The following is a 112,773-nucleotide window of genomic DNA, read 5'->3' as shown; positions in this document are numbered from 1 at the left end:
TAGAATTCCATTAATATGACTTACAGTACTCTCCAAACAGCCAGCCTTTTCAGCGATGACCTTCTATGGCCTCCTTGTGGAGGATGTCAGTGATGGTCATCTGTCCAGCTGTCAAGTCAGCAGTGTTCCCCATGACTGCAGTTGTGTACTGAACTAGACTGAGAGACACACAATATTTACACTGTTTAAATAATATTTAACTCAAACTGCTGTTTGTGATTTTCATAAGCTATTACAAGAATAAAGCCAAGGCTTTAAATATTTCACTAAACATTTATATAGAGGATATGAAAGTTTACTTTTTCAGTTAAAAAATGAAAAATAAAAACGTTTTCACGATATTCTATTTTTTTCTAGATGCACTAGTGTATTATAATCTTTGGGGAGGGACTGATTAAACTTTTTTTGCAGAATGGTTATAATTGTTGACCCTGCTGGTTACTAGGAGCTATAATAAGCTCAAAGCAGCAGAGAGGACGTGTTTTTGTCATGGATTTTGTTTGGACTTTGTCAACATTGTGCCAAAGAAAATAGACATCATCGTCCTCACTATCATCAATCACACTGGGACACTAAATTCAGACAATTAACATGTGTGCAGCATCTATTATACAGTGGGGCAAAAAAGTATTTAGTCAGCCACCGATTGTGCAAGTTCCCCCACCTAAAATGATGACAGAGGTCAGTAATTTGCACCAGAGGTACACTTCAACTGTGAGAGACAGAATGTGAAAAAAAATCCATGAATCCACATGGTAGGATTTGTAAAGAATTTATTCGTAAATCAGGGTGGAAAATAAGTATTTGGTCAATAACAAAAATACAACTCAATACTTTGTAACATAACCTTTGTTGGCAATAACAGAGGTCAAACGTTTACTATAGGTCTTTACCAGGTTTGCACACACAGTAGCTGGTATTCTGGCCCATTCCTCCATGCAGATCTTCTCGAGAGCAGTGATGTTTTGGGGCTGTCGCCGAGCAACACGGACTTTCAACTCCCGCCACAGATTTTCTATGGGGTTGAGGTCTGGAGACTGGCTAGGCCACTCCAGGACTTTCAAATGCTTATTACGGAGACACTCCTTTGTTGCCCGGGCGGTGTGTTTTGGATCATTGTCATGTTGGAAGACCCAGCCTCGTTTCATCTTCAAAGTTCTCACTGATGGAAGGAGGTTTTGGCTCAAAATCTCACGATACATGGCCCTATTCATTCTGTCCTTAACACGGATCAGTCGTCCTGTCCCCTTGGCAGAAAAACAGCCCCATAGCATGATGTTTCCACCCCCATGCTTCACAGTAGGTATGGTGTTCTTGGGATGCAACTCAGTATTCTTCTTCCTCCAAACACGACAAGTTGAGTTTATACCAAAAAGTTCTACTTTGGTTTCATCTGACCACATGACATTCTCCCAATCCTCTGCTGTATCATCCATGTGCTCTCTGGCAAACTTCAGACGGGCCTGGACATGCACTGGCTTCAGCAGCGGAACACGTCTGGCACTGCGGGATTTGATTCCCTGCTGTTGTAGTGTGTTACTGATGGTGACCTTTGTTACTTTGGTCCCAGCTCTCTGCAGGTCATTCACCAGGTCCCCCCGTGTGGTTCTGGGATCTTTGCTCACCGTTCTCATGATCATTTTGACCCCACGGGATGAGATCTTGCGTGGAGCCCCAGATCGAGGGAGATTATCAGTGGTCTTGTATGTCTTCCATTTTCTGATGATTGCTCCCACAGTTGATTTTTTCACACCAAGCTGCTTGCCTATTGTAGATTCACTCTTCCCAGTCTGGTGCAGGTCTACAATACTTTTCCTGGTGTCCTTCGAAAGCTCTTTGGTCTTGGCCATGGCGGAGTTTGGAGTCTGACTGTTTGAGGCTGTGGACAGGTGTCTTTTATACAGATGATGAGTTCAAACAGGTGCCATTCATACAGGTAACGAGTGGGGGACAGAAAAGCTTCTTACAGAAGACGTTACAGGTCTGTGAGAGCCAGAGATTTTCCTTGTTTGAGGTGACCAAATACTTATTTTCCACCCTAATTTACGAATAAATTCTTTACAAATCCTACCATGTGGATTCATGGATTTTTTTTCCACATTCTGTCTCTCACAGTTGAAGTGTACCTCTGCTGCAAATTACTGACCTCTGTCATCATTTTAGGTGGGGGAACTTGCACAATCGGTGGCTGACTAAATACTTTTTTGCCCCACTGTATATGTAAATGCTGTTAAAATGTTCTGTGTAGATTTCATGATGTAGATGACTGATTTATAATAAGTTACATAATTTCATGAATATATATAGTTTGTGTTGAAATGTCTTTATTTGAAATGTACATGTGTAAAGTGTAAGAGCTAGTGTCTCGTGAGAATACCCTTAACGAGAGTACACAAGACTTTTCATGGACTGCGAGTGAGCAGATGTCTCTCATGAAGCGATTTTAAGCTAAAAGTTTGCTAAAAGAAAAGGCAATATAAGGACTTAAGGACCTCTTTTCAGGACAAGCAGCCAACGAGGTATTTGTCATTTGAGAAATGTTTTTTTTATTTGTGTTTGGACTTAATATGTGTACTGTAAAGTTGCCAATTGGTTTGTACTGTTCGCTCGTGACCAGTTCTCACGGCGTAATGGCGTATCGGCGTACTGGTGATGGTGAAGCTGAGGAGAGAAGGCCCAAGTAATAAACGCCCGTTTCAAAGAACCGACCTGTGTCTGTGTTGTCGTGAAGAGAGCTACAATATATATTTCTCCACAAATCTATAAGCTCATCCATGCTGTGCTGCTGAAAGATTATATAAACAATCTGTGATTAATTTACAGGCTTCAACGCATTTGATAGGTGACAAAAGAAAAGTTAATCATCGTGATTAATTATTCATGAGGGCCGTTTAGTATTTATTTATAATACAGAGACTTTACCCACAGACATTTATAATCTTAACAAATGATAGCAATGCTATTTACCTACAGGATTAATCACAGAACAAGTAAGCTGCACTCTGTACCCATATTTACCTCAGTTTTTATCGGAAACATGTGGAACATCCTTTCGATGCTTTTCAGATGTTTGACAAGTGTGCGGGACGATATACACCAGAGTGCCTTGCTGTGCCTGCTCCTGATGAAAATTCATACAGACATGATGTGAGATAGCTGAGCAGAGCCAGGAACAAGAGGTTGAAAATGGGGTTCACGCTGCAGAACTGCAGAAACAGACTAGAACTGTTCTGCACATTCATGTTAAGAAGGGAGTTTCCACAGGATTGCATGGAGAACTGAGTAAACTTAATTTAGAGAAAACATCCATATCTCTTAAATATACGAAATGGTTCCTTACAAACAGCAGCACTATTCTCCATTCAAATATAAGTGATAGTTTTACTCTATGCTATTTAAGAGGAAAATGTTGCACTTTGCATTGATTGTTATGAGGACTCCAATCACCTTCTCTAGTACAGTCTGTTTCCAGTTACAGCCTAAAATAGTATATATAGAAATGTCCATAAGACATTTGGTAAAGAAATTTAGTTTACATTGATTCATAAAAGTCATAAAGGTTCGATCATCTTCAAAACTTCTTGAGCACCACAATGAAGCTGTGTCCCAATTAAGAGACTGCACGCTTGAAGTACGCATTTCAAGTGCGGTTACGTCACCGCCACACGACGACGGCTGTCCCAATGCGAAGTGTACTTCAAATGCATACTCCAAATGCGCCGTCGAGTTCCCCAAATATCAAGCGTGGTCCGGTGCACGCTTCGTGTCCCATATATCCCACAATTCATAGCGCGGCGGTGGGTGTGGATAATTTTGGGGGGGGATGTGACAGACTTCATAACAACTTTGTACTTGAAAGCTGTGACAGCTCATACCTTAAACATTTCTGAATGAACTTCAATCAATGATAAACCTTTTTTATTGGAAATTAATTTAAGAGAGTTTAAGTAATATTCAATTTCAATCAAAAACAAATTAAATGATGGGGTTGAGTTTTGAAATTTACATTTATATATATGGAATTTCCCTAATAAGATGGAGCGGCCGAAGAGTGAACTGTCAAAACTACTGAATATGACGTCACTTATTTATGTGCGAATGTTTAATAATTAAAGTCAGTCATATATCCACAAACACAACAAGCTGAAAGTTAGTGATATATGTATATGTGTGTGTGTGTGTATTTAAATATATATATATATATATATATATATATATATATATATATATATATATATATATATATATATATATATATCATAATAATCTGACAATACTATAATATTGGCCATCTTATATGTACATTACCACAGTGAGATGACTTTAGTCTCATGAACAACATTAACTAATTGTTATTTACTAACTAATCTTACATGACTGTTCAGCACAGAAATGAAGCCCAACAATCATGTTTTACAGTCCCGTGGTCTCAGCCTCAGATACTCAGCTAATCACAGTGATGTCATGACAAAAATGAATGACCAACAAAACATTTTTCTCCTTCATTTCTGTCAAACAATGCTGTATGTACCGTGTCTCGCGGTTAGTATCATGGTTGCTAGGCAACCTGAACAGCGCGACGAAGCGTATACCGTCCCATTTCACAAGCCTCTCACTTCCGCACTTCCCGTACTTACAGTACGCACCATCCGTAGTACGCGTAGTGTGCGTACTTCAAGCGTGCATACCCTGAATTGGGACACAGCCTGAGGCTGGTATTTTATAGCTTTGAGTAAAAGATATAGATGGATTGTTCTATGTTTTAAATTGATTTGTTTGGTTTTAGACTTACCCATAATCTTCAGTTATGCTTCTGTATTGGTTCACATATTTTTCAGTTCCATTATAAGGATTTTAGGCGGCTGAAGTTTTCGATTAGCTAAAACACTACACTATTGAGGTTTAGCAATCACGTGGCATTAACTTGCCTGTTGTTTTGGATGTGACAATGACTTTGACACTGTAGGAGCCAAGAAACCAGTTCATGCCCATCTTGCAACACCAGAAAAATGTGTATTTGCTGACCAGTTGACAAGTGGTTGATGACAGGCACTGGGAAAGTGATTGCTAAAGCCCCAGGCACAGTCCCCAGTCGGTGACTCTCTGGAAAGCAAAGGTTGCTAGGGGAAAATGTATATACCCTGATTGATCGGATGGAAAAAATCTCATGGAGCACACAGACTTGTTTCCCAGCACTCACTAAATACTGCCTGAACAAGATTAAAACTGTTAAAAAGTGATAACTAGAAACAGAGTCCATTTACCTTCAAAGTAAAAACTGCGCCCTGGCAAACATGTTGGCTGTAGTACTGAGGCACAGCTTTTACTGTGAAAAATTTTCAACCTTTTATGACCTCTAGTAGTTAGCAAGTGTTTGCACAGAGTATCTTCCATGCAAACTAGAGGAAACTGCGACAATCTCCTAGCAACCAAAGCAACAATAAGGAGGGTTTTGGTGCAGCACTGATTTTGCAATCAACTTCGCAATATTTCGACACACAGCAAGTGCTTAGCTTATGAGGTATGACAAATCCGACCGTTATTGCTCTGCTAGTTGTGATCATTTGCAGCTTTTTGAAAATATCCCCACACAATAATTCTGTTAACAGTGAAAACCGTTTCCTGCACGTAAACATCACTGCCTGAAAACAAAGGTTAGCTTGAAGCATATAGCTTCTTGTCAGTACAGATCAAAAAACTGTTTGGATTTCTGATTTTTGTCATTCTACTAACCACCTGTGTTTATTTCTCTTGTTTGTTGTAGCTTGATGAGTGTCTATAGAGTGTAAACATTAATGCACTCAACATAGAGAGTGTAAGTATGGAGTTTTGCTATTTGGCTCCACTGCTAGTTTTGTTCTTTCGGTGCAATGTGTATAAAATGTCTATATGTGAATCTACCTTAGACTAAGATTTTCAAAGCCAACTTTTCAGGAGTATTTGCAACTAGTACCAGAAGTTTTTGGATGACTTTAACATTGCACAGGCTGTCACTGCAGGAGTTGTGACAGAAGTTGTGTCACACACACACACACACACACACACACACACACACACACACACACACACACACACACACAGATTTAGGATTGGAGCCCCTTGAACAAGACCAGTGGGGAGAGGGAAAAGGAGCTTTGTTGGGAGGGTCAGACTTTGGATGTATGAAGGAGCCTCAAGCGTCACATTTGGGTCCAATCAAATCAGTGATGTTTTTTGGCTATGATATATAAAACAGATGGACAAAAAGTGGGAGTATGATTCTTTTGTTGCAAAAGCTGTTTGGAGTGAAAAAAAATAGCATTCTTTTTCTTTCTAAAGAAAAATGACCTGCACTTTTCAGCTTTCCTTTATATTTAATTAAATGTTATCTGCTTTTCCATGTTGTTGTTTTTTATATTCATGTGTGTTTTTTGTCTCCTTGCATGCAGTCAGTTTGACTCCAGCAGTGATTCTCTTTCAGGTTCTGTTTCTTCTGTAGCCTGTGTGGCCGTCTGTTAACATTAATAAAATCTCAGCTTCTAACGTGCCCATAATTGTGCCACAGACTTAAGTGTGAATGTCACATTAAAAGAGTGTCTCTGGACATGCGAAGTTGTCTCACACCCTCAAATGACCTCTAACCTCTCAGGAAAACAGTGGGGGAAGGGGGACGCCTGGGACCGTTGGGGGTGGTTTTAGCCACAAGGTGAAAACCTAAGGGCAGGTGCTCCCTGGTGCACCCCTGTTCCCAGTATAAGAGTCTGGTTGTCCTGTGATGGATGGATCTATCTGAGATGCCAGGACCCTATGGAGCAGAGTCCACAGCAGGGGAGGCACCATCTGGGAAAAGAATGTCAAGGTTGGCCCGAGGGTGGAGATTTATGTCCCAGCCTCAGGTTCAAATGGCAGTGTCTGACGGTGTGTAGACGAGGCGGCAATGACAGCTTTCCTTCCTTCTTGTCCAAAAAGAGTCGGTCCATTTTTGTCTTTGCAGACATCAAGAGGATGAACGGGATCAAACAATGTTAAGGGTCAAGTTTTTTCCAACTGGGCCATATTCTTTTTTCACTGGGTGTCCTTCACCCAGTGACATGAAGATAAACTTAAAAATAATACAGGTAGCAAATGACACAGGCACAAACATCAATCTCTTGTGGTGCCAGTTTTGTTTTCTTATGTCAGTAGAGCTCAAAAAAGGATAGCCGATGTGAGGGATTTTTTGTCTATATCCTTCCTCCAGAGCGTTCATAAATTAAGGACAGGCCGACAGACTGGAACAAACACAGCCAAAGATTTTTTTCTTACCCTGTGGTGGGCATTACCCAAGTTGTTTTCTGGGTCACTTTACCATCCTCTATACACACTCACACGCACAATCCAGCCACAACAAACATGTGAAATAAACACAGGTGGTAAGTACCATGAGTTCATTCTCTGACTACAGAACTACTCATTGGTTAGCTCAGGATAACTGAATCAGAGACCCCGTCAGTTTTTGTTGTTGGGCTTATAAGTGTCTGTGCCGCATAGAGACGTTTGAATGGCAGAGGTATTAAATAATAAAACCCAAAGACACAGATATGTGAGACAGAGGAAATTAATCAGTACATGTGTGTGTGTGTGTGTGTGTGTGTGTGTGTGTGTGTGTGTGTGTGTGTGTGTGTGTGTGTGTGTGTGTGTGTGTGGATGAGGTGGGGGAAGGGGTGGGAGTTTTGGGGTAGCCAGCGCTGTACAAGAGAAGGAACAATGTTCCATGTGGAGTTCATTTTATCCCTTTACTTTGCGGATAATACGGAGAGTGTAGAAGCATAATGCATCTGTGCAGTTAAACATGTTTAGTTGACTGGCATGTACAAGGAATGCGACTCTGTGTGTTTTTATTTTAGTATACAGCACACGAACAAAGACATACGTACTGTGTGTGTGCAGCCTTTACATAGAAGGAAGATGTAATACAAAAGTGCAAGAATAGGAACCAAACAGGATTTATACATCTCCTCCATAACAGGTCGGCCACTCTCAAGGAAACTTTGTGCGCACATTGCCTCACATATATATATGTTTGTTTAAAAAGATTTTAAATTACAATTCTCTTGTTTTTAATGTATATTGGATTTGTTTCTTCATCACAGTGCGATGTTACATTCGCTGTTTGAGTCTGTCTCACACGCTATGTGCAAAGTAAATTGCCTCTATATAACTTAACGGTCGCCAAAATTTGTAACCACGATGGAATTTTGCTCAAGTCGCCTTTAAATAAAGAGCAAATAATTACAAATAAAAGTCTTAGATATCATAGACAATTAGCTTAAGGGCAGATAATTTAATGTAGTTAAGCTGAAGATATTTTTGATGAGCATTAGGACTGCGTAAAAACTCTATTTTTTATTTTGAGTGTTTGTGAGTGTTGTTAATTATTCCAGTAGCCGGTGTTCATTAACAGCCACATTTTTTCGTCTATCTGTATACAGTGAAATAACGAAGATATTATCTGTTATTCCACCGTTGCACTGTTTTAATGCAGGAGTGATGCAAAAAAAGCAAAGCAGACCTGACAAAACACAGCCATAGAGTGAGGTTTTTGATAGTTAAATTGATAGTGGAAGGAATTATTTCAAGCCAAGGTTTAAAATCTCAGTAAAATGTGAATGTAGTTTCTCTTTGTTTCAAGCCATTATACTAGACTAATGCTGGCTGATAGATTCGACTGTGTGCAGTCCATAAAGATGGCGGTTTCCTAAATGCTGAAAGACTTGAACTTGTATGCAATTGTGCATATTTGGAGAGCCTAAGCCGTTGGATATCTTGTTTTCTGATTCCTGGATGAAGCAACAGAAAATAACATTTATTTCCAGAAATGGGGCAATCAAAACACTACTATTATCTTGACGCTGAGCAAGTTTGTCACTTTTGGCTTGCAGTTTTAGCTGTAGACATTATGCATGGAATAGATTAGAATAAATGTTATTTTCAGTCTTGTATAGGCTGAATGTGTCATCTGATAGGGCATACGTAACTTCTGGCAGAATGAGGCAGAGCCAAGGAAATGTTTTGGCAGCAACGCTGGAAGCCATTGCCATAATTTAGCCAGGACTGTCAAGAAATTATGTGGAGAGCATTTAAGTATAAATCACAGTGAAAAACAGGAATGACTATGGTTTCTCTCTGGTCACGTAGCATCTTTTGGTGCAGTGGTGATACTGCAGAAAACACAAAACAACCAGAATGTCGAACAATTGGAGCAGAACTTATGAGGAGGCTGTTTCACTGGATGTTTGAGGTTGGAAAAGCCCTCAGCCTTAAAGGGGTGCAATCATTTAGCAAATGTGAGGCCAGTCTTTAAATGTGTGCAGTGGTGTGTCTCCCCATTTTCGGCTAACTCTGGGTCTTTTCCTCTTCGTCTCAGCAGGGCTCTGCAGGTTTATTATGCACCGCCTCAGGCTTGTTCCATCTGCCTCCTTACACCATTAGTCTGAAACACACACACATACATGGACACAAGGTAGGGGTGCTACTCTAAGTCAGGGCTAACATGCTCTCTTCTGGGAGTGCACTGAGGAAAAATAAACAGCCTGGTGATTCTGTCTGGTGGGTCTGTTGGACTACTCAAGACTGGGACTTTTACAGATTACGTCCATATAGGAGAAAACGTCTACTTTTGGAAAGGGTCTCCAAAATAAACTTGCAGAACTGTAAAATAAGAGCACTAGACTTTATTTGATAGAAAACCTTTAACATGAGCTATTAAATTATTAAATGCATAATGAAGTTCATCCAGTCTTTCTCTGGCTATGTGTCCTAGTGCAGCGGTCCCCAACCTTTTTAGCGCCACGGACCAGTTTATGTCCAACAATATTTTCACGGACTAGCCTTTAAGGTGTCGCGGATAAATAGAACAAAATAAAACCAGTGGCGGTACCAAAACAAGAAGATTTACTCATAACACACAAGGAAAGACCCGGGGAAACAGAGTTAACGATAAAAACGATTTAAAAAAACAACGATAAAAAACCAAAAAAACCCCCAGAAAACCAAAAATTTTACATCCATCTACACTTTAATAATTGCTTAGACATGTTTGTAAATTAGAAGACGGCATTATATGGATGTGATCACAAGTTTCAGCTGTCGTAGCTTGGTTAGCAGCTGATATAGTAGTGTAGCTGCTGTGTTGTGACCTTGTGAGTATTCAGTGCACCTCCGTCAGACACATATGAGATATATTTAACTGTTTTATAAAGATATTCGATTTTCAAAAATAAACTATTTTTAGTAGATTATTGTTTTAATATTAAGATACGATCAAAACTCTACTGGAGTCATTTGGTATCCCAACCCGGTACCACGGCAAAACGTGTAATAGACCCCTGTCCACCATGTCCATTTCATGATTTGTCTCTCCAAAATGTGAAATGGACATGGTCACTTTGAGGCTATTAACCATGAACAATTACCAGGAGATGGAAATATAAAACAGCTGACCTCTGAGGATAGGCTAACATTTTCAGTTTTAAAAAAAAGCCATTCTACATCTAAATTTATCTGGCAGAATAAACGACCAAGGGTCAGACTCAAAATGCTAATGTGTGGAAAGGAAAAAGGGGGCCTCAAGTTGCCTAACTTCAGAATGTACTATTGGGCAGTTCAATTAAAATCAATGGCTGCCTGGATTATTCATGATTCAGAAATGCAGTATCTATGGAAAAGTATTCATTACCAGGTATCTCCCTTCGGAGTCTCCCATTTCTCAACCCACAATCACGGAAAAAGATTAAAATAACTAACCCATGGGTCACCGTAAAGATTTGGAACCAAGTGTTGAAAATGTTAAAAGGGAATTTGACGATGTCTCGAGCGGTTCCCATAAATGGAAGTGTTGAGTTCCTTCCATCGTTGTCAGATCGGAGTTTTGAGAGGTGGGCGGAGAAAGGATTGATTGCAGTCAATCAGCTGTTTGAAAAGAATACTCTTAAAAGTTTTGCCCAGCTAAGGGCTAAATATGCTTTATCCCCAGGGGACCATTATAGATACTTACAGTTAAGGGCATAAAGACTGGGACAATATTAGAAGAGAACCAATCGGGTTGGAAAACCATTTTATAAAACTGCTTGAAAAGTCAGGGACATTGAAAAACCAAGTGTCTTTGATCTGCCAGAAACTACTGATTGACATGTCTGATAATACCTATCATATAAAACAACAATGGGAAATGGAGCTCAATATAATGTTGGATGATGTCACACGGGAGAGTGTCTGTTGTGGCTGCCATAGAGGGGTGGGTAGTCAAATGTGGAAGGAATTTGACTACTAAATTAAGATTTTTTTGAACTCCACTGAAAACCTTTCTATCCAAAAGTAGTGTCAGTGATAAATGTTGGAGAGGGTGTGGGTTTGTGGGGGACCAGACGCATATGTGTGTGTTTACATACAAAAGTACTGGATGGATGTCAAGAACATTATACAAAACATATTGTCAGTCAACCTCCCAAAGGATCCTCTGATCTTTTTGTTGGATATCTTTCCTGATGGTTTCTCCTATGAGCAGCACTTTCTCCTGCATCTCCTCCTCATGACTGCAAGAAAAATGATAACAATTCACTGGCTCAAACCAGAAACACCCATGGTTGCCCAGTGGCTTCTGAAAACTAGACATGTCTATACGATGGAACGGATAACAGCTCAACTACAACTAAAAGTGCCAACCTTTGAGAAAAAATGGAGACTAATTATAGAATATCTTGAAAGGACACTCAAGCCTTAACGTCTGTGCTTAGGTATTGGTATGTATGTATATGTATATGTGTATATATGTTTTTTCTTTTAAATTAAGTTTTTGAATAACCCTCACCATTATATGCTGCAGATTTGGTCTCAGGTCATGTTGTTGATGTGAATTGCCTTGTTATTTTTGGCAATAAAAGTAAAAATAAATAAATAAAAAAAAGCCATTCAATGTAATTATTAAACTACACGCAGACACATAATTATTGAGCAGTTGATCAGTATTTCACACACAGTACATGTGCGTCACACTAATAAGGTTAGTTAGCCTCTACTGGCCTTTTTATGTATATTAATTTTCTTTATTTTTTTATTTTAAGTGTATTTACTCTTACATTTTTCAGTTGCTTAACTCATTATTACTTTTTTTTTTTAATTTGTCTACTATTGGTGGAATTGAGGAAAACAATTCGAAATGAATTGTTAACATAAGATATTTAGGTTGTTAAGTTCTGTTTGCATTCTTCATTCTCTATTTATGGTCTTTATGTTTACATTTTTTCTACCATCATTGAAACTGAGGGCTACAATGTATAATTTAAAAACCTGGATGCCAAAGGAGGGAAAAGCTCCTTATCTAAATCTTCATTTATTAAGAAAACAGACACAATGCATGACTGCTTCCCTGATGCTTGTGCCATAGCGTCACTGTTAAACCTGCCATTACTTTGTCACATTTTTCACTGATACTATTTTATGTGTTGTGTAAAATGTCTTGCGAACCATTTCCCATTTATACAGCACTTACATATTCATAGAATAAAAGCGTTATAGGTGTTACCTTTATTTTCCAACATACCTGAGTTACCGAGTCACTTTTCCATCACACTTCTAGTAACAGTTTGTTTGAATATTATGTCGATATTAAAACTAATTTAAAAAATCAACTAAACAAACCAATATCAGCCAAAGTGCTTCACGTGGTTTTGCTTTTAATTGTTATTCTACAGCACATTCGTATGTATATCATTTGTTTATACTCCCTGTAGTTTTTGGCAGGGAAAAAAAGTTGGGCGGATGTTGGCACAATGTATGTTTTTCTAACACATCTTTATAATTTAATGGTTTTGTCCCTGTATTCAAACTGCAAGAGCAAATAGCAAGTCCAATCCTGTTTCATGGTTTTGAGCCACTTTTAGGCATAGAGGATCGCTGATACATAAGCTTAAAAATAGACATATTTAACATATTTAATCTTTTATTTGTTTTAAAACTATTAAAATACAGTTACGAGAAAAAGAAAGTAAACCCTCTTTTTACTTGTAATGTTTTATGTATCAGGACAAAATAAAAAGGACATCTGGTCATTACCAAGTTTGAAAATTACTTAAATACTGAGATGAATAACAGCACATGTCATGTTCCACCGTATCACTATTCATTTAACAAAAATGAATCTAAAGTGTAGAAGCGGTGTGTACACAGAGTAGCTCAGTAGCTTGTAGAACTACCTTTACATGTAAGAACTTAAAGTAATCAATTTATCAGTCTCTCACGTCATTGTGGAAGACTTTTGACCCACTCTTCTTTACAGCGTTGCTTCAGTTCATTGAGGTTTGCAGGCATTCATTAATGCACAGCTCTCTCGAGGTCCCACTACAGCATTTCAATCAGGTTGAGGTCTGGACTGGACCATTGCAAAAACCTTGATACTTTTTCAGCTATTCTGTTGTAGATTAGCTTTCAGACAAATGGCCGTACATTTGACTCCAGAATACTTTGGTATACAGAAAAGTTGATTCAGTGACTCACCTCTACCACTGTGCTTGACTCTGTGCTTGCTGCTATGCTGTATTTGTTGCATTATGGCCAAACATCTCCATTTTTTTTTATCTGTCTAAAAGACATTGTTCCAAAAGTCTTGTGGTTTGTTCAGATAAATCATTGCAAATTTAAGCTCTGCTGCCATGTTCTTTTTAAAGACAAGAGGCTTTCTCCTGGCAACCCTTCCAAACAAACCATACTTTTTTTTTTCGTACTGTCATGAATTTTAATGTTTATCAAGTTTAACATGTTGACTGAAGTTCTCCTGGGAAGACCATGGCAGCTGTCTTGTATGTTGTTAACAGTCTTTTTCATTCTAGGAGGGTTTGAATACTCGCTGAATACTTTTATAAAGGTGTTCACAGTCACTGATGATCAGCTAATCAAGAGTGTTTCATTAGCAGCCTCTGCCTGCTTCTTACTTTCTCTAATCCTTAAGATCTAAGAAGGTGCTATTTTTAAGTCCTGCTGAGGCTCATTCTGGGTAAAATCTCATTTTTCTCAGCTATGAAATGTGTCCTTGTTGTGGTGTCACAACTGTGAATGAATGCCATACCTTTATTTACACTTGAGCCCATGTCTGGTATTCCGGAGGTCAGTGTGGGTCAGCTGCTAACCTACTGCCACCATCACTAGAATGTCTGTTTTCCGCCTCTCAAAGTCCTGTGATGAATGTATGTGAGGTTATATTTTACAACCCAAACTGTCAAATGGCAAATGATCAGTGACTTGTACCAGCATACTAATTAGTTTGTGTACTGGAGAACTGTAGGAAGCAACTTAACATCCTATAATTATGTAATTTTATCAAAATATTGAATTCAATTAAACATATATGCATTCGGAAACACTTTACATATTTAAAAAAGTGCTCACAATAAAAAGCTAAGGAACAAAAAAGTTCTTCATTGAGATGTTTTTATCAAGCAACAGGCGGCTACCTAGAGTCAGGTTGGGGCACAGTACTGAAGAGCGAGCTAAATGTGCTAAGATTTTTAAAAAGCACGGTCACGGGAAATTAAAATGAACTTTGTGAAGTGCAGAGAGAAAGTGCTGAAGATTTAAAACATCATTGCATAAAAGATGCTGAACAAAGAAGGCTATCACTCATTTCTGCAACACTATGCCCTGTGGTCACCACTTGTTTGGAGGCGATTTCTTTCTACAATAGCACAATGACAATTTAAAGGCCTCGATTTCAGAAAAAGCTGCAATACAGTATTATTCTTATGCAAGGTGCTTTAGGAAGCTAGACCCAAAAAAGTCAGCTGCTGATGTATTTCTTATTTGACTCAAACTGTGAAGGACAAAATAATAAGCATTATTATTTCCACTATTTAAAATTACCTCATTCCTTTCTTTTGTCGTTGTAACCGATTTGACAAGTAAATGGTGGCTTTTGATAAGATAAGATAAGAAAAAAATTATTTTGCACTCAAGTTTTGTGAGTAAAAAAGTGAAGTTTTGAGGGGGTTTAACTTTTGTGGAATGAGTGATTTGGAGAGTGGCAGGACTTTATGATGCTTTCCACCATATGGATGGAAATTCTGTACATGTAATTTAGAAAGCACTTTAGTGACTGCAGTTCTGTCACCGCAAAGTTGTAAATATTCCATCAGAGCCCTTCACGGTGTGAGTCTTCCAGTTTCAGTATGAGTCAGCGGTCAAAGAGAGAGACCCTACAGATAGACCTGCTCTCCGTGCTGATCCAGAAATATATATTTTGTGTGCTTTTGGTTGTAAAAAATAAACATTTTGTTGTTATTACTGTTATTATTTCTTACCCAGCATGTGAGTAGTACTAATTACATGACTCTATACTAGTCCTCAGTAGAGCAGTAGTTAAACATTTTGACATTTCACTCATTTGTGAGGTTGCGTCAGGAAGGCCATACATCTGGCATAAGAATCTGACAAATATAGCATGTGTTGCTACCTGCTGTGGTTGATGCCTTATGAATAAAGAAACAGCTGAAAGCAACTTTTTTTAAATTTAGATTATTTAATCTGTAAAGGAATAACAACGACTATGGTAGTAATTCCTTTTTTTTTTTTTTGCTATTTCAAGGTACTGCTCCTAATCAACAGCTTCAACCTCAAGCTTTTAGACTCTGAACCTTTGAACAGAGCTTATGGTTAGCTGAACTCAGCTAACACCTGTTGCTGGGTGATACTCTACAGACATAAGAGTAGGATACACATACACACTAATTTGACATTGTGATAAAAACAGATGTATTTCCATAAATGGTGGAGTTATTGCTGTCTTTAATCACCCTACAACGACTGGTCAAATCACACAAATACAAATGAATATTCTTACCCTCCACGTATTTGCCCATTTCTCTGTGCAATGCATGCATCTGTAATATGGATTTGGTTATGCCAAAGCCTGGTATTTGTGTCCCAGCTGCTGCACTGAAACCCCATACTGAGTCAATTAGACCTGTACAATAGGAACATCAATTACGCCAAGCAGGCACGATCTATATAACTCAAGGGGCTCTAACGAGATTAATTCCTCTTGGATGGGATGAATACCTTCCCAAATGTTTGTGTAGAAAAAGAGTGATTCAAGTTGACACGCTCATTAGTGCATTTCAAGACAATGTTCAGAGCCGTACAGTTGATTCTCAGTTTGGTGCCTCTGAATATAAGTAAAGGTTATCAGTCAAGGCTTTGTAGTGGACTAAGCATATTTTGTAGTTTCACAGTTAACACCAAGTAAAACCATCTCGGTAAAAATGAGTAAAGAATTTTGACTCCAGCTTGCAAAATTATTCATTATCATTATTATTAATAATAACTTTATTTGTATAGTACTTTTTAAATCCCGTGGTTACAAAGTGCATCACAAAAAAAAAGCAAAAAAAAAAAGCCACACATTAAATACAGACACATGCAGTCCAGCACAACTTACACACATTAGATACAGATTATGGTCAAAATTAACAGGAGAAAGATCAAAGAAACACTAAACTATAAAAATGAGTTTTCTGCAGTCATTAAATAAAAACATACAGATTGAGCTGATCTGATAGGCTGAGGAAGTTTGAAAGTTTAAGTGCTCCAACCTCAAAAGCGTTGTTGCCTTTGGTTTTAAAAAATGAGAATGGAACAGTTAGGAGCCCCTAATCAGAAGATCAGATTGCTGTTATAAGGTCACAGTAGCTCTGCTATAAAGGCAGGAGCGTGTGTGTGTGTGTGTGTGCGTGCGTGCGTGCGTGCGTGCGTGCGTGCGTGCGTGCATGACATGGACTACTTTTTTCCTCAACTCAACACACAGTTGGTGTATCAGTGAGCATTGACTATAGCTGGATATGTGGGGGAGACTTACACCATGGAGCCACTGTTCATTATAATGAAAAACATGTCACCTGGTGCAGCGCTGTGCCTCATTCATGTGTTTCCTGTTTCAGACTGACAGTAATGGATGTCAGTGACACAGTGAAGGAAACTTGATTTGCCTTTGGCTGCAAATTTCATTCTTGGATCAATTTGTTTTTGTTTATGGCTTTTTAATGAGATTTGTTGACAATCAAAAATATATAAATGATTAGCAGACCTGTCCTTTCATTTACTGAAAGCTAATGTATGAAGCTGTATGAGCCTGTCTGCGTGGAAATGGTAAAACAAAACATACCAAATGAAAAACAGCAGGCCTGCGTTTGCATCATAGTTTGCTGATGCTCCTCACACTAAGACAAGTCTTATAAACAGTCAATAAATTGATGTCTCGAAACATTTGCCCCTAGGGTCCAACTTTGTTTTGAGCTTTGCCCCAGTCTGTGATCATATCTGTCAGTAGTTTGAGTCTTTATGAAAGAAAAAGAATGAAAGAAATGAGAGGAGCATTGTTAAGTAAAAACAGTCAAAGCATGGGGGCGAGGTTACTGAGCTAAAGATGGGATGACGAGCTGCTTCTCGATTTTACACAGAGTTGTAATGAGAACCTGCTGGGGTAACGCTCAGCTCACGTCTCCGCTGAGCCCCCAAACTTAAATGTCTGTGAAAGTGCATTTGTAATAGAGGCTTTGTGTTTGGAGAGATAAACCCTTAAACACTGTTAGACTTGATCCAGGCCATCCCCCACCCTTTGGATCTGGTTAATCTTTGATTTAAGACTTTGGTTCTTGTAATTTCCAAAGCTGAGATGAAGCCCTGACGATGCACTCCTCTGTCTGTTCGCCCACATATTTTACATATGCGATTCTGCAGCATATCTCCCATAACGGTTTGCATATGAGGCCTGCTTAAATCTGATCTTGTTTAGTGGCCCTGGGGGTAGATTTAGTAACGCGTTGCGCCATCGCAAACTGCACTTTGGTGAAAAAAAAGTACTGTCAATACTTACAAAGAGAGCGCAGTGACAAGAGTGTGTATAAGAGCTGGGAACTACAACTGACCCTGATGCATATGTGTTTCTGGGAGTTCCTTTCCCAAGGTGCAATAAAAGGGAGGAGAAATTTTAAATCAAGTGCACAAACTGATTTACTAACGTCTGCAACTGAAATTTACTATCAGCACAGGGCAAACCCATACTTATCACACTTGGGCTTTAAGTTAATGTGTTTCCATAGGTCACTTCCTGTTAAAAGGGAGTTTTTCCTTCCCACTTTTGCAAAGTGCTTGCTGAAGGGGGTGTCTGTGCATGGCGGGGCTGTATTATTACTGCATTATTGTAGTCTTTACCTTACAATATAAAGCGCCTTGAGGTGACTCTTGTTGCGATTTGATATATACATAAACTGGAATTGAATTGAATTTGCTGGTGATAAGAGAAAATTAAAAATAGAAGAATCTGAAACAGGTTACGAAACAAGTCTCTGGAATTTATGCTAATAATCGTGTTCAATTTCAAAGTCAAAAGTCTCCCTGCTTTGTTAGTTCAACCAAATTACAAAAATGACATAGCATTTAGGTCACTTACTCTAAGTGGGATATTGTCTATGAAGAATAGGTGAATTGCATGAGAACAAACAGGCACTGGATGAATGTTAAATGTATCCATCATAGTGCTATTAAACTGGTGAAAGTGTAATCCTCAACCCCCACAGCACTGCGCAGCTGCAGCTGTCATTGGGCCACGGAGGCAATATGTAACATGTGCCACTGCAAAGGTTTTGTTTCATTGTTTTAAAAAAAGAGTGTTGAAATTGCAGAAATTGTTTGACTTACTTTTAATCAAAAGCATAAATCAAGATGTAAAAAAAAGAAATTAACCAGCATAGTGAAACAGCTGTTTCCTAAGAAGCAAATGACATGATGCTGAAAATTCAAATGGATAATGAAAAGTTCATCACCCCAGAGGAACTATCATGCTGATGCTTCTCTCCACTTTTGAATGAATGCTTCAGTTATCTGCTGGACGCATCGCAAAGTTTTTTCTTAGTTCTGGACAACAGTGGACGTCTATGGCACTTTGTGACATAAGCTACTAAGCAACACTTACTAGTGGAGGAATTTCAGTGTGGCTTGGGAGGAGATTTATTCCAAATAAGAAAAACATAAATCCTTAGATTTCACCTTTAATTTTGAGGGCATGCAACATTGCAACCCTGTTCTATTTTTTTCTATAATTATTATAAAGAAAATTATTTTATTTCAAATACAGGAAATACACCATTGGGACATGAATTCGCTACCACTGCTGCTGTCCTCTAACGATTCTTGGAAATAACTGCGGCTGTATCTGCAGGAGGTAAACGGTTTAACACTTCATGTAAGTGTGCAAAACTGTTCTTAAGATACTCTTTAGATGTGCCAGGTTCACCAAATCATTTATATATTCTGTCTTGTTTTCTTATGGAAAGAAAAACAGCAAAGCGAGCCCTTTCAAAACTGGCACACGTGGACCCATAAACTTTAATGACATGTTTAATTCAGAGCAAATAAACTACAACTGTTTTCAGTTCAAATACCTTTTTGACTATTACTTAGAACAAGTGACTCATAACCTTTTGGAATGATCGAAGGAATATAAAGGAGCACTGACAACACAGGAATCAGTGTGTGGCACTTAATTAATGCTCCTCAGGTCTTCGCCACTGGAAACAAAAGCCACGTTGCTGCAGGGCTCTCAGGCAGCAGGCATCTCACAACAGATATCTGGATTTGGGTAAGTAAAAGCCAAAAGCATGTGCATATCTCCACGGGGGAGTAGCCTAAGGAGGAAAATATGTTTCTGTGATTTTGCTGAACTGATCCAAAGGCCAAAGTCCTAATTCATTTCAGCTCCATTCAAGTGAATGTGAAGAGGAAGTTCAAGCCTGAGAATAACCACGCTGCTCTCTGCAGACGTGACTGTAGCTCATGGGGGTCTGCGAGTGGACATGAGCCAGAGCTGCAGTGCCGGAGGAGGCAGATTTGGTTTCACCCCTGGGTGTGCTTTGTGCAGGTCTGCTTCTCACACCAGGGCAAACAATATTTCACCATGTGGTATGGAACCTGCAGACCTGCCCGGAGGATTTCACCACTCCTAATGATGGAAAATTAACGCTCCAGTGAACTGAGCTAAATGCCCCTACTGACATTTCTAAACTATTTGCAAAAAAAAGAAAAAGAAAAGAAAACGGGGGATCACTCAGGATGAATGTCTGTTGATTTGGGCGTAATGAGGGGAACCTGTCAGACGCATTTGTTTTAATTTCCACGGAGAGCCAGAGATTAACTCGGGGGAGGGAAGCTGTCAAGAAAGCGACTGGTGATAAAATACTACGAGCCATAATTAGAAATCAAAAATGCCTCTACGCCCCAAAGGAGTAAGAATTTCGCGGGGAGGGGGGGGGATCTTTGACCGAGAAGACAAATTTGTCCACATGGTTCACCTGATAGGAGGAAAACCAAATGTGCTGAATGAAGAGGTCTTTGCGCATATTATACAGACTCCTCCCAGACATGCCGGGAAGAAAACCTCCTGTCACAGTAGAAGCCTGCCACTGACAGAAGCTCCGTCCAAAGCCTGAAACTTTCACATACACCAGACAGCATGAGAGCTTTGACTCCGACCGTGGCGGTGCTGTGGGTGATAACAATGCCCTGCCTGCAAGCAATCCACGGACTGTATAACTTCGGCCAGCATGAACTATTCTACAAGAAGAACAACTGCAAGGCAATCCCTGCAAATCTCCTGCTTTGCCACGATATAGAGTACACGGAGATGCGCCTCCCGAACCTGCTCGGACACGAAACCATGAACGAAGTACTGCAGCAAGCGTCGTCTTGGATCCCGCTGGTCCAGAAACAGTGTCACCCGGACACGAGAAAGTTCCTCTGCTCTCTTTTCGCTCCGGTCTGTCTGGACGATTTGGACGAGCCCATACAGCCGTGCAGGTCTCTCTGTGAAAACGTCAAGCGCGGCTGCGCGCCCGTGATGTCCGCCTTTGGCTTTCCGTGGCCAAAGATGCTGGACTGCGAGCGCTTCCCACTCGACAATGACCTGTGCATACCGCCTGCAAGCATCGACAGCTTTGCGCCAGCCACCAAAGAGGGTAACCAGGCGCAAACATTCTGCATGAATCCCAAATTCACTTTGAGGCACACTGGCTCAAAATTCACACATATTTGCAGCTTCATAAAAAAAAAAAAAGTTAAACAAAAAAATTAAAATCGACGCATGTGTTCTAGTCATGTATATTTAGTAAATGCACAAATCATTTTTTAATATTTGCCTCATTTGATTCCCGTTTCAGCGCCCAGGGTGTGCGATGCTTGCAAGGAAACTGATGAAAATGACAACGAAATTGTTGAGAACCTCTGCAAAAATGACTTTGGTAAGTCTCCCCAACCCATGCATCAGAGCATTAGTACATCAAGGTCAGCATAGCTTAGGGGCCCCTGAGAGCTCGCCGAGTTGTCTCAGGGCAGCATGAAGAGGAGAATCAGTTAGGCCTCCACCCCTGCATGGATTTCCCACGTCTTTCATAAGTGAGCATTTCCTTCATCTCTCGCTCTCTTTCTTCGTTCTGCATGCACTAAAGCTCTGAAAATCAAAGTGAAGGAGATCGCCTACATCAACGGCGACACCAAAATAGTGCCGGACACGAAGAGCAAGGCAATCTACATGGTGAACGGCGTGACGGAGCGAGACCTCAGGAAGACGGCGCTGTGGCTGAAGGACGGGCTGCAGTGTATCTGCGAGGAGATGGACGACATCAACGCCGCATACCTCGTCATGGGCCAGAAGATGGATGGCCATCTGGTCATCACCTCTCTGAAGCGCTGGCAGAAGGGACAGCGCGAGTTTAAAAGGATTTCACGCAGCGTCCGCAAGTTACAGTGCTAGGGAAGAGGGGGGAGGAAGAGGTGGGGTGGGTACCTGCATGTTAAGGTTGAAGGTCAAGTTTTGTTGAGGGAGTCCTTCTTTTGTGGTCGCAGTTCTGGTTTTTCTGCTCTAGAGCGCAGCAAAGACGTTTGCCTGGCCCCAGAGGACGCACAGCTTACTGTTTCTCTCATTGGTTTATCATTGAATACAGATAATGTTTAAAAAGAAGAAGAAGAAGTTGAAATGGGGTATAAAGTATAGATAAACACGCTTGAATAAACCAAAAATCTTTTATTTGACTCTAAAACTATAACTGTGGTTTTTATTGTGAAAATCAGACTTCCAGACAGACTTCCATTCAGTTTGTACGCACCGGTAACATTGGTGCCCCCTAGCTGCCAATTTCAAACTGTGCGTCCCTCCCCAGCGAATGGTCTTTGCTGCGGCCCCATCAGTTACAGTTAATTGCACTCAGCTGCTGTCCAAGGTCCAGAGCAATCACAACTTACACGGAGAGAGTGAAAACTAGCAAAGCTTTGAGTCCAGGATTTGAAAATGACTGACTCTACTTATCACTGGCAGATGTGTCATCCTGGTAAAGCTCACAGAGTGAGCTCGTCAGACTTTTAGGGCGTTTTTCTCATCTTTTCCAGGAGGTCAAATCAGGTGTTAAATCTTTTAACATTATTGTTTTTTTTAGCCGTCATTTCTATAAAAGCCCCATTTAAAATCAACAACAACACGCAGACCTGGACAGCTTTGAGATCAGCAGCAACAGATCTGGTGATGTAGCTACTGCTTGGATTAAGTTAACAATGTATTCTCATCTTATAGAAAGTCACTTCTGCCTCAGATGCTAACGCGGATTCATTTTACACAGTGCCCAGCGATTAAAGCTGTGATCCAGGGGTGCCTAGCGCGAAGCATACAGCAAATATTTGTAGTTTTGTATTCCTACCATTTCCTCAAATGAGAGATAGCTGGCTATATTCTCTTCCCGTTCAGTATTTTAATAATTCTTGGTAAACGTTTTGTACTTGAGCAACTGCATAATTTTCTACCACCATATGATAAAAATATTTTTTTACTCCTAGACACTCATGTGTCATGTAAACATTCAACTTTGCATCTTCATTCTGAGTGACGCAAACTGCTTCTTGGTATTGATGATTGGACGGTTTTGATGAGCAGGTAGTTTGGTAAATGCAAGTAACTGTGTGTCTGTGTGTGTGTGCTTGAAACATAAGTCATTTTGGATGTATTACAGTGTAAATATCAAATACTGTCATTTATTCTTGTGTAAAGTTTGCAGCAATTAAAAGATACAAAGTTAATATTTGAAATGAGCCGGTCCATTGCTGTGCACAGGAGAGAGGTCGTTTTCCTACTTTAAAATAATCTTGATCCCACAGCTATAGGATAGAGAAACATACTGATTTAACACTGCCATCTAGCGGAATTCACTGTTAAAAATCTGATCATAGATCACTGGATATGCACTCACCGGCCACTTTGTTAGGTACACCTGTTCAGATTCTCCTCTATGAAAACATCTCATCAGCCAATCACGTGGCAGCACGTTAGCGTATTTAGGCACATAGGCATGGTCAAGATGACCTGGTGAAGTTCAAACCGAGCATCAGAATGAGGAAGAAAGGTGATTTAAGCGTGTTTGAACATGGCATTTGTGAATATTTCAGAAGCTGCTGATCTGCTGGGGTTTTCCAAAACAGCCATCACTGGGTTTTACAGAGAATGGTCCAAAAAAGAGAAAATATCCAGCAAAAATAATAGCAACTTGTTAGAACCAAAGTACACAGAAGAACATATCAAATGTACACCTGTGGTGGGCTGCATCAGCAGAAGTGGGAACCACTTCTGTCAACTAAAAACAGGAAACTGGGACTACAATTTGACCAGGCTCACCAAAACTGGCAACAGAAGACTGGAAAAAGGTCGCCTGGTATGATGAGTTTTAATTTCCTTTGCAACATTCGGCTGATAGGATCCAGATTTAGCATAAACATAATGAAAGCATGAAAACAATGGTTGAGGCTGCTGCTTGTGTAGTGGTGGTGTGCATTTTCTTGGCACACTTTGGGCCACAGCCTACTTAAGTATCTTTTGATGGCTGCTCCCAGCAGAATAACTATGCCACATACCATGTCATGTTCTCACACTGTACACTGTACTCAAATGGTCTCCACGGTCACCGGATCATAGTCTCAGTGTGCAGCCGACAAATCTGCAGCAATGCTATCACGTCAATATGGGCTGATATCTCTAAGGAATGTTTCCAGCACCTTGTTGAATCCGCGTCATGAAGAATTAAAGCATTTCTGGGGGCAAAAAGGGGTCCAACCAGATACTAGCAAGCTGTACCTAATACAGTGACCAGCAAGTGTAACGATGCCAGTTTGTATTTTAACATTTAAATATTTAAAAAGTTAACAGTTATAAGATCCATAAAATTAATTGTCTTATTGTAAGATTTGCTTCTGAACACATTGAGGTTTATTCAACACCTTTAGTAATTTTTTTAAATCACTTGAAGCTCCAATCAATCGGTGTTTAAAAGGCAGATAAAGAACAACTGACACTAGTAAATGTTCATTATTTTTGATTTTCTCTTTCATCTTTGATCACTCAATCTAAAGGCTTCTTACATTCATGATGAAAAGATTAATATTTTCACTTGAGGAGCTATTTTCTCTTATGTCCCGGCTCATAAATTAAAGAAAGAGAAAGGACAAACACCCTCTAGATCAGGGGTGGGCAGTTCATCTAATATTGAGCAGAACTAAGTTCACCTTATCGTCCCCAGTTCTCACGTGGCCACTTGGGAAACCTAATTCCCCACTCCTGACCAGCAGTGTGGTCTAGCCCTTGATGTCAGAGATCTAAAAGAGAAAAAGGGAAGGGGAAACTGGAAAATAAGTGTTCTTTCCAAATTTTTCCAATCACCAAATGAAGCAACAGGTGACCTAACAAATTCCTGAGCCGACACAGGAAAAGCCCCAGCACATGATACCTTACCAAAGGTCTATACTGAACACAGAAAATAATAACCCAAGACCCATGAAAAGGTCGATATAAAAGCCACAAACCAAGTTACTACCACACATCAAACAAACATAGCAACATGTAACAGTAGGCAAAAGGAATCTGTTGCCACCACAACGCAAACTGTCACATAAAGCGTGGTCCTAAACCACAAAAGGGTTCTCAAAGTAAAGTAAACACACAAATGTCCAAGTACAAATGGAGACCCACACCCACACACATGATCACAAATAGCGTGGTCGATACCACAGAAAGTTATTTCATTCGCCACAAGTGACCTACCAAAAGTGGGCTAACGCTAAAGGTCACAACAGAAAAAGACTCACTTCATCTTTAAATAGCAACCGATAAATGTTAAAGCACACTCTTGGAAGTTCATCGAATGCTGTAACAAAAATAAAATATACGGTACTATATAATTTTATTATGATGGTGGATTATGGTAGTCCACAGCAAATACACAGCTTTCCTGCACTGAGCAGAAGACCATCAGTGGCCATATAAGACCAACAAAACCTGAAGACCTCTGTTTTAGGTTATCAGGCAACAGCCAACCATCATATTCAATGACGAAAACCGACTTTTTAATGATTTCGTTGAACTTTTCTTTTTTCAAGATGGAAGGATTGTACAGCGTGCATCTTTAATGCACGCTGTACAATGGACGCTGGCTGTAGCTCAGGTGGCAGAGCAGGTCAGCCACTAATCAGAAGGTCGGTGGTTCGATCCCAGGCTGCCTCCTGGCTGCATGCCAAATATCCTTGGGCAAGATACTAACCCCATGTTTGCCTACTGGTGGTGGTCAGAGGGCCCGGTGGCGCCAGTGTCTGGCAGCCTCGCCTCTGTCAGTGCGCCCCAGGGCAGCTGTGGCTACAAGGTAGCTTGCCATTACCTGTGTGTGTAAAGCGCTTTGGGGTCCTTAGGGACTAGTAAAGCGCTATACAAATGCAGGCCATTTACCATTTAAAGAACTGGGTGCACAAGTTTGAATTGATTTTGATTTTCTTTAATCAACAAAATAAACACAGGCAAAATATTATACATGGACTCACTTAAATCTTTTAATAACTGGTGCTGAAGATTCCACAGTGTTTTTACCTTGACTAGGCCAAGGCCTATTAACTTCTCATTAGTGATCATACATGATTAATAACCGCTGACAGTTTCTTTTTACCAGCATAGAGCATAGAAAGGATTTATTTGTTGGCACTAATTGGATTGACCAATACTCAGAAAAATGGGAAAGTCCAAGAAACTCAATGAAAATCTAAGAAGTGAGAATACAAGTTTGGAAGGTCTCTTGGGGCCATTTCTACCCAACTGCAAATTCCAAGAGCACCAGTTCAAACAGTTGTACACAAGTACAAATTATTTTTATGTGTCACCACTTTGCCAAGGTCTGGAAGAAGAGCATCACTCTTAGATGAAAGGAAATTGGTTGAGATATTCAAGAACGACCCAGGAACCACCAAGCCTGCCATGAACTGGAAACACTATTGGAATACCAGCATTTACAGAGTTTTACATCATCGTGGACTGAGAGGGTGCCAACCAAGGAAGAAGCCCCTGCTCCAAAATCAGAACCTTCAAGTTCGAGTGCAATTTGCAGCTGCCCACTTGGACGAGCCAAATACTTTGTGGAGAAAGGTTTTATGGCCAGATGAGACAAAGATTGAGCTATTTAGGCACACTGATAAGAGGAGGTTTGGAGGAGTAAAGGTGAGGCTTTCAAATCTAAGAATACTGTACCAACTGTCAAGTATGGTGGGGTAGCATCATGCTCTGTGGCTGTTTTGCTGCCAGTGGTACTGGTACATTGCACAAAGTGGATGGAATAATGAAAGAGGAGGACTATCTCCAAATCTACACCTTTCCCTCAAATCAAGAGCTAGATGGTTGAAACTTAGACAATTGGATCCAAGTTTGGGACTACGGTCCCAAACACACATCAAAAATGGATTTTGAATGGATAAAGCAGGATTCTGCCAAGAAGAGCAGTCAAATATCCAGCCAGAATTATGCCAGAAAGTTGTTGATGGCTGCCCAAAGCACCGAGGTGTAACTTACTAAGGGACATTTAAATTTGCGTATATGCATGTATTTGAGCCTATATGTCTAATTGTTAATCTGTGTGGATTACAGAAAATCCTAAATAAATTCAAACGTATACTTTCAATTTGTGTTTTTTGCGTCATTGAAATGTATGCTGTACAATCATTCCACCCTGGAAAAGAAAAGTTGAGAGAAATTGCCACAATATTCATGCCGACAATGAATCTTTGTCAGTGCTGCACCCGGCTTGAGGAAGCTTTAAGCACTAACCTTGGAAAGAGGCACCAGACCACAGATATATTTAACTACTGATCTTTAAAGTGTTATCGTGTAAGTGTTATGGGGGCATAACGCTTACATGATTATTATAACTGTTGGTGCTTCATTTTCCATGGACTTACTGTTTCGGCATTGCAACAAGTACTTAACAAAGCCTCTTTTCATAGCGGAAACTCTGAAGTTTATATATTTCCATTCTACAAGTTAATGTACTACTTAACATGAATGGTGTTTAAGGTGTTTTGCCACCTGTTCACAAGGTGTCAACCGATGACTCTTTCAGGAAGTCCCAGACATTTTACTGTCACATGAGTTCTGAGACTTGCCAATCACATGAATGAAGGTGTGAATCATCAATAAGAAGGGGTGGTGTTGCTAGGATGAGACTGTAAAAGAAGGCCATAGAGAACTGAAGTGATTCAGGTCAGCATTAGGTTTTTTTATAGACAGAATCTTTTGTGGAATCAGTTAGTTTCCACCCTGACACTTCTTCCCACCTTCCTACAATTTTTTACACACTTTACACCTCAATTCTTGCTGTTGTAACAAGCGTCACATGACTGCCATGTGACATTAAAAGACATTAAGCTTCACACCTCTCATGTCTCTTGGTGTGATTGACCCAGAAATACCTGGGACTCCCCACTGGCCAATACAACTGATGAACACTCTTGGTCTTTAACTCGGTACTCCTACTGTCTAGACAGTAGTTTCATTTTGACCCGATAATGCTTAGTACACTCTTCTTGTAGTCCAGCGATGAACCTAAATGGAGCACATGTAGTAAGTGTGACCTATATATGCTAGTTACTGTGCATTTTGTTTAAAGTGTCTGAGAAAAAGGTTACACACGTAAACTTGGAACCGTTTCAGCTAAACGATTACACACACTGTACTCTATTGGGTGTATTTATTTATTTATTACCTCCACATAAATATCTAGGTTCTTGGGACCCGTATTAAGACTATACATCCAAAGCACACATTCATTGCTAAAAGCACATCAGTCCATGATTCAACAGTATGTGTTACATCTGTATTTTATACAAAATTGCATAAAAATAAAGCCAGCTACAAACTGCAACAACAAGTATAATGAATTAATTTGGAATCAGTGGTGTTCTTTGTCATCCATGTGTAACTACGTTTTTGTAGTGAACCCTTTTTTAGGTAGCACTTAAAAAAGAGAAAATGCATAAGAAAAGTAAAGATCACGATCCGTTTATTCATGAGTATTCCCAGTTTGCAGTACCAAGAGGTCACCATGAACTGGAGCTGCTTCCAGTACAGCTTGGGTAAATTCTTGATTTGCTACCGTAAGAGACATTGTGTCACTTCCCAAAATTTCAGAACAAAAACCAAACAAACACACACAAAAACGGGATGACAATGTTCAGTCATAGACCGCTGCATCCTAAAATCAGCCATTAATACGGCACCGGTGTGGTCCTTAATGCGTAATTCTTTGAATGACAATGCATTGCGGTGCATTTAAAGCTGTGGGAAAAATTAAAGCCTGACAAAAATGAGTGGCGCGCATGGGGAATTTGTTATGACACTACGAGTAAATGCCCTAATGTGACTTTTAGGGGACTGAATGTGTAAAAACCCGGTAAACTACCGCTGGGAAATTAGCGTTTTTCATTTAGTATAATCTGATATTCCTTTCAATATTATAGTTTATACTTTCTGTAGAAACCAACAGCAAGCAGCATTTGGGTTGTATAAAATAAAGTTGACTAAAGTGCAAGCCATTCCCTTTTCTCCCTTTTAAGCCAAAGCTATGCATCCTTATAATAATGGTGGCACTAATAAAACACCGGTAAACATTTTTTTTTACATAACTTAATTTTTGTTCGCTCTAACTAGGAGTAGTAGATTTTCCGACGTAATTGAAAGCAGCAATCGTCTCTCTTTTTTTCAGCCTTTAAGAGACCTAGCTTAAACTTTTAGCTACATTTAAAATATATGTTTCTTTGTTTACCAAGTTGTGCCAAGACGCTATAAAATGTTTTTTTTTCTACCTGTGGATATCTACAGTGAACCTTTTTGAACACAAGCATGGCTCCTTTTTGACGAAGCTCAAAAAACTCCGCGGGGAAGTTCCCTAGGAAATCCCCGGTTCGGGGGATATTATTCTCTGATGAGCCAAATTTGAGACAATTGACGACGGTCTTTTTCTAAAGACACGGGGCTCGAGGCAGAGGCGTCAAATGCTGGATTTTTAAGAGACTGGTGCGTCTGTCAAAGTCTACAAAACCCGCAATGGATAACGTCAGTATAAACACCACGGATAACGACATGCTCAGAGACAAAATGCGGAGTTACAGCGTGCTTAATACTCTGTATCATGAGACGCGGCAGGAAATAGACCTTCTGAACAGACAGATCTCTGTAAAGGACGGTGTTATTGCAGATTTAAAAGCCAGGCTGGGGAGACACGAGAGGCTCTACATGACGGTGGGAGATAAGGAGTCTGTGCTCATCAGTCCGTCCAACTCTTTGGTGGAGAGTTTACTCAATGAAATATGCAAACTAAAACAGAAGAAGAACGAAGGGGACTTGAAGGCAGCCCGACAAGCTGAGGTAAAAACATGCTGATGATTGTACACAGTCGATGTTTCTCCCTACAGCTCTAATCAGTGATTTATAACCATATATAGATTTTTTTTATATATCAGTTTGTTACCCTGAACTGTAAGCTGCTGTCTACTGTGACGCGTTCATTTTACAGTCTCTACTGCAGAAGTGTTCAGGGAACAAAACATAGAGCATATCTGACATATCAGTTGCAAGCTGTTGTTGCCATGCCATGAATCTGTCATCATTGTTCCTCAGGAGATCCAGAGGCTGAACACTCAGCTCAGGGAGAAAGAGCTGGAGCTGGAGACCATCAGATGTCAGCCGGACCACGAGAAGGACCGGGAGATCCAAAGGCTACGGGTAGCCTTGCAGGAGAGGGAGCAGGCTGAGGCCACCAGAAGTGTCCTCTGTACCTCCCTGGCCGAGGAGGCCGACCAGCTACGCAGGCAGCTCGGTGCAACTGTTAAGGTGTGCCAGGAGCTGATGGCGAGACTGGAGAAAGACAAAAGGGGAGGAGGAGAAGTGGAAGATGTGGCCCTTACGCAAAAGAATGCAGAGGTGTGTAAATGCTTTTAGAAGTCACCAGTTGCTTTTGTAATTTCTTTTTTAAATAGCTTTATAATACAGCTGTTTGTTTTCAACTTTTCAGGGTCCTGTTGTAACCTCTGTTTTCTAATCTTTTACAGGTGCCAGAGTCCTCTGAGATGGGTAGTGTTAATGCCCAAATCCGTCAGCTTCAGGAGGAGAATCAACAGCTAAAGCAGCGTGTGGCATATGTGAGTCTCATTAGTGTTGTCTGAAATCAGTCAGGAAAAAAAAATAGACATGTGATCTGATTATGTCCTTAAGGAAACACATTTCAATTACTTTTGCACACAATATTAACACTCCAGTGGTGGAATATAAAACATGGTGCATGATCGAAGGTGTGACGTTTTGTTTTTTTCAATTTCCTTTTAGGTACAAAGCCTGAATACTCAGTGGCAGAAGTATGACTCCAGCAGGGAGGACTATATAAGAGGTTTATGTCAGAGGCTGAAGGACAGCACCGGGCAGGGCTTGATGCCTGCGATGGGCTCCACCAACACTGGATTGCTTCATCAGGAGATTTCCAGGCTCAACGGCTTACTGGAGGAGAAAATGAGGGAGTGTGCACGGCTTGCTAGAGAAATGGATGACATCAGAAGACAAGACAAGGAGCAAATTCAGACACTTGAGCAACAGGTTGGTGCGATTTCATGCCTGGTGATTGGCTGAGTTCTGTTAAGCGTGGTTATAGTGTCAAATAACTAAATATGAAACTAAATGTGAAAGAGAATTTTTTTTTTTTTAACTTTTTTTTTTGCTTCCTAAGGTTCTTATCTACACTGATGACTTTAAGTCAGAGCGTGCGGACAGGGAGCGAGCGCAGGGCCAGATTGATGCCCTGAAGGAGCAGGTTTCTCAGCTAAAACAGCAGCTGCACAAACAGGTGAGACAACAGCCCTGCACTTAGGTGCATGAGTGCCTCGACAGAAGCACGGACTTCCTTTTACTTGTTACCACCGTCCAGTACGTGTAGCTTGTGCTGACAGTGTACGTGCCTCCCTATCTTCAGCAGGGAGCTAGCAGAGAGAGCAGAGACGTGGTTCCCTTGTGTCACGTGCACATAGGACACAGGATCTCCTCAAAGCGAAGTAAAGACACGTCAGAGCCTCTGTTGAGGACCACTGCTGAGAGGCGGCAGCAGCACCAGAAGCACCAGCAACCTGCAGCTGCGGCGGCAACCCCAAACTCTGCCTGGAATGAACACCCAGGCATGTCAGAGTTGCAGTGCCCGCAGTGCCTCGCCACGTTCAGTGACACAAAAGCTGCAGAGTACCTGAACCACTGCTTAGAGTGTGCCCGAGTGTAAATGGAAGAACACTGATTTGGAAATAACAGTCATTTCTTACTGACAGTAACTGAACACTGAAGACCAGCACTACACTGCAGAAAATACCCCGAGTGGAGATTCCAATTCTGAGAAGCTTGACTACAAATCAAACAACTGACTTACCTTTTTTCTTTTTTTTGTACATAAAGAAACAAATCTGTACAATTGGCGCATATATATATATATATATATATATATATATATATACCTGACATTGGATAAAAACGAAATATATATATATATATATATATATATATATATATATATATATATATATATATATATATATATATATATATATATATATATATATATATATATATATATATATATATATATATATATTTCGTTTTTATCCGATGTCAGGTTCTAAGAGTACTCCTGTGGCATTGCGGGAGATTATTGTGGTGGGGAAGAGGATTACTGATGCAATATACATGGAATATAATATACCTCAGTGTCAAATTACAAACCTGTTGCACTTTTTTGACATTTAGTTTAAAACTTAATCGTGGAGTCGTACGATGAAAGAGAGTCACGATGCATAAGCTTCTTATTTTGCATCTAGATGAGAATGTGGTGCTATTGAACTTGACATGTTTCTATTTTGTAAAGTATATATTAATAACAGATTTACAACTATGTAACTATTCATATTTATTCTTATTGTTTAAATGGCAAATCATTTTATTGCAACATTTGGTTGCCTTCCCCCACCCCACCAAAGCCATTAAATATATATATTTTTGGTAAAAGTTTGGGATAAAAAAACAACAAAAAAAAAACGTGGTTGAACCAGAAACAGATGTTGGAGATCAAATTTTGATCGACTTGTGTAAAGATTGCATCTCAACTGGCAGTATGCTTATTTGTGGAGATGTTGTTTCTGTGGCGGCAGTACCTTATTTTTGTAATAAAAGACAGTTTACCCACACACGTTATCTTATGGTGATTTATAGATGGGGTGGTATTTTTAATTCTCGAGATAGACAGCACCCAAGATCCTAGCCGCTTAACCACGAAAATTCTGGCACTTCTTAATCTGTGTGCATGTCATTTTAGCATGTCACGTGTGTTTTTTATGTGTGTGTGTGTGTGCCTGGTGGAAAACCCCTTCCCAGTGTTGCCTGAATGGGCACGCTGTACTGTGACAGCCAGATTCCCAGCTGTTATGTAGCTGAAGCAAACACTACAGGGGTACTGAGAGCAGCGAGCAGATACAAGGGCTCAAGTTACATCCAAACCAAATGCCTGCATATCAGTCAGTGTCTGAAAGATCGTGCATTCAGTCACGGTGAAGTATCAGTTTGACACACACGCACCAACTGTGCTGTTTGGTGAATCACTTGTCATGGGTTTGGTGAAGTAAGTGCAGGAAGCTGGACATCCCCTGTTTTTAAAAAGGAAGTGAACAGACGCAGTCAAACAGCTGCGGTACTTTTGTGTGAGCGAAAACGTACCTACCTTTGCTGCAGTGTGTTTTTTTTTTTTGGTTTTTTTTTTCTTTGTTCAGGCCATGGGCACATTTTAGGACTGGATTAGAGCCTTTGAAAGAAAACATGTTTTTCTAAGGTCTTTTAACGTAAACTTTCAACAACGAAGCAACTTCTTTCTCAATTCGGTACTCTCAGGCGGGGTTTGCCCTTTTTTTTAGCTTCTTTAGCAAGCTAGTTTTGTGCAACTTTCAACTACTGTTTCTCACTCGCAATAACTAGACATTTTTAAGATAGTAAAAGTCCCATAGTCTTACCTCAGACATTTGTCAGTGATTTTTCTAACACCATAACTTATTTACTCATTTATGTTGTGCTTTTCATCCACTGTTAACTGGTTTTATCTTTATTGCTTTTAAGGCCATTCTCCCTTTAAGCTAATCTCCTTCTAATTGGCTGTCCCTGACAAACGAAAAGGTCAACTAAATCTGTGTCCACTTGGGATGATCATATTAAGACATTAGGATGTCATATTGCCAGCCAAGAGTAGAAGAAACTGTAGCGAATTGAGTATTTAGAGCAGTCTAAAGCCTGAGCTTTAGCTCATTGGAATTACTTTGAAACTCTGGCCACATTTAACCCATTGGGGTGTACATCATTATTGGTCATAACCTTAATTCTCCCCTAACCTTCGATTCTCGAGGAGGCAAAAAAATGTCTGTCAGTTAGGATGATTATTTTCTCTGCTACACGATGGCCAAGGGTCTGGGAAACAGGTTAATAAAAGCAAAAAGTTGATATTTTAATTTCCTAATGCTAGAGTTGCCTCATCCATCGAGTGTTCAGTTGACAGAAGAGGAGGGTAAGGGTTAGAATCGGGGTCAGGGTTGGAGTAGTCATTGATCACTTGGACTTAAGAGGGTTAGTATGACCACTTGACCTTTCCTTGTCCACCACTGTAACAAAGACAGAGGAAAAGCACAATATTTCCTGTATACCAATAAAATTATAATCAATTCAGTTGAACTTTTTTTTTATGTCAATACATTTTTGCTTCTGTTTTTTGTTTTTTTTTTATTCTTGCATTTCAAGAGATATTGATATGGTCATATTCACTGTCAGTACAGTGAATATGACACAAACGTATGTATGACCTAATAATCCAAGACTTAATTTGTAGGGAGTTTATGGGTCATTTGTGATCATTAGACAGAACCAGGCTAGGCTTGGTTTCAGTCTTCGCATTGAAGTTTGTGGCAGACATTCTAGCAACAATAGAAATAAGGTTATTGTGGTTACGGAAAACGCTTTAAGTAAAAAGCAGTGAAACTGACTACTACTGTAAACAAATTAACGCTTCAAAGCGGGTACAGCACCCAAGTCCCCAAGGTTTTGAAAAGCTACCAGACAGCATCACATGTTTCCTTACTCATCAGCTAACTGGGGGAGATACTGGTGACTGTATCAGTTTCCAACACATTTACACACATTTTCATTTACATAACACACTATCTTGACTCCAGTTTAGAAGCCCACGGAATAACTGGTTCCAATTTTGGCTTTGAAGGGTAACTTTAGCATCTCGCCTATAAGGCAACCACAGGAAGACTGGTAGAAATACACACAGGACAAAAAAAGACCACGAGCTGCCATCTGGGGATTCTCCCCCGCCACCAAACACCTACACATTTTCAACAGGGTCTATAAGTGACTGAATTATCACACGCCGAGGCTCTACACACCAATCTGAGAGTGGAAAAAAATAAGTCACACGTCCCCACCTGAATGTCTGGGAACTTTTTCTAAGAAATAAAGAATAAAAAAGAAAGGTTACAGTGGTAGACCAGTTCCTGTTGGAAACAGGTTTCAAAGCATAAGGATGTAATGACTGACGTAGCTTTCACAGCTACTTGAACAGAGAGGGAGAACTTCACCCTGACTTCAGTCTGACACTTATCCAAGCAAATACAGAATAGATGTTTACAACCTTTAATCTTCTGTGTATCCTAAAAGAATGGGAATTTCCCACCATCGCGAGGGAATTCCCGAAAAGCACATACGTTTAGTTGAAATGGAACACAGTAGACTTGGGAAAATCATTTTAATTTAACATTTATAGGCTTAGATCACTGGTATTAGCACCTACTTCTTCTTCTTTTTTAGGATCCCTGGTGAGGAAGTCCAAGGTTTCAGCCATCAAAAGCGACACTGTGGCAGACTGTGAAGGCAGTAAGGAAGAGGGGATTCCCTCCTTAGAAATGTATGTGATCCCAAAGTGCTCCAGGCACTTAACAATGAAAAGCCCAGCTTTCTGATTACAAGCTTTGAGGCGGATCTAATGCCTTTAATAAGCCACTGACGCTCACCCCTGTCATTGTCAGACTGATCTGCGTACACAGTTTTGTTTACCTTTATTCATCAAGTCAGCTTCAACAACAAAAGTCTATTTTTTTGTAAGAGACATCATAAAGCAAGTAAGTAATTTTTACCTGCATGTGGGATTTTTTTAAATTTTTCTATTAATTGCATAAACATGTTGACGAAAGCGGCCTTTATCTCTGCATTTATCAAAACACACACTGCACCATTTTCTCATAATATTTAGATCACGGCCTACATTTGCACCTCGTATTTTTCTAGGTGTTTTTGCCCTCTGTACATTTGCGTACTTTTGCACAGCATTTACATAATGTGGTAGATCCGATCTTACATCACCGGTGACTGAGAGCAAGGCCACGCTATAAACAGCCAGACAGTCATTCATAACTGAAATATTTTTGAGTCATATCTGCTGGTGCTCACTAACCAGTCTTTTTTGCTTATGTATGAAGTGCATCTACCCCGCTGCTCTCATTCACAACGGCTCGTACTGAAATTCCTTTGTTTTAAGAAGCAGTCGCTCATGGGAAAGTTGAGAGGAAGAAGTCATGGTGATGACCACAAATGCACCTCACTTCCTCTTCCACATTATCCATTTGGTCCTAAATATAACCTCTGAATGTACTGTACGACCAGCGTTTACCATCACTGCTTGAAAATCCATCCCAGTTTACTTTATGGGAATAAACAAATGTTACTGAAACTCATGGTCAGTTCCTGAAATCCACTGAGGCCATTTGAAAGAAGTAAAGGCTTAGTTACGGTTAATGTCCAAGTTGGTTCTTTTACAAAAATTTGTCTTTTTCATAAAAAAAACAAACAACCCAAATACATGTGCTTGTCCTGTCAGTCGTGTTCACTGAAAACTATGTATTAACTCATCTATTTCTAGAGAAGCCACAGCATGACCTCATTTCATGCTCCCTTCACCCGGAGGGAATGCACTTGATTTCGTAATTGCCTCAAATCAGCTCTACAATGAGCACATACGAAATTAAGTTACATGTAAATGTCCAAAGTAGCCCGGTGGCAGCTGTCTTTTTGTTTAATGTACCTCATAACTGAAACTAAACCTTGGGATCAACTTGACTCAGTTACAAAGCCCTGCTAGACTGACTATGACTGCAAGTTTGTGGATTTCCCAAAAGGAACTCATTTATGAGGGTGTGACTCACCCTGCAACTTTGAACATAGCCACAGACGGGCAGAAGGGCAACAACGGGTAAAATTCCTGGATTAGCAGAAGTACAACTGATTCGCAAATTCCGGATTTGGAAATGATCATCTTGAGATTTCTAATTTACATTAGCTGTAAGAAATTTTCAGAAATGTCCCTAATTGTTGAGTGTGCTTATTAGAAAAAAAGGAGTATCTGTTTTCATTGGTGTCAAATATAAAGCTACAGTTAGTCTTTTTTAAAACAAATTTAAATAACAGTAATAAATAATGGATTAATTTGTGGACTTTTCTTTCTAATGTCTAGTAAATTAAAGCCCTTCTCATAGCTGAAGGATAATTATAATGATAACTCATGCAGTTAGTATGGTAGCTAAATTGCTAATGCAACTCCACCTACCTGGTGACAAAAGTCCTCTTGTTAGCAAGCTGGTTTTCAAAGTTTGTGTGGCATGCCCCAACTTCAGAAGCCAAAAAAGGTCTGTGCCCACAGTTTTTATCTTTAATGTTTATTGTTAAATAAAAGTATAAGGGCCATGTGGAATTTTAGCTACCTAATGGTGTAGCATAGCCAAAGTCCTATTTATTCTTTCTCTCTCTCTCTCTCTCTATATATATATGTATATATATACATATATATACACACACACACACACATACATACACATATATATATATACATATACATATATATATATATATATATATATATATATATATATATATATATATATATATATATACGTCACGCTTAGTAAAATAAATAAATAAAACCCGAGTTGAAAAATTAAGCTAATCCAAAAAGTGCTAAAACCTATAGTTTCTCGAATGGCCATTTGAGGTTTGCTCCAATAAAAGAGTCGTTATGTAAAATCAGAAGCACAGCCTGGTACAAAAACTGTTTGGGGCTATTTTTTGGTGCTTGAAAAGAGTTAGACTTGAGGAAAAGATGCTTAAGACTACCTTGACTGAGATGACCGAGAAGCTACAGAGATTGTTTTGTGCTTCCGGGCTGATGTTTAGGCTGCTTAAATCATATTAAACAGAACTTCAAAGTTATAAGTCACTTAAGGATACAGGTGCTTTTAAGTAAAAGGTGTATCTTCTTGGTTTGCTTATTTGTAACAGTAGACATTATAAGGGGGTGGTTTGTGTAATGTTTTTGCTATCTGAGTTTGATTTTATGTCTGTCAGCCAAAATTTGCAGCCACGGTCCATTGTGTTTTCACCTTAAGCAGGGAAGCCCAAAATAGTGTTAACTGATTACCCGTATAGACCAAATGTGATCACAGTTGTGTTAAAGTTATTCTACAGATGTGTTTGAATATTTGTGAGAATGGTTAGAGTTACAGTCATGGTAGAAGTAAACCACGCTCTCTTTAAATTCTAATGTTTTATGTGTCAGGAAATAATCTAGTTCATAGCAGATAAATACAGCCTGAGATGAACACATATTACACTGTGCAAGCCAAAATGCAGAAGTAGCATGTAAAAACTAAGTACTGCTAACATAAGAATTAAGAGAATAAGTAGCAGCCAGGCATTGTTCATTAAATGCAATGATTAACTGAGCAAATGTGAGCACCTGTAGAAGGACAAGTTTTGACATTTTTGCTGATTTAAGACATTCAGGTCTGCGTGAACACAAGCAAATATCTTAAAGAAGCAGCTGTTGCTGCTTATTGATCTGGTGAGTCCAAGTCCATCATTCTAGAGTATAAGTATAAAATCATACAAGACAGTTTTGAGTATTCCCAGGAGTGGATAGTGAAACCAATTCACCCCAAGTTCAAAGAAACTGCAATAAATCCAGGAGCTACATCTCCTAACAGACCTCAGCTAACGTGGTAATGTTCACGACAGCATCATAAAAATTAGAATAAAAAATGTGGCTTGGTCAAATGGAGGTGTTTGGCACGGTTGTAGAGGGATGGTGAGTCAGGCTCTAGGCATTGTAAGGATGAATGAACTGGAGTAACATTGTAAAGAAGAGAATGTCCAAAACTGTTCCACAATGAGTCTGTCGCGGTCCATACGACAAACTTGAACGAGAGACTGACAACATTCAGGCACCAGGATGGTTCCACATCTACTGAGTCATGAGGTGTACTTAGGTTTTTCCACACACTGCTTCTGCATTTTAGCTCAAATATAGTTAAAACAGTGACGCTGTGTAACATGTTCATCGAAGATTGTATTTATGTAATTTTAAGATCCACTATGAATCTGTTTTATTTATTATTATTTTTAAACATAAAAGCTTAGAAGCGACAGGGTGTGCGTTCTCATTATACTATGACTCTATGTCCCGACCAAATGTGTACTCACCAGGCAGGTGCATTTTTATAACCGCTGGACCCAGCGAGGCAAAGCTGCCCCATTTCCTTGTTTACACTAAGCTAACTGGCTGCTAACAGTAGCTTCACATATCGTGAACTGCATCTGTAAATGTATGTACGTCTTTTGACATTTTGGTTTGGCTTTTTTACCGTATGTAGGAAATAAGATGTGACACAAGACACATAATCCTGCCATACTACTGTATTCCATCTTTCAAAAAAGAAAGACAAGATTTAATATTACTTAACAATATGTTAAAAGTAGCCAGTTTGGCTTTAGTGTTAATACAATATACACTCTATAACAGACTGATAGTGTGAGTATTGTTCTTTTTCAATTTCATTCTGAAAGTATTCTGATACAAGCTGGCTACAGGTCAAAATAAAGAAAACATAAACTGTAACTGGTACACGTTTACTCAACAGTTTGTTAAACAGAACTTAAAAACCAAAAAAAAAAAAAAGAACAATGTCAAGTATTACGCCTTCCTCCTTTCTGTGAAATAAGGTGGAAGTAGTTGGTGGGGTGGGGGGAGGGTTTGGGAGAGTGGAAACCAGCTAACCAAGCTCCCTTGTCAATCGTGTGATGAGAGGCCGTGCTAGGAACAGGAAACGATGGGATAGTAAGCCACAATATGTCAAATACAGCTTTTAATTCATTACATTTCTCGCTTTTTTTAAGTTTCCATTGTCTCTCTTTTTTCTTTTTCTTTTTTAAGGAAACCTTCCAGACATAATAAGCATCTTTTGACTACAGTTAAGCCAATATAAGAAAATAATTTCAGACCATGGCTTTTTTTTTTTTTCTTTTCTTTTTTTTTCCTTTTCAGTCAAGAGAAATGCCCAACTCAGACTAGAAGCACACAAGCAGGCAGGAAAAATTAATCAGATGTAGAGTAGCATTTTGTGATTCTGTGTCATTTCATTTCTTTTTATTTCTGCAGGTGGATCAGTCCAGATGGGTCTGTGTTGGAACCACACAGTGACAAGAACAAAGCAAGGCAGCGTGGGTGTGATTTGGGCACAGCGGGAGAAGTTCCAGGAGGATAACAGTTGGGTGGAAGTAAAGGGATAAGTGGAGGGTCGGGGTTGGGTTTGTATAGCTGTTAAGGTACTGATTCTGTCCTGACAGTCACTCACTAAACACCCTCAATGTGCAGCAAACGTAGCTTTCTTCAAGCTAAAGTTTGACCAGTTGATGGATAGCCGTTGACGGGTCTGCCGGGCAGAGTCTAAGCAAAATCTGGAAAAGAGAGAAAAGAAGGAAGAAAGCTGACATTAGGCCTTTGAGGTAGGGAAGAACACATTTTAGTAGTGTTCCTCCAGAATTTGGTCAAACGCACCTTTTGAAGTACTCCACCTCCCTCTCCGTTTCATCCATTTCAGTGCTATCCAGGTCGATGTCTTTGGGCAGGAATACATCATCTAAAATAAAAATAAAACATTTTCATATATACATACACAGAAAAATTCATCTCTCATTGGTCTCATACACATTTTCCTGGTTCTAATCTGTCAGGATTACGTTTCCAAGGTGCTTTAACATTTCACAGCACGTCCGAGTTTGGGATCACAGCAAAGCTGGATTAAGAAATACTCCCTAGCACTTGCTCATGGTGATCAAACCTTGCTTATTACAGAACATCCAGGAGACAAAGGAAAACAATGCAGAACACTTTGTTGTTCCGACTTTAGCAGCAGGAGAGGGTAGTCCGGACTTGTACACACAGAAGATTAAAACCAACCTATCGAGCTGTTCATCTTGTCCGCCTTCTTCTTCTTGCTCTTCTTGGTCTTGCCTTTGGGCTGTGGGGACTCTGCGGTCGGAGGTTTGCCGTTCTGCTGGGTCTGTTCGGACTGGGAGGTTGGAGGGGGAGACGGAGAGGGGTTTGACACAGGGGGGCTTATCCTGTCTTCCTTTGTTTGGGCTAGAGGTTGGTGTTGCTGCCTTTTACCGCTGGCACTTCTGTTATTGCTCCTTTCCTCCCTCTGGGGTTCACTGGTTGGGAGAGGAGCGAGGGCTTCAACGGGCCTAGTTCGCATTGCTTTGGTGTCTGTTGTAGTGGTAGCGCCATTAGCGAGCTTTACAGGCGCATCGGAGCTCTTGGGTAACTCTGGGGCTTTCTTTACAGCAGCCTCAGAGGTGGGCACTTTAGCGGACTGCTTACCCTTAGATTTACTGCTGACCTCGAGTAGAGAGGAGGTGCCGTTGAGGAGGTCAGGTGGAGAATTGGGGATGTTGGTCTCAGCGGTAAACCCCTTTTCAGCAGCGCAGTTTGGGCTGTGCTGTAAATGGGGCCGGGGTAGTGAGTCAAATCTGGGTTCCTTCTGGTCAGGGAGGCGGATGAGAGTTTGAAGCAGCTGTGACTTTCCATTCTGAAGATTATCTAAGACGTTCTGAGCTGTCTGTTTAAGGGGCTGTGGATTGTTGTGAGGGGGAGCGGTATTTTCCTTTGCTTTCTCTTTCTTTTTCTTTTTGGCAGCGCGATGTTGCTGCAGCTCCTGCAGTCGGAGCAGTTCTTTTTGAAGCGCTTCTTCCTCTTCCTGCCTCTGTCGCCGTTGCTGTTCCTCCAACAACTGCTGCTCCTCCCTTTCGCGGGCCTCCGCCTCCAGCCGGGCCTTCTCTTCCATCTGAAGCACACAGACATTTACTATTAGTGTACTGACAACTCTGACTCATAAAAAAATAATAATAATAAAGACCACTGAGTGCTATATTTCCAAGTATTCTAGGAAAGTGGTTCATTTCAAAAAGGCCTCTGGCCTGATCAGCAGGTAGTTACCTTCTTTTGTTTGTGCCTTGCTCGTTTTGCTGCCTTAGAACTGGAAGCGGGTTTACTATCAGCACTGTTGATAAACTGCAACAGGTCCTCCACCCGCCTGTGGTCCTCCACCCCTCCATCTCTTTCTATCACCGGCTGCTGTTCCTCGCGTTTCGGCTGTTCCTCTTTGCGTTTTGTCAGACGTAAGCGAAGCTTCTCCCTCATTTCTGCATAGTTTCGACTGGTAGGAGCAGCTGGGGGCTGTGAATAAAACAAAGGGTGTCGCAATCAATGAGGGTACGGAGGAGGAAAATAAAAATAAATGAATCATTTGGAAAAAACAACAACAACAAAAGCAAAAAAAAAAACACCAACAAGATGTTAATCTGAGGTCAGTGTGTTTGCATAAACATGCATGTCTTACCCCGCCATGTCCGAAGAATTCGCAGTAGCAGCAGTCACAGTACTTTCCTTCTTTCTGGTTGGTGGATGTGGAGGTGGAAGAGCTGTGCTCCGAGCAGCTGTCCTCGTCCTGACTCTCCTCTCCATCATATGGCGGATGCTCGTACCCCCCATTCCCTTCACAGCGATGGCCTTCACAGTCAGGATCACTGAAATAAATAATGTTTTCATGTTTCAGTACTTTAAATTCAGTTTGGATTGCTGCAACAAAAAAGAAATAAGATAAATAATCTTTCCTGTGAAATCAGACAGCAAACTTGCCTGCAGACGCTGGGTGGGGCACTGATGGGCCCATCCATTGAGGTGGCCAGAGGTTCTGTGGGTGGGAGGCAATGACCCTGGTGGGAGTCTGCAAAGTCTGGAGCTGGAGTGGCCATTTTTGGGAAGGGTTGTGATCCTATTATCGGAAGGTGCGCAGTGGGTGCTGGAGGGAGCGGGGGCCCCGAGAGAGGAGGGAGGGAGGTAAGTCCTGTGGAGCCATTTCTAGGGGTGGTTGGAGTGGGTTGCCTGTGGTCCTCTTTACCTAGATTGTGAAATACGTCATCTAGAAGGGAGGGAAAATGGCCAGAATTACAATATTTACATTAACAAAATACACAAAAGAAAAAATCCCCACATCATCAAAAACAACATGATCGTGTTCAGAGCTTCCAGACAGGAAAACAAACAAGCCAAGTGTTGCTGACGCATGCTTCGCACGTCAATACCACTTCTTCTAAACCAGCGCAACGCAGTTTCAGCTTGATGACCTTTTGAATATGAATTATAACGCTGATATTTATATTTGCTCATCTAAACTTAGATCGATCTCATATATATATATATATATATATATATATATATATATATATATATATATATATATATATATATATATATATATATATATCTCACCACAATACAACGACCAGACATTTCAGAATAAAACACAATTTACACTTTACTCCAGGTTATCTGAGTAATTGATGAATGTGTGGACATAAGATTTGAATTCACCATTCTGTCAATTCTTAACTGTGCATTCAAGCATAGACACAGTAGCAAACCTTGCATAGTAAAACATGCTTGCTACAGTTAACACTGAGAAAAATATAAAAGAATAGGCATCCTTCCCATGTGCTTTAATATTTGGAAAGGTCAAAGAGGTAATAAATACCATAAAAAAAAACCCACTATAATAGAGAAAATGAATAATTATCCTGCTGAATAAAAGCTATCAGTGACAGCAAAATTTGTATGTGATCAAAACTGATGACACACCCAAATTTTCAAGGGGACTTATCAATTAGTTAAATATGTACTCTTACAATGAAGGATGCACAATACACACTGACAAGTTTCCCCGTGAGTCAAAAACTCCGGTTTCAGACCCCTAAACGCTCAGTTTCTTCCATTTCTGCCTCTGCATAATACCAAAGACATCCGACATGATACCTGTGAGCACAGCATCCACAGCCGTCAGATGGTTGTTTTGTTTGAGTAGGTCTAACCACCTTTTTTCAGCCAATTAAAAGAAAGGCAGTTTAAATAGAGGAAGCTAAAATGGTTTGTTTCAAACAATTGATGGACCGAGGGGCTGCACCCAAAAATATTTTGATGTATGAATAACACAGAGCTGGGGTACGAGAATAAAATACGGCGGTAGAGACGACCACAACGAGTCCCTTTTAACTGTAGGTGTTAAATTGTTTGAGTGTCCCATCATTTTAATAACAAAAAAGCCCCATCAGTACAAACCTAACCACTACTCCTACTTCCTATATTACCTAAAGAGTTGGGTCTTTTAGATGCTAGGTGGATGGGTGGGTTATTACTTGACTGGACAGTGGTAGCAGTGCAGGACACTGAGGACGTGGAGGCGGAGGTAGCCATCACCACTCGATTCGTCTCCATGAAGGCATCCTGGAAATTGTAGAGACACTTCTTCTTGCCGCCGGTCTTCTTCTGCTCTTTGGCTTCTGAAGAGGAGCATGAGGACGAGGAGGATGACGACAAAGATGATGACAAGGAAGAAGACGAGGAAGGGGGCAGAGGCGTGGGCAGTGAGGCATGTTCCCCTTGGGGGCAAATAGATGATGTTGGAGGGAGGGGGACATCAGCAAGTGGTGGTCCAAGCATATCACCTGTTGGGTTAGGACAAAACATAAGGGAAGACATTGTCTTAACGATTCTTTTTAAATGATTTCAATATGATTGGTGATTTGTGCCGTGCCAGGGCGGCTCACCTGGAAGCGATTCGGGCAACAGCACAGACGGATTCCAGCTCTTCATCACAGCAGCGTCCCATAAATTCTCAAACTTGAGCGAGAGGCACTGCAGAGAGCTGTTCCAGTCACCTGCACTGCCCGCACCGCCGAAGCAGTTCTGGTATACATGCTCTGGTAAAGACGCACTGAAGGCTGGCTGCTTGGCCGCCGAGTGGTTTGATATAGGGTTGGGGGGCAGAGGCTTAAGGTGGGAAAAAAATGTGATTAGTAAGGGAATAATGAGATGAACAGGTTTGAGTTTGGCACAAAGTTCAGGACTGCTCTGTTCTTTTTGCTTTTTCCCCCCTTCCCCTAGTTTAGGTTCAGTCTGTCCCCTTGTGGCAGAAAAAAGGAACTGCAGTGACACTAAATGAAACTAGCGTACAACTAATCTTAGGATTGTTCTTGGAACCTTAAAAAAAGAAAAATCCCCAGTGATAAGGAAATGAATCAATTTTCCCCTTAAAGACACTTTCAATGCTAGAATTCTACATACTGATCGGAAGAATACAACTTACGTCTACCTCTAAAAACTTGTTATCCTCACCTTGTTGTGTGTGAGAGGTGGGCTTGGTGGGTAGAGTGTGGGGTGCAGGAGGGGCCGGGAGAAGTTGTGTAGGGGCAAGTGGCCGTGGATGTGTGGGTACAAGTGGAGGGCGGGGTGTGCAGGGGGGGTCTTGCTGTCTGTGAAGAATTGGTGTCCAACAGCGGGGGGAGGAGGCGCAGCGTGGAGCCGACTAGGGGGCAAACACGTGGCGGGGCCCAGGGTGGAAGAGCTGGGGTCCTGGTTGCACACGTGGCACTCGCAGGCATGCTGGACCTGCTCTGCCTGAGGGTGGGGGTAATATAGGTTTGAAACACGTTGATTTAAAAGAGTAATAACAGCTAAATCATGTATCAGAATGTAGTAGTGGAGTTCATTTTTCCAATTCAGCTCCATCGAGGATTTCATTATTATTATTATTTTAAATTAGTGTGACTACACTACCAAGTTTTTATCTCCGCTCTTACATCAGAATTAAACTGATGTGCTTTTTGTGTCACATGAACATTAGTAAAGTGGTTCAGGTCTCATCAGTGCCACTGCACGGATACACGGATACACGGATACCCTGCCCTGCAAATAAAGCACCTCGTTTCGTCAGTAACAGCTGTACCTGGAGGTGGCAAGGATCGTGGCCAGATAAGTGTGGCATTAGCTTTAGTTATAGACTTTAAAAGACAAACGAACAAATAAAATAAATAGCAAATGTCTTCTAGTCTTTAATCCACACAAAGAGTATAAGGGGACTTTCACTGATGCACAGATGACCACGTCTAGTGTTTGTATAGTAATACCACTCATATTATAATGGACTAGCAACTCAAATTAATACTGAAACTACTGGAACCACATTGAAACTGAAATGAGCAAACCCAGTCTAAGCTATAACAAAAAAAAGAAAAATTAAAACAAAATTTAAATTCATGTAAAAATAAAAAAACACGCTCCTGCGATAACCCCGGGACCCACAGCAACAAAGAACATTCTTGTTCTGTGATCAGTATTTTTAGATCTCTCGTCACACAATGAGTGCGTCTGAGCATATGGCCCTTAAAGGAAGACGAATGAAGGCTCATTGTATTTGTATAAATACCTGCTGGTGGTTGTAGGAGGGTGGAGGACTATTGGTCTTTCCTGAGGAAAGCTGTTCCTGCTGCCCTGGGGGCTCCCCACCACCCTCGCTATTAGCTTCCTCCTCGTCACCCTCCGATGAGCTGCTGCTGCTGGTAATGCGAGGAGACTGACACAGAGAGGTGCAGAACAAAGACTGAATTAGTATGTGAGGACAAAACATTTCCCAAATTACCCGTAACCCACTCATAATGAACTGCAGCTTCATCATCCAGAAACCCGGCAGGGAAATTCACAGCTAATCTTGGGCATTTTTTGGGGGCTGTAGAGGACTCACCCCTGTCTTTAGCGCCACGTTTTCACCTTCCCCGTTGATGTCGTTATGAAGACCGTTCACAGCAGCAGTCACCATACTGTTGTCCTCATAACCACTCATAGGGTACATGTCCCCAAACTTACTGGACAATGGAGGCACTTCGTCATCATCGCTAATGCTACAACAAGAGAGAAATGAGAAGTCAGGAAGAAGAAGAGACTATTTATCGAAATATCAGTTCCACTTTAATAGCACTTATTTTTATGTTAACGCTAAGATTGGGGAAAATACTAATAGATGACTTACAAAGTGTTGGTGTCTCCTTCAGGCAGAATGAGTCTCGGATGCTGCTGGATGGTGATGGGAGAACTGGAGTTGGAGCCGGATGCTGAACTGCCGGAAGAGAGGCTAGGAGGGTGCACCCCTGCCAAGAAGTCCCGGGGAGGATCCCCTTGCATGGGTAGTTTGATGTGGAGGTCTTCAGCGATAGGAGAGTCCATTATGCCACACGTTAGGATGTGAGAGAGGCTACAGTCGTCACATGTGCACCTGTTGAAAAAAGTTGAGACAAAATTTATATTGTGATACTGATTACAGGACTCTCTCAGTAAAGTTCTTACATGAAGTATTTTAAAAAGACAATTCCCATACAGTCAAATGAGTTAAGTGGCTTTTTTAATGGCGGAAAATGGTCTTCAATACATCACATGTTGACATCTCGCTCTCCCATCTTTAAATAGGTTCTATAGCAAAGTGACAAAAGTCTTGAGCCACACCAGTGACATGACCCTCACCTCATGTCACTGCTGATTTTCAGACCACCTCTTGTGTAATTTGGCATACCTTAGCCTTGGCTCCCCATTTCTCCCTTCCTTAAGAATGGCTTCTTGATAGCCACCCTTCCACCAACATCATTTCTAACCAGGCTACAGTAAACAATAAATGGTTACAGTGTCAGATCTTTGCTGGATTGGTTTCTACTCCGTAAGGACATGACTTTCAGACGCTTTTCATCTGCGTTTTTTTCCCTCTCAAAATTTCTCAGGACACCCTACACAGCATGTAGAGATGTGCCATGTTTTCAGCTAATAGCGCTTTGTTTTTGCAAAGACACCAGTTTAGACCTTCAAACTGTTATCTTATCATTTTTAATAGAAATCGCATTATGTGTAGACAACACTGTTTCATCCTTTGAGTTCTTATGCTGGAATGATTCATAGGTCAGTGTTAGGTGGCTAACAGAAAGAAAAGAAACCTCTGAAAATGGTCAGGTACAAGGACTGCACTGAAAAAGCCTGAAAAAGACTTAAACTATTGCACGAGCCCACAAAAAAAAAAGAAAATAAATTCTGGCTCCTTGGAAGCAAAATATAAAGAAATTGCTCAAGACTTTTGCACATAATAATAATAATAATAATAATAATAATAATAATAATAATAATAATACCAGCAAGTAGAGGGGGGTTCATTTAATTTCTTCACAACTAAACATAACCAGTCTGTTCACTTATTTTATACATGTTATCCTTTTTTTTTTTCCCCTGTGAAGATAATTTGAATTATTTCTGAAATTCACTGGACTAAGAGTAACGTAATCCCAGGCCAGACAGGGACAAGCCACTGAATCCTGACAGCTCACCTTCTTCTGTAATTGCAGTTTGGACAGTCTGGAATACTCAGACGAGATGACAGCATTCTCATTGTGTCTGTGAAGTTGTTATCTCCGGTGGGGGATTTCTTACTGTTGGGTAACTACAAAAAAACAAAAACAGAAACCATTACAGCGCTTTGAAGGACACAACTGTAAAACTCCATTGTAAAATGACAGCGTCATAATCATGTGCCGTACCTGTTCTTCTATAAACCTTCTTTGCTTAAAGAATTCCCAGTCCTCTTTCAGCATTCCCTGCTTTGTCTTTAAAGTCTGGAAACAGGCAGATAGTAAGAATCAACAAAGACTTTAGAAGCTTCACAAATCAAAGACTGAAAAAAAATATCTAAACAGTCACAGAGTTTTCATTTCACTTACATTTTTGCTAATTAAAGACTTGTGTGGCTCTGTTCTTTGGTTGGTAATATTCTGACCCTCCACCTTAAAAAGCATCTACAAAAGAAACATGTTACACAATTTATTATTCTCTGTACTGAACATGAGCGTTACACAAGACATTCTTTTACTGCCCTGCGTACCTGTTCATCCACATAGTCATCAATCCTCTTCTCACAATCCTGCCACTGAGCGGCCACTGAAGCCATCTCCTGCTGCAGTTGCTGGTAGCTCTCTAATAACGTCCTGTACGTATCTTCACTGTATGAATCATGGGAAGCTGTGCCATGCCTGTGGAAAGAAAACAAAAGCAAAAAAAAAACAAATAGGGATTAGGGATAAGCCTGCTGGCTTATGGCTCAGTACTGTGGAAGCTTGTTCAAAGGCAGCATCTGAGAAGGTAATGTGCAATTTGGGTCTTTATTAGCAATCAAATCATCACGATGAGCGTCTAGTCATAGAGTCTTCCTTTAAATAGAAGTGACGTCTTACCTAAGCTGTGCAATGAGTGCCGGTAAACTGCTGTGTAAGATCGGTTCGGAGAAAACCAGATTCTCGAAAAGGTGTTTGTTGTGCAGCTCCCAGGTCACCTGAAATTTCTGGAGGTGCTCATTTTCCTGGGGAAGAGCAAAAAAAAAAAAGGAAATAAAATAAAAGTTAAGAATGCGATGAATATGTCAAACGTGTTATTGTATGTGGGGGAACAACACTCGGACGAACCAGGGTGAGCAGGAAGCTGCTGATGGTTCGTGCAGCTTGACAGAGGGCGTTGTATTCCTCCAGCAAAAGTGAGATGAACTGGTGGGCTTGAGGAGGACCTTGGGCTGCAGCTATGGTCCCAGGTGGTCCCGTGTTCTTGGAACCTGCAGAAAGGTGCTTCAATAGACGCACTTTCATTTCCAAGACGTATTCCCGAGCCTGCTGCTCCAACCGCTGGTAGAGCTGATAGGGATCCTTTTCACAGAGTCTGCGGGAGAAAAACAATGAACGTAATGTGGGAAAAGAAAAAAAAATTCCCCATCTATTGATGCTACCAGCACGTAAAGCTCTTCTTTCTCTTGTAACACTGTCTGTACAGTTTAAAATCTCCCAATGTGAGTCACATAGTTTCCTCAATTACATCATATTAAGTAATCCAATAGGCTTTTTACGGGCCTGTGGACTTGTTCAAATACACTGGAAAAACAAACAAAAAAACCCAAAACAAAACAAGGCAGCAGTTTCAGTTTGTTGACATCAGCGCAAAGGCTCCCACGCCTCTGGTTGTTTTCAGAGAAGCTCCCTGTTAACAGGGACCTCTAGTGGCCAAACACACCCCTGAAAGCCCCTGAAAGAAAGACCTGAGAAAGAGAGGCAGGATTTCTGGTCGTGGTCATACCTGTCCACCAGCTCCTTCATGCCCTCCTTGTCTCTCTCTAGAGGCTGGTCGTGGTCATCTGCAAGTGGCGTTCCCGTCTGTCTGTAGATGTAGCGCACCAGGTAGCGAAGCTCCGACCAGTGGTTCTGCAGCTGCTGCGACTCCCTCTCCGACTCGGCAGAGATCTCCCTGTAATTCCCACAAATTCATTAAGAATCAGTGAAAAAAACAAAACAAAAACAAAAACGCAAGGAATCAAAGAGTCAACCTGAACTGACCGCCTCTCGTTGCAAGCTTCGCAGCTGCACACTGTATCAGCAGGCATCGGCGTGGTGAGGTCCGGGGCAGGAAGCATGGGTAGAGTAGGCGCAGCAGTGGTCAGTCTGTCCCCTGTGGCTGCCTCCTGGCCCAAGTTTCCATTACCCACAGGCATGTGCAAAAGAAAGTCCTGACTCTGTAGGCATTATGAAGGAAAACAAAGACATCACAATAAGGCATTGAACAAATCCAGAAACATTTTTATTAGTTTACTGTGATGCTGATCATTTTTCAGGAGCCGATGGTGACACTGGGCATGTCGCACGGCTGTCCAGAAAGCTGAAAATAATGTGCTAACATATAATATGAATGTCAATCACTTCTCTGTATTTAAGAGCATTTTTAATCATTTCAGTTGATTCCTCTTTAGTCTCTTCAGCTGTGGCTTGTCATAAAATAATCTCTGATCATCTCATGGATCTGGCTCTGGACACTGTGACAGCTACAAGGCCCTGAAAATGACTGCTCTGATATGTCCAGCACCACATGACGCTCAGCCTATTTACGTTTATAACGTGTTGGACAGTAACTACAACTGGGATGAGCACACAGTGCAGTCTTTTTTTGTTTAGAGAAAAGTTACAGTTACAATTGACAAGCATCAGGGCCGAGATCAGCAAACCACTGTGAGAACTGACTTATAATGTCACACCATCATTCACTCATCACCAGAAAAAGCACAGCATGGGGCAGACTAGATAGAGAATATATGTGCAAATTTTCTTTTCTGCAGCTATTTCAAAATAAAAGCTCTCCAGTTGCTTGGGCCCCTTGACTACAGGACCATAATGCTGTGAGTCAGCAGAGCACGCCCCTGCAGTTAGGATGCATTTAACAATACATTTAAGAGGAAGCCAAACCCAAGACCACCATCCAAGGCTAACGCACCAACAACTAAGAAAACATAGGACTGAGCTCCAAAAAACAAACGTTTGGGAGTTTTCAAAAGCAACTCAGACTGAGACTTTGGATGAAGAACAAAAATGTAGGCGCAATCTTACCACCTGCCTACAAATAAAAAGCAAAATTTCTTTTAGAATTTGCAAGAACGGAAACAAAGTCGAGTCGCTGCCTTTGTAAATTTGTCTGTACAAAAGTGCTTTTATTAATTACAACTAATAATCACTCCTACACACATTCAACCAGGAAAATAAAAAGTCACTTTGTATTATAGGGGGAGAAAAAAAAACCCACTGATTTCAAATCACAAGATTTTTCCACAGGCAGTCGGTCATAAAGAAGCTCTTTATATACAGAGTAACTGGAGCGCACACTCAAACACACGTCATCTTACAACACAGGCCTGAGAGGATATTTTCAGTCACACTTGGGTGTGCAGAGGAGAAAGAGAGAAAACTAATTAAGACGACAACAGCAACACTGCCACTTATTTTCTTAATTAATCATTAGGAGTATTAAATGTGACTACGTGTTAAAATAAAGACTTAAATCATTATGATTTTTATAATTAGTTCCTTCATTTTTAGATACAGATGCAGCTAATGCCATAATCACAACTACATTTTTATGTACCATTTATTATATATCAAAAGCATTTCATCCACTGAGATACTTTTTGTTTAATTAATGTACCTGAAAAATTGAAAAAGTGCACATTTCAAGCTGAAGCTTCTAGAAGTCGCTACCTCGTTGAATCAATTCAAGCTTGTGCAATCGTATTATTCTGCTTCCATCATTACGTTCTTACAGCAGCAGCTGCTGCTCACGGTGGCTGCATCTGTTTCAGCCGTTCTGGCACAGAACCAGCAGTGCCAGGTGAACGCAGGAGCTGCATCATCCACTGAAAGACCGCAGCTGTGCACGTTAAACTGCAGATATGTGGCATCTGTGTTGAGCCAGAAAACCGACTGAACGGCGGAATCGAGCAAAGGCTTGACACGCAGCACTCTCTCTCCATGCACAAACTCTTTATAACTTTAATTCTCTTCACACTCATGTGACTTACCCCTAAAGACTGCTCTAGAGTAGTATGTCGGTCCTCCTTCTCCACTGTGCGCCTGCAGTCAGAGCACACCCACAGAGGCAGCTGTAGAGCACTGGGAGTCTTGGCAGGCTGTGCCGTACCGTTCTGGCCTGAGATGCTTGCCTCCGAAGGCACGACAGTGTCTTTACGCTCACATCGACACAAGAGGCAGCGATCACCAGCAGTGTAGGGCGCTCGCTGGTTCAGGCCAAATGTGAATGGGGTCTGTGGTGGGAAAGAAAAATATATTAGTTTACATGAAGTCACTGTGTTTGATTAAAATCCCCTAGATAGAAATGCAGTGGCTGTTGTCATTTATTACTTAAGGGAATAAATAAAAGCAGGTTATTTTTTCTTCTAATAATAATAATAATACAGATGTTATTTTAGAGGAAAACTCAAGTTTGTGATCACTTGAACTGCTAACCAATCTAACATTCACAACCCAATGTACTCCAGGTACAACAGCTGTTTGAACAGGCCCGCTGTACTTCATTAAATCACAGGAACTTTAACACAGAGTCCTTTCAGTGCGTGAACCACAGAGGGGCACAAACACGCAATTAGAAGCTAGAGGCTTCAATTAATGATATACACACTGACTGCTTGTGACGGTGGGTGGGATGGCTATGGGATTTTAAGAAGAAGGTTGACTTCCATCTATTTCAGCTACATTTTAAACGTGTACTCCTGGAGACTGTGACTCAGTGAGTACTCTGGGTTAGAGCGGGGCAGCTTTACACTTAACGGAATATCAGCATCTATCCAAACATGATATGGCCTCCTAGTACAGCTATGGTATGAATTTCAGAATCCTATGTTTCCTCCTTCTTAAATTATCACATTCTCAAACTCAGGTGTCGATATTGTAAATTCTTTTTTTTTTTTTTAAATTAGTGTAAGAAAGTAGCTGAACATTGTGTGACACATGTTAGTTAATCATTTACTCATTTGCGTTGTATCCAACTGCTCCTAATCAGTGTGTAGTGTTTCACACAACAAACAGGAGAGTTGTAAAGTGCCCTCTGTTGGACAAACTATGCAACGCCAACTCTCATAACATAGTTGAAAGGCATTTCTCACCCTTCTTCCTTACCTTTTTAATTTCCATTTATATATTATTTATCCATGTATTATTATTATTATTATTATTATTATTATTATTATTATTATTATTATTATTATTATTATTATTATTATTATAATTATAAAAGATCAGCGAAAAAAGCAAATATTTGCAGACAATATCTGCTCACTGATCAATCAGTTGGGTTCTCTATGATAAACAGTACATTTCATACATATATTTCCTCGTTCAAGTTCATGTTCGTGATGTGTGTTGTATGGATTTGAATTCTGAGGAATAACGTCATTAGTAATCAGGAAAAAAAAAAGGCAGTTATCAACACTTAAACCCTACTGTTAAAAAAATAAAAAATACAAATGCTGGAGCATCTGAATGTATGAATAACTGAGGCAAGTCCTACCGAATATGAATAAGTTCCATACTTAAAAATGACTGAATTAACAGAAACACTGAATGTTTAAATCTTGAGTGGGTTTCCACCATTTAGCATACACACAGTTCTATTGTCAAGGTGTGTATTATTCTGGTAAACTGGACATGTCTTTGAGCGACAAAGGTTCTGTATCATTGAGTGGATTCAGAAACCCTTGACTGTACTTTACCTGAAGGACTCCAGAGAAGTCAGCATTCACCGGTCCTTCTGTAAACTGTGGTGTAACGCCGCTGTTCACTTTGACCTGATGGACACAAAACAGCTCATAGTTTACAATGAACTCATCCCTTTCTATTTATGCAAGTGATCAATTACACTAAGTGATGACACAGTTTCTATATTACACCTCAAAGCTTCTAATGTTTTCTGTATTATTTTCTGGGTTTTATATTCGACTGCATATATATTTATACTGATAAACCTCTCATAGGTTCACACCAGTACACACTGCATACACAGAAAACCTATAAACAAAAGTGCCCAAAAATGATGTACGCACATTTAAGGAGTCAACTCAGAAAAATTATAGCAAAACATAATCTCTATCTAGCCATGCACAGACTGGCAGAAAAGGAGTCGTAACTGATCATTTAGACTAAAGGATTAAATTCAAGCAGTTTCATGTTATGTAAACTTAAACGACAAATTACTGTTGCTGCTGCAGGCTGACACAAACCACCATGGTAGTAATCGGTGCTATGAGAAAAACAAGCTGGCTATCTGTGCATGTACTGTTAAGCATTAGTAATAACTGACATTTAAAAATAAAAATGAATGCTGCAGTAAAACATGCACATAAACATATTGTAAATGACCTGAACAACTAGGAATCCAGTTTATATCAAGGCTCTCTTCTTTTTAGTAACTGCTATACTGTCACCTTGCACTATATAGTATATAAACACGTACTAGACAGTGTATGCTTACTTTATGGATGACTAAAGTAAGGTGTTTAGTGCTAACAGCATTGGTTTTTCTTTCTCTGTGTTTCTCTCACACACTGAGATAGAGCGAGGCTGAGTCACTGAGATAGGTGCAGATAGACTGGTATTACTTTGAGGAATTAATTTTTAATTTAATTACCGTTGTCTTGACAGTTTTTCAAGCTAACACTAGCTCCTGCACTATGACTCACAGGTGTTTCTCCTGTTTAGCATAGGCCTGACTGAATGACCGGTCTTTGTTTAAGCTTCATGATATTTTGTGTACAAAAAGAGTAGACAAAACAGCAGTGGCTCCAAGTAGTCACATTTGGTTTTCCATAATGGTTTAGCCAAGAAATTTCTTATATCATTTACCTTATTAGCGCAGCAGTGAATTAACAAAGTTAAAATGAATAAAGTTACGATGAAATAAATGAAGCTTGGTATGACTAGGGGTATTTTTCTTTATTTTCAGCGATATTGTTGTTACCATGAATTCTTCTGCCCACTTGTAGCGGAAAATCTGATACTGTAACATCACTAATCCCAAACAAACAACACACACACACACACACACACACACACACACACACACACACACACACACTTTCTACGTGAGAGACCAGAATAACTACAAAAGCACAATAAACGTACACAGAAGCACAGACAGGACATAGTTCCCTTCGATGCAGAATACAAAACACTCAAGTGTTATTTACGCGACCCATTAAGCTAACCAACATCTCCGATCTTGTAAATAAGCTTGCTAACCATCTTAAGATTTCACTGTTAAGTTTCACTATCGTGGTATTGAAGTATACGGGCTCATTAGGCTAACGTGGAGGAGGTAGTCGAGTACTTTAGCTGGTCCTCTGGAAAATATGACCAAGTTAAACTCAAACCTTTACAGACTAGAGAAATAGAGAGAGAGAGAGAGAAAAAACGACGGAAACTCGGAATTTAAAAACGCAAAAACAGTGATGAGATTGTTAGTGCTCTTGACTGTTAGCATAAGCTAGCATCAGTGTTTACCTAGGTGATAGCAGCTTTTGAGCCACCTACGTTAATCTTAATGTTATTCCCGAATAACTTTGATTCGAGCAGCCCAATCTATACCTGTGCTAGCCATACACAGAGAAGAATATTAGATCAACCAACTGCTTGATTGTGTCTAAATCGTTGTCGATACACCTACGACCTCTTAACTTAAGCTAACGATGGTAGTGTTAGGATTTCGCCAAGACTTTAGTAAGTTAGCCTGACGTTTAAGACAGTGTGTTATATTACACTGGGGACTGTTTAACTGCTGGCGATTATTTCACAAAGAATAAACAACTATTATTAGCTGTGATTAAGCCGGTTAACTACCAGCTACGTTGCACTTGTTAGTTAGCTAGCTAGCTGCCTTCCTCGCATCAGTCTCGGGCCCAAATCAGATGTGTCGTTGATAACGCTCCAAGCTGCTCGCCCCTGTTTTGACATCCAGTAGGGTGACACTCTTACCTCGTCGTTTATGCCCGTGATGGATCCTATATTCCCGCTGCCTGCACTGCCAGGTGTCAAAAAGCCGACGACAGAGGCAGGTGCTGCTGTTCCCTCACAGCCCAGGGCCGAAGCAACCCCGGCCTTGCCACCGCTGGTATTGCAGACAGCACTGCAGCTACTGCCACCGCCCCGCTTGTTCTTCCTGCGTTTAGCCCCCCGTTTAGCATCGGTTGGACTCATTTTTCCCAATAAAAGAAGCGAGACAACTTGCCGTCCAGACTTAGCAGAGTCTCAAGTGGAATGCCTGTTGCAATCACTCGCGTATAAATCCTGGATAGCAGTATAGAGACTCTCAAAACGGCAGACACTCAGTTCCATCAAAGTGCAAGCCGACTTCATATATTCCAATATGGCCTCTGACTGGACTGCCTCAACCAGGGCTCAGATCGCGTCGAAACGTAAATGTGCGTCCTCACCCAGGCGCTCATGGGAAATTGAGTTTGCCATGGGAAATCACTTTCTAAGCAGATAACAGGGAGAAAGTTGTAGTTAGCGGAGATAAACACTGACGTTGAATGCTTTACAAACATATCGGTCTTCTTCTTATCTTATCCTTTTGCCTTAGATTATATGTCTCTACTCGGATCTAAAATAGATAATAAACGTATTACAAGCACCCGACACAAACTGCAAACAACACATTTTAACAGCAGGGGGAGAGCGCATCCCGCAAATGGTGTAGTTTGCTTCAGCTGACAGCAGAGGCCCAGCAGAGTGGAACAGTCTTTCCGGGCAGTCAAACAGCGAGTCTGGCGTCTTTGCCGAGAGCGAAAGACAGCCGATGATAAACTGCTAGTACATCTATATGCACCGTCTGCGTTAACAGCCCTTTGCGCTAAAACATCCAGTGCGGCCCGGTGCTGAGGATTTCAATAAGCATCTACAACGGCTAACGGGGCACAGCTAAAACAGTTAGCCGCATCCGCACACAGGTAACGTGAACTAAAGTTTTCTTCTTCCCTGTTTAATTGTTGCACGGATGTGCACATCCAGCGAAGCTTGAAGACACTGTCAACTTTAAGTGCTTTCATTGGAAGTTTTTCCTTAGCTGCCTGTAGGCTTGTTAGCTACTTAACGCTAGCTAACTACACGTCAACAGCTGCGATAGATTCACGTTAAGTCAAATTAGTGGGCAGCTCAGAGCTAACCGGCTAGCGGGTAAAGCTAGGGAACGGTTTGGTTGATGCATACTTATCACTTTTATTATGTTGCAATCTCAATAAATGAAATGAATTAGCTGCATTATATATTTGGTCTGGCAAGTTTGTTTTTTTTAATCACTTGTGAACAGCCTTGCAGCAAGTCACGTGACTGCACTTCAACAGGTAACCTTGATAAACTCGACTCTGTTCCGGGTAGTACTAGCAGCATCCACGTCGATTTCCACAATGTCATAAAGGCTATAAACCTCACGCGGTTAACATTATGTGAAAGGTGCACTTTGTTTCCGGCAGAGAGCTGAAAATCTGGAAATTATCCAACAGTTCTCTAATGTCGGAGGTAGTTGCTCCAGTATCACAGGTGACAGCTAACAGCCTGTAGACGTACCTGTAGTTTTACAGGTACGCTTTAAAATGCAAGGTAAAATTCAATCGAAATTTACCTTAGAATAAATAATAAATAGAACTGTAAAATCCTGTTGTGAGTTCTGGTTAGGGATTGGATTACACAGCTGCTCCTGAGTGTAGTTTAAAAATGGTGTCTATATGTGAGCCACTTCACTTTCCTGTTGTGCAAGTGCTTTCATCAATAACAGAACCCCAATTTGTGCCTCTCACATGCATTCGACTCAAAGTTCAAACATGGCCATTCGATAGACACATTAATGTGCTGGAACTGTAGGACATACACCACAATTACAATTGGTCTTTACATGTGCCTGATAGGCAGACTATTCAGAGGTCTGGACTGGGGCAGATAAGGAAGTATAGTACATGGATGTGCTGTAGGCGTGGCCCAGAGTATGTATTGTGCAGCCTCAAATCCCACTACTCGTTTAAACAATGTGAATTTAAACGATTCTTACTTTGTACAAAAACATGACTTTGTATAAAGTTAGGAAACCGTTATTGTGATTCCCTGGTGTCGTATTTAATAAAAAGTAATCACTCAGTGAGATACAGATACACAAAGAAGACCATGAGAAGTCCTAAAATACCTTACAAGCAGCAGTTAACTAATTTCCCTTTGTTAGTAGGGGCACTATAAGCAGTCAGCCAGCTTCGTGGGACTTTTTCATACTTGCCTGTCTGTCTGTTTCCAGGTATGTCTGAAGTTAGTCTTGAGGCAGAGTCGGGGAAGACCTCATCCGAGGAGCCTCAGATGGATTGTGAGGAGGATGGCAAAGCAGAGGAGAGTTTGAGCAAGGAGTTAAAGCAGGAGAGCGTAGACAGCAGCAGTGTCAGGGAGGACGATGTGATGTACGACATTGACATTAACAGTGATGAAGAGAATGCAGAAAGCAGTAACAGGAAGGGACAGAAGCCGCATGATGAGGGCATTCAGAGCGAGACTTTGGCGTCTGGTCGTGTAGCCGATAGGGGACACGAGACGAAACGCAGCATTGAAACGGCTGAAACACCACAGGAAAGCGGAGATACTCACACTGAAACAAAGGTGACATTTACCTTCACTCTGAACAATCGACCTGTCCTGGCACTTCCTCTCTGCTCTCGCTCATGTTGCCATTTTGTCCTTGATTTGCTGTTGCGGTGGCGGTATTCTTCCTATATAATCAGGTTAAATATTGTTGCGGAGCTTTATTAGAAGTAATCCAAAACAAGAAACTGCGTTATTGTGTAGAGTGATTGTGTTTGTTTCCCTCTTTTTACGTTTGCTTTGTTTCATCTTCCACTTGCTTTGCAGGAGTTACAAATTAGCTGGTTTTCTCTCTGTTGGTGGTGCGCTTGGTTTTCTCACTAGTTACCAAGTGTTGCTTTGTAATGTGTTTGAGGATCATCAAAGCCTCGTGCACTCTGCTCTTTTGGCTTACAGCAAAGTGATTGCTAAGAAAAGAAATGAATTTCTGTTTATTACTTTGTATTATTGCAAATATACATGTGTTACAAAGTGCTGATTTGTCATGGTTATCCCCTGCTGGCTGGTAAGTATGAATCTATGCATATTTTGCCTTATTTAGATTAACTGTTAACTGAAGGTTAATGTGCGAATGACACAGTTTCCTCCACTTTTTTTGCTAAGTTGGGCATTCTTACATCTCTTGAGTTCTGCACATGCCGGTCACATGGTTGGCTAGAGAGATTTGGAGTCCTGACTAAACGTTCACAGGCAATCCCACATTTATTGTTTCTGGAATGTGACTCCTTAGGTTGTTGTTTTGTGTTCAGTTTCAGGCTCAGCGCCAGCATTGAATGTGGCATCCCAAGAATTTCATATCAGAAATTTTAATTGTTCTTCCCATTTTCCTTTAGTCACCCTGCATACTTTTGACGTAGACACATTTCAGGTTTTGCTTATTTATTTTTTTGGTGGTGGGGTGTTTTTGTTTGCAGTTTGAGCACAACATTGCGCAACGCTAATGTGTCACGTTCGTCTGTAGTTTGCAAGACGCCATTAGCTGACACAGCTAATTGGACAGTAAGCTTATTGTTATTATCCATCCCTCCCTCTTACATCATCTTGATCTGAATCCAGGTTACTGAACCGTAGGGAATGGCAACCTATGACATGCCATACCTTGTCCATTTGCACGCCTGACTCATTTGCAGCCAGTGGAATAACACTGTTAGCCAGTTTTTCTGCAGACTGTGGGTGTGATCATTTTTGCCTCAAGGCCCCTGATAATTTGTTGTTCTGTGAATCGTCTCTTTATGTTTTGTTTTGGGGGTTTTTGTTGGGATTTTTTGGATAAAAAGAGTCATTAATATGGATGCATGGACAGCTAGAATTTGCTGCTAAAAGCACCAATAACAGAACTAGTCAGCAAATTTATTTACACATGTTCTTGTTCTCTGTTTGTTATGGGAGATGTACCTTTTTCAGGCAAATGGTTTGAACCTGAGTGGAGCCAGTCTTACCTGCAGCTGGTAGTTGGATAAGCAGAGCAGTGCTTATCTGTGCTGCCTGCCTGCCTGCAGGTTTCCTATGGCCTTTAAGTATTAATGTGCCAATCACATGGTGCAGCCAGCAAAGCAGTGTCTTTATCGCCCATCCCATCCTGTTTTTAATGTGTTATACTGTGGATCAATAAGTGAAGCAGACGATTCTGTTTTTGATCAACTATTTTGATTTCCATTCACTCAAACACACTAAACTATTTTACATCAAGTGTTCCCCTTGAGACAAAATGTGATCAAAGCAAAATGCCAAATCTATGGCTTTGCAAAGTATTTGAAAATGGTATAAAGTGGTTTACACACCATAGCTGTTGTAAGTAAAAATGGCTCACTGCAGCTTCCAGTATATCTTATTTAGTTGCATTACAAGCTGCAGTCGAATTCACAAGTCATAATTAGAGCTGGAAGTTCTCACAGGTGATGGTATATGTTAGAGTGAAACCTGAGCCATGAAGTTCAGACAGTTGGCACTAGTCCTTTGGTTATGATTGTGTCAAAGCACAGACCTGAGGGCAGAAGGTGTGCAGAGGATGTTGGGTTCTATCATTCTCAAACAGAAGAAGTTTGGAAACACCAAGAGTCTTTGTAAAAACGGGTCAAAAGAAGTAATTATAGACAGAGGGCCTCAGTCGAACAGGTATCCAAGAATCCAGTCTAGTCTGTTTTGGTCCATTGTGAACGACGTTCGAATAGAGGGGGGAAAATGGTGCAGCAGTCACCGATCGAGCCTGCTGGGAGACGCATACCGGTAAGCAGATCTTAACAAGGAGAAGCAAAATCCTCTGTCCTGAGGAACCAAAGAGGGAAATATCTACCCACAATTCCTAAAGACGTGTGTGGAGAAAAACCTGACACTGACCACCACCTCATTATTACGACCCCTATGCTGAAACGTGGTGGTGGCGGCATCATGCTGTGGGAATACTTTGAAGCAACAGGCCCTTGCAGATGTATGCAGATAATGTAGTGCAAGCCTGGATTGAATTTATTTCTCAGGATCTCAGGCTGTGTTCAAAGTTTATATTTCATGAACACAATGCCCTGGTGAGAAAACACAGGAGTGGCTTTGGCTGTTGCGACCCAGCTAGAGTCCAGACCAGAATCTCTGAAGAGACCTGAAAATGGCTGTGTGTCCAAAAACACGTGCCAAGTTTGTAGGATGACTTTCAAATAGTGTTGAGGCTATAGTGGCTCCCAGATACCCTGTCATGGGATATTTCAGTGTTATATTTTTTGATAAATGTACCAAACATTCCCTTTCTTATTGTGAAGTATTGTGTGTGTGGGTTGATGAGAGGGAAAATGCTGTAGGGGTCAATATAAACTTACCGTTGTGTTCTCACAGTGAAACCACTCAGCCTGTTAAGACAGGAACCGGCTCCTCTTACCAGCTGATCTGGATACTACTTGCATTATTTAGAAAGGGGTCAAGATTCATAAATAAAATATCTTGCTCAAAAATGCAAATTCCCCTGTACTGATTATAAAAACACCTCACTTTAAATGCTTTTTCCCCCCACACACTAACATTCACAGGCCTCATAAAAGCTTCCATACAGAATGTCATAGTGATTAGGTCAGTGTCCCAGTTTTCAGGTCCACAGTGATTAGGCCATAAAAAAGTACTAAAACTAGCACAGCTGTATCTTCATCCTCCAACTGCAGGCAGATTATTATAGCTTAAACCAAACTGATGTGGCCATAAACTGTCTCCACCCTGCGGTTTGCTCCGAGGTTGAGCTAAACAAGCCAGTGTGTCACTGCATCATGATTAAGGCTACGATTTCTATTTTTCATGGCGAATAAAATGAGGACTGCCACATGATTATTGTGAGAATTGAGTTTTGTTCGATGCTTATTCCGGCTGGATAGGGTGAGCTAATGCTCACGTGGACATAGCCACAAAATTTGGGTATTGTCTGTTTAAGGCATTGCAGTGGCAGATATTAGGAGATGTGGAAGGCCACTGATGATGCATTCTATTCTGTGTAGCTTTAAGAAGTAATGTTGTGAAATAGGGGAGTGTGGAAAGCTGATGCCGGTTGTTGTTGCACAAAAACTTCATATCCTGATCGGTGCTGAAATCAATCAAAGCAACGATCTTAAATCTAATCGTAAATGAAATCTTTTCATCCTGTCTTGATAATCAGTGAAGAAAACTGTGAGAGGAGGATGGGTTGATCAGTGTCGTGGTGATGCAGCATGGTTTAGGTATGTTAATGTAGAATAGTCAAACTGACCATGTTAAGTATTTGTTGAGGTTAAATATTAAAAAAAGCAGTTTAATAGTCAAATTGTTATTTATATGTCACTGAATGTGAACAAAAGTGCTTAAGTTACAGAAAAAACCCCACTAAACTTCACTTGAAACTCTTACAACTATATAACCTGCAACAACTGCTGTGTTCTTGGATCTTGGCTATGAGTACATACAATCACAAAATGAACATGCTGTTGGCCATTTAGACTATAACGCACTTGGAAGATGTTTACTTAAAATTATAAATCCAGTGAGAAATAGGGGGATTTTTTTTTTCTTCCTATTGACTTCTGTATATTAAACTTATTTTCAACCAGATGATGAGTCGCCCCCTGCTGCCCATTTGAAGGACGCAGCTCCTCAGCACTAGCTTAATTTTAAGCCCTCGACGATGCCTCTCTTATTTACAGTCTATGATATCCAGTCTCCTCTTTTTTTCCTTGAGAAATAACCTGCTTCATTTAACCATCCTTATTGCAGGAGAGCACAATGGCCGAGGAGTCCCACAGAAGCACAGCGGCGGAGATCCCCGTCACCAGCAATGGAGAACTAGAACAGAGCCCCGAGTCTGTATTCAGCAGGGTAAGAGATGAGCTTAGTTTCATTAAACCTCAAAAACTGTGCAAATATCTATGAAGAGTATGTGTCACAAAACAAGGGAAACTTGTATAAAGGGATGTATTTGCTATTTTTAACAACTGATATTTAGTTTGCCACGATTTCTAAAAAAGAGCATCAACTGTACACTTTGGAGCAGCTCTAAGTGGCAGATGTTTGAGGGTAAATTAATTTAAGGCAGTCAAGCAGTGATGTAATGGTACAGTAAAGAAAAGCACTTTCCACCAATCACATACAGACCCCAGACACATTTCTTTCTCATCAGTCTGAGAGTTGGCAGTGGTTCCAGCTGATTGCTCCTTATAGCTCACAGTCACACTGCCAAGTCTGTTCAGCTCACAGACAGTATAAAACATGGACATAGCTACCGTCATGTCACCTGCGGTTCTCTGAAGTTCTGTTTTGAAACCTCAAACGAGTGTTTTCTCAGTTACCGTCTTGGTCGCGAGACATCAGATGTGACGAGATGGGGCGGGTCTGGCAGTGAAACCACTTCGTCATTGGCTAATAACTTATGATTGACAAGCCCATGAGCGAGCAGAAAATACTCCAGCTAATCTTCTTTTTCACATATAATATGACCAAGTTTAACAATTTTATTTTTTTTAGTCAGTGTGACACAAGAATGAGTGACTAACGAGTGAGTTCAGTAACAAAGTGTTTAGAGTTTGGGAAAGAGAGCCATTTTCCCATAGACTTCTATAGGACTGGAAGTCTTTTTGAAACCACAGCTATCGCCATCTGGTGGTCTTCAGATAGAGTGCAAGTTTTTAAGCACTTCAACGTTGGCCTTTTTCCAGTCAGACAGCTGTGTTCAGATTTTTTTTTTTTTTTTTTAAACTGTCTATGGTGTAACCACAAGCATGTGTGGAACTTTAAAATGTTTAATCCTGATAAAATAACTTGCTGAGGCAGGAACTGATAAATTACCGGAAGGTTCTTACCTGGTTTCATCTGACTTGATTTAACTTGAATGTGAATGGAGGAATGAAATAAATATTCTTATATTACTTATTCGTAAAATGATAAAAACGTTTGATACATGTGTTCCATGCCACTTGAATCCTGCTGTGATAAATCAATGTAGAGCCTGCAGCGTCTACACAAGTGGCCAAGTCCTTTGTTAGTGTGTGACAAGTATTAAGCGGGATAGCCAGATATCTGGGGAGGTGCATGTCAGGTCGCACCATATGGCTTCATATACCTATAGTGTAGATCAGGGGTCTCCAGCTCCAGTCTTCGAGAGCTACTGTCCTTGACAGCTGAATCAAATGGTTGAATTACCTCTTCAGCATGCCATCAAGTTTGGCAAAGTCCTGGTAATGAGCCATTCACTTGATTCAGGTCTGCTGGAACAAGGATGCATCTAAAAGCTGCAGCACAGTAGCTCTTGAGGATTGGAGCTGGAGACTTGTGGTGTAGATGGTGATAGTCATGGAGGGAGTGGTCCTTTTGATTGGCTCTCGCTTTAGGAAGGCCTCAATATGTGTAATGGTGACAGGAAAACCATAACGCTCCATGTTTGTTTGTTTGTTTTTTTTGTTTGTTTTTTTATGGTCATGGTTGCTGGTGACCACATGGTCATAACTCTCCTGAACTTAAACACAACGATTCAGTGCTGAACGAGATGAATTGATCCTAGGCACGGCTGTTCGAGCTTTCTTGAGTGTGAGGTTAATTTGTTAGGAGTGGTGAATGTTTCACAAATTGTTGCGTGCCACCCTGTGTGTCTGCACTGTTAGTGGGCAAAAATATATTACATTAAAACTTTAGATGGTATAAAAGATTTAAACAGCTTGATAAACCACAGTGGAGGTTTTCTCTCTTCTCGACCATAGCTGTATTTCAAAAGTGACTCATAAATTTAGCTTCACTAAATCAGTTGTTAATGTGCGCACCCATAAGACCTTCTTCTGATTAAGCCTTTGGGGACACCCACCAATCATCTGTAGCTTCCACGCAAAGACTTCCTGTTCTGCTTGCTTGTCAGGAAGGCAACTAAAAGATGCTTAGAGAGAGCTAAACTGTTATCAGGGGATAACTGTAGGTTTCAGACTACAGAAGGAAGCTTCCAGTCCCTAAGAAATCAAGTCCAGATATGTTTTTATGTTTGTGTCTGTCAGGTCTACTTAAACTATTTTATCTTTGTTTTGTTTCCTCCCGTAGGACTCTTATCCCAGTGGCCCAGGGGCCATAAACCTTTCAGAGACTTGTGTCACATCAAGCAACTTTGCCTCAACCACGGAGGGCATCATTGAATCAGGACCATACAAAGGTGAGCCGTACTCTCCCCAGTTTTACGCCTGTTGCTTTGTGGACCGTTTCCTCACTATTCAGAGGTTTTATGAAGCAGCATCTCTGTCAGTGTGTTGTCAGGCTTTGTCAGCTTGTTACATTATTGGATTTTATTTGCAACATTCTGAGTTTACAAACCACCCATCTGTCCATGTTCCCACTGCCCCACTTTTGTTTTTGTTTTTTTTAAATCTCTCTGAAATATAAAAGGTAGAAATTTGAATTTCTAAAGCTGGACATCTAATTGAATTTAATGAGTTTGCTGTGATCTTCACATCGTATCGCCCCGTCTGCGTTTTATCATCATGTCCTTGTTACAAATGCAAATAAAAATCTCCCCATAGTGCGTAGAGCTGCTAGAGCCCATTCACCGCCATGTTGCCATGGCTATTTTCCATGTTATTTACACTGGCTGAGGTAGGCTTTTGTTCACAAGCACGTGAGCTTGGGGGGGGGGGCACAGGAAATAAACACCAGTGGGAGGGGAGGGGGGGCACAGGAAATAAACACCAGTGAGAAAGTCCCCCTTATACTTGTGCTGGAAAAAAGGTAACGCACTAATGATAACTCTATCTCCCAGGGTCAGCAAGCCTGCCCGCATCTCCCGTGTCACCTGTAGCTCCCAGCTCGGCTGTTGCCAGCCGCCTGGCGCGCTCTTCCAGCGATAGTCAGGCTGAGAAAGGTACCTCGAAGCGATGGTGTATGAATCAGATGAAGCAACACCATTTTCTACGCAAAATTAACCACAATCTACTTTACCGCCTTTGGTTCTCACCAGGTCCTTACCTGCTCTTTATTCCTACAGGCTGTGCTTCGTTGCAAATCAAACCTTTCCTCTCCCTTCCTGTTTGTTGGCTCTTCAAACTTTGCCTTTGCATAAGACCGGGCTAACATAAGTAGTGTTATGCTTTGCACTGGCAATCGGTGAGCATTTAAATACCCTTTAGAGTCCTTTTACTGAGGTCTACATGTCAGAATGTCTAGATTTAACTTCTTGATACCTTTACATTTGCTTGGCTTGGAGAAAAAAAACTGCCTGCAAATTTAATCTCAGTGGGTTTTCCTGCATGCAGCCTTTGTCCTCGCGTAATGTGGCACCCGGCATGTCTTTATGGAGCCTCAAAGCTGCCATCATGTTTTTGAAAGGCGGTCAGATGAGAGAAAATGGAATAAATCAAAACGTTCTTCACTGCTTTGACATTTGATTTTAAAACTATCACTTAAAGCTACTGTAGCTGACCTTTTTTTTTTACCTTCAGATGATGACCACCTTCTACAGTTTCATCAGCTCTGGAGCTCCGTATCTTTCAGCATTTCTCTAGACCCAAAACAAAATGAAGCTCCTGTCATTTACAATATTTTAATGCTGTAGAGTTAATTTCAGCTGGGCTGTTCATAGATATCACTTTGCTAAGTGAATAACTTTCAACTCTCCAGGCTCGATGACAGCACAGCCAAAGAGCGGAGCGGTGGTGCTTTCAGAAGACTTAAAGAATCCAGCGATGGAAAAACTGGACTTAGTGAGGAAGTGGAGCATCAACACATATAAAGTAAACCTCTCTTTAATTGATTTATTATTATGTCCTTTTTCTAACCTCCTGCTTCTTCTTCTTCCATTTGTAAACTGGGATGTTAGGAGAGTGATCGACATTCTGTCACTTTAGACGTTATTGTGACTCCACTCTTAAGTAGAAACTCCCAGCTGTCCCTGTTCTTATGTTTAAATTTCTGTTTCTCTATTATTTGCTTGTTTTGTTTCAACAATCCTCCTGTCCTCCACAGTGTACCCGGCAGATCCTGTCAGAAAAGCTGGGTCGCGGCTCGCGGACCGTGGACCTGGAGCTAGAGGCCCAAATCGAAGTCCTCCGTGACAACAAGAGAAAGTACCAGCATGTGATCAAGCTGGCTCAGATGCTGGCCAGTCAGCTCTCCCAGATCATGCAGACACAGAGGCAGCTGGGAGATGCCTTCGCCGACCTCAGCCTCAAGACACCGGAACTCCACGTGAGTCCCCATAAAATCTGAAAACCGCCAGACTGGATTTAATACAGTTTAAAAAAAAAAAAAAAAATCCTACAGAAGCTATTGGCTTGTGATCCGTCTGAGGGCTCTGAGCTTTCTTTGGGTTTTTGAGGTATGTCAAACATGAAGCCAAAATTTTCAGTGTCGTGAAGGTGGTTCTGCTTCAGAGTGTCTAGATCACCATAGCAGCTCATGCTCAACATATAACCTTGTCCAGAGGTTATGAGTTTAATTTTAAAGATGCTTTCAGTACACAAGCAGATTGGTTTTGCGTGTGTGATTTTAATTAATTTGGTTTTTTTTTAATGAATATCTGCTATGAGTGAGATATAGATCATCTAGAGCCATATTTTACTGACATCACAATAAGTCCTTCTGTGACGTTACAGCAGCACAACCTGTCTATGTTGCATTGGCGCTGTAATTTGCATGTCTTCAGTGAGGCAGGAAAGCCATTAATATGTTTTTCTGCTTGCTCCTCCTATCCTGCTGCGTCTGTTTTGTATTGTTGAATCTGCAGCTTATAAAACACTGATCAGAAAACTTGATCGGCAAGATTGGATCCCATTTCACTTTGATCTGGTCTCTTTCAGAACGCTATGGGACAGCGTCAGACCTGATATGAACTGAGTAGCCTTTAATTTTCATGCCATTTTTTTGTATGAAGTTTGAAGCTCTGATGATTAGAGATCCAGTTAGAAGTAAACAGTAGCAGTGGGCAGTAAAGGTTTTCTGCAGCAGTACTGTTGCTTTCTTGAAATATTTATTTATTCATTCATTCATTTATTTATTTTCTATAGACCTTGATCAGCCATTATCCTCTTATGTCCTTTTGTGCAGAAGTACAAAAACACATCAAATGTCCGCTGCATTAGAGACTAAGTTAACAAAGAGAGGTTTTATTCTTTTAGGTCATATTTGTTGTTTTACTTTCTAGTATTTAGAGGAATCTTATGTGACAGCATGCACACATTAGTTAACCTCCTAAGACCCAAACTCTTCCACGGCATGCATTTTTAGTTTCTCTTCGATATTTGGGCATATTGGGACCAGATGAAAGTAAAAACAAAGAATTACCAGTTTTTTGTTGTTGTTTTTTTTTAAACCTATATTTTTGTTTCTAAGAAAAATGAGAGCCACATGTGAGGATATTTGTTTAAAATTTCGATAGAACAGTAGCAGTATAATGTCCTCATAAGTGGATATCAGGTGCTTGTAGAGCAAAATTGAGTATTTTGGTCTAAATAACCCAAAATGTGATGTCCAAATATGTGGATGCCAGGTCCTAGGACATAGGTGTCAAACTCTGGCCCGCGGGCCAAATTTGGGCAGCCTAATTACATTTGGCCCGCGAAGCCATACCAAATTACTATTAGAGCTGGCCTACTGGTATTATACAGCTAATATATATATTGTTTAGTATTAAGCTTTGCTTGTTCCATATTCAGGTTTTCAGCAAAACGTGTTTGAGTCCATAAGAAAAGATTCATTCTTATATCTGGAGGAATAAATATATTTCAATAAATATTAACGTTAGCCCGCGACTTTGTTCCAGTTTTGAATTTTGGCCCACTGTGTATTTGAGTTTGACACCCCTGTCCTGGGAGGTTAAGAGTTGTCCACCATTATTAGATGTGATACACTGGTTGCTAGGGAACAATGTGTATTCCCTCGACTGAAACCAGTGCTTCTTTTTTCAGGTTGCTTTCAGTCACTGGTTGAAATCGGTAGCAAAGAAGTTGGTTGTTTGCCAGCAGTTTGCCACAGCTGAATTTAGCTTTTACCCCTCAGCCCTAAAAGGCTGAGGGTTATTGCCGCACCGCCGCGTGGGCGGCGTGGAAACCTAAGTTGGTGAATGCGTGAAGCTTGTTGTATTTAGTTATGGTGGTGATAATTCATCTTTAGAGGCTGCAGTTTGGGGTCATTTGAAAAAAGTGAAATCAGAGCTCTTTATTGCATTGTGTAATGCTGAACTTTAAGTTAATTGAACTTTCACGATGCCTTAAGTCTGCATTTTTCAAAATAAGTTTGTGTGTTAGTCAATTAAATTTGTGGAAGGTCACAGCTTAAACCCGTGTGTTTAAATTTTAATTTGGTGCAATAAACACAAATAATTGTGCCTGTTCTTTTCAGGAGGAGTTTGGATACAACGCTGAAACCCAAAAGCTGTTGTCCAAAAACGGAGAGACGCTGCTGGCTGCCATCAACTTCTTCATCTCCAGTGTGAACACGCTCGTGGACAAAACAATCGAAGACACCATGATCAATATCAAACAGTATGAAGCTGCAAGGTAATGTGCACACAGGCTTGGTTCTACTTCTGCACCAAACAGACTTTTATTTAATTGTGAGACACAAGGCTTTGGCTGGATGCCCACGGAAACGTCTTTCTCTAAAGTTCAGACATATAAGTTGTTGTGTTTAATTTGATGAATTACCATTTTAATTAAATTGGACAGTTTTAATTGTGGACAAATTGAGTTGTGTTTAAGCTGCTGCCGGAGATTCAGGTTGTTGAGGTTGCGGAAAAACGGACTCAAGGACAGCTTTTACATCAGGGCAATATTTAATAATAAATTTACGATGCACTAATGTAAAACTTTTTTTTTTTTTTGTACAAAAATTATTGTTGATTCAGTTGACGCAGTTTGCGTTTTTCTGATGTGGTTTATATATTTAAACACTCCTAGGGTTGAGTATGATGCATACCGTACAGATCTGGAGGAGCTGAATCTGGGGCCGCGTGACGCCAACACCGTGCCGAAGATCGAGGTGTCTCAGCAGCAGTTCCAGACCTACCGCGAGAAATACGAGAGGATGCGAAACGATGTCTCCGTTAAGCTGAAGTTCCTGGAGGAGAACAAGGTTGGTTAGGTGCTAGCTCGCTCTACATATCACTGCCCACGTGTTAACTTTCAGCTAATTGTGTCGCTTTTTTGCTCCTGTTGTCTCAGGTGAAAGTTCTGCATAATCAGCTCATCCTGTTCCACAATGCCATCGCTGCATACTATGCTGGAAATCAACAGCAGCTGGAACAGACACTCAAGCAGTTCCACATCAAGTTGAAAATGCCAGGCGAGGACAGTCCATCTTGGCTGGAAGAGCACTAATCATTCCTTTTCGGCTCCATTTGACAGGACATGTCAAATTTACAGAGAAACTACAGGAGCTTTCTTCCCTCTTTAATGCTATTCTCGCTGCTTTTCGAACTTTGAGAACTGTAAATGAAAATAATGCAAAAACGAAAAAAAAAAACCTCCCACATTCCATTTGTCTTTGTTAAATCGTTTTCCTTCTTCTTGGTTATTTCACATCATTGAAACACGCACTTTTGCACTGTTTGACAGATGTGTCAAACAGATGTTGCTGCAGTAAACGCGTTTGGAAACTCTACATGGCCTTTTGTATTCCAGCGTATGATTGTTGTATCCCAGCACAGTGGACATGTTGGCTTTGTAAAGTGGGGCAGCTATGGGATCAAAACAACTGCCGTTTTACTCACATTCTTTATACTGCTCTTATCAGCCGATGAATGCTTTGCAAAAGATAAGCAGGAAGCTTTTTTTTTTTTTTTTAATGCAAATCCTTTAATGAATTGATCAATTTTACTCACAAACTCTGATTAAAGTGGTAGTTTGATATTTTGGGAATTTGCTTTCTTGCCGAGGCTCATGTAAGATCTGCTCTGTCCTCTCAGTTTAAAGCCAGCAGCCGGTTAGCTTAGGATAAAAACTAGACACGAGGGTAGCTTTACTCTTTCCACCGGTTAGAAAGGAACCTGCCTCCTAATACCTCTAAAGTTCATGAATACAGAAAGCCAAAGTGTATGAAATCAAGGTGTGCTTGTGCAGAGGTAAAACCAGGCAGCCATGTTTCTGATTGTGCATTTTATGCTAAGCTACTGTAACTGACTTCTTCCTCTGGATGAGCTAGATGGCTGTCCATCCCCACATTTGTGCAAAAACCAAAGTTTTCCCAAATGTTTGAAACACTCCGTGCAAAGAGATGGCAGTTCAGATGACCTTTACACAATCCCTCTGTTTTTAGGACTTCTGGGGGTTTTATTGTTGTTGTTTTGTCTACATTTAGGGCTCGCGGTTGAATGGGTAAAAGTGTTGATAAAATGAAGGATCAGCCTTATGTGAATAGATGTGCCTTGATTTCTTGAATTGGTTCTCCTCAAATCCATGCTGTCTGGTCTTCTTGTTAAAAGCAGGTGCGCTCGCTACCAGTGTTCAGAGAATGGAGCAAACGAGCACCTTCCACCCTCTGAGATGGATCCTGTACAATTTTACACGTTTAAACGCAGCACAAATAAAAGGAAAACTCCAGTACCTTAGTGAAGACGTGCTGTTCTCAAACATACTTATCCATATTGCACACGTGCACATTTCTGAAATTGAGATCAAAAACTTGTTAGAAGTGTGTGACATGTACGTTTTAAACCAAAATGCAATTAACTTGAGAGATATTGTCTTTTGTAAATTTAAACACCAGCATTTTTTTTGCATAGGCTGCGTACGGTTTCCTTCGATGGGCTGTGCGAAAGTATGATTATTCCAAAGGGGACGTTCTGTCTGCTAGTGTGGTCCTCACTTTGTGGATTTGTACTTCTCCTGTGGCTCGCTATAGCAGTGTGAGAGCGTGAATCTTGTACAACAATCTGTTCCTTAAAATAGATGGCTATATATTTTTAATCTCTATTTGATTTTTAGTATGACAAAAATGCTGCCCTTTGGCGTTGTTTTCCTAAAGACCTGCATAATGGTGTGCTACTGTGGTAGCACCGTGTCACAGTGGGCATCTACCTTTGTAATAATGAAACATTAACAAATGTTGAGTTAAAAGGATTCTGAATGTTGTGTAACCTTTTTGGGGGGGGGGAAATAAAACATTTTTTAAAAAAGTGTCTCCAGAGTTCAGTGTTGGTGCTGTAATTGGGGGTAATGGTAGTAGCTTGTATAGAAAGTCACCACCAGGGGCCAACTAAAGAAAAGCAGGCTACTTTTGACCTGCCGGTGAAAATATATCCTTACGGGTTATTTATGCTTTTCTTTTTCTTTTTTTCCCCCCCCACCTTTCCTTTTCACACAGGCTGCTGTGATACATCAGTCTGCAGCCTGCTGCATTCTGACATATGGATTCAGATTGATGTAGTTTACCCAGCAGTTCTAGAGCGTGGAGCCATTTCACTGGGGCTTGTCTGCGTTTACTTAACTCCATGTGCTTTCAGATCCCTCTGTAGGTTTTCACAATGATGAGCCCACCACACCCACAATTATACATTTGGCAGGATCCGGTTAATCCTCGGGGAAAAGCTTTGAGGATGTTCATCACAAAATCAGTGACATGTTTTATCTGCAGGCACAAATGAGGCCTTTCAGTGTCCCATGCCAACAAATGAAGTCTTGGAAATGTTTTCCATTGCTGGGGGGACTAATTAATCATTTTAAAATGCATTTTACATAATTTTTTTTTTTTTTAGCTAAACAAAATCTTGGTATTTTGAGAGCATTTGAAATGTGAAACTGTTAAAATAACTGGGAAATTCCTTTAGATTGAATTAAATGGAATAGTGCAGAAGATTCTGGGTTTCAGCTGAGGCCTGACTGTGTGAAGTTTGCACATTCTCCTCGAGTCTGTGTGAGCTCCCGCAGTCTAAACACGCATGTCACATCCACCATAGGGGTGGCTATGACATGCACATCTTACCTATGACTACTGGGACAGGGTCGGGTTGGATGGAAGTTAAATAATGTTGTAATTGTTTGATATCAGATTTATCAAAATATCACCCCCCCCCCCCCACCCCACCCCCCAAAAAAAGAATCTAAATTCAATAACTTATAACAAATTTACAAATTTTAATGTGCCTGCCTCTTTCCACAAATACATAGTCCCATACTAATGAAGTATCTACATTAAAGCACAGGACCTATCGGTGACGTAACGAAGCTAGTAAAATGTTGTGTGGTTCCAACGGTAGCTACGTTTAATTTTACTGAGCGTTATAATAACAGCGTGTCACACAACCTTTGTTTACAGTTTGCAAACTTAAGGAGTTAGGGAATGGCAGGCAGTGGATCAAACCACTGTGAGGTACATATGGGGGAGTCCGCCTTTAAAGAAACTTACACCCCCACCACCACTTCTGAAATACCTGAAATGGGAACCGCTTGTTTAGTAGCTGAAATAACAAATAATTAATGAAGCAAAAAAAAAACAAAAAACAAATTGATTGAAATTGAAATGATTAGCTTATTTCTGAAAAGTTTAAGTTAGGTTTCTCAAAATTTCGACTTGCTAAAATAACGCCGATTTTTTTTTAGGGTAAACTAGCAACATGTTAATTTTTCAAGTTTTTCTTTAGAGAAGATGTGTTGTGTGAAGTGTCTAAAGCAGGGGTCGGCAACCCGAGGCACGCGTGCCACAGTTGACACCCGAAGGGTGGACTGGCCATCGGGCATACCGGGCATTTGGTCTGTGGCCTGATGATTTTTATTTATTTATTTTTTGTAACCGTATAAACAATGAAAGTGGTGGATTGGCCAGATGCTGGTCGGTGTGTAAAAAACTAACTCAGTTGTTTGGTGGTGGCTATGGCGGAGCTTCCACAGATTCAGTAACATTAATAAGTGGTGGAGGCCAGCAGGTGGATGAGAGAGAGGGGAGGCAAGAGGAGAGACCCGAGGCGGCCCCGGTCCGAGTGTCAGGTGAACTGAACTTCAGGTAAGAAGTTATGACCTGCAGTCTATCTGGGTCAGATATAAACCAAGTTTAGGTGGAGTTTATTTTTGTTATGCTGACTTTTTACAGTCAGTTACAATAACTCGTACTGCCTGAGCTAGCATGACAGAGTTTCTATACAGCTGGGTTTGTGCTTTGATGTTACTGATAGTGAACTTTATTTTATTCATAAGGTTAGTAGAGTTGCCAACCGTCAGTAAATTACCTAAATTACGTGTTTGGTGTTGAGCTGAGAAGGGACACAGTTTGTCCCGTACTTCAGCTAGAATGGAAAAAGACACAAAGGTGGATTTATTCTGTTACTCCGCACAGCTGCCTCTTCTTCTCTCATTCTCTCCCCTCTCTCTGCTGTTGCTACTTCAATCATGAAACTGATCAATGATCAGCTGATCGGCTTTTCTCTCTTGTTTGTTTATCGCCTACTTTGCGCCAAAAAGAGGAAACCGCCGGATGTCGCGCTAAACAACAGCAGCACGTTTAAGTTTGATCAGGTGTTGTTAGAATTTAGCTGATGTTTGCTGGAGCCACAGCTGTAAAACCTGCTGGTCATGATGTCGGTTTGGTTATCTGGTGAGAGGGAAACATGAAGATGAAACCAGGAGATGTCCTTACTGGATCATCAGAGCTGAACAGGTGATGGAGAAACAGGTTTACCTTTTAGGTGACATGAATGAGTTGAAGGGTTGGGTTGAATATTAACAAACATGCCATATTGGCCCAGTTTATTTCTCTTATCATTGTTGTGAGGAGACCATAAATAGCATTTGTATTTTCTGTTGTACAGTTCATTTGCTGTCATGGAGTTCTTGTTATGGATAAAAAGTGTATTTTTTTGTTTCAAAACAGCTGATAACTATTCGCTGATAGCTGCCAACATCTGCAAACAAATATAATTCTATAAAGTGGTTCTATATATTGCGTAACTGTTCATATAGAGCGTTATTAAATTTATTGCTAAAGCAATCATATGGCACACTGACTTCTGAGGAAATTTTAAATGGCACTCGTCATCAGAAAGGTTGCCTACCCCTGGTTTAAAGTATTCATAGTGTAAATACAAAAAACAAAAACAAATAAATCATAGGCAGCTAAATAACAAAAGGTTTGAATTAAAGATAGTGTTACAGGTGTGCAGATTGATCCAAATGTTGACAGTATCGATACCAACTTTGGTTTTAAACATGAACTATGAAAAATGTCTCTACCGTTTTTTGTTGACTGTCATGTCTATTTTATTTAAATAACACGCTAAAAACAGAAGCTGAGCCAGAGTTTAGAGACAGGCACTTTTACACTCCAGGTCTCCCCCCGAAAAAAGAAGAAAAAAACACGTTTCAAAATACACCAAAAACTGAAACGTGGTTTTTTTGTGTTAACTAATTATTTTTATAGGTATATATCACCACTGGTGATTTTGTGGTCATTAAAACGTGTTCAGGGTTTACAAATTAATGATGAATCATGACACACAGATCTCCCCTACATAAGCTGCCTTTATAGGTTAAAAGTATCAGCAACACTGATCCTGGCTTTACTTACACGTAAATAAGAATAACACAGCGCCAAACGCGGGGAGGTTTAATGTTGCATAAATACATGTTACGCTCCACCTGTGCTCACGCCTAATTAAACATACCCACTTATACCCAGCTCCTCACCTAGCCCACCTTCAGCGCTGTTTTCCGCCTTGTGATTGCACCAGTGCTCACACGCTAGCGCGCGCGAGGAGGGTGAGCGGCACGTGCATGCGCCCGTTCCACCTGGCCCAATCACGTACGAGGAAGCTGAGAGCAGCGCTACAGTCTGCCGCCGCTGCCGTGGAGCCTCGCATTGACCCGCAGCTCGGCCAGCAGCTCACCTGACAGGGCTGACAGCCCGAGAAGACCACGCAAGATTTTCTCCTCTGAAAAGTATCTTTCGCTAACACCAACGGCGTCGGAGCCCTGTCGTCCGTCCGGTGAGTCAAGCGGGACGGTAACCGCCGCATCATCACGCTCTGTGTGTGTGTTATGTGTTTGTGAATGTGCGGTGTGTAACTCAGGTGTGGAGAGTCGTTGCACCGTGAGGAAGCATTTTAGTGAGGCGATGAGCGTTTAATCTTCCTGCTCTTTTGTGGGGGTTTTCTCTGAGGTGACAGTCGAGGTGTTCTGCAATGCAGTCCACGTCCAAAATTACATCATTTTGGTGATTTGGTGTAGTTCAAGCCCTGAATCTGTTGCTTTGCTGTGCATAAACGTCATGACTGTGTATCTCAGTATTTCTCTGTAGGACTTGACAGCATCAGTTTAAAATAAATAAATAAATAAAAAATACTTAGAAATGCTTGCTACATTACATTTCATTTTTCCTCCTTAAAGAAAAGTAGTTAAAGTTCTCCATTTAAACTATTTGAAAAGTTTCTTTATACAAGAGTGTAAAATACTCATGATTTTTAATTAAAATCAGGAAGTAACCTATCACAAAATTAAAATGTAAACAAATATGATTAGTGTGTAGTGCTCCTTTGGGGCTTTTGCATTTCCTGAAACTTTGTGCCAAAGTACAAATATATTGATTATAGCTTATATGCATATAGAGTGTGTTACTACTGGAGTAAAAACAAGTGTTTCACCAGCACAAGCTAATCCAACATGTAAGTCAGTGCTGGTTTTGTCTCAGCCCCTGCTTTCCTTGGCTTTTGTACACTGCTATCCATGCCCAGATGAGTTAGTGGAGTCCATTCAAGTGCTGGGAACAATACCCTTCAGAGGGGGGGGGGGGTGTCTCCTTGGGTCAGGTCAAGGGGGGGTGGGTCGCCCCCCGGGTTGCTGTGGAGGCAGAGAGTAACATGGAAAACTCAATGCTCTGACGTCAGCCCGAGGAGGAAGATATTTAAGGGGGTTTGATTTATTTGTGTGGGAGCAGGAGAGGGGGCTGAATAGTTGGTGGCAACTCGGGTCCCAAACATGCCCAAATCTGTCAGCTGTGAGCTGTCTAATACAGGAAAAGAGCTCAAAATGAAATTAAAGGCAAGGAAGAGTGCCACGCCTTTCACAGTGCGCCTCTAAGTGTTCAGAGTGGGTAATGTCAGCCGTATGCATGTGTACTTGTGGGTAGTCTTTCCCAGGTATTAAAATGTATCCTAATGAAGCCAGCTCAAGTGTCTTGGTGCCCCTGGGTAAACACTTTCCTCACTGCCGTGTAAACATGTTTGCATTCCCTTCATGTTAAAACCTACTGTTGTCTCTATGGTGACCTGAACACCTGCTTTATTCTCACTCAGGATGTGTTGGTTAAGGCCTAGTTTCCTCCAAAATCATACACAAAATAATGTGATTAATGCTTAAGCTTCTGTGGCAGTCAGTGAAGCCAAGCGGTGCAGCGAGATTTGCTTAAAGCCGATCTTGGCACAAGCCTCATATTGCTGAAGCAACAACTGTAGCCCAGAGCCAGAGAAGATAGACAGGCGGTTGCCTGCTGCAGGCCAGACACTGAACACCTGTTAACAAAAGAACAAACGCGAGATGAATAAAGCTCTTCTCGCTTTTTTTTTTTTTTTTTTTTTTTTTTTTTATAAATCTGCAGCCTCACAGACGGTGTATCCCGTGCCATCTCATCCCTCCATTAGTGTCACTATCCCGCCTGAGTAGGTTTTGGTTTCACCTGGGTTTCTCTTCCCTCTGTATTTTTTATTAGGTTAGATTCGGGGCTTGTTTTGTGATAGGATGTGTATTGTTGTTCTGGAAAATTCCCTCTGAAGAAGCTTTGGCCATGCTTTGTCATCATTAAGGCTTTATTTTCTAGTAAAAATACAAATCCTACAAAGTACTACAGAACTAAAATACTGTGGTGTACATGGTGTTTTCTGAGCCTTCAGGGATGACATAAGCACGATCAGCATGATACAGAAAAGGCAGTGAGTTTGTGTTATATTTAACAAAACAACACCCATTTTTCTGTTAGCTCTGACCAGGTGACAAACTGTCTGTTCTGTTTGTAAAGAAATCATTGCATCTACATTGCCATTTATTGCAAAACTAACAGAAAAACAGAAATTAAATACTTGCATGCAGACTGCAGCCAGAACCTCACAGATTTGAAGCAGAAATTCCTTCATAAATACTGACGTGGTTGCTGCAGGGCTGGGGTTTAACTGCAAGATGACTTTGGAGCTTGGTTTTATATTGGAATAAAAGCAGAATACAACCAACAACTAAGTTCCCCGATGCAAAGAGACATGTTGCAGGCAAGTTGCCCTCATTAGCAACTTGTCTGCATTTATAAATTAGACTGCACTTATTTGCAAATCTTCACCTATCTGTTTAAGAGTGACTGCAACTGTTTGGAGACGGGTTGCCTCGCACTTGACGACCTGTGCAATCGCCCTGTGATCGGAAGGGATTGCACAAGGAGGCTGCTGTCCTTTTTTTACTATAGTGAGTCAATGTGGAGAAAGGCTCGGGTATAGTGAAATATCTCAGTGGTGTCATGCCAGTCCTATTAATTATAACCAGAGATATTGTAAAGCAATGACATGAAAGTCATATTGAAATACAAAGTAGACTTTTGTAATGCCAAAGTTGCTCCCTCAGACCCAATCATCAACTTATAACTGGTGAACAAGGACTCGCATCATCCAAGCCAACATGGCAGCTGAAGTTCATGACAGTTTCAGTTATTGTAGCAAAGATCTTTTTCTCGGGTATCACTGTCCATCGTGTGAATGAGCACAGCATTTGTTCAGTGCCCTGGTGCGATGGGGACAGATGCTGATTTTGTGTGTAAAATTAATGACTCTGTAATCGTATAGAATAAATATAAAATTGAGAGAACAGCTTTTTTGAGCCTCGTTTTTAAATCAGATTTGACTTGTGAATCAATATGTGCTGTTTTACAGATTGTTTTACAGTAGTCACCAAGACTTTTAGTCATTCATATAGATGATGGTATGGTGTAAGTTGCACAAATTAACCGTGGAGATGGCTGCTTTTTTTTTTTTTTTTTTTTTCAGTTTAACTTTTTGTCCACTCACTAAATTGCCTGAAGATGAAATTTAGCTCAAGAAAACATCTATTACCCAAGTAGATCTTTTTAAAAAGCCTTTGTACAAATAGCACAAATACTTAATCCAAAATATCAACAGTGCTGCAAATTAATCACTGAGTCCATTATTAATTTCAGCAGTAGTAGAAATGGTGCTAAGTTTGAGTCTGATGTGTCGAACGCTCTGGTACACATACTAAATGAGGTGTTGGTCCAAACATGTTCTGCTTGGCTGGTTATTAAGAGGATTGGCACAGATTTTTGTTTGTTTGTTTGAGATTTAGCACTGGTATTACTGCTGGTTATATGATTAAATGAATTCCCTCCGGAGTTGCAGGTTAGCTGACAGGTGTGGTACCACCAGTTCCACAGCCAGGATACTCATTCATATTGGTCTTAACTGAAGCCTGCTTAAACAGTAATTGACAGAGGCACCTCGCGTGCTCTGCAACTGGCAGCTTTAATCTTTAAAATCTGAAAACCTCGTTTCAGTGGCAGGCTGCTATTAGCAGATTTGTGCTAAGCTAGGGGGATATGTTGTGTTTTGGGCTGCTGTAGGTGTTTGTGGTACACAGTGAAGGGAAGACAGTTACAAGGTTAATTTGAGGTTTGGCATCCAAAGTTAAGATATATTTATACTAGGCTGTTGTCTTCAGCCACGAAGTGATTTGGAGTTGATGTAAGCTGTAATATAATTCGTGACGCTGTTGGCAATCCTTGTGTTTCACCCATTTACAGCTTTAAAGTGCAAAATCATTTCTCCTAGCTGTCACCAGGCTAGCGCTGTTTCTCAGTGCAGCAGAGACAATGAAAACAAAGGCTTTAAACATGCAGGGAGGCTTTTCTATTGTTGTCCATGACTGATCTGTTTGAGATAGATTTGTCAATAATTACAAAGAAGATTATTTTGGCTGCTGGCAAAGGAAATGAAGCCGGATTGAAAAACACATTCACTGACTAAGTAGTTTTTAGAAGACAAAAATAAAACAGAGTCCCTCTTACAAATCAAACATTTCATTCATGATTCCTAAAAAACAAATGGTCAGTACACTTCTTTTCCACAGTGCCAGGCTCAAACTATTTCACCACCATGATTTAATAATGTGTCTTAACTTTAATATTACATTTGCCTGTTTTTGGTCAACTCACTGTTACTGTTATTTGATATAATAAAGCAGCTGCCTGTTTAATCTAAGTCGGATAGCCAGTGTTGAAGTACAAAAGTCTTGAAGACCCGTGTTTCTGTCAGTTTTGCTTTCAAGGAGTCAGACTTCCTTTTAATTTCTTTTATAGAAAGGTCTTTAGCAACAGCTCTCCACGCTTTGTGAAGTTTTCCTTTGGACATTGACAGCTTTTTCACCAATTTTCAGTCCAGTCCTTAAATGTGACATTTTCATAGGAATGTTTTTTTGTGGCTATTAAGCCACTTAACACTGACCTATGAATCATTCAAGCATGAAAAAGGCTCCAAACCGAAGGGATTGACAAGTGTTGTGTTTACACATAGTAGACAAAGAATAGTTTAGGCACTTTGTTTCTAGCAGCCTTTCACAAAAACACAAAAATGTATCATCAGATTTAGATCCACCATGTAATACTGTGTGAGAAGCATCAACTTTTTCAGCTTTCAGCGTGACAATGGTAAATGGACTGATTATTATTTAGCAGAGTACTCAAAGCCCTCTATACAACATGCCACATTCACCCATTCACACAAGCACTTTCTTCTAAGCTTTTAGTGCTTCCTAGCTAACATTCATACACAGTCATACTCCGATGGATGTATCGGAGAGCAATTTGGGGTTAGTATCTTGCCCAAGGAAACTTGACATGCAGACTGGAAGAGCCAGGTATTGAACCACTAACCTTCCGATAAGTAGATAACCTGCTCCACCTCCTGAGCTACAGCTCATCCCAAATACACTGCCAACACAGTAAACACATACCTGGATATAAAACACACACAGTGGAACGCCATCAGTCATGGGTTGGCTTCCTCACAATTACTGAAGCAGTGAACATATTGACAGAGAACAGAACAAAAGGCAGCCAACATCCAACTAAGAGCTTCAGAAGTCCTTCAAGAAGCCTGGAGAACTTTTCCTGAAAACTACTTAAAGAAATCTTTTGTTTATTTTCTGGATGTAGCATTTGTGTAAAAGTCTGTGTTGCTTTTCAAACCATTTGTTTGTTGTGATCACCATTTGATGCTCACTTTTGTTCCTGGGAGAAGAGAGGCACTGAAGGTTTGTTTGTTTTAAGGTTAGGTTCTGACATTTGTCATAAAAACATGTACAACATGAAAAAAAAGTTGTGTGGAGTGAGTTTGGTATTTCAGTTGTCACCATGTCACAGGTAGTATTTGGACCACAGGCCTTATAAAAGATGGACAAAGCTACTGAGATGTCACCTATTGGTTTCTGAAATCCTGTTTTGAGCGTTTTCACCATCACTGCCTTGGTTTCAGAAGAACAGATGTGATGAGGAGGGGTGTGTCTGACTGCGTAACTGCATGCTCATTGATACCTTGGATAGTCTGTTTTTTGGAAACCTAGTATGACAGAGATTTGTAAAATAATTCTTAACATTTTATTCAGTATTGAGCCCATAAGCTCACACACTTGGCCAAGAAAGAACACCACTTTTGTCATAATTTGTTTTTTTTAGTTATATAAAATTTAACCTAAATGTTTAAAACTAATAAAATCTTCAAGTTTAGTGCCTGTTTTATCTTTAACTCTTATGATTAAAACAAAAATATGAAAATTGATTATTTAACGTCTTCAAGAAACAACTTCTTTGCATTGCTGCTGTTGTAGGATAGCGGCTGTAGTGCTAAGGAATTGCAACTTATTGGCACATTGTCTTAGTTTTCTTTAAAGCTAGAAGTAACTTTTGTGTGTTAGACCTCTGCAGTGTGCTTATGTGAAAAAAATTACATTTCACTATATTTAGTATCAATTTTTCATTTGACACAGATTGTCAAATGTTTAAAAACACTGGTAAAAAAAAACTGCTTTCAAGTGCATTTCCCCCATCTTTAACATACAGCGTATTAGTGAAAAGCTCTGTGAAATTACAAGAGCCATTTTTCCTAGAAAAAGGAGCTCATTCATTGATGTGAGCTTGCAGCTTCTTTATATGACTCATTAAACTTAACTGTGTAGCAGCAAAGCACAATGTCATAACTCTTGAAGTGATCATTAATCAGAACTTTATGTGCTACAAATAGCTCACTAAGTGTTTTGTGCTTTCCTGACTGTATTTAATAACTCAGAAACCCACAAAGCTGTTGTTTCAGGTTCATTCACACTGATAGCACTTGCTAACTACAACCAATTCATTGTCCCTGTAGGTGTGCCCTTTGTAAGAATGAGCTGTTGCTGGTTTTGGAACGGTTACAGAAAGACACAAGATGAACATTACAATGACCTGTAACCAACAGCTTTTCTTGGTGCTCAAATGTGAGTAGAGACAGGATGGAAAAAAAAGGATGTTTACTAGTGGCGATATTGCATCAATACAATGACTTTAAATATGAATATTTTATAAAATTAAATATATATTTATCTGAGAATACTATGAATAAGAGGGCTCACCTCAGCTAATAGCAGGCAACCTTTCTGCAAACAGCTGTCTTGCTGTATTATCAGAAACAGATTCAATGTAATTGCCAACTTGACTCCATTCAATTGCAAGCTGATATCAGACTTACTGTCTTACTGCAACATTTATGGCAGGTTTTAGTGAAATCGTTGATGCGCTTGACAATTTCATTTTGCAGCAAAAAATATCTGACTGAGATAATTTTATGTTATTAGATAAAATACATATTGAAATTTTTAACTTTAATGTGACAAATCGTAATTTGCATTCCTGCAATACACAGCATATTGCAGAATGTTAAAAATTGCAGTGATATTACACCATGAGTCAATTGTATGCCAGCTTTGTGTCACGTTTATGGGAGCATCCAGGACGTTTCCTTTAAGGATTAAACCAACACTGAGGATTGAGCAGGTGTTTTTCATCGGTTTAGAAGACTGAGGTTCACTGTGGGCTTAAGAAACATTCTCCCCATTCCCTGCTTCTTCACGTCAGTAAAGTTGCATATCTAGAGATAAAATGGCAACATAAGCTTACTGGTGAACAGCAGTAGGTTAATATTCTGACCTGAAGCAGATTCACTTGCACTGGTGCAAGTTCAGCAGTGTTGTGGGTTTAGCCTCACATGGCATGAGGTGCCACGCAGTACCTTGGCCTAACTACTCTCTAGACAAATTGAACTGTGAAATAATCTCCTCCAAACCGCTTGTTTCAGATTTGAGAGGAAAGTGCTGTGTTCTGTTTGAGCTATGTTAATCCACTGTACAGACTCTGTAACACGTTGTTGTTTGTTTCAGGCACCAATACATCACCCAACTTATTCACATCAGTTTTGGGGTGATTATTTCTTTTAACTGATTTAATAATGGTTGATTAATAAGACTAAATGCTTGTAAATGAATTAAATAGCATTTCAGTTCTGTACATGTTGCTTCTTTTGTTATTAATATGTCACTAAAGCATTAGTTTACCCAGGTGAGCTGACTCTGGGTCAGCATCTTTGAGATGCTCAGGACAGCAGCAGCTAGACTGGAAGAGAACTTACTTTATTCACGGTGGTATAAATAATTCACTCAGTCAGATTCTGAGGCTTACTTAGAAAATGTAGACGTTGAGGTACAAGCAGGCAATCTGTGAAAATATTTGATAAATCCAGGATTTCCTGAATAATAGGTTCCTTGTTCAGTGTATGCCAGTTAGTTTATTCTGGTGACATGGGAGGTGGTTCATTTGTGTGTTATGCAACCAGGCACGAGGTCACAAAGGTCTGGCTATTCATCCGATATTTCATATTTTATCTTTACAACAAACTTCAAGAAGAGCAATTAATATAAAGACAAGACACACTGCACAGTTTATTTGATATGCCACCCTTTTGTTTGAGGATGAGACCGGTGGCTTCATGTGATTTATGAGACGGAGCAGGTTTGTTTATTTTTTTTATTGCTTGACTACATCACTGATGCTGCTGCAGTCAGTCACCTTCAAAATCCAGAGCTGCGGTCGCTTGGCTGTTTCTGTTCTAAACGGTGTCTTTTCATATTGTCTGTGTGTGAAACGAGAAGTTTTGACAGCTCTTTTGTGCTTGGTATCCGAGCAATAGTTGCCTCGTCACTGTGTGTTTGTGCAAGCTATGTTCCTGTGTGCTGTTGCTACAGCATGCTTAACTCCCACTCTGGTCTGTGTCCTCCTTATTGCAAGCGACGCATGGAAATGAGAGCGATAAGCCAGCATCGTGAGTTTCAAAATAAACACAATGTCCTTTTCAGCTACAAGATAAAAACAGATGCTTGCTATAGAAGCACGCAGAACAAGCACTGAATTCAATGTGTGTATATTTGTTTATATTAATTGCTGTTTTGCTATTGAAAATTAATTAATAATTTACCTCCAGGGACCAAAAAGAGGCTGAGACGTTGTAGAGCAAAGAAGTGTGGCAGAGACAACTACGAAGCTTCAAGCTAGCATTATCATAGCTTTGCCCAGTTTGATGGCAAGAGAAGGGTCATGTTTAGGGTTTTTTTTATGCAATTTGTTTCTCACCAGAGGAAAGAAAGGATTACTTTTTACATGAGACTGGAGTTAACATGCAGTGCAGTTTCCTGTGCCTGAAAAGAGGCCAGACTGCTCACGGAGGTAGAAAGCACTCGGAGAGATCAGTAAACATTAAGATAAAGTAAAGCTGCTATTTTTGTTTTATTCAAATTCAGTGTCTTTTGATCTTGGCCTGTTGATTAAAGTATGCACATTCTGTACCTTTTATTTTGTCATTTTATAGACTGGACAGAATAATGATAGTAATTGCTACTGAAATCCCATCACTGGCAGCCCATCACCACTGCTGTTTGGTGAAGTTAGGATCCAGATAGTTGGAAACAAAGAGGTCCGACGGCATCGCCCTACTGCGCTCTGCATAAGCCAGCTTCTGCTAACGAGCGTTCCCATGGAAATGATGACGAAGCAGAATTGACCAAATCCCATGTGAATGCGCCTCTGTGCCCCTACGGTGTGAGTAAAAGACTTGCGCTCTGCAGGGCCGCGCTCACCCTCAGGAAATTGAACTTGAAGCTAGCAACAGGGGATCATTATAGCATGCGGTGGCTCCTTGACCTTCACTGTCACTCATTTGAGAGTTTGAGTGGATTGTGTTTGTTTTGTACTTGGTGGCACCCTGGAAACTTGGTGACAGTTACCTCCAATTAGAATCCTTACAGGATAAAAGGGAGAAAAAATGCTTTGCATGGAGTTATGTAAGGCTGAAACACACAAATGGCAAATGCACAACAGACAAAAGAGCCCATTACTGCATGAATTTATGCAGTAATGGGCTTTCAGCTGAAACAGCTTAAAGAAGCTGCACAGCATGGTGTAGCTAATTATCATTAGATGTAATTCATTCTTCAGCACATGTCAAAGATGGGAGGCACCTCAAATTTAAATTAATTTCTGTCAGTTTTTTGGTTTGGATAAAGAGGTTGCCTGTCCTGTGCACGCATCCTTAAGTCTCCATTAGCTGCCAAGCACAAAGGCTTAGAGACCAGTTAGTGACAACTTGCTGTAGTGAAACTGAAGAGTTTGACATGAACAGGAAACAAAGAATATTCGCCTTCAAAGTAAAAGTTTTGCCTTTTTTGAAATCTGTTGATTGCAGTAGTATGACCTGACTTTTATTTTGGAGGATGGTGTACCATCCTCAAAAGCATCCATTCGCCAGCCCCTGACTGGTTGGTGAATGGATGTTGGCTGTCCCAAAGGGACAATACACATTTTCCTCTAATGACCAGAGGTTGCCAGGGAGATCACCAACTCGTCTCTATACCTGTGTGACTGAAGGCTTACTGGTCTACTCCACAGTTTGTTGTTGGAGGAACAGAGGGAGTGAGGAGTAGCTTTTAAAGATGATATATAAATGCATTTCACACTTGACTTATGCTTCACTCTTTTGGTAAACTTTAGGGAGAGAACTGTATAACTTCATGATATCATCTGGTGTTTTGTTGTTTGTGAGCTCAGTCTTTGGGTCAAGCCTAGTTAAGTTTCTGTGTTTCTTTATTGCCTGATTTTTGCTTTCACCTCTCACTGAGTGTCCCCAAAGGCATAAAAGACACAACTTGTTTTTCTGTTCAACTCTCTTCTCAGTGTAAAAGTTTAGTAAGTCTAGAGGGGATTTTTTTTTCTCCTGAGTTCTCTTATCTCACGTTAAAGTTTGTTTTTGGTTTTTTTGTGTCTTCAGTTCATAAACTTGTTATCTGTTATTTCACCTCATAGAAGAAAACCCAAGAAAATTCCAATTTGGAGAGTTTTTGCTCAAAAGATATGCAGACTAGTCAGGTTCGGACAACCGGTAGAGTTGGTACAGATGCTTCTGTGGTTCTCATTGGATCAGTAGCAGTGATATATTTTGGGAGGCGAAGGATCTACAGCCTTCTGCTGTAGAAGACAGGCGAACTGCTCATAACAACGTGACTGTTGTCAGCTTGGTTTGTGTTAGAGGTGGATGGTCAGTTAGTCATAGAGGGTGTGGTGTTTGCTGTCACCAATGAAGAGTGATTGGAGCGAGATTGCCCCCGGGTCGACAGCAGGTGGATGTTTTAGATGAAGCTCGTGGCAGCAGGTGGATGTGTTGAGCCTGGCAACCGCCCGTCTGATTTCATTCCCTCAGGCCTTCCCAGTGTCGTGTTACTGACTGATGTTTTTCCTCCTCTGTGAATCACGTTAGACAGATGACATTGGTTACTGCCCTATTGTTGGTGGTTTTTCCTCATGCAGTGTGAAATTTAATTAAATGAATGTGAAATGCCACAAACCAGTCACTGACACTGGGTCATTCGCTTTAGAGACACAGAACTAATGTACATTAAACCTGAAACAAAGCTGACAGGAACGTTTGGACTCAGTTTTAGAGGAATGGTTTGGCGCATGGAGTTATCACACACATGACTGGAACCAATGAAAAACTGCTAGTTTGGCTTTTAGGTGAAAAAAGTCCACCTTTATTAAAACTTTTTAAACTTTAATTCATTTAAATAATTAAGCACAAAAAGCCCGTCCATATAGAAGGCTCATCATCTCTGGCTTTATATTTTATATATTTAGAATCTATTAGACACACGGTTAGTGCCAGCAGAAGATTCATCTTTTTTAATAACTTAGACTTTTTTATGTGAAAAGCATCTCCCGAGCTTCTTTGTCAGCATCACTTTATGTCTCATTTGTCTAGTCCATAAAGACACCATAATGTGATACAGTGGTGTTGCAGGGATTAAGTAAACAATCTGTAAAGTGTCAGTTGTGAAATAACAGATGTTTGTTGTCTTTATGGTGTTTTCAAGTTTTTATAGCTTACAGTTTATAGCTTGAGTAAACGGTTTCCTAGCTACACTGCTGCCAGGTGTATAGTAATACTCATAAGTGTCTTATAGCTTTAGTCAGAGCTCACTGTTAACCTGTGAACCTGAGCTCTGATCTTTAAATTTGTTGTGACTGACCTACACTCACAAATCACTTTGCTACGTACACCTAGCAAGTATCAGGTTGGATCTCTTTATGCTTTTAGAAGTTGAATCATGGCATAGATTTAACAAGTTGCTGCAAACATTCCACAGAGATTTTGGTTGACATGATAGCATCACGCAGTTGTTGCAGATTTCCACCACATCCCTAAGGTGCTCTGATCAAGATGTGGTGATTATAGAGGCCGTTTGAGTACAGTGAACTCGTTTTCATGTTCAAGAATCAGTTTGAGTTAAACTGAGCTTTGTGATATGGTTTATTATTCAGCTGGAAGCAGCCATTAGAAGAAGGGTACGCTGTGGTCATAAAGAGATGAACATGATGAGCAACAAGACTCAGGTAGGCTGTGGTGTTTTAAATGATGACCAGTTGGTATTTATGAGCCCAAGGTGGGCCAAAAAATATCCCCCATCACCTTCAGCCTGAACTGTTCATACAGTGTAGGTTGGATCATTGTTTTCATGTGTTTATGACCTTGGCATGAATGTTGGAGCAGAAATAAAGACTCTTCAAACCAGACCATTATGTGTAAATCCATGGTTTAAACTCCAGCAGGTTGTCTTGACACTGGCTGAGTGATGAGCGTGTATTAAAGAAGGTTTTGGTGTTCCACGGTCTGGATTTTGAACACGTGATGGTTTACAATGAATCTTGATCATTCTGCAGTCCCGTTTCTAGCATCAAGCTAATGATGCCTAGCTGGAGCCCTGTTATTAACAGACATGCAAGCTATTGATCTTCTCATCTAATGTTTCACAAGAAAGAAATCAAGTGCTTCTTTAAAGCTGATATGACAGCGAACACTGTAAACAGATCCTAAAGCAGCACGTGTTAGCAGTAGCCATTTCTCCTCACCGCAGACTGTGGGGAGTTGGTGTGAGGTCAGATGTTCTCACCATCTGATGAATTAAAGATGACTGATGGTGTGGTCCAGTTCTGAGGACAGGGCACCTGAACGTGCAAGCCAATGTTGGCAACATGAAGCTATTAGTGACGCAGGCTTTATTAATTAGTTATAACCTCATCAGTATCATGTTGACAAGGCTGCGAACCAATGGCAGACTACCATTTAAGATGTTACGATTGTGTAAGAGGCAAAGCGTTAATTCTAGAAACCAGCAGAAGGAGACCACATGGACCGTTATCGATACCAGAAATTTGTTATCACAGCAGTTCATTTTCTCTGAAACCACATTATTTTCTTCAAAGTGCTGGAAACAATGTACCCTCCCCCTCATGGCCACCATACATCTTGTTCATCTGCTGTTTTCTGTCAGATCCTCTGTTCAACTACCCTTTTATAAAGAGGAGTATCAGATCACTGTAGCCACGTCAGCTCCAGCACTGAGTGATGTGTTCTCCTGAAACTTAACACAGTTTCCCTCCAACTGAGAGCTGCAGTGAGCGCTGCCATTCAGTTAATAAAAGCAAGAGGAGGAAACTCAAGCACTTCCCTTCCTTCTGGCCTAAGTAGTGGTTCTTAGTGTCCACAAATTATCATTTGATCACTCATTTCAGAGAGTGTTCAATGAGGATGATTTTCTAAAGTGTTCATGAGCGAGACGTATAAAGAATTTAATGTTTCACAAATATCTGTGCTATATTCAAAAGCACAGCTTGTGTGTGTGTGTGGTGGTAAGCAGTTGTGTTTTTAATAATTCATTTATTAATAAATAAATGTATAATGTATAACCGTTACAGCTCAAAAGGCTGCAAGGCAAGGAGGAACACAACACCAGTTTACTTTTAAATGAACATCATTTATTAACAAAATGGTGCAGCCAGTAAGAAGTCCAGTGTGAAGGGTAGATGGTGAGGGAGCTGAGCCCATATACCTCACAGGAGTCTCTCACAGACATTGGCTGTGATGGTGACATTAACTCTGTAAAACAATGTAAATTCTAAAACTTCATAGGAGATGACTAATACTCTACTTCCAGAGATGCAGTGTCAACAAACTTAAAATGTCCTTACTGCTGTGCACCAGCCAGTGCAGAATGTCCTACAGAAATTTAAGGTGAGATAAAGAAATATTGCATCCTCTCATTTAACATTATCAATCCACTGTCGCCATACAGCGAGGCTTTTATTAAACACAGGCTCTCCTGCAAATGTGACAGATTGTCATTTTAATGATGACAAGGTCTAATTTGTCTTTAAGACAAAGAAACTGGCAGAAAATGTAGGACTGATGGAAGGTTTACAAGCCAAGGTTTTTTTCTAAAAAAAAATACTTAATGTGAAAACTGTTTTCCGAGATTAGCTTGCAGAGTTGTCTGACAAAATCCACTTTTAACCATTTGTTTCTCAGACTTAGACGAACTCTTACTGGATTTTTAAAATGAACTGTATTTTCATGTTGAATAAAATGAAACACAAATAACTATTTAAATACATGTTCAGGTGTGACTTCAACCGTCACTTTTGGGATACAGTGCATATCGGTATTGTCTTGGTGGCTGCATAGATGAGGGCTGTTTTTTTAAAAAAAAAAAAAAAAAAAAAAAAAGAAATTGTGTAACAGAACCTAAGGGGTGTGTGTCATGTCTGTAGTCATTATACACCCCACAGCTTGACTTCAAAGCCCTTCAAAAATGGAAAAGAACAGGATTTGCAGTTTCCTTCACTGGGTCCCCCTCGTCTTTGTTCTGTCGTGCCCTTGTTTAATTTCCTCAAATTCCAGATAGTCGATGACGATGATATGCATGGGTACCGCTGTATAATCCTGTCCTGTGTCATTTGTGTTGCTCTTGTAGCTCCATGGCCATCATTTCCCCCTGCCCACTACCTCTGGGAGGTGTCTTTCAAAGGCCCCACTTAGGGCGATGGATGACCAGCTGAGTGACGGAGATGAATCAATGGATGCAGCCTGTTCATAGTGACTAGATTAGGAGACACCAACCAGCGCTGCAGCGAGCTGATGTTCTCTGGAAATTCAGGAGATACAGATCACATATTTGTTTAGTTTGTGTCAGCACAGAGACTGTATGCTGACTGCTCAACCTTGCGATGCTTGTTATGAGTTGTACATCCACAACAAATGAGCCAGAGAGCTGTAGCAGCGAGGGGAGCAGCTGCACCACTTCCTCCATCACTACCTCAGACCCTTCTTCTATGTCTGGGCACGGTCAACCCACCTTGCTTTCTGACACCACCCAGAATGAAGTGCCGCCCCCTCCTCCCCTCCCGCCCCCACCTCCTGGGGCACCGCCGCCCCCTCCGCCCCTGGCAAACACATCATCCAACCACAATGGGAGGAAAAAGCGCCGGGTCCGCAGCTTCTACTGGAAGCCTATCCCAGAGGAGAAGGTGCGCGGGAAGCCGAACATCTGGACGCTGGCGGTGCGGCAGCAGCAGTACCAGATCGATGTTCGCTCGGTGGAGGAGCTGTTTGGGCAGCAGGAGGATGCGGGGACGGGCCTCCGTGGGTCAGCAGCATCAACTGCAACATCAACTCACGTATCCCGATCACGCTCCTTTAAGGAGACCAAGAAAGACGAGGTGAGTGACTGTCATGAAGGTTTAAGACGGGCGCTTAAAATACTGAACTTCTGACAATTAATGGTGAGTTTAGACTGCAGACATTAAGGTGGTGATTAAGGTTCAGGCATGAATTAACTAGATTTGATTTTTCTATTGAATGAGTTGTTAAATTATTGCAAGTATGAACTCCATCCACTCCCAGTGTCTCCAACCATGTCCAATACTGGTTAACTTAACATAGACAGTTGCAGCATGCTTTAAACACCATCTTTAGTTCAAACCACAAAAGTGCCCAGTTGCTATTTAAAAGTAGTAATTGGGCCTCAGGGTCATTTTTTAAAAATGTATGTGCTGCACAGTCACATGTTTTCTGTGCGAGTCGTACAAGCTTCTGAAGGAGGTTTGAACCTCACGTAGAGACAACCAACAACACCCAGGAGTGGGTGTGTTTGTTTGGCTGTATTTTAACTAGAGCTTCAACAGAGTTTTATCGTAGTGTCTTGTGTTTTTTTTCTTTCCTCAGGTCAACATCCTTGACTCAAAGAGGGGGATGAACGTGGGCATTTTCCTCAAGCAGTTTAAGAAGTAAGTTTCCCAACTGTTACCATTGATTATATTGACGTATATTGATTTGAAATCTGTGTTTTTGTAAGTTCACCAAAAGGCTTCAGTTAAGAATGAGGAAAAAAGATTTGTGCTCACTTTTTCAGTTTTGTCTTATTTTACAATATTGTATTATTCAGTAAAAAAAAAAAAAAAGAAGCAAACGCTAGATTTTTGGAAATATTTATGGGTGTTTTCTTGTTTGTTTGTTTTTGTGCCTCTTGAACACTAAAGAGACCCTACAATGACAATGGCCAGCAGTGGCCCCCAGGTCATTTAAGTTTGAGACCCCTGAGCCACAGAATAAACCAGTGTATGAATGCAAAGTTAAAATCTGACTTTTAATCTGAAGTGCTTTGAATGGTCAGTAAGACATGAAAAGTACAAACCCATTTCTGAAATTTGTTGGGAAGTTATGTAAATAAGTGTAAAAACAAAACAAACCATTGCAATGACTGAACATGCAACATTTTAAGACATATCGTGCTTCCATTTGCTCACACACACACACACTGAAACTTTGAGCATCACTTTAGTGGCAGTGGTGACGTAGTTTTCGTAAAACCTTTCTTGCTCTGTGTTACAGCCAGTGTTTAATTTTGTCAAGTACAGAGCTACTTAAGTTAGAGGATTAAATGACCATCATTAGAAGAGCAGTGAGGTTTACCATAACCAAAGAGTTTACTGTGACCAACCAACAAAAAATCCCACGAACGGTTGTTTGACTTTAACTAAATTAGAGATTGTTTTTTATTTTCCCTCGTGGCTTTTCCAAGCACGCCTCTCATTAGCTCTTCATGCTGTTGCTAAGGACAGTTCAGATCAGATGCTATCATTATCATGGACACGTTCTTATTTTCAATCAATCAGTTTAACTTTCATAACTAAGGAAAGGGTCCAAATCTGTGCCAGGTAGTCTAATAAGCCTTCTTAGGCATCCATTGTTCTAAATTATTTGGTTCGGGACGTTTCAAAGTGAGTTTGACCAGACTCAGGATTGAGTTGCATAACTTGTCTAGAATAGAGAGCAAAAAGTGTGTTAGGTATCTGTTTGCCTGAAGGTCTATTTGCATGGCTCTCCACAGGATTTTAATGACATTTGACTGCGAGCCATTGCACTGAGTCAAGACAGAGTAGGAGCAGTGACCTCATTACAGTCAGCGTTTACTTTTGTTTTTGTTGCTTTTTATTTTAAGGAGTATGCATTAATCTTCTGCTGCAATGCATTTGAGCCAATTATGTCATAAGCTGCACTTTACGCAGCACTTTACTATAAAACGTAATAAAGTATTCTGACTGTGATTGATTAGAAATTGTCTTTTTGTTGAAAATACCACCAAGTGGTTCCCCCCTTGTTTAAAAAAAATAAAGGGGTGTTCCAACTTCAGTATATTCACACTCAGTCATCAGCCTACCTGCACAGGTCTACACCACAGAACTGGAAATGAAATTCCCATCGTTGATCGGGAGGGAAAATGTGTACCCTTCCTGGTGTTGGAACAATGAACCAGCTGTTTTTCCTCTCATGGCTATTAAAGGGTTTGTGGGAATTTCCACAAACAGTCTAATATTATCTTTGTGAAAAACAAATAGATAAATAAATGTCTCATTTTTTTTATATTGCACTGAAAAGTTCTTTATAGGCTTCAACGAGGCTTTGAACTTTTGCCGGGTTCGTTACTTAAAAAAAAAAAAATCCTATCTTTGTCTCCCCGCCTGATTCGGGGTCTCCACAGCATCTCACCCCACCCCTAACATCCTCCCCTATCACACCAGCATCCATCAGTCTCCTCTGTGTTCTTCGTCTGTTCCTCCTACCTGGCAGCTCCATCTTCAACACCCTTTGTCCAGTATATCCCCTTTCCATCGTCTGCACATGTCCAAACCATGTCGGCCTCGTCGCTCAAACTTGTCGTCAAACCGCTCAACCTGAATAATCACGTGGAGCAAATAATTCCTTTTTCCGCGTTCTCATTGCAAGAAATTCAGAAAATAAAACCTGGTAATTTAACCTAATAAAATAAATTACCATATCACGAGTTAAATAAACATGTATTGCATACCTTTTGAAGGCTGGCGTTTGTTAAAGTGTTTGAATCACATCTAAGTGTCAGCTTACCTAATATTGTCTTTTTAGTCATTTTAAAGCCTCAAACATGAAAGTAGACCAGTTGTGCCCTAAAGGGTTTGTGAAAACAGATTTCTCTTTTATTTATATTGCTAATAAGAAAGCCAGGCAGAGACGCCTAATGCTCTCTGCAAAAGCTGTGTTTTGTGCCTTTGTAAACAGAGGAGGGCAGGCATTAAAGGAAGCACCTGTGCAATTTATCTCTGAACTTTACAGAAACAAACTGTCTTTCAGGTCCAACCGCTCCATTGTCGAAGACATACGAAAAGGAGAAGGAAAGATTTATGGAGCGGAGCTGCTCAAAGACCTGCTGAAGCTCCTGCCCGACGCAGAGGAGGTCCGTGTTTGTGTACTTGCCTGTGATTTTTAGCCAAGCATGAATAGCATTAAGCTTTTGAATCACAGAGCACAGCTAATGATAAAAGGCAGTTTACGTGGATTGAAAGCGCCCTGCTGAGCTTCCTGTTCCTCTTTATTTTCTCTGCAGATTAAGAAGCTGCAGGCATTCAAAGGAGATCCAGACAAGCTGACACTGGTCGATTCCTTTATGTACCTCTTGATCCAGGTGCCACGGTGAGTTGGTTTCAGTGGGCATGTATATAATCCAGTTTCCATTAAAAAGGAATGTCAAGTCAGCAGTTTGACAGTCAGTGGAAGATAAAGACTCAAAACTGAGTGCAGAGTTTCATGATTTTGTGCCGACTCTCCAAAGAGTTTACGGCTGCTCTCTGACTTGTATTTAATCTATCAAGTGTTCATTTTCAATAATATTAATACGACTGGGGAATATGCACATTTGTCAGCTTTGTAAAAAAGGATATAATGCTTGATTTCATTTTATCTCCTTCCTTTGGATGATAAAACAGCCCATCCACACGTATAAAGGGTCTTATTACATAATATTTTCAGTTCATTCAACTGAAAGCATGTTTCCATCTTTTCTGAACGGGGACTGAGTAACTTCCTTTGAATTTCCTTTTTGTCCAGCAGCACTGTGTGATAGCGCATTAAAATGGTATTAGTGTCATTCAGAGGATGCAGTCCCTGCAGGGATTATTATGGAGAACTAATGCAGACTGATTGGGCTGAAATGGAGCATTTGTCCAGTGAAATTAGTCAGAAGTCGTTTTTGGTTCGTGCTATAATTGAAATGATGATTAGAAAATATTATGAGGATGTTAAGGTGCTAAAAGTCGTCAAGTTTTACTGCCACTCAGCAGCAAGATGGAGTGTTAAGGTACTCTCCAGGGGGAAGCAGGAGGCATTTCTCTCAGCCTGCTGCATTATAATAACAATTTGTCTTTTCTTAAGGATCTCAGTGTTGAGCAAGAGAGTCGAATCTTTTCTCAGATTTAAACTCTGAACTCCGTCTCTGACAGGTTCGAGGTTCGGATTGAGGCCATGGTCCTCCAGGAAGAGTTCCTCCCTTGTTGTGCTGCGATGGGCCATGAGATTGATGTCGTCCGTGTTGTGACTAAACGTAATAATAACACACTTGCTCTAACACATTTGCACACACAGAAAGCAGGACGATCTCATTTTGACGTGAGGACACTCATGACCAAAAAAAAAGCAGTTTCATTGAAATGTAACTTAAGAGTCGAGCAGCTCTATACATATTAGTTACTCACAGTGTTGGATTATTATAAAAAATGAATAAATAAAAAATAACTTTATATAGTCACCACAGTGTGACCTGTTAGGCCATGGACTACCATTTGAAAGACCTGAGTTTGGCTAGTTTGGTCATTTCGCTTGTTTTTTATTTATTTTTGTAAGCCAGCTGTACTCTGTTAAATGTATTGCTAGCTTGGGTAGCATCGTGCTATAATCTATCATTTACTGTAATGTTAAAAGGCATGCTAACCTTCACTAGCAGCATCCTTCCATACAGTTAGAGGTGAGTTCCAACCTCACATGTGAACACGATGAAGAAATGCCGCTGTGCTTTCTCAGACCTTTCAGTCAAAGTTAAACAAGCTGTGGCTGCGTTTATACACGCAATGTTTTATTGTGAATAACATATGAGGTTTTTTGTAATTTGCAATTCATCAGTGTCCCAACTTTTCTGGAGGAATTTTGTTCATGTTTAAAAAAACAAAAAAAACACCCTCTCTACAGATGTCATAAAGAGGGAGAAGTTCTTGTACCATGAACATGTTTATTTCAGCTTTGAACGTGGATATTTTAACATACCGTAGGACTCTTTGGGGATGTTTCCAGCCTCAAGTGGCCACTTGAGGAACTGCAGTTTTGACACTTAAAATTTCAGTGGTGGAGGTTGCTGCAAGTCTCGCACTGACCACATTATGTAGTATTTATCATGTTTTTTTTTACTTATTATCACTGAGACAAAGCTCAGCTGATGGAAACAGTATTTGTTTTGTATGGGTTATATAACAACGTGCTGGATCTTGTGACCTGATGGTAGCACTTAATAGGAGATCACTGTGATCCAAACGGTTATTACAGTTTATCTCATGAATGTGCACACTAATATTATATCTTTTCTTTTTTTTCTTCTGGAGCTAAAGCTGACATGTACTGTTGAATTTGTGATTTACTGTAAAATCACCATATTGATAAACTGATCTGGAAACCTTTTTAATTATATTTTCAGCCATTGGTTGAACCAGGTTGCCATTTTAGCTGAGTCACACTGTCTTGCGTCTTTGTGCTGTATTGGATTTTTTCTTAAGACCCTCCTCTACAGTACTGTGACCTTTTCACTGCATTGCAGGGCAATCACTTAAACACTGTGTGGAATAATTACCTGGAACTTTTATGACAAAATTTAATTAAAACTTTTCAATGTGCTAACATTTACCCTTTTACTTTAAAGTGGTAATTTTAGGTTTATGACTGAATCACACAAGGACACATTACTGCTGATAGATTTCCTGTATGGTAGTGATAAATGAAAACGAGATGGTTTGTCATACATCTTCTCTGGAGTCTCTAATTGAGTTTATATTGATATCTCCTTAAAGAGCTGATGAGCTGTGAGGAGCTTCATGCTATCCTGCATCTGGTGCTGCAGGCAGGAAACATTATGAACGCGGTAAGAGCTTCTCAGGTTACGTTCGCATACGCGAACACATCTCTGCTGCCTCTGAACACGCAAGATGTTTCGATTCAGTCCTGATTTATTTTTTATTTTTTGTATTTTTCCAGATAAATAAATAATAAAACCTTTTGTCAGTATTTGTTGGAAACCAAAACAAAATCACTGCTCAGAGAAGAAAGCTGTACTGTGGTCTCTCGCTATAACGCGGTTCACCTTTCGCAGTCTCGCTGTTTCGCAGAATTTTTTTGGTGCAATTTTGCATGCTTTTTTTTTTTCTCACAGCGCATTGTGTTCTGCATCCTGATTGGCTGTAGACCATTGTCAGGCAATCTCGTGCCATGCCTCCTGTACAGTACAGAATGCGTTCAGCTTGTCAAATTTACATAAATCTTCGATCACTAGCAGTGTGACTCTGAAGTGCTGCACTGTATGTTTGTACGTTTTCTCCCCAACAAACAATTCATTCTATACTGGACCTGTTTTTCTACGAAGGTTTGAACTTGTTTAAACAAGAGAGAAAAGTGTTAATGTTCATGTTTGTCTGAGAAAAGTGTCTAAAGTATGTAGTGAGGGGTTTTACAGCCTTAAAATATCTATAATAATTAAAAAAAATAAAGTTGGCTACTTCGCAGATTTTACCTATCGCGGGTTATTTTTGGAACGTCACACCTGCGTTAAACGAGGGACCACTGTATCACTCGGGCAGAGTCTTATTGTTTCACGTTATTTCCAGCTGTGATTCTATGATATTGTTCATTTCTCTGTGTAAAATATCCTTCTGTTCTCAGGGTGGCTATGCAGGGAACGCTGTGGGATTCAAGCTGTCATCCCTCCTTTCACTGGCTGACACCAAAGCCAACAAGCCGGGGATGAACCTGCTGCATTTTGTGGCCATGGTCAGTGACGCTGTAGTAGAGTACACACAAAACACCTGTAGACACTGCAGATGTTTGTAATGTGGATTCAGTCCTGGTTTCAGAACCACTTGAGCATGGAATTACATTACCGCTTACACTCACTGGCCACTTTAGTAGGTACAGCTGTTCGACCGTTCGCACAGGTCAGCAAATGACGTGGCAGCAATTCATTGCATTTAGGCATATAGACACGGTCACGTATTGAGTGCGGGTTCACAGAGAAGGGTGTGCAAAAAGAGGAGATGACCAGCAGCAGGGTGAAAATGCCTTGTGGATGCTAGAGGCCAGAGAAGAACGGCCAGACTGCTTTAAGATGATAGAAAGGCAGATAACCAAGATGTGCAGGAGAGCATCTCTGAACACACAGCACATTGAACATTGGAGCTGATGGGCTACACCAGCAGAAGAGCATCACTGGGCACCACTCCTGTCAGCTAAAACGACATGAAGGCATGTATCTGTCCTGTGCTTCTGGCTGTTGGTGTAATGTTGTGAGGGATATTTTCCTGGCACACTTCGGGCTCCATAATGCTAACTGAGCAACAGTTAAACACCACAGCTTACCTGAGTATTGATGCTGACCTTATCCTACTTTTATGAGCGCAGTGTACCATCTTCTGCTTCCAGCATGTCACAAAGCTCAAATCATCTCCAACTGGTGGCCGATTACCAGGTTTCAGGTGTTGAATTAATTGTTTGTTTGCACTGAGGCACTGAGGCTGAGATAAACGAGGAGTTATCTCATAAAGAGGAACAAACAGTACTCCAAGAACAGACAAAGCCCAGCAGAAACCTTGAGGAGGAGCTCCATTTGCCCCCACCTGGGAAGAGCCTCAGAAAGGAGAGACATCTAAGGCAAGAAGAGGGGTCCCTATTTGCCTCCAACTCTCTCAACAACACCAACGACCAGGACAAGGGACCTCGACCTTCCCCAGTCCCCCAAACCCCTGACAGGCCATCACCCTCCTCCCCCTCCCTTTCTCCCTCCTCCCCACACCTGAAATTCACTGAGGAGATGATGGAGCGGGTCAATGCTGGGCTCAGATCTACCCCCCGTCCCAATCCCTTTTTGTCCCCCATAAACCCCCCACCAGAGCGGCCAAAGGTTCGCCATCGAGCCCCACCCTCAACAGAGCAATCGAAGTCACATTGCCCAGCCTCGCCCCCCTTAGTTCCTCCTTACCACCTTCATGCTTTGTCTCCGCAGTCTGATGTGTGATGTGTGAAGGGTCCGGGCTGCGAGGATTATGGCAGTGATGACTTTTCCCAGGAGAAGCTGGGACCCTGTTTACTAGAAGGTTTTAAAATTTCTGTACTTTTAGGTGACAGGAGACATGTGGCCTGGTCAAAACACAGAGAGCTGCACTCTAAAAGATCTTTAAACATAGTAAACATACCTTGTGTGCCACAGACTGCTCCCAAACACGAGGGGACAAGTAATACCTCTAAAACACTTAAGTTGGCTTTATTAAACGTTAGATCTTTAGCTGGGAAAACATTTTTAATTAATGATTTAATCACTGAGCACAGCCTTGATTTTATGTTTTTAACTGAAACTTGGTTGGACCAAAGTAACAGTGGAGCTGTTCTCATCGAGACGACCCCTCCTAACTACAGTTTTATCAGTGAGGCCAGGGTGAGCAGGAGAGGAGGAGGGGTTGCTGTCTTATTTAATGAATCATTTCAATGTAAGCAGCTATCTCCTGGAAGTTTTCAGTCTTTTGAATATGTGGCTTTACAGCTAAAGGCCCCATCCAAAGTTGTGTTTCTTAATGTTTACAGGCCTCCCAAATACTGCACAGACTTTTTTAATGACCTCAGTGAACTGCTGTCTGTGATCTGTGTTGATTTTGACTAGGGCTGAACGATTATGGAAAATAATCTAATTGCGATTTTTTTTGCCCCAATATTGCGATTGCGATGCGATATGCGATTATTTTTTAAGGTCTTTGTCTTCTGTATTATTAAACAAAGACAAGCAATACATCATATAGTATGGCCAATACTATATTACATTAATTTTAAACTGTTCTTTCCTGGAAGACAGACCTCTGTTATGATGACATGAGGTGATGCATGAATTGATGACTGACATTTTTATTTAACTTCTTCAATCACAACAGTATATTTGAACATACACAATAGTTTATTTTTAGCTTACAAACATCTGAGCATAAAGTGCTGACAAGGAACCCTGGTGTAAACATTAAAATGAAAGTCAGTACAATGTGCAGATTGCAGAAATATACATTAAAAAAATCTGTGGCTTTACCACACTCAGTTTTTCGACATCTGTGAACTACTAGACAGTCATTCAATTAAAAAATAATATTAAATAAATAAAACTAATAAATAAAAAATACACACATCTTACTGATCTCTGCAGTCAGTAACATTACACATAAAGTGCAAACATAATAGCAATTGTATAAACACACACACAAACACGCCTTTAAAATTTAAAGGCGTGAAATTGGACGGTCTAGTTCTGATTAGCGTCACCGCTGTCTCGGTGGAGTTTAATAAACTCGGCCGTCTGCTTCTTGCTATCTAAAATATAACCAGACACTGGCGTAAATTCTCGACTGTCTCATACTTCTGTTTAATAAGTTTTCTGTTTGACGTTTAGTCAGCTGTGTGAAAACCAAGGAGGAACCCACCCGGGGGATTAATAAAGTTTTATTTTATCTAATCTAATAACTTTAATCTCAGCCAAACCGATTTACTCACGAACAAACAAAACACTGAAAAAAGCCCAACAATAACATTTTTAGGTTGTTTAAAGGTAGAAAGGTAGAAGCCTGGGACTGCCAGTGCTAAGTGACTTATATATTACGTTTAACCCGAGCAGCGAAACTCCGCGGTGATCTGAAAATGATGTGCCGGGAGTTGTGCCGTTCTCGGCCGCATCAGTAACCCTCGAGCTCCCGGCTAGCTGTCGAGCTGGTGGGTAGCAGACGCTTCTGAAAACGTCGAAGCACTTTTGCAAATATGGGATATCTTGATAAACCGAGCAGATATTTGATGTTTACACAACTACTTTCTCGCCTGAAAATATGTTAAAAGTTTATTTTGTGACCCAGAAAGATTAGTATGAGTAATTTTAAAACTTAGTAGCGGCCGCCATTGTTGGAAACTGGAGTTTGGCTGGGCCGCGCTATGAATTCTGGGATATGGTAGTAATTTGGACAGCCTTCGGCGCGTCGCTGTGACGTAATCGGTCTACAAATGCGGCCTCAGGAGGATGCAGCCCATGAATTTGGACATGTCCAGAGTATAATCGCAGCCTTTGCGGTTAGAAAATTGCACTTGATCATGTCGCGATATTATCACAAATGCGATATATCGTTCAGCCCTAATTTTGACTGTGTAATTATTGCTGGGGATTTTAACATCCATGTGGACAACCCTCAGGACAAAGGGACTAAAGACCTGAGTAACACTCTGGGCAACTTTGGGCTGACTCAGCATGTAACAGAGGCCACACATAATAGAGGACACACTCTTGACCTACTGATCTCCAAGGGCCTGAGCATTTCAAACATTACTGTGTCTGATGTGGGCCTGTCTGATCATTACTGTGTTTTCTTTGAAAGTAAAATCTCAGCCCACACAAATATATCAACAGCAGTGATCACAAAACAGTGTATAACTGAAGACAGTAGTGAGATCTTTAACCAGGTCTTCCCATTAACACCTGACCTGTCCAGAGGGTCAGTCAATGAGCTCGTCAATAGCTTCAATGCTAAAATGTTAAATGTAATGGACACTATTGCTCCCATTAAGGTGAAGGTTATCTCTGAAAGGAAAAAGTCTCCATGGAGAAACTCCACACTGGTGAAAAATGAAAAAAGAGAGTGTAGGAAAGATGAGCGCAGATGGAGAAAAACAAACCTCCAGGTTCATTATGACATTTATAAAGAGAAACTTCACAATTATAATTTACAACTGAGGAGTGCAAGAAGGTCCTACTTCTCTGACATCATCACTAAAAACAGCCATAATGCTCGGGTCTTATTTTCTACAGTTGACAGGCTAACAAACCCTCCTGTGTCAGTGGCAGCTGAACTTCATTCGACCATGGCCTGCAATGACTTTGCCAAATTCTTCACAGAAAAAATCCAAAAAATTAGACAAGCAATTGGTACATCAACAGCAGATCCAGAATATGTACTGTGTCCACCAAAAAACTGTTTAAACACCATGAAACAGTTTGACCCTATTAACAGCAAAGACCTGGAGGACATCTTAGGTAAACTGAACTCCTCCTCCTGCTGTTTAGATGTCCTGCCAACAAGTTTTTTCAAAAAGGTCTCAAAGACTTTAGAGTCAGACCTGTTACAGATCGTCAACTTTTCTTTATTATCAGGTGTGTTTCCAGAATCACTAAAAACTGCTGTAATCAAACCTATACTGAAAAAGGACAATCTTGACAAGACACAAATGAACAACTACAGGCCGATCTCAAATCTCCCATTTTTAAGTAAGATCATTGAAAAAGCAGTTTCTCAACAGCTCAGTTACTTCTTAAAACAGAATAACTACTATGATGCCTTCCAGTCAGGTTTTAGACAGAACCACAGCACTGAAACCGCTCTGACCAAAGTGTTTAATGACATATGTCTGAATACAGACAGTGGAAAAATGTCAGTCTTAGTTTTACTGGATCTCAGTGCAGCATTTGATACAGTTGACCACAACATATTACTCAAACGACTGGAGAACTGGGCAGGTCTTTCAGGAACTGTACTAAACTGGTTCAAAACATACTTAGAAAACAGGAAATACTTTGTATCAATAGGTAACTTCACATCTGAGCAGACAAGTATCACATGTGGAGTTCCCCAAGGTTCCATCTTGGGACCCCCTCTGTTTAACATTTACATGCTCCCACTGGCACAGATTATAAAGAACAACAAAATAAACTATCACAGCTATGCAGATGACACACAAATATATATCACAATGTCACCAGGAGACCGAGGCCCTGTACAGGCTCTTGGTAAATGCATTGAGGAAATCAATGACTGGTTGTGCCACAATTTTCTCCAGCTAAACAAAAACAAAACTGAAGTAATAGTCTTTGGCGCCAAAGAAAAACGATTACAGGTCACCAGAGAACTTCAATCTATACATCTAAAAACCACAAACCAGGCGAGAAATTTGGGTGTAGTGATGGATGCAGACCTAAACTTAGAAAAACACATTAAGACAATAACAAAGTCAGCTTACTATCACCTCAAGAATATTTCAAGGATAAAAGATCTGATGTCCCAACAGGACCTGGAAAAACTAGTCCATGCATGCATCGTTAGTAGGCTTGATTACTGTAACAGCATCTTTACAGGTCTACCTAAAAAATCAGTCAGACAACTACAGCTCATTCAGAACTCTGCTGCTCGAGTCCTCACTAAGACCAAAAAAGTGGACCACATCAGTCCAGCTCTGAGGTCTTTACACTGGCTGCCTGTCCATCAGAGGATAGACTTTAAAGTTCTGATGCTGGCCTATAAAGCTCTGAATGGTTTAGGACCAAAATACATCAATGACCTCCTGACCCAGTATGAACCTTCCAGATCCCTCAGGTCATCTGGATCCGGTCTTTTATCAGTTCCCAGAGTCAGAACCAGACACGGAGAAGCTGCATTCAGCTTTTATGCTCCTTATATCTGGAACAAACTCCCAGAAAGCCTCAGATCAGCTGAAACACTCAGTTTATTTAAATCCAGGTTGAAGACTCACCTGTTCTCAGCTGCATTTGAATAAAGCACCAAATCCACACTTTAAGCTTAAATTTCAAAACTTACATTTAACTACTGATTTTATCTGTTTTGATTTTATATACTGTTTTGTTTGTTTGTTAATTAGTTAGTTAGTTTATTTGCTTGTTTTAATCAATTTTAAATCATGCTTTTTATTTGTTCTTGTTTCTAATGTCTCTGTAAAGCACTTTGAATCACCTTGTTGTTGAATTGTGCTATACAAATAAACTTGCCTTGCCTTGCCTGTGTCAAACCTCTACTCTGTGCATTTATCTTAAAAATGATGAATGGTTATATTAACAGGTTTATGGTTGTATTAACAAGACAATAGCAGAACTGAAAAAAGCTGGATTAACCTCACAATAAGCAAAGATGCATTTACTGTACAAACACTGTAGGAAAGTCTGTCATAAAGAAATTCAAATCAGTGTTTTACAGCAGTGATGAGAAAACTGTTTGACCACTGAAGCTGCAGGAGAGCAGGTGGACAGCAGATGGTGACAGGAAACAGCACAGAGCCAAGAACGGCTCGCCAAGCAGTTACATCACCATACAGATATTGGTCCTTCATCACAACAACTACGCCACTTTATCTTGTACAAAATCAGACATTTAGATGTTGACTGTGCGATGTCTCTCTCCATGCAGGAGGCGAAGAAAAAGGACGAGAAGTTGCTCAAGTTTCCTGAGAAGCTTCAAGATGTCCAGAGTGCAGCCAGGTAATCGAAGGGAATCAAATCCTTGCCAGTGAGAAATGTAGGAGTCCATTATCAGTTTTGCAGTCATGCAGAGGTGATAATGGACTCGTATAAAAGCTGTTTATTCTCCAAGTGCATGCAGTCTGAAGCAGGGTGAGTTAAGGACTGTGAGAGCATAAGTGTCAGTTTGTATCAGTCAGTTGCACAGCAGACATCAGTTTTCTGTAAAGCCTCTGTAAAATGAAATGATTTCCAAATTAACCACCATCACATTTATTAAACAGCCAAATTTTCTGATGGGAAACATAATGAGGCGCTGAAGACGACGATTGCCGTAGTATTTTATTGATACGGCCAAGCACAGCCTCATTAACCAGGCTGACATCTAATTTAGGTGTAGAACAGGAGTTATATTCACAGCACAGTCTCAGGCTCTGTCAGCTTCACAAGGTCATCTCTGTGTGCTGTCAGTGCAGATACTGCACCGCAGAGAATTACTCCTCCCTCCTGCCCTCAGGATAGAGACCCTGAAAGCATTTCTCCCTGCGGTCTACATTTTCAACAGTTTGGAAGTGCATTCATCAAATTAATGTCACATGTTTGTTTGTTTTTTTAAGTAATATAAGGAAGACTGCTTACACTCCTGTCCGTCAGTTTTTATGTAATAACAAGTACAAGTGTGTTTTAAATATCTTTCTCCTGTGTTCATGTAGAATTTCAGTGGAAAACATTGAGGAGGAGTTTTCCTCCTTGTATGTCCGAATCAAATCCCTGGAAGAGAAAGTTCAAGGAGACCAGGAGCTGCTGCAGCAGCTGGAGCCCTTCCTGCAGGTGAAGCAGCAGCAGTTAGTTATGTAATACATTGTGTACACAGACACATGTACAGAAAGTTGGATCCAGCCCGCTCTACATTTGTGAAGCTGCTGACTTAAGTGCTATAGATAATGACTTGTGTAAAAGTGGATGATGCGTTATGAATAAAAAGTGTGCATGTGTGCTCGGTCTCTTGTCTTAGAGTGCAGCACTGACACTTCAGGACTTAAAGAGACGCAGGCTGGATCTGCGTAAAGAGGGAAGTACTCTCATCGATTTCTTTTGTGAAGACAAGGACACGTTCAAGCTGGACGAGGGCTTCCGGATCTTTCAGGACTTCTGCATCAAATTCAAGAAAGCTGTTAAGGTCTGCTTGAGTGAAGCAATAATTCTGGGTTATTATAATCTCATATGATGTTGTCATTTCTTGCTTGTCTTCTATATGCGTGGTAATTGTTCATGGTGATCCACTGTTAAAAAAACTCAAAAATAAGTGAGTTGGATGTCACCATCATTCATGTTCCTGATTCTCAGAATTCTCCTTCCTTACATTTCTGTTTCCATCAGGACAACACGGACCGGGAGTTGAAGGAAGCAGCCAGACAGCGTCGTCTCAAAGAACTGGAGGAAAAGCGTTTTGCGTGGTCGAGCGGGGATCAGACCGGCGGATTTGGTCGCAGCAGCAGCGAGAACGACGTGGAAATGCTCACCAAGGAGGGCCTCCTGGAGTTTTTCCAGAGGTCTCAGAGTCCACACTGCCCGCTGGAACGTTCTGCCAGCGCACGCCGACACCGACACACCATGACCTCCATAGCAGATCGTGAACTCCAGGGATACTTGGAGCTGTTCGGAAGCACAGGGAACACCTCTGACTTTTCAAAATTTAACAGCCTACCTCGGTTAGGCCGTCCTATCCAGCGGAGGGTGGCCCCCTGGATGTTAGGCCAGGACAATAACCGGGAACTGGGCCGTGAAAGAAAAGCAACGTCTCCGCATTCAGAAACTGAGCCGATCGTCTCACACGCCAAGTTTTCTTCCTCTGAGCTAAACGATAACGGGGACAACAACAACAACAACAATTACTCATCTGTGTCAGAGAGCAGCGCTCTGCCTCGGCCCTTTTGTGTCTTTCAGAAGCCTGCCCATATTCCCAACCCAGCAATTACTGGCCACATGAGTGTTAGTGTGGAGAAGCATACTTTAGTCCGAGGTCCTCAGGCTTTTGACCTAATCAGTCCAAACAATAACAGCAATCACATGCACTTTGTCAACCGGGGGGACGTTGTGGTGACGGATCTGGAAATAGGGAGACAGTCACCACCCAAGAATCTGGACAACCTTTCACATGATACATTTTTGGAAAGGGGGGGAAATCTAAAGGTAGTATGGGAAGATACAATAGTTCCTCCAACTCAGGCTGGGGTCTCTCCTCAGAGAGAGAAAGACGAAGAGGACTACAGCACAGTTTCATCCACAACCTGTGATACCCCTCTTCCACTAGATACCTCTGTATCCAACAAGAAGCCAATGTTTTATATAATGGACTGCACAGAAACGGACATCTCTGTCACCTTGGATTGCTCTGAGGTGGAATCCTCGTCTACAAAAGAAGGACTTCATTTCCAAACAGCTGACTGCATCAAAGATCAGGAGAGTCGGCAAGACCCGCAATCCACATCTCCCAACGACCAGTCTGCTTCAACTAATGAGCTCTCAGCCCCCAAATCTGTGGATGCAGCATCTATGGCTCCATCTACTACCACAGAAGAGTGGGACACGGAGAGCTGCGACACCGCTGAAGGAAAACAGACTGCGGGGAAAGATGCACAACGAAGCAGCCGAAAGCCAGCGCCTACAAAGAGCAAAGGCAGCAAAGCAACCAAAACCAGTGCAGGCCATGGTGTGCGAACGCTGGCCAACAACGATAACCAGGGTATGCGGAAAGTCATCCCTATTACCAAGCTGACCAGGACAGGTAGCAGCAGGCGAGCAGAGAAACCTGCAGTTCACGATAGCGGGGAGACACGGCGGCCTCCCCGTGACCAGAGCACTCCGGCAAGAGGAAGGAGCGAGAAGACAACGAGACCTCCTCGGCACTCCAGTTTGCCTCCTGATGAGTCAAAAGCCCAGAAGGGAGGTGCTCTCACGGGCAGCGTTTCTAGATGGGCACGTGATTCAATGCCTAGGAAAGCTTCAATCCACAAGCCAAGCGCCAAACCCGTGAGGAACATTCCCAAGCCGGCGCCTGAGGAGAAGATGTGCCGCTCTACTATGAGAGCCCTCGCTCAAGCTCAGGCTCAAGCTCAAGCTCAGACATCTCCTGAGAACAGCAGTTCACACACACACAGTGCAAAAAACACTTCTGGAGTCCCCAGCTTCGCCCGCAATACTGTGGCCTCGTCTTCCAGGACCAGGAAAGAGCTGGGCCCTCCGTCGGTCCCTTCCACCCCGTCTCGCAGCCCCTCCCTCCTGGGTCGACAAAAGCCGACCCGGGCATCACACGCAGGTCACACCAGTGACGAGCGGCCACAGGCAACAAGCCTGCGGCGGGTGCAAAGCGTGAAGGCAACAAGCTGCAGCACCTACCGTAGCGAGACCCCGCCTCCCCCTGTAGCACGTGAGAACGTTCGTAAATCTAGCAGCTTCTCTGAAAAGTCTGTGCAGCCCAGAGACTTGATGATATCCAGCAGAAGCAGGAAGCCGAGCTGGAAGTAAAAAACAAAACAAAACAAAAAAAAACCTGACTGCAGGATAACAGGAAGCAGGAAGAGAGGACTTTTTTTTTTTTTTGCTTGTTTTTTTTTTTTACCTGCTTTGGCGTGAACTCACGTTCGCTCTGCTCGTCTAGAGTTATCCATGCATATCAAACAAAAGCATGTTAAGCTTTCTCACTGTGTAAGAATCCCTCTGTAGCTGGCTCTGTATCAGGTTTACGAATCACAAAGAGCAAGATGCAATGAAGTGCACACGTTCCTCATTTCCTCTTCTTGTTTTTTGTTTTTGTTTCTAAGGGTCGGAAGAAATCTAAACTGACAAATGGCGAATTGGTGCTTTTACACTGCAGCCTCTTTGCCTGCTTAGCTGTCTGCGTTCAGTATGTTTTGGTGTCTGTGACGCTGTTGACGTCAGACACGACTACATAAAGCTGCTAATTAGCTCTGACAGATTTGAGACCGACTTTCAGCGTCTGTTTCATTCAGGGTTACGAGATTTGTTGTACCTCACCTCGCTGCTGTCACGGTGTCTTTTTCACTTTGCTGCTTCTTCGCGTAGACTAACAGCGCTCCGTTTGCTTTGTGATTCTTTTTGCTTGATACCTCAGAACGATCGCAGTGGCCTTGCACCAGCAGAAAAAGTAGACTTGTTCATTTGGTTCTGCATGATGATGACGATGTAGACAAAATCAGATCAGTTTTACAAAAAAATAACTGCAATGTCACTTTTTAAGAAATTCCTGGTATACTGTATTAATGTTACAACAATATATAAAAGTCACACATATTATGCCAGTGTGTATACCAACCGTGGTACTTCTCGTACTGTATCAGTAGTTTGTAAATGTGTTAGGACTCCTCCATAATATTTTGGAGTAGACATGCACGTGGGAAATGTTTCCTGTTTCAGCTAATACATGAAAAAAACGCTAACGCTGTGAAAGAAAACCACCGAGCGCAACAGAAACACAAAGACACTGATGCCATCATCAGTCATGTTTTTAGAGTCTGACCTAATTTTTCTACTGTGAACATTGTCGTCTCATATTTTCTCTAGGCTTGTTCAATTACAACAGTAAGCCCGTGGTTGTAATTCAGCCTGGATCTAGTTTGTTGCTGTCATGAGTATCATCACGACGCAGAAACAGGCTCATTTAAATTTATCCCCAGTGATAAATTTATTATTAAAAAAGAAAGATTCGCTGTACTGAAGGTTTTTCCTTAAATTCTTGGAAACAATTTCAAGCATTTAAAAACACTCAGAATAAGATGTTCAGAGAGTTTCTCAGGCTGCGACTGCATTTTCTCTTCGTTCAGTCAAAAATGACTCTAGGACAAAAGTATGGTTCACGAATGACAAACTCAAAAATAGATTAGATACTTTGTTGCACCAGTGTGAACAAAAACAGCTGGCAGAGGTTATACATTTTCTTCTACATCACACAAATTGAACATAAACATGCTAAGATGATATAATGTTATAGTATATGCATTATATGGACAAAACTACCAGCTACAGATTACACTGACAGGAGCTGCTTGGACATGGAAACACAAACTGAGATTTCTGAGGTGTGCGCTAATACTTTTGTTTATTTCTGTAGTGCAACCAAACCAAATGTTTCTCCAAATGAAGTATTAGCTGTTTGTAAATTCAGATGGTTTGATGAGCTTTTAAGGATTCAGTAAAAATCTTCAGTACAGCAGCAGGAGCTGACAAACGACGGTCTTTGCTTTTCAGATATTGGAAGTTCTTCATATTTCAGAAAATAAAAAGTAATGTAAACATCATGTAAGTGCAGCACCGCCGTCCACTTTGCACCACTTGCCTTTTAGAATACATTGTGCCATTGCCTTGATGGAAACAACACTCTCAACAGTGCATTGCCTTAAAGCTTAATGTAGCCAATCAATCACCAGTAGAAGCTCCTTGATTGTAAAAGGAGAGTAGAAACTTTACTGCCTTCCATCACATCAAAGTCAAACTCTGCTGGTCACTTTGTAAATAATGTAAAGATGTTTTCTGACCATTCATATGTTTATATTTCATAAAAACATAAAGAGTAAGAGAATAAATCATGTGTGCACGCACAGATGTTTAAAAAGCAAGGGTCGACCTGTAGGGTGTGGACACGCTGCGAGTGTCTTCCTGTTCCCTGTCATGCAAATGAAGCTGATGGACTGATGACACAATAGGCCCAGTGTGACAAACCACTGTGTGTGGCCTGACGCCACCTAAATATAGATCCTCCTGTTACAGTATCAGAGTTATTTAGGGCTGTGATAGTTGCTATTAACACATGTTTTCAGGAATTTTAAATCCCACCAGTAGCAAAAATCAGAAGTAATCTTCAAGCCCATCAAACCAAAGGAATCATTTGCGATGCTTGTTTTTGTCCAACCATCTGAACCAGCTGTTTGTTTTCTAAATAAATTAGAAATCTCACATTTTCAGCACTACAATAGTGACTTCTGAACTTAATGTCTGTCTGGAGCAGTTACATTAAAATGTATTTGATGTATGAAAAAACAAGTGGATGTGTTTGAACATTTTGGAAAACCCTTAACTGACACTTTTAGACTCCTATGAGATCTTTGAAAGATTGCCCTCCTGTAAATGTAACCTTTTTCTGACTACACTGACAAAAAAAGAAAAGTGTCCACTTCATTTCTAACCAAAGCTGAGTCATGGAAATGTCCACTCTTTAAAAAAACAAACAAACTGAAAACTCCAACTGTTTGATGACCTCATGGAAAGATGATGCTTCCACAACCGCGGCATCATTTTAAGCTTTACAATGGGTGCCCTTTACATTACATGACAACAGCTTACAGCAGCAGAGCTGCTTGTGAGTTTGAATGCTTGTTCGCTCTCGTCACCACAGCTTCTGCATTTAAGGAATGGTTACCATAGTAACATTAGTTTCCATTATAAAGTGTCCTGTCAGCTCTGTACAGCAACACCTTCGTCACGTTACAAGTTTTGTAGCGCTGCTTAAAAGTTACGTGACTTTATAAAGTTTGGAGTGAGTCATTTTTATCTGTTGTATTTCGTTACTGACACACGCCAACCCCACTGCAACAAGCCTGTCTTACTGTAGCATTCGTTGCCCAAGGATGTATTTGTACTCTGATGTGATTCTCTGAGAATAGGACTTGTCTTTTGTTTTCACAGCTGAGGCAAATAGGTGCTCTGCTGCTCTGCTCGGTCATCTCTAAATCTGAAGTTTCATGATGGAAAAAACAAAAAAAGCTCCAATACATAAAGAAAATGACCACCTCTGATCACTAGACCGCAGGGCTGCGAAATGTGTTATTACTGTTCCACTTTATATTTCTGATGCTGATATAAATAAATCACATTGCTGTGTAAACTGGAAACTTGCTCCTCCCATTTCTTTAACATTTTTTCTGCATGCACAGAAAAGCTCACGCCCCCACTGGAGGCACTTTTGAATTCATTACATAAATCCAAGTAGAACAACAAATGAAAGATCAGCACATGAGCGTCAGCAAACTCATGTTTGTTTAGTTTTCCTTTCAGAAGTCATTTTATTTTATAATGTTCCTCTTGTTCATCCAAGGCCCACTTACACTGTGTCCCACAGATGGGTCCCGCCCCACAGTTTGAGAATCAGTGATTTCTAATTGAACAGATGGATATCCGGTAATAATCATGAATGTTTGAAGAATCTGGTCTGCTGAGCAGGCTGAAGTTGTGCATATTTAATAGTCGGCATGATGATGTACGATGGTGAAATCAACAACTACACCTTCTACAGAGAAATACTGCTGAAAGTTTGCTAAACTAACTATTTCTGCTCCATGGATTCACAATCTGAGCCCTGAATCTACTGTTGCTCATTAATATTACACTGCTGAGGGAGGCTGCTGCTATTGGGGAGTGCATTATCATAGACCTGTGCTTCTATCATATAACTGTGACAAACAAATGTGATCTCTGTGTTAAACAGAAAATTAGGCTTTAACAAGATGATCTAGTAATTTTAGTGACTCAGTGTATGGAAAAATACTTCCCCCTCTATGTTTACACCACTAGAGTGCAGCAGAGTATGTCTGAGCTCTTCTGTGACTCAAACACCTGCTTGTCTCCACCTACCTTACCACATCATGCCTTCATAAACTGCACCCTCTGCTGTATTTTCCCAGTAATAATGATTTTTCTCAGAAACAAATATGCATAGTTTATTGCAGAATGTTAAAACAAATCCACAAAACTAATAATGCTGTATAAATTATATAATACTGTATGATCATTCAAAAGCTGGTCTGAGAATTGTCTCTCTTCCTGTAAAATTAAAGCCAGGATGTTAACACAGCAGGTCTAGAAGTGTATTCACTGTGTGGAAGAATCTTTTTTTGAGGTTTGTGTACATCACCTAAAAGAATCTTTGACAAATGCATGAATGATAATGATAAAACCATCAAGGACTCAGTTGTTTGACAGTACACTTATCTACTCTGTACATCCATAATGATTTTGATTTAAGCCCTTCTGTAGTGTCTCCTTAATATTCATACAGATGATGTTATAGATACTCAGGAAGACCTCAGAGGTGCCATGGTGATGCCACAGGGTTAACCTGAAAGGACAAGTTCAGCTTTCAGAATGTTTTCTGGCTTTTCAGTTCCTCTTCAGAGATTTTAGAGGGTTTGCTGTTACATACCCGTTGGTTTAATGCCAGGACTTTTTTGTTTTTGAATGATTGTACACAGCAACATAGTAAAAAAATCAATAATCATGTTTTTCTGATTCCAATTTCCTAAAAAAAGATAGCTCAAGGTCGCAGTAAGGACACCAAACAAA

General features: G+C 40.7%; 5 protein-coding genes across 9 annotated transcripts; 4 read left to right on the top strand and 1 right to left on the bottom strand.

Moving 5' to 3' along the window:
* The first annotated feature begins 20,370 nt into the window (after nucleotides 1-20,370).
* sfrp2 (secreted frizzled-related protein 2) lies at nucleotides 20,371-23,121 on the top strand. Its single transcript, XM_085276409.1, has 3 exons — nucleotides 20,371-21,014; nucleotides 21,216-21,296; nucleotides 21,504-23,121. The coding sequence occupies exons 1-3, from the start codon at nucleotides 20,513-20,515 to the stop codon at nucleotides 21,806-21,808; spliced, it is 888 nt and encodes a 295-aa protein (XP_085132535.1). The 5' UTR covers nucleotides 20,371-20,512; the 3' UTR covers nucleotides 21,809-23,121.
* Nucleotides 23,122-29,108: 5,987 nt separating this feature from the next.
* Nucleotides 29,109-31,889, top strand: tnip2 (TNFAIP3 interacting protein 2). 2 transcript variants are annotated; one of them, XM_085278625.1, is made up of 6 exons: nucleotides 29,109-29,767; nucleotides 30,020-30,322; nucleotides 30,451-30,540; nucleotides 30,725-30,988; nucleotides 31,119-31,235; nucleotides 31,365-31,889. In XM_085278625.1, the coding sequence occupies exons 1-6, from the start codon at nucleotides 29,447-29,449 to the stop codon at nucleotides 31,656-31,658; spliced, it is 1,389 nt and encodes a 462-aa protein (XP_085134751.1). In that variant the 5' UTR covers nucleotides 29,109-29,446; the 3' UTR covers nucleotides 31,659-31,889. The 2 variants fall into 2 exon arrangements, with proteins under 2 accessions (XP_085134751.1, XP_085134750.1); XM_085278624.1 differs by having other exon boundaries at nucleotides 29,110-29,767; nucleotides 31,362-31,889.
* Nucleotides 31,890-39,193: 7,304 nt separating this feature from the next.
* fam193a (family with sequence similarity 193 member A) lies at nucleotides 39,194-56,683 on the bottom strand. Of its 2 annotated transcripts, none has more exons than XM_085276404.1 (23): nucleotides 56,060-56,683; nucleotides 53,803-53,877; nucleotides 52,096-52,338; nucleotides 50,090-50,265; nucleotides 49,833-50,000; nucleotides 49,175-49,421; nucleotides 48,947-49,071; nucleotides 48,598-48,745; nucleotides 48,437-48,511; nucleotides 48,257-48,331; nucleotides 48,047-48,159; nucleotides 46,714-46,956; nucleotides 46,429-46,585; nucleotides 46,114-46,260; nucleotides 45,024-45,305; nucleotides 44,456-44,678; nucleotides 43,997-44,353; nucleotides 42,492-42,774; nucleotides 42,193-42,379; nucleotides 41,790-42,029; nucleotides 40,752-41,637; nucleotides 40,350-40,431; nucleotides 39,194-40,249 (listed from the first exon to the last, which is right to left on the bottom strand). In XM_085276404.1, exons 1-23 carry the CDS (start codon nucleotides 56,279-56,281, stop codon nucleotides 40,156-40,158), a joined length of 4,848 nt encoding a protein of 1,615 aa, XP_085132530.1. In that variant the 5' UTR covers nucleotides 56,282-56,683; the 3' UTR covers nucleotides 39,194-40,155. The 2 variants fall into 2 exon arrangements, with proteins under 2 accessions (XP_085132530.1, XP_085132531.1); XM_085276405.1 differs by having other exon boundaries at nucleotides 44,045-44,353.
* On the top strand, nucleotides 56,635-71,011 carry arfip1 (ADP-ribosylation factor interacting protein 1 (arfaptin 1)). Of its 3 annotated transcripts, XM_085276406.1 has the most exons (10): nucleotides 56,635-57,033; nucleotides 58,365-58,717; nucleotides 62,918-63,019; nucleotides 65,222-65,330; nucleotides 65,931-66,032; nucleotides 66,788-66,900; nucleotides 67,133-67,354; nucleotides 69,506-69,663; nucleotides 70,063-70,237; nucleotides 70,327-71,011. In XM_085276406.1, the coding sequence occupies exons 2-10, from the start codon at nucleotides 58,367-58,369 to the stop codon at nucleotides 70,480-70,482; spliced, it is 1,488 nt and encodes a 495-aa protein (XP_085132532.1). In that variant the 5' UTR covers nucleotides 56,635-57,033; nucleotides 58,365-58,366; the 3' UTR covers nucleotides 70,483-71,011. The 3 variants fall into 3 exon arrangements, with proteins under 3 accessions (XP_085132532.1, XP_085132533.1, XP_085132534.1); XM_085276407.1 differs by lacking the exon at nucleotides 65,931-66,032 and having other exon boundaries at nucleotides 56,678-57,033; XM_085276408.1 differs by lacking the exon at nucleotides 58,365-58,717 and having other exon boundaries at nucleotides 56,717-57,033.
* Nucleotides 71,012-75,881: 4,870 nt separating this feature from the next.
* On the top strand, nucleotides 75,882-111,326 carry fhdc1 (FH2 domain containing 1). The gene is made up of 12 exons (XM_085276403.1): nucleotides 75,882-76,076; nucleotides 90,517-91,261; nucleotides 91,767-91,828; nucleotides 94,209-94,311; nucleotides 94,462-94,547; nucleotides 95,354-95,454; nucleotides 96,965-97,035; nucleotides 97,830-97,937; nucleotides 104,369-104,439; nucleotides 105,132-105,249; nucleotides 105,434-105,598; nucleotides 105,799-111,326. The coding sequence occupies exons 2-12, from the start codon at nucleotides 90,770-90,772 to the stop codon at nucleotides 107,944-107,946; spliced, it is 3,525 nt and encodes a 1,174-aa protein (XP_085132529.1). The 5' UTR covers nucleotides 75,882-76,076; nucleotides 90,517-90,769; the 3' UTR covers nucleotides 107,947-111,326.
* Nucleotides 111,327-112,773: the final 1,447 nt, after the last annotated feature.

The sequence above is a fragment of the Mchenga conophoros genome, linkage group LG6, assembly GCF_057382185.1.
Source record: "Mchenga conophoros isolate Kocher_MC1m ecotype Shallow Benthic linkage group LG6, M_conophoros_male_GT1.1, whole genome shotgun sequence".
In the NCBI taxonomy this organism is placed as follows: Eukaryota; Metazoa; Chordata; class Actinopteri; order Cichliformes; family Cichlidae; genus Mchenga; species Mchenga conophoros.
This window is presented reverse-complemented; position numbering and strand designations above follow the sequence as displayed.

Bases quoted from the DNA above. Each gene is read 5' to 3' on its own strand.
- sfrp2 (XM_085276409.1), top strand. From the start codon at position 20,513: ATGAGAGCTTTGACTCCGACCGTGGCGGTGCTGTGGGTGATAACAATG. The intron at 21,015-21,215 runs GTAACCAGGCGC...TTCCCGTTTCAG, and splicing joins TGCGCCAGCCACCAAAGAGG to CGCCCAGGGTGTGCGATGCT. The intron at 21,297-21,503 runs GTAAGTCTCCCC...CATGCACTAAAG, and splicing joins CCTCTGCAAAAATGACTTTG to CTCTGAAAATCAAAGTGAAG.
- tnip2 (XM_085278624.1), top strand. From the start codon at position 29,447: ATGGATAACGTCAGTATAAACACCACGGATAACGACATGCTCAGAGAC. The intron at 30,323-30,450 runs GTGTGTAAATGC...AATCTTTTACAG, and splicing joins TTACGCAAAAGAATGCAGAG to GTGCCAGAGTCCTCTGAGAT. The intron at 31,236-31,361 runs GTGAGACAACAG...CCCTATCTTCAG, and splicing joins AACAGCAGCTGCACAAACAG to CAGGGAGCTAGCAGAGAGAG.
- fam193a (XM_085276404.1), bottom strand. From the start codon at position 56,281: ATGAGTCCAACCGATGCTAAACGGGGGGCTAAACGCAGGAAGAACAAG. The intron at 53,878-56,059 runs GTAAGAGTGTCA...TGTGTCCATCAG, and splicing joins TCACGGGCATAAACGACGAG to GTCAAAGTGAACAGCGGCGT. The intron at 49,072-49,174 runs GTTCGTCCGAGT...GCTCTTCCCCAG, and splicing joins GCAGCTTCCTGCTCACCCTG to GAAAATGAGCACCTCCAGAA.
- arfip1 (XM_085276406.1), top strand. From the start codon at position 58,367: ATGTCTGAAGTTAGTCTTGAGGCAGAGTCGGGGAAGACCTCATCCGAG. The intron at 58,718-62,917 runs GTGACATTTACC...TCCTTATTGCAG, and splicing joins ATACTCACACTGAAACAAAG to GAGAGCACAATGGCCGAGGA. The intron at 70,238-70,326 runs GTTGGTTAGGTG...CTGTTGTCTCAG, and splicing joins AGTTCCTGGAGGAGAACAAG to GTGAAAGTTCTGCATAATCA.
- fhdc1 (XM_085276403.1), top strand. From the start codon at position 90,770: ATGCTTGTTATGAGTTGTACATCCACAACAAATGAGCCAGAGAGCTGT. The intron at 94,312-94,461 runs GTCCGTGTTTGT...TTTTCTCTGCAG, and splicing joins TCCTGCCCGACGCAGAGGAG to ATTAAGAAGCTGCAGGCATT. The intron at 95,455-96,964 runs GTAATAATAACA...ATCTCCTTAAAG, and splicing joins CGTCCGTGTTGTGACTAAAC to AGCTGATGAGCTGTGAGGAG.